Below are 114,538 nucleotides of genomic sequence, written 5' to 3'. Positions count from 1 at the left end.
AGATGGCCAAACAATTATGTTGTTACCCTGGCAGTAAGACTAGGTTTAAATCCTTGTGACACAGAACAAATTATTGCAGGTGAGACTCAAAACCAGCACCTAAATTCCTGATGTGCAATTTAGGCAGAAATTAGAATCTAACCACGTCTCTTGGGTGCCTGAGGAGATGAATAACCTGTATTTCCCACAGAAAATATCTTCAAGGATTTAAATGCTCCTACCTAATGGCTGAGTTAATTATCCAGACACTTCTGTACAAGCATTCACAAACCACTCTCTGCCCCCACACTTGGTTCTGTGCATGTGCTAAAAGCAGTTCTTGCATGGATCACAGCACGGGTAGGCTAGTTCATAACCAGAGCTATCCCAGTACCTAGGAAACACACAGCCTTTCCCCTCTCCTCACCAAAAACAGCAGACACAGATGAGGGGAGTTGAGCCAGGATTATTTACAGCTCATCAGGCCAACATCACAGGACGGTCTGGCTCCTCAGGCTTCTGGATCACCTGGACCAGAGCCATTTTCCCTGTGTTACATAAAAGAACAATCCTTCAGCTAACTTTGGCTTCTTACGCAGCAAGTGATGACAGATTCACTAATTGTGCTTATAGGGACTCACCAGCTCTACAGAATTATCTTCAGTTGTAGTTTCCGCTTTGGATTAGCCAACAGAAAAGGCAGTAACTTGGTTGTACAAGGGACAGCTTGATGGCTGGGCCAATTTGCAGTAGGACCTTAAGGACCCAATCCTTGCTCCAGGCTCTAGGACAGCAGAATCCACAGCATCAGTTGTCTGCACTCCTTTGAAACCACTACAGTGCACAAGGCTTTGAAGCAACCATTCTGCTTCCTGGTGGCCTCCTGCTCTGATCTGCGTAGCAGCTAATTAGGCTAAAGCGAGACTGGCAGAACATGAAGAACACTATTGAGACTAAGAAATGCCCTGTAACCTGTCCCATGAGGCAGCTGCAGTTTGTTCCCTTCATTTGCAAGAGGACGAACATGCAAGGAAGCCTCTCCTCCAGCACAAGGGACTAACACAAAGTAGAACATTAGAGGGGAAAGAAGTAAGTCCACAAATAGCCAGAAGTCTGTCAGCTATGAATACATTTCACCTAAGTCAGGTCAGTGAAAAACTACTGGGCTAAAAAGGAAGTCAGCCAAAAGGAGAGCAGCTGTAACAGGAAAATGGTTGGCTGTAAACACATTCCGAGATGAAACCAAAAACGTAGAAACTATGCCCCAACGCATTCATTTTTCCACGACACACCAGGAAGAGAAACTCAGGACTAATGTATGAATTTACCCTTTGAGTCTCCTCACAGATACGAAGCTCAGCTTCAGAAAGCCAAGCAAGCAAATGGGCATCTGCCCAGGAAAAGGGATGTATCTGCCAGAAACAGGGGAAACAAACCTCTTAATCACCAGGCTTTGGCCAGGTCAAAACAAGGACTGAAATACAGCTTCCCATCCTCCCAGATAAACAGTCATACCTTCAGGCCATGGGATTTAAATTATGTCTTCTCTTTGGCTGGGACACTCCTGCAACAACCATGCCTTCACCGAATCACAGATGTCTGCTCAGCTGAGATAACAGTCACTGCATACCTGATCTGGGAACCTTAGAAAACTAAGGTTTTCTTCCTGTGCATGATGTTCTACAAAGCACATTTTGATAAACTCACCCATCCCACCTTCCAGAAACCCAGCAGATACAAATAAGCAACAGGTTCATTAACCTGTCAGCTGTGGAAACCAGCATAGACCACCAGAGCTAGGAGAAACATTTCTCTTTCACACTAGAAGAACTCACCCAAGAAGTGCTCTATCCTGTTCACTGTGCTGAGAAAAGGTAACTGACATAATAAAATCTTCAGCAGAATAAGAAAAATAACATACTTCAAAACTTAATGATGGTCAAGAGAGTTATTTGGAGAGGCCATTTGTCGGGGTCTCCTCCCCCTGCCATGCAGCCCTGGGAGAGGGGCCCTGAGGGCACAGACACACGGGGTTTCCCTGCCCCTGCTCAGCCTCGTTCCCCATGGGTTGGTTTGTGTTCCCCTGCACGGGCAAAGCAGCTCGGGTCCTGACTGTAACAGTTCCTCGGCAGAGCCCGGCCATGCGGCTGGGGAAATAAACATCTCTGAAACATCTAGCAAGAATCTGTCCGTATATATTTCTTTTCCACGGGACTCCTGGTTGGATATAGGCATGTTACAGTATCCCCACTGTAACATAATGGTGGAGAATGTGGGCAGAACGATCCCCGATCCCTAAGCGACTGATTTGTGTGAGTAAACCCTGGAAACTTTGGATTCCTCTTCTTGGTTTTGTTTTGCTATTCCATATCTGGACTATGGAAGAATCGTGGGAAATGGGGCTCTCTGAGCCACAGAAAAAAATGTATCTAGAAGTAAAAGGAATCCTTGAACAACAAAACAAAAAAGTATTGGAACCGGGAGATCTTGAACACTTTTTTATCTGGCTTTTCAAAGGGTTCCCCTATATTTCTCGAGACTTACTTTTTGATATCAAACCTCCTGGATCTTGTCAGGAGTGTTTCTGGAACGAGATCTGCGATAAGCTAAGGGATGGACTAGCGATAGAAGCTCTCCGTGGATCCTTTATAATCAGTGACGCTCTTCAGGAGCACTTGTATGGTCCCATTACCCCTAAAGCAGAAGATCATACTTCTCCCGTGGCTGAGACCGCGTGGCCGCCATCCCGGGAGTGTATGACTGCAGCCGTGCCAGCGGAGGTGCCTGTGCTGGATGCGCCCGGCCCCCTCGGGAGCGCGCGCCTTATCATGGACCCCATCCCTGTCTCGGGGTCCCCGGCCACGCGGCCGCGAGTGAGGGAGCGACGCCGCAGGTGCCGCGGGTGCCGTGGGCCACGAGCAGCCAGGAACCGGAGGTCAGCGTGGAAGCCCGCTCTGAGCATACGGCTTGGAGAGCCCTGTGGAGGGAGAAGCGGCGGTTTCCACAGCGACACGAGAAGCTGTGCAGTGCAGCGCCGAGCCGAAACGGGGCCGCTCTCAAAGCAGCGTGGAGTTTGCGGAGCGGAACCACTCGCAGGGCACGGAGCCAGCGGCGGCGGCCACGCGGGACCGGCACCCACGACAGACACGCAAGCACGTGATGGGAGACGTTATAGCGACGAAAATCACAGGAACTGTGAAATGGTACAATGTAAAAAACAACCATGGATTTATAACACGAGATGATACAGGGGAAGATTTATTCATCCATAGAACTGCCATTAAAAGGAATAACCCTAAAAATTACCTGCAAAGTGTAGGAGATGGGGAAGTTGTTCAATTTGATATAGTGCAAGGAAAGAAGGGTTTACAAGCAGCGAATGTTACTGGGCCTGGAGGTATTCCAGTCAAAGGCAGCCGTTATGCACAAAATTATAAACAACATCCATCGCAGCAATCTCCCTACCCACAGCCTAATTTCCCCTTTTACCCTATACCCAATATGAACCCTTTCCTAAGTTTACCCTATCCCCAGTTTATTCCTAATCTGTTTTTCACTCCATGGCTTCCTTATACAGTTCCATTTCCCTACAATTCCTCTCCGATGCCAATGGGGGGATGAAAAGGGGGAGGGAAGAGATTGAACCCTCTTCTGCCTCAGTTTCCCCACAGGCATGCTCAGAGAGTTCTGTCTCCCTTCTGTCAGCCCTATGATGTTCCACAGAATCTGTTTGGACATTTAAAGACTCAGGAGGGTGGCTTGTTTTGTTTTGAAACTGTTCTTGTTATGTTTATCCAGTTGTCTTCATTCTCCTTTTATTAAAATAAAACGGGTGAAATGTCGGGGTCTCCTCCCCCTGCCATGTAGCCCTGGGAGAGGGGCCCTGAGGGCACAGACACACAGGGTTTCCCTGCCCCTGCTCAGCCTCGTTCCCCATGGGTTGGTTTGTGTTCCCCTGCGTGGGCAAAGCAGCTCGGGTGCTGACTGCAGCAGTTCCTCGGCAGAGCCCAGCCATGCGGCTGGGGAAATAAACATCTCTGAAACATCTAGCAAGAATCCGTCCATATATATTTCTTTTCCACGGGACTCCTGGTTTGATATAGGCATGTTACAGTATCCCCACTGTAACAGCCATTCTTTGAATTCGTATGGATTTCTTAGCTAAGAAAAGTGGCTAAAAAAATCCTACAGGATATCTATCCGGCTGAGTTAGGACATCTCTGTCTAAGAGAGAAAAAGCCACAGAAACAAGGACTCAGATCTTGACAAAGCAAAATACTATAGAAGGATTAAGTTTTCTTGGCATCTGCCTGTGAAAGCAAAGTGCTGGGTAACAAAAGAGGAGACAGCACACAGCACAACATGGGAGTGACTACAACCCTCGACTAAAAAAAGCCTGAGATGGACAAGATTCTTACATTCTAGTTGCTGCTTTTGCTACCCTGAAATATGTTTCCTTTTTACTCTTCTCTGTGAAATGTTTAATTTTGTCATGACTAACATCAGCAGCAACAACTTCTTTCATTCTACACTCTATTAATGCTAAATTAATAGGCAGTAATCATATTTGCAAACAAATCATGTTCCAGAACAGTCACTACTTTTTTCCTGTAAAGACCTGCTAGCTTCAAACTGTACCCAACTTTTTATGACAATATCCTGAAAGAATTCACAGTCAAAACACCTTAATCTAATAACCCTCAATAAATTTAACCATGAATGGATTTAGTCACTGTTTGAAAATTCATAATTTTATAAGGAAGATTTCACAGATGGTCTAAGTTTCCCTTTGTGTGGGACAGGTATAACTGCATGACCCAGAAAGCAAACCACTCACAGCACTCAGTTAATCACTGAGCAGCCTAATTCTGCCAATAGTAGTACTCTAAAGCAGGGACTACCCATATTTAATTTTTTAGTAAATGTGAATTTACTGAAATTACATACTGAAACTGAATACCACGTAGTTTCTCAATACTCAAGTAGTTTATTCCCTTCTTCCTCTAGTCCATTTGATTTCACTTCTACTCTAGGGTTTCTCTCTCCTCCTCCTTCTCTCTTGACTGACTCCTCTGCTCTTGGCCTGTCCTCACTGGCAGAAAGAGTTCCCTGATGATGGAACAGCATTGCTAACTGCTCTTGCCCATTCAGCAGCAGTTTCCTCTTTCCAATGACCTAGTGCTGGATCTCCTATGAACCTAAAAAAATGGACTTAAATCTAGCACAGGTCTAACGCCTATACTGTATTTTCAATCTGTCCAGTTTGGAAATAAATACAATTTGAAGGAAGAAAGGGGAGAAAGACTCTTTTCTAGACAACTGAAGGAAGAATTTCCCTGCATATCTGTTCCCCAAGCACATTTGAAGGATGGTACTTCCTTAGCTCCCAGGTATGTTGTGAGGATCAGATACAATTATATGTAACTCATGTAAACCACAGACAGAAGAATTAAGGGATATTTTAAATGAGATGCATACAGCTACACTACAGGTATAGTTATGATAACAGCTACCACACAATTATATAAACATGGAATATACTGTATTTATCAACCAAAATTCAAAGAATTCTTCAGATCACCTTACTCCAGCAGTTGTCTCACTAGATTAACCCTTTGCCATTTTTGGGCGGGAGTTAGCTCACTTTCAGAGGCAATGGCAAGGAAACTGAGACAGAACGAAGCACAGAGAAAGCTGATGGGCGTGGACTTAAGGGTTTCACCTGAACTATTTTATATTGGGTACCTACTGCTAGTGTAGCATTACCCTGCCACGACCCCAGGGAAGTGTGGAGAGACCCACGCTTAGGCGGAGGGTGTAACTAAGCAGAAATAACAGCTCACAAAAAGATGAAATGGAAAAGTGCAAACACCAGTTCCAACTCCCCATCACTTCCAGCTGAACCATGAAGACTAGGCAGGACTTTCTCACCTGTCCCTTTACCAGATTTCATCCGGTTTCTTTTAGACATTGTGGCCAATACTTGATTAAATTAAGTGACTTGCAGATGACATCTCCTAACCAGGACAGAAAAACCTGCCACATTCTTTGCAGCATGGAGTAGTTGGGGTTGAAGGATGTCCTTGCTAACTCACATTTTGAAATCACTTCTAGTCAAAGGTATCTAAAATCCTCTAACACATGCTGGATTTCCAGCTGCCAAATATCAAACTTTGTTACTTCTCTCTCCATTCCCCAGCAGATTCAGCAAATTCTTCAAAAAAACTTCCTTGCATGCAGAAGGTAGAGAATATGGCGCTCCTTTTAGATTGATTTTTAGATTTTATTTCCCAGTTTTAATATAAATCAGTTGTAAGTTGAGCTATGTGCCTGTGGACTAGCACTACTCTCATAATATGAATTACTTTAAATTCTAAGTCAAACTGATACCAGCAATAGCCAAGCCCAGTCTTACCTGTCACTAAAACAGTTAATTCCCTAAAATACAATAAAAGCAATTTTTCAAAATCATAGTTTTCACTAGAAACTTTCCTCCTTGTAATGTTAGAAGCATTAGAAAAGCTAACTGCATTGTAGAAACGCTCTGCCCTTTGCTAAAAAGCAATGAGCCTGGGGGTGAAGATAGGGCCTATTGTACGATCATTTGACATATTCATCATTGTTCGCCATTATTTTCCCCTTCCACTGCTACTTCAAATATCACATGTCAATAGGCTAAGCAATGGTTTCAGCTGTAAACACGTGCAAATAGCCTATAGAATATAACTCTGGTCTTTGAGGTAAACTATATGTTCATCTTTTAATCTATGACAACCAAATGTCCTTACAAATTTAGGTCCCAGTAACAATACTGGCTTCAGTTCATAGATTTGCCAGTTTAGTGTCAGCTTAGGCAACAATAGCTTTCAGTCTTGGCCAAAAATAAAATGATAAGTCTCTAAGAAAGAGAAAGACTTCTTCCTCAGTTTTAAGTAATGATTTTGTTTAAAGCAAAAAAAAAAACCGGTATCAGGAAAACCACTTATGTGAAATTCACAGCATCTTCTCCCTGTCCCCCTATACTCTCTCCTATTAAATGTAAATTTACCATTTTAAAACCCTCATCTCTCTAACACTAAATAAACTTAATTCTCCAGGTATCTTGTCTCTTACTCAAAAGTAAGCTATTTAAATGCTCATCATCAATCTCACACTTCAGACACACTGCCATTCTCCTAAAAGCACCCTGACTGGTTTTAGAATCCACAGCCTCATTCCAATCAGCTCCCTCTCAGTGAAACATTTCCCTGAAGTCTATTTCACCCATGCTCCTCCTCAAAGGACTCACAGAAGTTTTTTAGGGCACTTAAAACATTATTTGGGTGTCCACTGCTCAGTCTCTGACACTGATGTCACAAAAGCACGCAGAAATCCATCTGTAAGCAGATGGGATAACCCTTTGACTCCCAAGAAAGTGAAAGGAGAAGGTGAAGAAATCAGGAAGCAGTATTTTTTTCAGACGGTTAAAAGCACAGTCCGATTGCCACTGTCTGAAGTTACTAATTAGCAAGAGCAGAATTTTGTTCCTGCAAGTAATTGTGTGCAAGAATGTAGACAAAGAGGAAATAGAGGAAGAAAAGTATTAAAGTTGCTCTTTTCTTTCATGTTCTCTCAAGAATTGATGGCAGGTGGGAAAACTTGTCATTAAAGTTCATGCCAGTTCTTTTCTAATATCCCCCATTATTTTGGAAATTAGGTTCAAGATTTAAAAATAAACTAGGACCCCCAAAATCAGGCTCTTCAATAAATACTTTTTTCAAGTTCTTAGAGGGATTTCAGTGCTAAGAAGAAATCATAGGAAGCTAGATGCCTCATCTGTTTAGATGTTCTGGAAAACATCACTAGGCTTCCAGCTGAAATAAAAGGCTTTTAGAAGTTTCACCCTAAATTGCAATGAAGAAAGAATTGCAACATCAGCCGTAAGGAACCCATTAGCTCTTGACATCTTCAGAGAAATAAAGCAGTTGTCAGAAACAGTTTACCTTCCACAACCTCTTTAGAGAAAACCAACAACTAAAAAGCCTGTGAAATACAAATGCAGTGTATCTTACACCTGTTTATGCTTGTGGCTTTGTAGGAGTCAAAGCAGCAGGTCCCAAAGTTAATGTAAAGTAGGTGAAGACTCTGAGTTGAAGCAAGGGCTTCCTTCCAATGACTGCAGCACTCCAATCCAACTCAGGGCACCACTGTATGCCAAGGAGTCGGGGAACAGAGTGGTCCCTTCACTGGATTGTGTGCTATCTACATAGGTCCTGCCACGAACAGAGCAGAGAAATGTCAGCCTGTGCCCAACCAAGATCCACTTACTGTAAATGTGTGGTTTTATCAATTTCTATTGCACAAATGTTTAATAGATCCATTTGAGTATGCAAGGATAATTAAGAAAAAAAGGGGGATTTATTTGGTGCTAATTCACCACATGCAAATTCCAGCTGTTTACTGTAGACCTACCACCAAGCATACACTTCTTCCCACAGCTCATCAGAAAGCCTCTTGCTGGTGAAAGTGGTTAATCCACAACATTTTTGTTGCTGAAGCCAAGACTCCAAATGGGGGGTTTAAGTTACTAATGACAAAAAACTTGCATTCTTTAACTAGTGAATACTGTAAGCATTTGTCCATTTACAGAAAACCACCCTAGAAGTGGTTGCTGGCAGAAAAACTGGACCAGAATAGAAGAAGCTGTTACTAGGCAGGACAGAGATGCATGAAGCAAAGCAGCAGCAAACAACAGGCTAGGAAAAAATCCTGTTATCTGGCAGCATGGGACAGCCAAAGTAAGCGACAAGTTCCTTAGTGCCCGCCAAGCAAAAGCCTTGTGCTAAAATATCCTCCTGTGCCTTGGCCAACTTGCTGCATCTGACCCCAGGCTGGAAACAAAGCCTGGCCTTATGCCTCACTGTGATGCCTCATGCCACCACACGACAAAAGAAATGGCTCCTTTAATAACTAGGCTTGAGGTTTTCTATTATTCCTGCCCCAGAAGCAACCAAAACTTCCAGCCAGCATTAGAGCTTTATGGTGCTGGTTTCTCTGCAAAGAATGCACTGCCATGAGTTATTTGCAATTTATGGAAAACCAAATAGAAAAACTCCAGGGGAAAAAAAAAGAGAAGAGTGAATTGAGCAAGTGCAAAGCTGCTCCATGGGCATACAAACCTGAATCTGACTAATGTATTATCAGTAAGATCTGACATCATCATAGACTGTTCTGTGATCTCATTTAATTTAAGACTCTGCATAGCATTGCATTTATAAATGAACTAGTTTACTGGATAGTAAATGGTATATAAAGAGTGATTTCAGTTTTGATGTGAACTTTTGAGAAGATGATAAAGCTCAAGGCAGATCAGTCTACAAATCATCTTTACAGTTACCAGATTGCAGCTCTACTTAACTCTTCTCTATCAGAATCCAGTAGAAGCACATTCCTCTGGCTGTGAATAACAGGAAAAGCTACTGAAGGAACATATAACATGAAAAGATCTAGCTCTCAAAAGAATCACAGCATCTGCTTTTGCTCCTGGTCTCAGCTCTTCCAAAAAGCACACGGAAAAGGCATTATTCAGGTCAGTTTTATAATTGCTCACATGGCTACAAACTGTAGTGAATAAAAATACTGAGACGTGGGTCACTGCTGTGGTACTAGTTGGTAAAATAAGAGTGCCTCTACAGGTGCAGCTACAGGTGCCTTTCTTGAAAAAATGAGCTCCAAAACTGTCAGCAGTAAATTTCTAGGGAAAGTTGATCTCTACAAACTACAGAAGCTGCTTCTGGTTTGCCCACATCTTTAAAGTCACTTGGTACTGTAAAGCTTTCTCTAGATGCAAGAATAACAATGCATTAAATAACACAGATTGTCTGCCAGTACCTCCATCCTCTAGCACTCCCCTTCTAGCACCACACCGGGCCACAGGAATACACTGCATTGCATTAGCTTACACCTAACTCACAGCCTTTACTCACCAAAGCTTGGCACAAAGTCAGGAACATACAAGACCTTTTCACACCAAAATCACCTTTTGGGCAGGCAAATGAAACACCTCTTTTTCAGATGCCCTCCTCTTTCTAGTAGCAGATACAGATTTAACAAGACAATCACATCTCATTACACTTCACTTTATACATCAAGTTTCTTATTTTTTGCTTCTTCACCCTGATAAACATTCACTAATTTATAGTAAGTGGATCTTCAGAAGAGATTGATTGACGAATCAGATACCTGGAGGTGTGTAAAAGCCCTATCCACAAAATAAGCCACCAAATATGGCATTAAGAAAACAAACCCAAATCACAACCAAATCTCATTCAGAAGTCTTCCACTACCTTGCTTTTCAGAGACCTGATTCACTGTGGGAATACAGGCCTGGTAGTACCAGATCTCATGGCTCTGAAGAGCCAATATTATATGCTGGAGTTAACTCCTGTTAATTTGTTTTTGAAGGACATTTGCATTGTCACCTCAAAACCCCTGGGTTAGATGGCTTGGGGGACAAATCCAACTCATCTATGAAAGAAAAAAAGATAAATTTCCAAGTTATTTTATGCAATTGCTCAGTCAGTCATTATTTCTACGTTGTAAAATAAGGCATAGGTTCACAAAACTCTCATCTGGGCTATTCACTTCAAGACAGCTATTCATTTTCAGGGGCTAAACTTCCATCAACAGACAATCACTATACATTAAATAATTTGGCAGTGCTGCTTCCCCAACTAAGCTCCTACCAAGGTGATGTTCTGCAAGGAACAAACTCCACTTTCCATTCCAGATTCAAATCCATACTGCAAGCTGGTACCTGTATCTTCCAAGAAAACTAGCCTCCTACAGTAGTATACTGGAAAAGCTCAATTACTTGCAAACACAGATGCAGATTTAGAACTTCAGGACATCTGCACTCAACAGTGTAGCCATTACTATTGACCCACATATAAGTAGTATTGGGTTCAGTGCCATTAATGAAGAATATTTCACTTGTTAAAACAATGCCAAATTTCAACTTCTACACACTTAATTCCTCTTCAGATCAAACTTCACTGCCACCTCTTGCACTTTATACTCCATAAGCCACTCCTGCAGAGCACCCTCCTCTGTCCAATTAAGATTCTGCTTTCAAGTCCCTGTTTAAAATTTGCTGTGCTCCCGTCTTCTCCCCTGCCATGTCAGCAGCTAGGTTGACCACAGATGGAGCACATTTGGCAGCTGAAATGACCCAGATGCTGAATCTGGAGCCATCTTCCCAGCTGCAGTCTCTGGGCTCACGTCCGACTCCTCAGCTGTTGGCTGTAAAGCTGCCCTCAAGCTGTGCCAAGCATACATCCCAAAGCTCTGACCAAAGTGGGGCAAATGCTCTAAATCTGTGAGGCCTGCTGACAGAAAGGATAACAAAGACTAAAGGTTTTAAAAGTAGGCAGTGAGGGAAACCAGACACCCTTCCCCCCTTTCTCTTCCATCCCTCATATTTTTCCACAATCTCTTTTCCACTATTAATAAAAATTCATGGAGAGATGGATGGTGAGAACAAGTCTAATGTACCACATCCTAGTCTAGCAGGAATCTCTAGCAGGAGATTGCCCTTCATCAACACTATGTGCAGTGGAAGGTGGCTCATGTACCTCTGCTTCAAGTCACAGCCACAGCCAGGGCTGGGAAATAGTCTTCACTGAGGAAAAGGTGGCAACAGACAATTCCTTTATTTCATTATGTATTCTTTAAGCTCTCTAGAAATCTTTAAACTATCAAAGCCATGGAAATTCTTGTAAAATTCAGGAGTATTTAATATCCTACCTCTGGCTAATTTCCTCATGACCCTGAACCTTAAAAGGGACTTCTATATCCTCCATGCCTCCCACTGATGAGCAAAAGAAAAGGCTTACCTTGTTTCAATGTCTACAGTCATTCAATTACCACTACACATTCTGATCTAGATTTAAGAGGGAGTATTTGAAGTTTTCACCCTTTACCTCATCTCTACTCATCCTGGCACAGCACTCCACATGCTGATAAAATAAACTATCCCCACCCACCATTAAAGTACCTCCACAGGGCCTATTCTGCTAAAAAAAGAAGTTTCTTCTCAAACAGCAAGTTCAACTTACAAATGCCTCTTTTTCAGGTTTCTTCTATTTATTACTTATACACATACTGTACCTGTTAGAGGTTCTGAAAGGAAAACACTGTTTTAGAGAAAGTTTATTTTCCTAAAATATCACATTTAATAGTGAATATTATTTTGCACATTTTACATTAAGTAGCCTATGCCTTGCTATAAACCTACCCCTCTCCAAATTAAAGATCATCATCCAAGTAAAGGGAGCAAATTATTTCTACCTAAATGTTTTTGTAAAAAACAAATTGCAGTTTTTAAGACTCAAGAGTAATATACATTCCCATTTTTAATTACTACTGAAAACAGCAGTACTGAAGCTAACTTCACCCTGCAGCACTTAAAGGTCACTAAACTGAGCTACGAGCATTAAGAACTTTCAATGAAACAGACTTCGTATGTAAGAGGTGGACTGTATTTCAGTAAAACCAAGTCAATTTAACAATATATTAGTAAAGGAAAGAGACTGTCTATAGTACTGTTTCTTTCCTTTAACCCTTTCCTTTCAAGACAAGTGGCCCAAAATCAGATGATAAGTAATTAAGAACCAGGATCCAACAAACCAAGAATTTTGTTCCCTACTCAGAAATTTCTTGTGTGATAGTGTACAAGGAAATTAACATCTGTCATCCTCAGTTTCTTTATATGCAATCTGAATTAATGATGGAAGAAGGAGGAAGAGGCAACTGGGCATTAAATAATTATTCATAATTTCTGTACTTAAAAATATACATATAAGCACTTAGTACAGAAAGTAAAGGAACACTGCTACTGAATTGAACTGGAACACCAATCCTCACGCCCACTTGCTCTGCAATACTAGGAGAAAAGGTAGGATTTGATGCACTCTCACCATGGACAAATTCAACTCTGTTAAGGCCCAAGGAAATCAAGTTGCAAAACAGAAGATGCCTCACACAGCCAGACACACTTATTTGTTTACACAGGCACAAACTCCCAACTGCAATCCTGAAAGTACTCAACTACAGTAGTAGTATATTGGGTAAAAATGACACTAATAGAGTCAATTTACAGGACTCTAGAAAACATTCAGAAGCTTTCACCAGTGTCCTAGCTTATGCCCCTGAGAACAGAAATCACCTAGAAATCTTCATTATGTTCCTACAGCACCTAGCAAAAGTAGGCCCCCAACCACTAATTGAAAATGTTAGAAAACCCCAAGACAAATCATGAGCTCTGCTTTTAAAAGCTTTATTGGGAACCTTCTGCTATGGTAAACAGCCTGCCATTGAGGGATTCTTTATTTATTTTTAAATATGTCCTTCAAAACATTATTGTTCAAGGCACTGTAATTTACACCTACAGATTAGCGGTGCACTTAAGAAAAATCCTAACAAAACAACCAACTGCCTTTCCAGGCTGCGTTTGCCAGCGTGGGAAGAGACTGCCACCCTGTGGGCTCCATCCAAGACACAACTGCAAGCCCTCACACTCAATACAGAATTGTTGAAAATTTTATTTTTAAGAAAGTGAGGTTATTTTTAGGATTTTCCCCATCAATATAATAATGTTTCAAATACATAAATTCACTTGTCATTCTGTACTGCACCTGAGAAAAATCAACATTTCATGAAGGCACTGTACACAGAAAGATTTTCGGAATTACAAGAAATAAACAATCTACCAAATCAAGCTTTGACCATAGTTAACTAGTGCAATCACTCAGTTCACAAGTGAGTTATGTTCTAAACGCAGCTTGTGCCACCCTGGGAAGGTTTAAACACCTGTATTATGGCAACGCTGAATAGCATATACAGATAGTTTAACACCTCTTGAGGTCTGGAGTTCATTTGTATTTGTAAAATCCTTCTCCAGTCTTTTTACCCAGCTTCTTTTCTTCTACCAGTTTATTCAGGAGTGGGCTGGGTGCAAAAAGAGGATTGTTGGGCTCTAACGAATGCCATCCTGGAAAGGAAGGGAAGTGGATGAATTAGTAACAGTTCTGTTTATATGCAAAGACAACAGAGATCTGCATCTCCTTAGAAAACCATTAGAAGGTCAGAAAACTGAAGAAGGACTGGAACTTATTCTAGGCTCTCTGAGACCCTTCAGTACAGCTTCATAAAGCCCAGATCAGTACTGACGATTATGCACAAATCTAACAATTGGTCTTCAAGCTCAGTGTCCTCCAAACACCTTATAATCTCCACCACTGAGGATTTTTTAAAAGAATTAAGGAAAACTTTTGAAACATATTTAAGTACAAGGAAATAAAATAAAGGCTCTGCTGAGAAGAAATTCAAGCGCAAAGAAATTCCAAGTTGAGTTTCTACCTTTGAAACACACAGTCACTTAGACAATGTAACACTACTCCACAGTACTGACTAAAAGCAAAAGAAGTTCCACTGAAAATGCCATCTTCAAAGTGACATTCTGCCTCAGAGGATGTTTAAGGTGCTCATTCAAAAAAACACAACAACCATCAACGAGCTGTCACCAATTATGTATGTTTTTGTTACTGTACTGACATTTACCCACTTACTAAATGAAGTGAGAGGGAGATGGTTCACTTATGTCTTTTGAGGTATTTACTGGGTTTCCTATTAATTAAGAATAAAAATATAAGGCTGGTAGAAAAAGGATAGGGAGTCTCAACATTTGTTGCTTTTCAACAGAATTTCCCACCTCCAGTACATGTCACTGATTCTTTTTAGTTATATAAAGTACCATTAACGTTAATACTATTATTACTTTCCAGTAGCACCTGATGAAGTCAGCAAAGCTACCACTGTTCTGTCCCCATGTACAAAGGGTACAGGCATGCAGTACAAAGGCTGTAGTCACACAGCATTCTGAGCTGAATTCTAACTCCTTTCTCCTCAACAGCTCAAAGGCTATACCATAAACATTCAGTTTAAATAATTAAGAGTCACATTTGCATTAGAACATCTACAATTTAGCTAAAAAGGGGAAAAGCAGAAAAAAATAAGCATGCAGTACCATCTATAATGTATTTACTGGTATCCAACCCAACATAGTCCAGCAGTTCAAATGGACCCATGGGATAGCCAGCCCCAAGCTTCATAGCAACATCAATATCTTCCTTTGATGCATCTCCTAGAGAAAAGATTGACAGTTTGATGAACAGAGAAGATTCCACATCTCCTTGGCACCACTTATAAATAATTAACAGGGTGTTATTTCACCCTGGTGCAGTTCTTCACAGAAATCTCTGCTTGTTTCACAGCCACAAAAACTGGAGTCAGCATACATATGCTGAAGCATAAAGCTGAACCTCTCACAAAAGAAAAGAAAAAAAAAAAGGCAAGCCCTGCAGGCCTGCTTTCCATTTTCCTGGCTTCCTCTTGCATTTCAATACAGAGCACCTGATGGAGCCACAGCTACCGTGCTGAACCTATCAGAATGACTAAAGGAAGGACTGGTCACTGAAGAAACAAGAGCTTCTTTTAGAGGCAGCAGAACAGAGTAAGTAAGGAAACAACTCAATTTCAGCTTCATCAGATGAAGCAGCAGCTTTTGAATGATGCACAGGATGGAGCTACTCTTACACTATAACTTCCAGAACACAAGTGATATCCAGCTGATGGGTAAGGCAGGCATAGAGAGGGGAGCAGGAGCAGCTGAGTAACATGCTTAGCTACAGCACTTATCACCAGAGGATATCTGTTGGGATCAGAGATGGCAGATAGGAAAGACCTGAAATGACTGTGCAGGTGCAGTTGAATTCATTAATTCCAACATTATTTAAAAAGAAATAATCAAAATTATCAGAAATTTGTTACTTCTACTTCAGTCTGTGCCTATAAAAATACAAATCCTGCATTGCCACATTGTCACAGTTAACTGTAACCTCATTCTTTAGCTGGGAATACATATTTTAGACAGCCATCAAAGCAGATGCACCTCTACTACATACTTCTAACTCGTATTTTGGTAAAGGCAGTGCACTTTCTCTGCAGATCCTATAAAAAGGATGAAGTTATACAAACCCCAAAGGTACTTGTTAAGTAACCTCCGTGCTCAGTGCGTACAGGCATTCAGGGCATCCGGCAGCTTGGCAGACACAGCCTGTGCAATTTATACACCTAAGATCAGAGAACCTTAGAAATAAATTTACAAAATCTCTTGTAAAGGTAACAACTTCAGTGACAGTTCTGTATGAACTAATAATTTATCTATACCTCCCTTTACTCTTTGAAGCAGACAATGGTTTTTTCAAGCCACATTCTATTTCTGAGAAGCTGCGGAGAGTAGCCTTACCTAATTCTAACAAAATTTCAGTTTCCCAAATTCAAACACAGCTAAATCCTCAGCTCATCTGCAGTTGATGTCAGTATACATACTTGTTCTATCAACAGATTTGTCCCACATTGTTAAACTTGGGACTTGGCCACACAAAAGTTTCATTGCAATACAATAAAAAATAGTAAAAGGGCAAATAAGGGCGATATCCCTAGTTCATTCTAGTCTCTCCTAGTATAAAGCAGACTTCCACAGAAACTTAGCTGAGTGCTTTTTAGTTTTTCCACTAAGAACAGAGAAGTACAGACCACTAGACATTAATATTTACAATTATGTCCCCTGTTTAAGTCATTGTTAATATACTAAAGGTATTTTGCCTATGCAAAAGCACACACTTAACAGAATGAGATTTTGTATAAAGAAAAACTCAAGGACTAGCCCAATAAAACGGCATTTCAGTGCTTGGGATTACCAGGAAAGAGACACAATTTCATTCTGATACAAATGACAATCTGGCTCAAGTGTCTACTCTGAGAATAAACACAAAGGATATGATAAAAATTTAACCTGATTCACTGGAACATATGAATTAAAAGACAGCCATCAGCCTTCTCAAGACATCAACCAGCTTTTAAAATAGATTTCATTAGAGTTAAAAATTCACAAATTAACTTTAGCAAGTTTGGAAATATCATACAAAAATATGTGGGACAATATACAAAAAGAATAAAGATTACATCAAAATATTGCTTTGCTTAGGCAGAAAGCAGTCAGCTTTAACATACAAATGCAGTGACTGTTTTCTTCTGCATTTAATTAAAAGTTCTGTTGTCTCCTGAAATATGCACAACGATACATGTCACTTAACAAAGGCACCTCTTTTAAACACACTGAAACACCCACACACTTTATTTAAAACTGAGACTTTTTCTAAAAGAATAATGCCCCCTTGCATTCAAGTGACTTGCCTTTCAAGTCACTAAATTTGCTCTTTTCTTCCTTTGAGATGTAATTAGGTACATCTGTTGATGGATAAATAAGTAGTGGTGTTGATTTTTTTTTTTTTGGGAGATCAAACCATCCCTTCCATGTGCTTTAAAAGAGATTTTTAATATTTAAAGCATATTTGGTGGAATTCTGAAAATGGAGTGCTTTCATCTGTAAAAAAGCAGTGATTTCAAAAACAAAATGTTTCAAATGACATTCTTAGTACCACGGAGCTATGAGCAGAGCACTTGAAATAAAAGCAATTATAGTCTGTAATTTCATCTTTATCTACTACATCCATTATTGGCTTCTTTTCAAAACAAGCATCAATGCTTTGAAAAATTCAGTGGTTCTTTGGGGATTCATGATTATTTCTACCTATGTATTAATGTAAAAGAGACCAGCAGTGAGACTGGAGTTCCTGAAGAACCTATGTCTAAAAAAAGGACACGGGGAACAGGAAGTTTTACGTGGCAGTAGCTGAGCCCAAATCACTTCTGGGCCAGTAGTGTGACATTATTATACCACTTAACTCAAAACTGGTGGTTTCTTTCACAAGCCCCATATAAATGAACTCAGGAGAACTTTACTAATGGTACCGTTATGGGATTTTCAACCACTTTTATCAACATCTCCTGGGATAGAGAGAGGGAAGTTCCTGAATAGCTGGCAGAGGATATTTTTACAATGGCACTATACTCACCTTGTCACCTCCAAGCCAGAAACATTTTCCAACACCAGGAATTTCACACACAAGTAACTAGTACCTTCCAACTCTGCATAACCTGACATTTCAAAGTGAAGGCAAGGCCTTTCCAGTTGCATATGTTGGCTCATATTTAACATTCTCTATTCACTTCCAGCCTTTAATGTCTGAAAATTTTGAGGGAATCCCAAGACTTTTCTGAAGCAATGTAACATTTAGCAGTGTTAAACGTCAACATTCCCTCAATCCAATATCCCAGCAAGTACCTCTCTCAAAAAGTCGAACAGCTTCCATCATATATGGCACCAAGAGACGGTTCACAATAAACCCTGGAGTATCCTAGGAAAAATAAAAAAGGAATCCTAAGTAAACACGTTTTACCAGAACTATACTCAAAAGCTACATGACAAATGAAACAAGAGGATGAAGACACTTATTGTAGCATTACTTAAGATACTCTCTGAACTGCATTTTTCATGTCACTTATCCGGTCAGTATTAAAGCATAAAACATTGCGAAATTCAAATAAGGAATGGCACATAAACAGTCATCATGACTGAGCACAATAAGACTACTACAAGCCCAAAGCAATTAATCTTAAAACAATTTAATGTGGACAGTCTTTTCTTTATCAAGATTCTAATGATACGATTTCCTGAAGGATAGGAGAAAAGCAGTTCTTCCCTAGCAGGTTTTTTTGTGTGTGTGTCCACAACCAAAAACACTCCTGACTAAACAGTCTGCTTCTCCCTCACTGCTCACTGGTGACCCATACTTTTGAAAGTTAGGATCATTTTTACAGCAAACATCAACACTAACAATGAAAAGATAAGACACATGCTATCAGAAGGTAACAAATGAATACAAAACTTCTTTTGCACAAGCATTAATCAAAAGCAGTAGTACAAACACAAGAGAAAGAGCTTTGCAAATATAGTGTTGTTTTGTATACTACTACTGTTTCAGATGTTTATTATTCATTCCATTTTATCTCAATATTTAATCCAGAGAATTCCAAGCAATGTTTCTTCTATAAGCAAGAATTTAAAGAAAAAAAGTTCAGGAGTGAATACTGCATTATTCTCTATCCAAGCTAATTTATAACAATTCATCCTATATTATATACATTGCATACTGCAAAACTGTGACAGAAACAGGATAAAAGTCAACTGGGACCACAGAACAATTTAGCCAGAATTTAGAGAATATAGCCAGAATTAAAAAATACAACCAGAATTAGAGTCCAGCATCCAGATGTTGAATTACTGGTAACTACCAGATTGCAGGCCCTTCTTCTTATGAGCAAATGTCTCCTGGGAGCTGTGAATCTCAAGGCAGTAGCTTGCATAAAGCTATCCAGACCACAGCTTAATGGATTCAGAAAAAGTGTGCTTTGGCAGTAGGGTGTTCCTCTAGAGAAGAAAACCCAAAGCTGAGAAGCAATGAAGATTAATATGCTCCTAGTTAGTGTAGTTTTAAGAAAAACTTGCAATGAGTACACACCATGGAGAATTCATCCAACTGTCTCACAGTACAAGAGGCAGCAGTCTTGTCTCTGGCATGGCTAAAGATAAGCTCCTGCTCATGCTCTCCAGTCTAAGTTTTTGCAGAACTTGAAAAAAAGACTCCATTAACAGTAAACCCTGATGCTTGTGAGTTTTGCTGCTCTAGACAAGCTGTCTTAAGTCACTGAACTTTGAAGACTTTGTGGTAAATGTGGGTGTTTTGTCAAACTGCTTTTAAAAAAGATGACAAACTGGACAAGAAACAGCCTGGAAAGTTTTGAATTGCTCTTACAGCTAGTCAAACCCACCTCATTAAAATTACCGGTCTACAAGAACAGACCCTCTAAACACTATACAGTCAAAACCTACTCACCTTACAACTGACAGGACTCTTTCCTACTGCTTTACTGAAATCCACTAGTGATTCAAAAGTCTTTCGGCTGGTCATTGGAGTCTTGATGACCTGGGTAGAGGGAAGGCAGAGAAAGCATAAGCATATTTATGAGCAGAATCTCATTTCCCCATTACAGCAATGTAATCCAGAACACTCTTCCAGACATTCAAAGAATGTTTTGCAAAAAAACCAACTTCAATGGATATATATGTAACAGACACAGAACACTATTTTAACAGCATCTCGCAATTATGTGTTTCTTTAAGACACTTTCCCACTCAGCCACTATGGATGGATGCTAAAAGGGACCATTCTTGGTGAGCACACTTAAGAGATTACAGTGTATCAAAACAACTTTAAAAGCTACATAGTCTCTGTTGTCTTGGGAAACACAAAGACATCACTCTAGAGAACCATTTGAACAGATTTAATTCCTGATATAACAGGTCGCAACAGCTACCCCACCTCACTACAACCTCCTCTCAGGAAATTTTAGGGAGTGATAAGGTTTCCCCTGGGCCTTCTTTTCTCAGGCTAAACACTCCCAGCTCCCTCAGCTGCTCCTCATGTGAGTTACTCTCCAGACTTTTTACCAGCTCTGTTTCCCTTCTCTGAACATGCTCCAGCACCTCAGTGTCTTTCTTGTAGTGAGGGACCCAGAACTGGACACAAATCTTAAGGTCACCAGTGCCACATACAGGGAACAATCACTGCCCTGGTCCTGCTGGCCACACTATTTTTGACATAAGCCAGGATGCCATTGGCCTTCTTGGCCACCTGGGCACAGCTGGCTCACGTTCAGCTGCTGTCAGCCAGCACTCCCAGATCCTTTTCCTCTGGTCAGATTTCAGCCGCTCTGTTCCCAGCCTGTAGCACTGGAAACATTGAAACAAACACGATTGACTTTGCTTCAAAAGTCACAAGGCAGTAAGATTTCATCTCCTGGCATTTTCTACTGATTTCTACACTAGTAGCAGCAGTTCTTATGAATAAGCCTACCTGCCTGAAATGACGGCTATAAACAGCACCTCTGTTGGCAGCTCAGTGGAGAATTCTGGAGCCTTGAGACTGAAAAAGTTACTTCTGTCTCTTAAACTTGCCCCTCGACAGAGACTGCAGCACCCTCTAATCACTAGAGGTAGCTAATTCCATATCAGAACAGCTGCAAACTGAGATCAGCTCTGTTGATCTAACAGAAATCCTACTGCTGACAATTGCACTGCAGGGCTGCAGTTGTTACTACGATGGAAGGTGATCATAATATCCCCTGTAAGGTGTGCTCACAAGACACTCACCTCCACAAGCTTCATCATAGGCACAGGATTGAAGAAATGGAGACCACCAAATCGGTCCTGCCTGGTGGTTGCGTTTGCCATCTTTGTGATTTGCAAGGATGAAGTGTTGCTTGCAAATATCGTATGCCTGGAAATAAGAAATATATAGACTGCATAAAGGACAGTAGAAGACTGAGGCACTAAACAGAAATATTGGTTAACCATCCAAGAATTCTCAGAAATATCCCAGCAGTTTATCATGGTCCTTTTGCTGAGATCTAAGCACAGGAATGACTAAACAACCACTGCAAAGACCGTGTGAGTTTCTGATTCCCGAGGAATTATACTGAATACTTTTATTAGGTGCAGGAAAAAAAGACTGCGCAAGTAGAAAATTTTATTTAACTCCCCAGATCCATTCCAGGTAATTCCTTCAGCAATCCTGGAAACCTAAGGGTATTTTTATTTGTTGTTAAACACATTTACACAGTTATTGAAACCCAATCATATGCCATGTCAAAAATGCACTTCGGAGTCTTACGGGAAATTTGCAATCTACTTTGTTTTAAAATGATCAGTGATAGACATGATGAGCAAACCTACCAACAGAGCAAAGATTTGATGGGAAAAAAGGTAAAATCTGCCATGCATAGGACACTGCAAAGGATACACAAAACGTCAAGAATTTTAAGACATATATGAAGTCTTTTTCCAGACTTAAACCAGATTTACTAACTGCAATTTATAAGGGTTTGGGTATTTTGTTTGTTAGGGCTTTTCTTCTCAGAAATATCTCAAAACCTCTATAGCTCCACTATAGTGACATCACACCAAAAACTTACAGAAATGGCTTTTTCTTCAAATCACAAAAATCATAAACTAAACAAGAAATGAAAACCCACCTTCCATTTTGGGCTGCATCCTACTATCCCTTCAAAAAGTTATCCTACTAGACTCAACAAATGTTTATCTACATTGATATTTTGCTTACATTGTACTAAGATGTAACTGAGCTTTACAACAGAGCTTTCAGAAAAGTTATGTCCAAGTCATGGGGACATCTTATAGTGGCATTAAAAGAAAACATTTCAGGACAAAAACATCCACTTTGTTTTCCAGTTTTTATTATGTTTTCTTTTTCATTACAGTGAAGGAAATAAAAAATCCTGAAAATTCCTGTTTACTCTTCTTACAAATATTCTTTTGTTATCTCCCCAGCATAAAGTGGCCTCACATTGCTCTGAGGTGAGGTACTAAAAGGAGCAGTCTGAGTTTCATAGTTTTGACCTTGCAAGGTCAGTGCATACAGAAGTCACTTATCCTCACCAAAAATTTGCCACTGTATATAAATATTAAAATAGTCATACAAAAATTAAGCACATTGATTTGTGAAATATAATCATTGCTAGGTTTATATCTGAGTTCACTTCAGTAAGAGATATTGCCTCAGTACCTCTTCTGTGAGTGAATACTTGCAGCCTCACACACCATGAAGCCTTGGAAAAAAGAACAGCATTGAATTAGCACTGTGAAGAAGTGCATTTGAGTTACACTTTCTTCTCTGACCAACCAATTGATTTCAGTTGAGTTTAAAATAGAATTTTCATGCCTCTGTGACTTAGAATTACACAACTCATGCTTCAGGTGACAGCCGAGTCAGGAGGCTTTGGAAAGCCAGTACTAGCGAAGCCATAGCGATGGCTTTCCCAGCACCAGTGTGCTTTCTCTTGGTGCCATCTAGTGGCTCAGAGGAAGACGTCAGAAACAGAACATTCCAAGAAATCCGCTTCTCACAGTCCAGCTGCCTTACACAGCAAACACTGAACAACGCTTCATTTTGAAACAGTTTTATAACATATTCATTCTAACACAGTGAACAGCTGAAAAAATCTGGCCAGGTCCAAGCTGAGTTTCCACATCTAAAGGTAAATCCTAGACCAAGAAATATTGATGGGTATTCCCACATCCCAGAAAAAAACAGAAAGCAAGTACCAAAATGTTCTTAAAGTGGATACCCAAAAGTACTTTTGTCATATTTGTTATGACCCTGTTTGGAAAAGTGCTGCAGTGTCTACAAAATCCTTGCCTGACCTTTTTCAAAATGAAAATGCAAGACTGACTCCATTCAAGAAACGGAAAACAAAACTGAAGAGAGGGTAGCAGTGCTTTAGTCTGCTCCAAAGATGATGACCATGTAACACAGTAATAAATATCAAATATGGTGAGTATAACACTGAGAGGAATAGAACATACACAAGGAATTTTGCAAAGCTCCAAGAACATAAACCAGTATGTCCTCAGACTGATGGCACCCAAGAAACAGCATCCACTATTTCACCTGGACAGTTACCCAGATGAAAAATACCCTGAGTTTCCAAAGTGCTCTGGGGTTGCCAAATGCTCCTGGCTTATTACATTTGTCTTAAACACTTAAGAGAATTCACCTCCCACTCACAAATACAACTTCTCTCAATAAAAAAATAGCCTTCCCATCCCCTACATTTATAGATCCACTTTCAGAGGAATTACAGTTATTTTATAAGAAAAGGAAGAGGAATTAAGTTAATCGTGCTCTGTTTTATCAATGTAATATTTCAGTTTTTTGCACTTGCCAGGCTTATTTATTTTCCCTGGAGATGTCTTCATAGGGCAAAAATGGGAGATGAACAAGTACATGTTGCAGCTGAGGAAAAGCATGAGACATGAAATGCAGCACAAAAGAAGAAAAATGCAGGGTTTCACAAAGCTTATGTTTCACAGGCAGAATTCGTCATCTTGTCAGAACAGCTGTCATACATAGCCCCTCACATTTCCAGCTGCTATCATCCACCTCTGTGGTAAGTCCTGAGATTTGAATGAAGCCAAGTCCTCCCTCCACAGCAGCCTGGCCTTTCCTGGTCTCTGCCTGTAACCCACACTTCAGAGGGCCACCAATGCCCAGAGCCCCTCAGAAGCAAAGCTCCTCCTGAGCCTCAAAGCTGCCTTTAAACACATCCTGTCTTTGTTACCAATTAACCACAAGTCTACCACCCCTACTGAGCTGACACAACTGTTAGTCCATGTAATAGGTTTGTAAATTTTGAACTATTCAGTCTTCAAAAGGCTGTAGAATGCCTGCACTGACATGGAGAGCTTTCCATTCTAGCACAGTGCCATGTGGGATGACTAAACCCTACTGCTTTCTTCTAACAAATGGAAAAACACTCACTAGACGTTTCTGTCTTTCCCCATATTACTGACATGATCTGCAACTCTATATTCTCTCACAGTTACAAATTCCCTTTTGTATCCAATAGCTAATATTTTAAACATCTGACTACTAAGTTTCACTCTTTTACAGGTTTTTCATCCAGGCCTTCTACACTGCAACCCATTTTCTTTGCCATTCACTTCACTTTCCTTTATCCTATACGTAAGTTACCTGTATGTTTATAATAATTTCCAAATATCCTCTTAAAAGGAAGGCTTCTTGTCTTAGTCATTTCTCCCAACCCTGCAAAATCAACCCTTTTGCAATGGGCAGGAGCATATTTGAACAATTTCCAGTATCTTTTAACGCTGTAAAGTAAAATTCAATGTTTTACAGCAGCTATGCTGACGAACAGCTCAGACTTATGAAAAATAGCCTCAGGTGTTCCAAACATACATATGTTTAAATGAGTCCCTATGTCCAAGTCCAAGTCTCTATGCCCACATTTCCTTGATGAATGGTTTTAGACAGTCTGCCATTTACTACACTCTAATTTGCTCATTAAATACTTGAACAACCAATAGTCTGTTGGCACAAAATAGGCACAATCCAACCATAACAAGGTACTCTCCTAAATGTGAAAGGCAGCTACTTTCTTTTGTGTGTCAGGGCAATGGCAAGTTACCCTGTGCTCAGTACATGGCTGCCTGTGATCATTTATTGTTTTCAAAATCACCAGATAATTTTAATTACTGACAGTATGAGAAAGCCTGAAAATCTCCCCAGGCTGAAGTCAACTAATGATAACATCATTTCTCCCCTGACATGATATTCAAGGCACAGCTTGCCCAGTTGACAGGCTAGATGGTCTAGAATACCTCTTAGCCAATACCCCAGACTTACTTGCACTAGTTAAAATCTCAACCTGCAAGCAGTCAAGGTCTTGTGGTCCTGACTCATCAGTTACAAGGCTCAACTTCCTGAGTCTGCATGCTCACCTTAACAGCATTTTTGGGTTTGGATACAATTCAACAGTAGCTTCCAACAGTTACCAAATACAGTTCAAAGACATTTCCAGGGACTTTAAGTAACTGAATGAGTGTTTACTAAAATACTATTTACCCTTTTACACCACACACAATAACCAGCAATGAGCAGTTTCCAAACTCTTGCAATACAAAGTAAACTTAGTTCATTTACGACACTACTGAGCTGACTGAGACTTCTTAAAACCCGATTATGTCAGGTGTGCTAAAAAGAAATTCTTTATCACCCCAATTCCCTATTTAAGTATGGGAACACAACATTAACCATAACCCACAACAAGTACTGTACTGGAACAAGTTCATTTTACTGTTCTGCATTTGCAGTTGGATTTAGATTTGAACTTGCCAAGTAGATGGGCAACCTTAATGACAAAACACACCTGGAACAACAAATGAAGCAATACAACAAGCAAACAAAGCAATGCAACACACCTGAGAGTGTTTGGAACATATGCACCTGGCACAACAAGTATTCCACACCAACATGACAGCCTGGAGCTAGTCTAAGAGAGAAAAACTCATTTTTAAATAAAGCAGCTAAGAAAATAGAGAACTAACTGCAAGTATAAAAATAGAAAATAAAATAGTCTAAGTTTCAAAATGTAACAGGAAAAATACACATACTCTGGAGCAAACTTATCCAGCCTCTTGAAGAGTTCATTTTTAACTTCCAGGTTCTCCACAATGGCTTCTATCACCAAATCCGTGCTGTGGACCACTGATGCTGCATCTGTGCTTGTTGTGATGTTCTTCAAGGTCGTCTTAACGAACTCAGCACCAGCCTGAAACATTTTCAAGATGCTGTAATGTCTATTTACAGTGATTTAATTTACTTTTACATGAAAATCCCCTTATGTGCTCGGGTGCTTTTGACCCCCCAAAAATGCAGGCAGTCTGCCACATTCCCAAACCAATGAGAAAGTTCTAAGTGTGTACAGGTACCATGCTTTCCACTGACAAAATTTTCCTAGCCAATCAAATCTGTTTTTGAAACAAATACAAGACTTTTAAACTCATTCTTTTAGGAAGACCATTTGCTGCAGTCCAACCTTCAACACAAGACTCTGAGTGATCACCTGGTTGGTCAATCAGTAGCTACAGTTCCAGTGCAAAAGTGGGGAAAAAAAATGTTTTCTCACTAGTAAATCTGTTGACATAGTTTGTGAGGGCAGAAATCAAACAGAAGTGCAAGACTTTCAGCCAAGGGTAAATGGAGACATAGTACCAATAAAAAACCCCTACATGGTAGAATATCATGCCATACAAAAAGTGCAAGTATTACGTGGACAGTTTTCTTTTTGATTAAAAGACTCCCCATAATTATATACGTGAGTTCTACTTATCCCAGCATTTCCATACTCCTGAAAACAAGCCCTTTTCATTCCCTTTGCCTGCTGCACCATTTCTCTGTGAGTCATCAATACCAGTATACATTGTATATGTTAATATGTATTAAAAGAAGAAATGAAACTGCTGTGAAGTTTAGAGAAACAAGCACAGCAACAAGTAACCCTTAGGACACAATGTTAGATACATCAACAGCTCCACAGTGGCTTGCTGTATGCAAGTCTTACTCAGCACCGCAAATGCAAACTTATACATCTAACATGTGTCACTTGAAATGCACTCTCATTTCCTTTGCAGTAATCCTGTGCCCAAGTGTTAGGAGGAAAAAAAATAAAATAAAACAAGACTCCTTACTCAGGTATTAAGACAATATTGTTACTATTTGCTTTTGGACAAAATGGGTGCATTCCCAGGGAACCATTCAAAGACTGCTTGCTATCAAGTTAGGGTGAATAATTTTACTCCATTTCACACTTAGTTTTAAAAGATCACCAAGTTGGTTTAAATCTTTATATCAAAGCTGGAGTTTACTAAGGAAAGGAAACAAGGCAAAACATCTTTCAACCTCCCTGAATTAATAAAAAACAAACTGGAAATCCAAGTTCTTTAGCACACAGGGAAGAATGTTTTCTTTTTAAGCATGCTCTATAATGCATAACTGCAATATCAGAACTTCAATATGGCAGTTTTTATTCTCCCAAGTTTTCCTAGAGGAATAAAGAAGAAGATGTCAACCTCAGGCTTATCTGCAAACTTCTTCTTTGTCACTCTCTTCAAACTCTCTTCAATTCCTTTTGTGGACTTTTTAAGGATTTCATCTGACTGGTCTACTAATACCACAGTGTGACCACTGGCTGCTGCAACCTGAAAGTTAAAGAAAAAAAATTCAACATCAATGTCATAAAACAACCAACCATATTGACTTGTGTTGACAGACAAATGCCAGGCAATAATTAGGCAAAAGAGAGCTAAAGAACGTTGAACTAAATGCACTTTACTAGAAAAATCATAAAAACCTGTACACAGCTGGGGTGAAGCTGAAGGGATAAAGGTCTCAAGCAGATTGAGGGAAAAGGAAAAAGAAATCCTTCTTTCCCTCACACTGTCTGCAGAATCTTGTGTCTGAAGGCATCTAAATTCTGTGGCCATGGCTACAGAACAAACAGCTGTCTTGAAAGGAACAAGTGGCTTAGCTGAGATCCTAGGATCTTGTAAAGAAAAAGGGCTGTGGAAACCAAAACTGCAGGCAGGGTGAGCAGGTGGCACAAGGGATGGCCAGCCCTGGGTCCCCAGAACGCAGCTCTGCTGTCAGGCCATGAGCACGTCCCTGCAACAATAGGAAGGTGCCAGTGGAGCTGGGGAGCAGCAGTGAACATTTGGCACTCCAGGACTCTGCACAGATCGGAGTGGCTGCAAAGTCTCCTTACGACACACTTGGTGCAAACACTGGCTCAGCTACAGACAGCCCTATCAGATTGCCTTTTTGGTTGGTATCTAAATTAATTTCCAACATCTAACATCACTTTCTCACACTGCATCAGTATATTAAAAATCAGCTGTTCATTATCTGTTACTTCACTATTAATTTATTTATGTTCCTCTTGTTAGTGAGCATCAGCCTACCTCCACTTTCAGAATCCCTGAACTAACAGGGTTGTAATTTAGTAACTGTGTAAAACAGATGTTAAAACATGGTTCCACTGATGATTTTAAAGTCACTCAACTTCAGAGCTTCCCTTCTGCAATCTTTACCTTGCATTTAACCTTACACCTGGCAACTAAAAACCCTCATGCACCCACAAGACCTACTCCAACAAAGCTAGCTGAAATGGAAAGTACAGATATCTCACAAAGAAAAGCATGGTGATATTCTCATCCAATTTGCCTACTAATCCAGTAAATAAATGCCAGATTGCCTCTGGAGAGCAGCAATAGAACTTTAACAAGTGGTCAGTCTGCACATGGGCATTTCTTTATCCAATTTAGTTTTTTATTTTCACTATGGTTATCCCATAAAAACACCTGAATCATAAAAAAACCCACTTAAACCAAGCTTGTATTTCTACTCCTAACACTTCATCTGCTGCTGATTATTTGTAACAGTGGAGCAAGACCCTTCAATGTTCAGATGAAAAATCATTACCAAGCACATTTATAAGAGATGCTTCACTGAGGATCCATTTATGACACCATCACTGACCAGCTGGTGAAAAATCCTAGAAAAATTAACACCTCCGTTTCCCCACCATATTTACATGGACAGGAAGGAAGAAAATGAGACAAGATCATACCATCTCCTTGCAACTCAAACAACACTTGCCTAGACTCTACCATCCAATGATCTTAAGAATGCTAAAAACATGAGTGCTGGGGAGTCAATTAATGCTTTTCTCATACAGAAATGCTTTTCACAGGGCAGAATCAAAAATTACAGCTTTCAGCCGTACACTTTAGCAGAGGTTTGCTTCACCTGACAGTATGAAAAAGCAAGCAGAGACACAGCTTCTTAAGTGTTCAAAAATGGATGAAAAGCAGCTTTATCAACAGGGTGCACGGGAGACACCACTCAGTGTTATAATGACCTCTGCTTTGAGATAACTTTGGATTGATAAATTGGAGGCAGATGGTCAGCAAAACAATCCTGGGTCCTTAACAGTATAGAGGCCTGCAACCCCTGTTACTGTCAAATAGCAGACGTTTCTCTTGACAAGCTGCTCTCTAAAAAAGTGCAGTCTAACAGAACATGAAGATCAGCTCACTTTCCGTGGAAAACTATAAGCTTTGCATAGTGTGCATCTTCCTCAAACATGAGAACAACTTTCTTCAAAGTTGTTCTTTGATGCTTCCTTCAGTAGAAGCCTCAACTCTAGTATCAAGATACAGAGGAGTGTTTTTATCAGATAAGAAGAAACAGCTAGTTATTTCCTTAGAAAATTAAAAAAAAAAAAAAAAAAGCCTCTATATTCCTCCTGCTAGAGATTTGCCAGGTATGCAGGAAATCTTCAGTTCTGAGAAGGAAACCTATTAATTCATTAAAATGAAGAACTGCTATTCATGAGCTGCAGCTTCAGTCTCACTATCCGTTTCCACTTGGGGATGTCTGCCTACTTCCCTTACTCTTGTGAAGTTTGTGAACTACCCTGGGAATCCTGGGCAACAGGCTCTTTCTCTGAATTAACTAAGTACCTAAATTTTAAATCATTGAAAGGACTGTCCAGTTTCATGTCCCAAAGCTATCAAGTTAGAGGTGAACTTGAAAGCCAAAGGCCTGAGATCAAACTCGTAATGGAAAATAAGTCCTATTTAAATATTAACCACTTCATAATTCTGAATATATGATAGATATATGCTCATTTTAGTCCTGCATTCTACTGGGAAAGTGTCACTTGATCTGCTCCCTTGGCAAGTTAGAAAAAGCTTCTTTCTGGACCAACATTTTCCAAATATTATTACACACTGTGTTTACAGTTAGTCCACGCACAGTCTTAAAAACCACCTTAAACAATTTAAACCATCCGCCTTGGTTCCTCTCGCCAACCCGTCTGACCTGAAGATGTGCGGATTAGCAGGAGGAGGAGAAGTGTGCATGCCGAGCGAGCAGAGAGCAGCGGAGCAGCAGTACTTTGTACCCCGCCTCGGCAGCGGGGGAACCCAAACGCGCCGCAGTCCGGCAGCGGAGCGCAGGGGCGCGTCCCGGCCACGGCCGAGCGCTGCCACTGCTTCCCACACGAACACAGCCTGGAAAGGCACAGCGCGAAGGAGTTTGAACACGGACTGTAACACATTCAGAGAAGCGCTGGGAGGGTTGTTTCGATTTGTTGTGGGTTTTATTAATGTTGGCCCGCCGGCAGACCGCTCGCCCTCCCTTGCCTCGCCCCTTCCCGCCCGCGGACGGCGCGGAGCGCAGCAGCACGGCCGGGCTCAGCTCCGAGCGAAGAGGCCGAGCGGAGCGCAGGACGCGCAGGGGGCGCAGGAGCAGCAGCTCGGGAGGGGCCCGCGCTGGCCGCAGGGCTCGCACCGCGGTCCCGAGCCCTCGCCGGGCCTCGGCCGCCCCGCGGCCGCCATGGCGCCTCCGCTCCCCCCCGCCCCGCGGCCGGGCGGCCGCACCGCGCTCACCTGGGCGATGCCGGCGCCCATGAGGCCGCCGCCGATGATCGTGACATGCTTGATGAGCAGCTTCTTGGCGGCCGCCGTGGCGGCGTCGGAGGAGGCGGCGCGCACGAAGTGACGGGTGGCGAAGGCCATGGCGAAGGCGCGGAGCGAGCGGCGGGGCCGGGACGGGCGGGGCCGGGACGGGCCGGGAGGGGCGAGGGCCGCGCTCCGCCCCAGGGGGGAGGCGGCAGGTCCCGGCTGCCCGATCCCAGCTGCCCGCCGAGGGGAGAAGCGCGTTAGGTCTTTCACCTTCGCTACCTCTGATTCCTTAAGAGCCAAGCAGCAAGGCCAAGGTCAGCACTGCCCACAAGCCCCCGGCTGGCGCTGGGCCGGCGGCCGAGGCTGCGCTGATGCCCGGCCTTTGCCTCAGAGGTCACCGCGCTGCCCTCAGCGCTCAGCTTCCTGCTGCCGCCGCTCATGCTCACAGAATCGCAGAATTATTGAGGCTGGAAAGACCTCCGAGACCATCGAGTCCAACCCATGACCAGACACCACCATATCAACTGGACCATGGCACCAAATGCCACATCCAGTCTTTCCTTAAACACCTTCAGGGACGGTAACTCCACCACCTCCCTGGGCAGCCCCTTCCAATGTCAATGTCAAATCACCCTCTCTGTGAGTTCAACCTAAACTTCTCCTGATACAGCTTAAGATTCTGTCCTCTCATCCTGTCACTGGCTGCCTGGGAGAAGAGGCTGACCCCCACCTGGCTACACCCTCCTGTCAGGGAACTGTAGAGAGTGAGGAGGTCTCCCCGGAGCCTCCCTTCCTCCAGGCTAAACACCACCAACTCCCTCAGGCTCTCCTCACAGGACTTGTGCTCCAGACCTTTCCCCAGCCTCTTTGCCCTTCTCTGGACACTCTCTAGCACCCCGACGTTCTTCCTGTTCACATCATTAGAAGCTCTCTCTCCACAAGAAATGTTTCTTGACTAGAAGAGGACATTATTTCCAGTCTAGCACAAGATATATAACAAACAAATATAATAACAACAAAAAAATTCTTCTGTTACAAACGCTAACAGCTGAATCATATCAGATGCAGACTGCCCTGATTTTCCATCTAATTTGTTTATCACCAGAAAGACCTGCACTTCAAGTCAGCAACAGCAGCAGCTGACAACACAGCAATTACTACTTGAGTTAGCATCGGGGTAAACATTAAGCAGCTTGTTTTATCCAAATAAAGTAAGTGTTGTATTCTCATATCTCTGCACTTTGTACCACAAACCTACTGCAAAAAAATTCAGCTGGATTAGGCAGGAGCAGGAAGTGGCTGTGGAAACAGCTTTACCCAGAGACTCATCCTTACTGAACTTTGTGTATACAAATGACAGCTGAGTGGTAATTGATGAATTTCCCTAAAAAAAACCCAAAAAACAACAACAAAAAAAAAACAAACACCAAAAACCCTCCCCAAAAAAACCCAAACCAGCAGTATGCCAAGTAACCTGCAACCTAAAGCCAGGGCATAAGACACAAGATTTCCACCTATAGCTGTTGCTCCCGGGTGCCCAGCTCCTGGTTAACACCAATGTTGATACCCACCTCTTCCCCAAAAGCACTTCAGCTGACTCCTTCTCAGCCCACCCCCTTCCATGAGGAAGAATCTCCTGCTTTCCCCTGAGGCCCCTCGGAGGCTCTTTGCCCTCTACTTCAGGCTCCCCCTGGGCACCCTTTCCTCCTCTGCCCTCCACCTCCTCTCTCTACGCCAGGAGTCCAGAAAATACCACACCTCAACTTCTGCCCAGGATTTTCTTTCCTGCAGACTGCACATCTCCTGCTCACAATTCATTTGCTCTTTATCTTCCTCATCTCTACCCTTCCCTCTTCTTTTATTCTGGGTAACAGTGTTTTTAAAACATAATCTATCATTTGATCATAACATGCCTGGCAGTGTTATTTTCCTAATTTCACTTTGTTTCCCCACCTCCTTCCTCCTCATCCAAAGCATTTTTAACATTTTCTTGCTCAAAAGCTTTTTCTGCAAGATGTAAGATGCCAAACACTGCAAGTTCACGCAGTAAGTGCAATTCATTGAAATGACTACACAAAGCTGTGAAACACTCACTTGGGAATTACTTTATTAAAAATAAAAACACATTGAAGCAAAGTAATTTTAGAAATAAAGTTAGTTATTCTCAGCACTCAGAAACAGTCACTCACTTACATGAACATACATTTTTCAACAAGGAATTTGAGATGCTTCCTCTGCTAAAAAAAGACTGGGGGAGGATACATTTACAAACACAAACCAAATCTGCTACCGCTTTACAGTTTGCCAAAGATGGCAACACACTTTGAAAACCACAAAGATTTTGTTGCCTTTATGCTATTGTTTAGCTATTTTTATGGTATCCTGTGAAAATTTCAGTGCACCTGGAAGGTATGAAAGGCAGGTCTTTATTGTCATTTCCACCAGCATCCTGTATTCTAGCAGACCTTGACATGGTTAGAACTTCTCACCAGTAATTTCAGCTTGTCGCACGATGCAGCATTTGATTACAGGTATCACCAAAAAACACATTCTCAAAGTAGTTTTTGTAGAAGGCTAATTTTTAAAGGATAGTTTTCAAAGGTGACATTTTAAACTAAACTCAGCAGGCAACACAAGCACAAATATCTACAGTTTCACATACCAAGGGATTATGTGAATAGCATCTTCTTTGGAATCTGTAAAAAAATACTAAAGTGCTTTTCAAATGTGTCCTCATTGATTAAAAGGACAGGTATTTTGTACAAGTGATCAGTTGCACACCAACATCATTGTGTTGTTTAAGGAGGCATTTCAACAGAAAGATAAATATTATCAGCACTTAATTTTAGCTTCTCAATTAAGCATAATTTTAGGATTTCCAGACAAAAATCCTAACTCTATAGAATCTACTTCTTCATTGGAAAATACAAAATTAAATTAAAGAAAGTGCTTAATTCTCCAGTACTGTGAGGTTTTAGAGCAAGTTCACTAGCACTGGTACCAAACTCAACTTTATATTGTACTAAGTTTTCAAAAATTTCATACCGAAAAACCCCAAAGCCATAAGCCTATACAATCCAAAGCCAACCTATCTAAGAACTGAAAGTTCTCATACAAACAGTGGTATACCTGACCAACTAAATACATAATTCTGAAATTAAGGCACTCTGTTATTCAAAACAGGTAACAGAAAACCTTAATTTAAATGCAAAATAACTATCTTACAGTCTTTGTTAGGCACTACCTGGCTTTTAAAACTTCAAGGTTGAAAATGACAAAACCAGACAGTAAAGCTGAAAAGTTGTCTCTTCTTTCACAATTTAGGTTTAGTTTCTGCTATGGAATACCCAATTCTAAATTACATTCAAATTCACATTCCAGTCTTGTAAACTTGACATTAGCAGGGCTCCTGGTATTCTCTAGATCTCCAGTGAGGGGAAAAAACATCTTTAGAAGAGTATGTAAGAACTTAATTCATGTGATATGAAATTCTGATAGATCAAAAGGAGTGCAAAGAGATTTAAGAATGATTAAGAACAACTATTTAAAGGTTAATTGTTACATATTCCCCCAAAAGATCACTTTCCATGTTTGAAATACAATGCAAGACTGAATGCCCTGCTCTGAAACAATTTACATGAGGTTTCCTTGGCATCTGGTTTGACAGTGGTTACCAGCACTAAGATTCTGCATGTGAAAAGAGCAAGGTACTGATACACTAATACTATATGAACTACAGATATTTTTACTCTATATGGAAGATAACAGAGAGAGCCATTATATTCAAACCTCAAGTTTGTCAGCTTCCTTCTGTTCATGGTAAATGCGTAAGGCCTTCACCTGTACTGCTGTAGTGACGCCGTACTTGAAGATTCCAGCTCCCAAAGCCAGAGGTTGTGGCAGTACTGCCCACACTGCCTGGGGATGAAAAACCTGAGTGCAAGCCTTGACTTCAGGACTACACATGTAGCGTTGTCCCCAGTGAGCAGCTGCTGGTCTCGTCCAGCCTGCAGCCACTGCTGCCATGAGGGAAACATTGAATGCCAAGAGGCAGCACAGATGTCTTGAATATGTTTGGCACCAGAAAGAACAAACTTCTGCTGTTTCTTGCTAGAGAATTCCACTCTAGTTTATATTCTGAGATAAAACATCTGCATCCAGATACTGCATACTCATTTCCTGTTGAGAATATGGCATATCCAAGGATTCATTTGGCCTCAAATCCTGGGTTTTCAGAGTTGGTACCTGATTTTTTATAGTGAGCCCTGAATGTCAAGGATGCTTGGATCCAGGAATCCAGACTGATTTGATCCAATCTAGTACACCTATGAGTTATTTGCAAAAAAGAATCCTCCAAGGTTAAAAGTAATGTCATTTGTTAATTTCCAAAAAGTATATGTAATTATTTAAGCTCAGTTACAATGTTTCTTTACACAGAAAATGCTAACAATCTCTCATTCATTAATATTCTTAATATTACATGATGTGCTTCATTCCTTTGGTAAATGAAATGTTTATGTGCTGCTTTCATGATTTTTTACAATTACTATTTGCTAGATATAAATGTTATAAATGTATATTGTTATAAATGTAACAAATGTTTTGGACCATTCTTTCAAATCAACATTCGACTAACTGATAGTAATAGACAAAGCTTAAGCCCACCAAGTTTTAATATCAAATTAAAAACTATGCTGTCAGTTCATTTGTGGAATGCAACAGTTGACAAAAAAAATCTTCTCTTTCCAGAAGAGTAAATGGATCATTCTCACTGGCTAGGAAAGCCTAAGCAGTTGGGGTTTTTTTCTGTAAAGAAAGTAACAAAACAAGCTGGAAATAAAAAAAAAGAGCTGCATTTTAAAAGTGCAGTATTTCTTTGCTTAATCTTTGTTGACGTCACATCATTTCTTCAAAGCTATTATGTTGAATGGACATGGAGCTAAAGTTAGACCAAACCTTCCCTCCATGGATGGTTTTGCAGCATTTTCAGGGTACAGAAAGGTAAAACTTTGCATTAGACTTGCAAAAATCAAGAACAGCTCCATTTTTGCCAACTGCTCTCCCATGCACACACGTTTACCTACAGAACAGTTAGAAGAGATGTATTACTGGCTTTATACAGTTGACCTGTTTGTTAACACACATGTAATTCCTGTGCCACCACAGTCCAAAACAGGCTCAAACTACTATTAAGCTATGAACTCTGAAGCTCTGGCCTCCTGTATTTGAGTCTAAGCTTTGCTCAGCTGTACTACTTCATATTAAGAGTATTTACATCCACAGCAAAAGTAGTATCAAAGGACAATTTATAATTTCTGTCTGGTGACTGGCTATTTAGGAACCCAAACCATTTTGCCAAGCCACCAACTGTGATAATAAATCTACTTCTATAATTGGTCCTATGTGCAATTTTCACATCTCCTACCCCCAAGGCCCTACGCTTGAAACATCCCACCCACCCACCCACCCAGCTAACGACTTCATGTGGATTGTCTTACCCATTCCAAAAGGAATGAATGACTCTTTCTTTATTAGCTGGCCATTTTCATCCAGAAATCTTGATGGCTGAAATTCATCCGGCTTCTCCCAAATGTTAGGATCTCTGTGTACTGACCACAGGTTGGGCACAATCACACTCCCCTTAGGAATAGTATAACCCTGGAGCACTTTAAACAAAAGCAGAGACAGAGATGTGACAAGTTGCTAGAAGGAAACATGGGAAACATACCACTAAAAAGACAACTAGAAGACGTCACAAAAAATTATATCGATCCCTAGCTGTGGGCTGCAAATGTAGCAGAAGCTTAAGGCAAAGGTGATCTCTGCTACCCTGCTTGAGTCAGAATCACGCAGGCCTGAGGAGCTGGAAAGACATCAAGTTACATCAACAGCTTCTGCAGAGAGAAGGAAGCAGCAATTGTCAGAAATGCACTCTGCAGCATGCCAATGCAGTGACCCACTTTCCTCCTGCTCCTGTGCTGTCACAGAGCCCCACCACAGTCAAAGGATGGATTTTGAATTGTTGTCACACAAGGGTTTCAAAATTATTAGTTTCATTTCAGCTTGTTGCACCTCACTGTCCTGCAAAACAAAACATTAAAAAAAGCAGATCAATTCAGTAATGGGTTTAAAGCCAAGTATTGCTATCTCACACTGACTCTAGCCAGTGCTCAGCAATATTTAGAAATCACATTGATGAATTGCAAGAGAATATTTCTTAATGTTTTCTGTACATGCGGAGGTCAATGGTATAAGCCTTTAGCCAACCAACTACTCTGAAGTGATGTTGTCACACCTCTGTGTCAGAATGCCAAAAACAACTCTGCTGTTTCAGGTACAAAGGGTAGTCTCAGTTGCCAACTATGACTAAGCACATTAGTCAATACAAGCTGACCCCCACAGAAGAAATCACTCAAGATTAGAAAAATCCTGCTAGATGTCAGGTCAGACACGCTTCTTACACAGAGGAGTACGTCAAGGCCACCTACTCCCTGTACAGGGCATTTCACATATTTGTTTTACAGGTCTAACATGTAAATGAGATCTTTGTAAGTTATCACTAGTTGTCCCATCAGATCTTCATCTCCAGAGGAAATGCTGTAGTAACAAGTCTCTAGAAAAGCTTACCAGCAGTTTCTGAGGCCATTCGAGGAATTGAAAGGGGAACAACCGCAGTCATCCTCTGCACTTCCATAATGGTTGCCTCTGTGAAAGGCATTTGAGCCTTGTGAGCAAGAGAGGGGACTTTGTCACGTCCTAGAACTGCTTCGATTTCTGCATGAACCTTTTCTATTCAAAAGAAGCAAGAAAAATAAAGAAGTCAAAAGACATAATATACGAGAAGACATCATCTCAATTTCATCTGACTATGTTTGCTTCATTGTTTACAAAGATTCCTCAAAAATTACTTCAAGATGTCATTCCTAGTTGAAACAGCTATGCCAACGTTAGCCTTAGGAACAGACTCAGTTAAGATAAAAATGACCAAGCACAATCTTGACAACTGTCAAGAGTAAAGGTACTGAAATGACAGACATTGCTAGTCCTTCAGTATTGGAGAAGTACAGGAAAAGTCCTTTTGCTACTCCAAATGTATTCATAATCTTACTTTAGCAGTTTACCTACATAGTAATTTGAATGATGAAAACATCAAGCTTTCTGCTCTGCAATTAAAAACTTGAACAGTAAGAGAACTGCATGGAGTGTGTGCCTGAGTGTCAGGTGATGGGAAAGTTTTTCATGCAGCTGCTTTAGATACTTCATTCTGGAGCAGGAATTCTGGTGCTGTTACTGCAAGCATTGAAGCCATTTAACTCCTTCTTGCCATCTCCTACTTTCTATTTACAGAACTTAAACTCAGTTACGTCCCATTTACCCCAAAGGCAGCAGCAGATGCTCCTTTCCCACAAAGCCCTTCTGCAAAGTCAGAAATGTTCATGAGCTTATCTACTTTCTCATTCACGGGAAGCAAAAAATACCAAACTATTTGCTTGCCCCTTTCACTTCACTGAAGGCTCAGCATACAAGTAATTCTCTTCACAGAAGCTCCCAAATTTCAGGATTTGCTTCACCTATGTATATACAGGATGATGTGCCTTTTCTTGCAGGTAGCTTGCAATCTGGCTACACCACAAAAGACAATCTTGAAAGAGGAGACCTTGGAACTAACCTTTAATCAAAAATAAGAAAAGTCAGTTTTCATTTTCTACCCTTTATATCCTGCATGCGTTGTAGTTGTCCTGCTTGCCTTTTCCAACCAAGCAGCTGATACTCTGAGGTTTTGCTCTTTTCTCCCCTTAGCAGTGATACAAGATTAAATAAAAGCTCAATGAAAAAAACTGTCCCTGCTTCCCGAGCAGCATCCACAAGTGCTGCCTGAACTTCGTCTAACGAGCCGCTGCTGCCACCTATTGGGTTTGCCAGGAGAAAAGCTCATGCATTAGGAACATTACAAAATACAAAAAATACAGCAAGAGATGTGCTGACAGCATGGCTCTCCAGTACCTTCTTTGTGGAGGTTTGCTACTTTTATTAAGGAGATACTATAGCCCTATATTCAGGCATGCATGTCCACAGTAATCTAAACAAATAAATAAAGTTTTCAATAGATAACAAAAAATTTAAAAATTAAGCTGACTGTCTCATGCCAAATGTCACACCAATGCTTTAACCCGAACAACTCATTTCTATACACTATAATAGAACTGTACTGAGAACTAGGCAGAGGAGCTATACAGAGAGCAGCCAAACTGCTGCTCACACTACCAGCCACAAAATGTAAACTTCAGCAGTCTCTGCAACAGCATGTTATTTGAACTGCTCCACTACTTTTCACATATTTAAAAATCTCACACATCTTCAGATGTCAAGGACCAAAACAAAGTCAGCGAACAGAACAAACCAAATATGTGCCATGACTTCACCATATTGTCCATACACATCATTCTCTATTTCCCTGTAAAAAGCAAAACTATTTTATAAAGAGAAAAAGACTTTTTTTTTTCCTCTGATAGCCCTTAGTTTGCCTTTCCATGTCTGCAAGCAACTTTTGCTACTTCTAAAAGATACATGATTCAGGTATTTTCTCTAGGGAAGAAATACATTTAAGGGAAATGTATTACTAGGAATAAACAAAAAAGAGGCCCATACGTAACTCCAAGGCAATCAGGATGTAAGGAATGGGATACTAAAGGTGATGCACTCTGGACTACTGAGCATATTTACATTACTTGACAAGAGCCACAGCATAAGGAAAGGGGAAATCAGAGAGAGGTAATGAAACTGTTAGAGGACAGCAGAAAAGTGAAAACTGACCAGCACATACACATACTGTACCAGGCAGAAGGAAAAGAGGTTAAAAAACCACAAAACTCTTCTAGATTCCATTTGTGTAATTTAGAATATATCTAATCCATGTAACTGCATATCAAGTCAAGCAGTGATAACACACAACATCAAAACCAGAAGAATAAGCCTATGCAATAAAAGTTTACTTTACATTTGCCCCCAGTGAACTCTCTCTCCCATGTACAGTACTGGTGCCCTGTTTTGCAATCTTTTGTCAACAGTTTGGTTGACTTTGTGCAATAAACTATGATCTTGACCTATTTAAAGAGATTTTTCCAGGCAGATCCAACTGAGTAGATGAGACTACTCAGGGTCATGCCCCACTTAGCTTTGAACCAAAGAGAGAGATCCTGTTAACTCTCAGGGCAATCTGTGTCACTCCTTTGCCATGTTCACAGGGCAATTTGTTTTCCTAGTATGTGATCGGAATTTTCTTGTTGTCTCCACTGCTTCCCTTCCCTCCACTGCACACCTCAGGGGAGACTGCCTCCATCTTCTTAGCATCTTTTGATCAGATAGTTGTAGACAGCATACGGTTTCCCCTCAGTCATCCTTCCCTACCACTGAACAAGACCAATTTGTTCTGCCTCTGTTTTGTGGTCACATGTTCCATGTGTCTCCCCCCTGCCCCTCATCATGCCCCTCATCATCAGCAACCTACCCAACTACCATGACCACTCAAGACTGATGGGGAGAGGCCCTCTAACGACACTGGCAGATGGTGCTGTGCATTTGTGCAAGTCCAGTTTGCTTAAGCTTGTCTCTGATTTGATCTTCCTCTACAATAGGTAGCGTTTCACTTCCCCAGACTCTGTCACTAGACTCAAGAACCTCCCTGCTCAGGGAGGCATAAAACCAGACCTTACCACTACGGTCTTCACACATCTTACATCACTACTATATGCCTGGAATGCCACAACTGCCAAAGTTTTTCAAATGTGCTAAAGTACTCTGGAACTGCTTGGGAAAGAAGAAATTCACAGATTAAAGGGCCATTTAGTACTTAATATATAGCACTAAACTAGAAATCATGCTAGCACAGCAGGATAGAAGATGTCTTCAAATTATACATACACACAAACCATTGGCACTCCAAATGATTTCTTCACTGCCACTGTTTGCATCTGTTTCTGGGCATCCATCTGGAGCTTTACAGTCTGGAATAAATCACCTAGAATAAAATAATCTTACCTTGTACTTCAGGGTAAAGAGACATGTAGAGCAGGCACCACAGCAATGTGTTGGAAGTAGTATCTGTGCCTGCGATGAAGAGGTCACCAATGATAAAAAACAGATAATCATCATTAAAACTGCTCTCCTTGTTGTTCTTCTCCTCTTCTGCATGGATGAAGTACATATCAATGAAGTCCCTGGGATTTGCTGCATCCAGTGTATCCCTGTGCTGGGCAATTATTCTCTTCAGAAAAGCAGTAATATCTAACTCAGTTTGCCGAAGCTCCCGGAAAGGCCCAAAGGGAAGGTAGTAGAGCCAAGGGAAGATGTTGACCAGGATCATGTAGCTGTTCACACTCAGCTCCAGGGCACGGGCCATGTTCTTCAGCATTGTCTTGAACTCATCATCTTCATAGTTAAAACGCTTGCCAAAGGCCATGGAGCAGATAACATTGGACACTGCGTTGCGAATGATTGGGAAGGGATTAAATGAATCCTTTCCATGCTTCAGCATTTCCTCCTTTATAAAGTTCAGCTCCTCAATGATTTTAGGCTCTAAGCTGTGTCTCCCTACTCCAAAATGACGCAGTGTTGAGAGAGAGAATTTCCTCTGTTGTTTCCAGACAGGGCCATAAGGTGCAAAAATAACACCTGAAAGGAAAAGGGAGAGTCTGAAACCAAAATGCCCAGTTTTCAGTAAGAAATAGACAGGCCTGCAACCCAAGAGCCAGAAGAGAGGGAAATGGTAACAGCAAATCTCCACCAAGCACTTGGCTACGAGCTAAAGGAAGAACACAAGAATAGCTTCTGGAAACACTGTCTCTCCTTTTCCTAATCAGTGATATGAATATCCAAGTTACATCACTAGTTCCTTACACTTTGCAAGACACAAATAGATGGAGAAGAGGGAAATGTTAGTCTGGGACATGTGTTAGATATAGCCTTTTCTCCTCCACATCCTGAGACATGAACTCCTTCAGCAAGGCACAATAGAAGACACTAAAATACAAACTGACTTACATTTTTTTCCCCTTCATGTTATACAAACTTCTCAATACTTTTTTCATGTGTTTCTATTACAAGCAAGCTTTTTCTTTATAATAAAAATACAGGATAATCACACTGTGAGAAAACTGGGAAGGTGAAGACAGGTTCAGAGATACTTGGCAAAAACCTGCTTGATTTGCATATCAACAGTTTTGATGGCCCTAGGCAATTGTTCTGCATAATTGTGTCATTATGAAACACCGTTTAAATTAAATCCCTATTACTCACTTACAAACAGAAACATCTCTTTTGCTGAATCAAAAGACCACACCAAAGATACCACAGGGTAATAAATACACAACCTGCTATTTCTAATGTACTCCATGGTTAACCTGAGAAAGTTTAGTCATCAAACATGACCTAGTTCTGGATTTGTTCTTCTAGTAAAGTGACACAACGTTGGTTTTTTTCTGAAAATAAAAAGTTACTTTATAAAAGCAACATCAATTCTTCTGTCAACCGCAAATCTTAATGTTGAATTTAAAAGGAGAAATGGTCATAAGAAAACAGAAGTAGTACATAAGTACTGGAAGATGCACCATGTTTCAATATTTAACATTACCTACATTTCTATTACAAGTTAATGTTCCTAGCCCCTAATGCTAAAAGAATACAACACATGACCTAGCTTCAAACATCCTAAACAAGAACATTAGGAAGTGTCAAGACAAGCCCAGAATCAGCTGAATTTCATCTTCTCTACATGAAGACATTCCTTAGGCAATCTATTCAAACGCCCACTTCCTGGTCCTTCAAAAACAGAACCAAAAACTTCCAGATTTCCTCTCTTAACTGTTTCCTGTTAGCACTGGTGTCCTCAAGTAGGTTAAGTGAAAAAACAGGTGTATTTAAGGCTGAATTTGGCCACGAACCAACTTGAGTTTCCAGGGTTTGTAGCTGGGTTGTGAAAGAAACATGGATTTCTTGGAACAAAACCATTTCTATCCCTAAACAAATATTTCCAAAACACGCTATGCATCCACAATCTCTTCCCTTTTTTGTTGTTAGGAAAATGAGGTTTAGGATCCAAATACTTTCATAAAGAAAACAGACCTATTGTCTTGAAGGTAAAAGAGACTCCCCTAGCCCCATAGAAAAGCTAACACCAACAACACACCTCCCAACACTCAGTGAGCCTCTCCAGCACTCCTGCAGAGAGCATGGGTATTTTCTGATGTCCCCAAGTCCCAAACTGCTGCACAATACTAATAACTGATTTGTAAACTGGGGAAGAATAACACAGGAGAGAGATTAAGGAAGAAGAAGAGCATAAAGATAGAATAACATAGGTAAGAGAAGAAAGCAAACTCTCAACTTCATCACTACCAAGCTACAATAATGGAATAGTCCTTTGCTGATTTCAGAGAAAATCTGCCTGCCCTAAAAAGTCACGTTAGTCAGCACAGACATCTCTACTTTTAAACCACCCCCCCCCCAAACAACAAAAAAACTGAACAAACTAAAGCAAAGCAAAACAAACAAACAAAACCAACAAAAAAACCCAGAAGGAAATACAATAATAAATTCTGAAGCAACAATAACCAGGACTTCATGCTCACTACAGGGGCCTAATTTCTATGAGCTGATAATGAAACCCTTTCAATACAACCAACAAACTCATATAACCAGAGAGTTAATTTTATTCCCCATTTTAGATGGAAAAAATTAAAATCCTTACAAGACACACATTCTGGCAAAGGCTTACTTCCTCTCCTCCCTCTCCCCTCATTTTTTACTGCTAGCTCTAGTGTTGCTACAATACTGGGAACATTGACAAATACAGCAGTCATGACATTTAATAACATTCAACTTCTGTATTGTCAGATGTCCACATCTGGATATGCACAGGGCAGGGCTATACAGGCAGACAACCACGCAGACTCCATCTACTCTGCAGATTCAGTCTTTGTTGCCTTTCGTAGCTATAGAATACAAAACACTAAAATACTGAAACCAAACCACAGAAATCTCTTTTCTCTCCTCAGTCTACTATTTCTCTTCCTGCAGACATATGTGCAGAAGACTTCAATTAAGAATTGACTTCTACCTTCTCCCTTAAGTTCTTATGGCTCTTTTTGTCCAGCCAAGAAGGCCTCCCTCCTTTGCTAATCAAGTTGCTGAAATGTAGTATTTGCCATTTCTGATACTTCTACCTGCTCTCCTCCAGGCACAATTATTTTATTTGCATCTTATATGCAATAGAGCCACAAAGCTCAGATAAGCCCCTCTCTCTTCTACCCCATACCTGGCAGGGCAGCTCAGGGTAAAGACAAAACTACACTAGCAAATGTAGCTTACAAGAAAATAGCTCTGTAAGCTCATATCACTTAGCTCACTTACAGAACGAAGGAACCCAAAGAACCCAAAGACATGCAGGAACCCAAAATGGACACTAAACCTCCCAGAGCTGTAGCACCCAAATCGTGGGTGGTAGATCTGAAGTTACACCTCATCCTGCTTTTACTGCTCCCTTTCCTAGTACATACTAACACAACTGTCGCTGTCCTGACCTGCAGCAATGCCTCACCCATGAACTCCTGCAGTTATGCTCAGGAGGCTCCCAAACCAATCTTAAGAGGTCTCCAGTCTGAGTGCTGTAACCCATCTACCTCCTTCATGAACCACACATGAAAAAAGCAACACTTGTTAGCACAAATGCAGCATCGCAGAGGTTCAGCCATCTCCTCATGCCACCACTAAACCCAAGCCAGCACCTGACAGCCTCTGTAACTTCCACTGGCTTTTGGAGAACCAGCCTGCGGGGGCAGTGGCCCCCCACTGCCCATATTCACCGACTTTTCCCTTTGTGCACTCAGAACACACCATCTCTGAGGTGCACTCTACAGTCCTCCTGCATCTGTGGCAATTCAGCGTGCTGCACCAGCTAACACAAGCACTACGGAACAGCTAGGGATGTTTTATGGACAACTGGGCAGAGCACAGCTATGGTGACTTTCCAGAGAAAACCAAACCTAGAAGCAACACAGTGTCCCTGCCACAGAGCAACACAGACAGGCACCGTCCGTGGGCAACAGGCTCCTGGTACTTTCAGCTCTCCTGGAGCACTCACTGGTGGAAGCTGCCAACTGCCCGGGCTACTTCACCATATTCAAAAAAGTCTGTCAGAAAACAAGAAACAGATTAAATTCATGGCATTTAAGGAAAAAGAAATCTGCCATGAGCCTGAACATGAGGTTTTAGAGCACTGCTAAAATTATCTAACTCCTCTACCCCTTTCCTCCTCCAGTTCTTGCTAAAGTACTGTACCTAAAAATACACATGATAACAATGTGCCAGTAAGATCTGTCTTGGACCAGTATCATTAAACCAAGATAATTCATCTTTTTTTTTATTCTTTACACTGATTTCAGCAATAGTACCTGATAGCATTTTAATAAACATGATCTAGGTCCCTCACTTTCTTCTCCTCTTTACTAAAGCAATTCTGGTACAGGAAAAAAAAAAAAGAAGATAAATGTTTCAGGTACTTAAAAATAGATTTATCTAGCCTTAGAAAAAATATAAGAAGATAAGTTTCACAACAAGCTAGCACACTAATAAGCCTTCTGTTACCTCCTAAACTAAAAAACACCTCCTAAACTGAAAAAGAGTAAGTAGATTTCCATAAACACTGAGATCCATAATGACCTAAAAACTAAACATGAAGAAATTCTACCTGCAGTATTGCAATCATGTGTTTAAACTCTTCATGCCTTTTTGGCAAAAGCTAGTAGCTCTTCTTTAAACTCTTAAAAAAAACCCCAAAAAAACCCAAAACCAAATCCAAATATGCTCAGTAAGCTTTCACAAGCAGAATAACACATTCGGAAACATCTCAGCAGCAGTAGTTTGCAAGCAGGCAGCCATATCAAGCAGACCATGGCACCAAGTGCCATGTCCAGTCTTTCCTTAAACACTTCCAGGGATGCTGATTCCACCATCTCCCTGTGCAGTTCACTCCATCGTCAAATCACCCTTTCTGTGAAGAAATTCCTCTTAATGCCCAACCTAAAATTCACCTGGGGCAGCTTAAGGCCATGTCCTCTTGACCTATCGCTTGTTACCCAGGAGACCGACCCCCTCCTGGCTACACCCCCTTTACAGGCAGTTGTAGAGAGCGATAAGGTCTCCCCTGAGCCTCCTCTTCAACAGTCTAAACCCCCCCAGCTCTCTCAGCCGCTCCTCAGTCCCTTTACTGTACACAGATCTAAAGGAATCAGGCTTTTCAGCCACCCAAAGGTGCCCTGTGGTGCACGGTACAGCACCGCCAACTTCACGGGGATGCTGCACGTCCACCTCGAGCCAGGGCGAGTTTCTCTCAGTGCTTTCTGTCAGCAGCAGGGCGAGGGACACATGCGAGGAGCAAAAAGCAAGTAAACGGTTCAGTCCACAATTCGTGGGAGTTATTTATAAATTTCGGCAAGGCAGCCACAGTCCCGAGCAGCTCCCGCTCCATATCGCTCCTAAGCATCACCGTGGACATCACCGGGCGTGCGGCAGCTCCCCGAGCGGGGCTCGGGGCGCCCCCGGGCGCTTACCCTTGTGGTGGGTGATCATGAGGACGATGGGCACAGAGGGCCGGTCGCTGAACACGTCCGCCTTCTGCACCAGCGCCTCCCGCACCGCCCCGAAGGTGTTGAGGATTATGATGGGGCGGTTGCCCACGAAGAGCCGGAAGACGCTGCCGTACATCTTGGTGAGGCCGGTGAGGAAGACATGGGGCGAGAAGGCGGGGGAGAGCCGGTCGCCCTGCACCTCCACCGCCCACCTGCGCAGCAGCGGAGGCGGCAGAAGGGCGAAGGCGAAGTTGCCCACGAGCGGCCAGGGCGCGGGGCCCGGCGGCAGCCCCGACAGCTCCCGCGGCCGCCGCCGCAGCAGCCAGTAGCAGCCGAGCCAGCACAGGGCCACCAGCAGCAGCTCGGTGGCCGTGGGCGGCCGCAGCAGCCACGTCCAAGCTGCCGAGCTCGGCACCGCCATCTCCCAGGGCTGCGGGAACGGCGCCCTCGCCTCGCTACCGGCGCGTAGCGGTTTAAGATGGCGGGGGCGGGCGGGAGGCGAGGGCGGCGGCGCCCTGACCCCGGCCTGGCGGGCCTGTGGGCGGGGAGCGGGGCCAGGCCCCGACACCGCCCCGCGCCCCGCGAGAGGGGACAGAGCCGAAGTTTATGGAAGATGAGATAAGCACGTATGTCCAGCTCGTGTAAAAAAAAAAAAAAACAAACAAAAACAAAAAGTGAGCGGTCCCCTCCATGCCCCCCAGGCCTTGCTTTGAAATGCTCCTTACGCAAACAGCTATTTTTTCAGCGGTTTACAAGGGAAAGAAATACAGATGATCCTTCTTCCCCGTTCCCAAACACAAAAAACCTGGCAGCTCGAGGTAATACACCGAAACTTTCTGTTTTGAGACCCAAGGACGAACCTAGAACCATGTCCCTGCTCTAGGTTCCATAACCGCTTGGCAAATGCAGAACAGCACAGAGACACTTTGAAGAGGGCTACTTACATTTCAGAGGAAAAAGCCGTGTAGCTCTCCTCCTTTTCCTTAAATAAAAAATAAAACCCCCCAAACACACAAAACACACCCAAACACCCCGATCCTCCCAACCCACCCACAACTGGTTTTGAGGGTAATTTCCCCCATCCTATAGGACACACCTTAGTGCACTTTTTCCAGCTGATCAGCAATAAAAAATTTAGGCCCTAGGAGAGGTAATTAGATGTTAAAAAACACCACTGTATGCTCTTCCCAATAATTTGCTGCAGCATCAGTGGGATCTTGATATCCCCTCGGTAACAGAGAAGAGTATTCATGCTTTGCCCACAGTGCTCCTTCTTTAAAGTGATCCCCCCAAAATAAAAAATGCACAGAATAAAGTGCTTATCCATTAAATAGGGTGGTGTTAAAAAAAATATTTTTTTAAACAGTTGAACATTCAGTAAAGATACTGACAAGTTACTCGTAAAATAGTGGCTGAACTGTATTAAAAACGTTTTATTGCAATTATACAGAAGTTACAGCAATTTCAGAAATACAGAAAGCTTCAAATGGTCAAGGTCAGTTTTCCTCCAAGCAATTAAGGCAACTGTCTCTTTAATCTAAACAGCAAATGGATATTTTCTCACCATGAATTAAACAAAAGAGAAAAAACTAAGAACAGATTTAAACTGGCAGAACAGAATCCAGCTTTTATTTTGTCCATATTTGGCAGAAATTCAGTGGTTAATTACAATGTGCGCCAATAAAATGCATCTATTAGAAAAAATATATATAAAAACAGGTGAAAATTTAGCTGAACTAAAGACATTTTAAATCTGAGTCTCAAGAAAAATTTAAGTTCTGTAGTATGAAAATAAGAAGCTAAACTATTCAGCACAGCTGAAACACATTACTGTTTTTGCCTGCATTCTTTGTACAAGAGTAATTTAGCCTTACTTACTTCTCAGTCTAGTCAAGACCTAGATTTTAAAAATGCCTTCCTTCCCTATGTATGCAGTTGAAAGATTGGTTTCAGTGGCATATAGCCAATTCTAGGGTGTCCAGAGATTAAATTCCACATTAATTTTGATAAAAATGAGATTAATTTAAAAATGTCAAGTGATAAAATGCAACTTTTGCTCTAAGATACCAGTACATAAGTGGATGTTTCAAGTTAAAATAGTAGTTGTTGCAACATTAAAATCAGTTTTTCCAATTTAAATTATAACCAAATAGCCTCTTTTTAAAGCATGAAATTAACAGCAAAACATATCCAAGTACTTTACTAATATTCTGCATACTCCAAAAAACTACATATACAAGTTTTAGCACTACAGTGCTTTCCATGGAAATGATTCCTCCTCAGTCCTAGCATCAGTGTAATAAAATGCACACTCCCTTTAATCCTGCACTTAAGGAAAAACTATTTTCCAAAACTGAGGAATCAAAGCATTTGTGTACTCCACTTCTAACAGGTCAAGAAACAACTCTATGTAACAAGCAAACAAAAATCCCCACCAGAGAAGAGACTGTCATAAAAATAAGCATAAAAATAGAATAGTTCAAATGAACTAATTTTTCTTTAAAGATAGCCAAGTTACAGAGTTAAGGCTCAAGCAGAAGCATTGAAGTTTAATGCACACAGTAAACTCTTGAAAGCAACATAATATTCTTCTCTCAAAATTTATCTGAGTCTTTGAATCCTGTCAACACTTAGGACTGTTGACCAGCTGCTCTCTGCAGCTGCTGACTTAGCACCCATTCTCTTCAAGTACGGGCTGTGGTTTTATATACTTTATTTGCGCTTGCAGGCAACTTTTGGATTTTTATTTCCACAGGCACTTCATTCATAAAAAACACTCTTCTTGTCAAAAGCACGTTGAAAATAGTTGAAAGTTCTGAGTTACACTAGTGTACTGAAACATGTTTCTGTAACACAGCAGATACTAAAGCTAAAAAAACCTACTTTTGGTCAAGTGCATGTCACATGCTCACAAAGGTTTTGTTTTTGCAGGGCATTGAAACATGCAGCTATTTGCCTCAGTATTTCCATAAATATTGCACTTTTTTTGTAAATGAAAAAAAATACAGTCCATTTTCTCTGAAGCTTCTAGTAATCAAGATAGGAAAGTTATATTTCATTGTGGTTTAGGACTACTATGGATTACTTTGTTCAATCTTTGGCTTTTCCAAGTGTCCTACTCTTAAAGCAGGCACTGAGACAAGTAGGAAGACAATCCAGACTTGTTACTAGACTATCCACCTTCACTCAAAAACCCCACCCAGCCCTGGTTTTATCCTAGATGGTGGGCTTGTTCCTGCCTTTAATTAAGTTACTCTAAACATGGAATATTCTTTGCACTGACACACAAGTTCCATCACATAGATCTTAGAGAAGCCCATTTATTTCTTGAAGTACTAGGTGCAAGTGATTCAAGAGAACTTACTCTAGCATATGAAGGACAGCAGCTTGGTGACCAAAGCCTCAGGGTGCAACCACTTCAGAGCAGACGAGTGTGGTGCAGTGTCACCAGTGTACCTGGACATGGCACCCGCTCCACACATTCACGTGTCTGGATGAATTAAGGGCATCCTGCTCATTTAAGAGCCAACTACAGCAGGATTGCCATACCTGTCACAGGCAGATACTTCCACGACTGCAAGCTGACAAGTCAGGGGCCTTTAACAAGAACTAAAGGCTCAGTATTCTCTGTGGATAGGAAGTCCCAAAAATGCCTCTCCGCAAGATCTGCAAGTCCGCTGTCTTTCATTATCTACAATAAAATCGTAACCAAAGACAGGAGGGAAGGCAACAATAGCTTCTGCAACAGAAGGCACAAGATAGTTTTTCATCTTAAGAAAAAGTTGCATGTGAAGCTTTCAAACAAAGCTAGAAAATTACTTTGCTCTTTCACAATATAAGCAGTCTAGTTTAAGGTTCTTTCATGTCTTTTTATGATGTCGTACTATGAACTGCCTTGAGAATTATGTTTTCACTTCTGTTCTTTTAGATACAGTTACATGGTCATGTTCATCACAAGTTGTTTGAGTTCTTTTAAAGTGTCAGCATCTACACTGCATGATCAATGTCCTCCTAATACAGCTTTGTCCATTTCACATCCTTTCCTCATTCTACAAGCCTTCAACAGTGATGAAGCCAGAGAATGATTTTCTTTAAACTACTAGCCTGTCCCTTAATCCCACCTAGCACAATTCTTACATTTTAGACTGAGTTTCAGAAGATTAGCTATCCTAAAATGTATGATAACTTAGAATTGGACATGTAATTTAGAATAATATACACTCCTAATGTTTTCCTGCATTAAAATACCATTTTTTGCAGTTTTTATATAAAACAGAAATAGAAAAGGGTTGTATTTATATAAAAAGCATTTGGAACAGGTTTAAAATGTAGAGAAATTTAGCTTTATTGAAAAGGTGTCATAACAGCTTTCCTTAGTGTTCATGTGTAATAAGAGAATACCAGCTCTTAACAGTATTTGAGATTATTAGCACCATAAATGGATAGAAGGTTTCTGATTTTTAAAGATCTGGGTGGTCATGTAAATAGTCCAACTGTATTCATTAGTACACAGGCTGACCATAAAAAATTTCAACTTGTATGTGCCAAGTAAACTACATAGGACAATTTCTTTAACATGTTTTTACCAAATTCACAGTCAACAGTGAAGTGATCATGACAGACAGCACCTTTGAAGAGAAAAGCTACAAGATGCTCCCGTTATTGCTTTTTTTAAAGAACAGCTAGTGCAATAGCTGGTTTTGGTTTGGGTTTTTTTAACACAGTGAACAGATTGCAACACAAATCACAGCCTAGCTCTAGTATCTCTTGCAGGTACACAGCACACCATAACACTCAGTTATCTAACAAAGTATCAGCTATAAAGTGCCATCCTGAAAGTTTTACAACATGAAAGCCAACTCTTGCTAATTGTGAACAATTCATATGAAATTTGCAGTTTGCAAAGATCAGTAGAAACTACAGCATCAAAGGTCTGTCTCTCAGTTTGTTATTGTAGTAGTCTGCTGCACAGTGTTTGCAGAACTGGATCCTAAAGCTACAGAACAATGCCATCTTATCAGCTTCTTATCGTGCATGCATTACAGCGTTCTTACATTACCATGTAGGGTTCCTCAGCAGCCAACACCTTTTCTTGCCTAGTTTTTCCCCAGTTGAATATACAACTCCAACTGACATACAGAGCTATGGATACACAAGATCCGACCTAGGAGAAGTCATGCAAGAAAAGCTGTCAGCTGATAAGGATGAAACCATGTTGCAGCCAAAGTGAGGTCTTGCACTGTTTTTGGGGAAGTCTTGAGAGTTCTCAAAGTCCCATGGAAAGCACAAGAACCACAGCCATCAAACTATTACTTCTGCTTTTACTTTCACCTTCCTTGGTACAAACTCTAACCTAAAAACCTAGCAGAACCTTCTTCACATCTCACACATGTTCTCCTGAATCACAAAAATAAACACAAACAAATATGTGCTAAATATTTAAGGAGCAAGAATTGATTCCTGAGGGGAAAAAATGTATGTCCTAGCATGTTAGGTTCTGAAACTAGAAATGATTTTCAAGTACAAATTGTGCAAAGATGTGTCTGACAAGAATGCCTTTCAGCTTTAGGGTTAATTATGAGGCCTTTTCAAATGTTAATCCTACTCTTCAGTATTGAGCCATTTAGAAAAGAAAATTAGCAGGTGTAGTTAGACAGGAGTCCAAAGCAGCACAGGCTTCAGCATAAACAGCATTTTGAATGGCAACAAACTGTAAAAAAAGTGGAATGCAAACCCAGTTTTACAGAAGTAACAAAGCACTGCTAAGTTCCTCAAAATGTAAGAGGGGTGGGAGTTTAATAGTATTGCTTAAGGCTTACACACAAACACTTCAACGGTAGAGGTGAAAGTAAGCAGAGAGATAAATCTCCTCTTGGTATTCTCAGCGCTCCAGCCATCTTCAATGAAAAAAATAACAACAATTCAGAAAGCAAAAAGGCCCACTCAAATGTGACTCTCACTCCAAGTAACACCCAATTGTATGTTCTGTTGAATTAGAAGGCAGCTCTCTGATGACTGGTTTTACAAAGATCTGCCTTTTCAGCCCCATTTATAATTTTGGTTTGTAAGTAACCTTCACTTTTTAGGTATTGCCACCTTTAGTACTGCACTGTCAGTCTGAAAGAAGCTCAAAAGGACAGGTAAAGATGGCTTACACCTGTCTGTACTGTACAAGTACAACCTGGTTTGCCTTCCTAGAGAAGCCACTGTGTACTGAATCCAGTATTGCTTATGCCACAGAGACCCCTCTCCACACACATGTGCCTGCATCACGCCTGTACCCCAACTGTTCAAGATGCTTTTATTTCAGACTTATTTCTGACTACTTTTTCTCTTAATTAAAAAGCAAACCCCACCCCCCCAAGTCATCTTCAAACATATTTCAGCAAAGACACTTTGTGAAAATTGATCTCAATTGGCACAAAGGAGATTTTTCTGTAGTAATTCTTTGCAGTATCACAAATGCTAACCTCCTAAAGCCCATGTTATGCTGAGAGAAAATGCAAGAGCTGACATTAATATTATTTAGGCACAGCTTGAAAGAAGAGTATTTCTCCTAGAAGGACCCCATGCACAAACACCTTAGGTACTGTATCCAAGGAATCTGCATTTTTCCTATTGACATTTACCAGAACTAAAACCAGTTATGTTTAACCATACAGACAGCAAGTAAAGGACAAAAACATTCACTCCTCATCTAGCAGAGGGACTGGGTCAACCACTACATAATCATTTGAAAAAGTGCAAACATTAACTATAATAGCATAATACAGCATCTTTTCAACTATAGTACGGATAAGACTGCATATAGGATGCAGCCAATATAATAATTCAAAAAGCCACACACTGCTCCTCCCAGTAACAAGTGGTCTGGCCTCTCCTTCCACCTAGTTTGCATCTTAAAGGTTTGTACACAGCCAAGAGCCACAGAAAACAAACTGCTACCTATTTGCTAAACTCCAAGTCCTTTGCAATTAAAACATTTTCACTGAAAACAAGTCAAACCTGTGTGGGTTTTTAATCCCTGATTTACAGTAGAAGAGAAGGAATCCTCAACACCAGTATTTTAGATACACAGAAACTGCACAGTATTGTTACTTCATCTTTAAACATCATTCAGGCATTGTGTTAAGAAAGATGAGTTCAGAATTGAAATATGCAATACATAAGCTACCTGTATCTAGCCTGACATTCTTATGTGCTACTTTCTAGGTTAATAAGATTTAAACATATGGTTAAATCCATGGAAACTTAAGCCAGCTAGAAAAAAAGCTTCAGTATGTTTTAAGCATTGCAGCACTTTGTTACTGTTTTAGAAACTATTAGTGACAGCTTGAAGTAAAAACTTACAAAAAACTGCTAATAATATTTAAGTACTTTAATCTCCAAGCACCTCTCACTGAGCTGGGTGTTGTTTTTATATTGTAAATTATGGATGAGAACCAGCAGATACACAGCTGTACTGTAAAATGATGTGCTTAATACTGCTGCTTCCTTATAAGTCTGGGGTTTTCTCTGCAGAACTGTTACACAAACAACTCAATTCTACATTTCTTAGAAGTTAGGTGTAGCTTTAGCTCAATTTTAATGTAAAATCATCTATTTCAGTGTTTTCATCTTCCTTCCTTTCCTTATAAATACTAGAACAAAAGCCTTTTCCTCCATTCTCTGTTTCACAGCACTTCTCTTTGGATTCTAAGAAGCATCATAAAGTAGCACATGAAGGCTTACTTATAAGCAAAGTTACTTCACTGGCATGCTAGGATATTTTTCTCATGAGCAGGTAAGCAGCAACATTCATTTGAATGATGCCTAACAGGAATATTTACTTTTAAGATCCCTCTTCTCAGTAACTGAATTTAAGACATTGATTTTACAATGCCTGGAATAGAACACTTCAATACAGAAGTGTTCAATCTTTGTGTGCCCATATAAGAGTTCTAGGTAAATCCAAAACATGTATATTGTAAAAGTATCAAGACGAGAATGGAGCTTTATAACTATTAGATCTGCCAGTAAGGAAAAATGGTTCCAGTCCATCTGACAGCTTGGACCCATTTTCAAAATTACCCCATGAATCTTTAAGATTCAAGGCTTATGAGTTAAAAAAAAAAAAAAAACCAAAACACAAAAAAAAAAAAAAAAAACAAACAAACCCCCCACTAACAAACAAAAAAACCAACAAAAGGCAATAGGAAAATTCATTTAAAGTTAATGGAAAGACTTCACCTTGCACTGAAGTTAATGGATCTGTCTCTCTAGAACAGTAAATCATACTTCATATCTACTGCAACAAGAAAAAGAATTTGGGTTAATACCAAACAACTTAGGCTAAACTGTCTAGCCAGAGGCTACTGATAGGAGAAAGCCAGAGATTGAACAGATTCCAATTTAAGAGCCTGGTAAATGGATTTGCAATAATCCAATTAAGAGAATGGTCTCTCATCTCTTTTAAAGACTTTCCAGTTCTCTCTCTGTTGCTGAGCTTTATTTCTCTATTACATGAAGGTAGTGTGTTTTAACTAAGTATTTTTTTTTTAGTTTCCTTCTCTCCCAACTGTTTTTTTTTGAGGAGGGCAGCAAATCCATTAGTACAGTTCATAGCAATGTTTAACACAGTTATTTTTGCTATTACCCCACCTGTAGCGATCTTTCCAAGAAGAAAGCAATGAAGGAGGACTAACATTTAGTACCATTTACATCCACATGGGAGTGCTAAGCACATACCAAAAAAAGTGTCCATTTACTGTGCTTTCAAGTAGACATTAATCATTTCTGGCATTAGAAGTAGGCATCTGTAGCATGACCACTTAACAGCATACTTCTTTAAATGCTCAAGTTAACATTTTAAATCCAGATTTAAATGTACATTAGCCATTTTAAGAAAGCCCATCAGCATTTAAGTCATACTGATAGGTCAGGTGTACAAGTGTAGTGCTTTTTTTAAGTGTCTGTAAAGTTCAACATGTACATGCTCTTCAGTAGAGAGGAGCACATTATATCACAGTAAAGGGGCAGCTCATGTGACATCTGTAAGAAACATTACTGTAACTAGGAAAAAATAATTAGTGACACACTGCAAAGCATTGGGCATATACAGACCAAATATACTGATCTCTTGACTGTAAGCCTAAGCAAAGTCCAAGTTTCTCCTTTTTACCTACTGCAATCTTTTGCCTCTTAGGATGAAACTATAAGCTTCATGGTATTTGTATACAATGATCACCAAGATCTTTAAATTAGTAAGTTTTATGTAGCAGTTTTGGTTTGTATTGGATTATTATATATTACTATAACAGTAAGAACTAGAATATACCATTACTTACCCCATTTTATCACCTTACATATAGGTCTAAAGAATCTTCAAATACAGCTATACCATCCAAGTTTGTAAAAGCAATTAAAAGCTATTGAGAGCATAGAGAATTGGGGCTTTCTGCTAATTAAACACACACACCCCTTTGAGAGCTTTCATACAATGGATAAATATTAAGCAGTTAAGGGAGGACTGAGCCAGAAGAGGAATCAAGTATTTTGAGCTAGAGCTGCTACTTAAACTTTCCTTTTGTATTACAATGGGAAACTCTATCAAATTTAGCAGCAGAATGAAAGCTTACACAGCCCAACAAAAGCAGAGTCTTCACTTGGTTCTATTTCATCGCTTTCACATTTTTTCTTTCAGAAACAGGAATAAATGTAAAAAAATCCCAAACACCTCATCCTGCATGAAGAAAGCCTGCTTTGCAGATCTATTACAGAAATCCCACTGAGACACAGTGGTGGTTATGCAGATAATTAGATATCTAGGCTATCAAAATGTTTGTTTTTCAGCCACCAGATGAAAACCACTGCTTAAGCTCCTTAGGTAATGCTTTTCATCATGCGATTTTCAAGGCACAGTGACCACTAATGAAATCCATTCATAACTCCTAGAAGATAGTATTACTACAAGTGGCTTAACATGGCCATATTTAAGGTATCACAAAGCTTAGGTTTTAGCTTAAAAAATTATGATCTATGAAGTAGTACTGATATAACAAGTATCTTGGGAGATTTACTGACTGGTGTTGAACAGATTCATTTATATGATAAAGGATTCAAAAATGTTTTGATACTGGCTTTTTAGCTGTTCAAGGTCTTCTAGAAGCAAGCAAATGAAAGCACAGATATGTCCATAAACACACAACTTCAGGGGCACATTATCAGAGTCTACTAGGCTTATTTTAAATAACGAAACCAAACATTAGCAGAATTTCTTTCTTAGCTAAGTTTTTCCAAGGATGTACTGAAAGGAACATTTTTTATTGTATTATTTTGATAATGCACAAAAATATTTGAAATGCACATCAAAAATATTCTCATGTACAACTCAGAGCAATGATCCCCTTAACTGAAGAAAGATTATATTTGAATAATCTGTATTTAATTTTATAACTTTAACTGGACATTTTAAAAAACAAGTTATTTAAATTGCGTTCACACTTGTCACTCAGTTCAAGACATTCTTAAAATATGCAGCATTTCCTTTATATTAGTATCACCTCAACACTTAATGCAGCTTTATCTTTTCATTATGTTTTACTGATCATCTGAAAATAATAGTGAGTTAACTGCAGAAATTAATACAGAATATAAATAGCTAAACATGGTGTGCTAATTTTCAACTTTGCTTTTACAACAATACAAAAAACAAACCAACAAGAAACAGGTAGCTGTTAATCTATGGTTTTGTTACATGTTTACCCCATGGTAATATCCCACATTCTCAGCCAACTTGTTTAAATAGCCATTTTAGCTGGACTGAAGCCCTGGGTAAAAAAGGGAATCTACATGTGAGTTCTACCACAGTGTCATTTAATATGAAATTATTTTACGTTGCAATTGAAGAAATGCTGCTGCTGTAGGCATTTCAACCTTAGCTTTTTTGTTTGGTTGTCTTTTTCAAAGTAAGTCACAGAAACACGTGTCCAGAGGTAAAAGAAAAAAAAAAAAGAAATTCAATGAGGAACTATGGCTCCCAAGCAAGCCTGCTACATAGCTTCAGCAAAAGATTGCTACTAAAATTAAAATGTTTATTTTAAATGTAGCCTCATTTTGGACCTGGCCTTGCATTCCTCAAGCAGGTGAGAGCTGTAGAACTTTTGCCTGCATCAAGAACTTTATGATCACTCTTCTCAGTAAATAATTTTGTTTAAGGTGTGTGCTTTTGTGTATATATGCATCTATATACACTGACAGGCACTATATAGCTATATACACAAGGCCAGCTGCAATTCAAGATTTAGACATTGAAACTGTGTCCCTTATTAAAAATAAAATTCTAGGCTCCTCGAGCTCTGATGTTAACAGCTATTTCTAATTTGCAAATTCATCAAGTAGCACAACTGTTTAAATATAAAATTACTAATAAAAATGTAAAAATTGGTATGTAGTAGAATACATGAGAGTTAATGGGGGTAAGTAGTATTTTAGAGTCATAAGATATCCAAACCCACAGTGTATAAAAAAGTCAGACTCGCTTCCAGCTGTACCAGTCACACAAAGGCCTTACCTTCATTAGCAAGAATAATGCAACAAACCACTTCCCACAATTGTGTTATTTTTTTTATACACCTCAATACACCAATATCGTGCTTTTACATTTTAGGATGTTTTTGCCCTTATGCACTCCAGAGCTCTGAAGATGAGACTTTTGGGTGCTTCTGTGGATGAGTGAGAGTTAGTAATGGAAATGTTACTGTGGTCTTTGGCACCTCTATCTCATTAATAAAGCAAAGTCCTGCTCCATTTTTTCTTTAATAAAAAAATCCCATCAGTGGTGCATTTCATTAGCACTGAAGAGTAGAATAGGTCTGTACAGCCTCATGAGAGGAAAACATCTGAAATAGCAATATATGAATCTACAATTGTCTTTCCAATCAATTGCACAGAAGCTTGGTCCAGTTCTTCAGTTACAGTCCTCTTAAGAACTTTGGTTACAGCATTGATGTTTTGGTAAAAAAAAAAAAAAAAAAAAGAAAAATCAAAAATGAAGAAACCAGAGCAGATGCTTTCCTTCTTTTCTTCAGGTAGATTTTTCATTGTCCTCTCCTGTCTTCTGAACCCGTGAATACTTTTTACATGAAGATTTGAAGCAGCTGGGAGGCCAAGATATTGGCCAGGAAAAACTGCAAGGAACAGAGCCTTGCACATTCTTCTCGAAGAAATAAAATATGGGATACCACCATGCTCGAGAGAGAAAATTCGTCTGCGAAGATACCTTTAAAGTCTGTATTGGCACAAGCATGTAAAGAGGAAAAGGCAACTGTCAGTTTAAAGGCTTATAATCAATTACATTTGAGTCAAGACAACAGCAAAAATGCAATGCATTTGCATGCATTTCTGCAAAGACAGTGAGTATTTAGCCTAGAAAACACAGAATTGAGACAGAAATTATAGTCCAAATACATACTACAAACTGAGCATCTTTAACACAAAGGGCTGCTTTGTTGCTGTACAAAATTTGGGGCAACAAAGCACTCAAGTCTCTTTCAATATGAGTGCTTTCAGGCACGTTGTCTTTCCATTGATGACCAATAGTTGAGAATTAGATTAAATGGGCTTGAGAGCTATGCTGCTACTTCAATGTGTTGTTGAAACAACTGCAGCAGATACCTTCTGAACAGCATACCTTTAATGACATTTACAGAATAATTGTCACTAGAATTTTAGTATTGTCTAGGTAATTTCAGTTGGCCAGAAATTTTATTACTCAACTACTGTTTATTCATAAGCTGAGACAAAGAAGGGCTATTCTATACATAAACTACAGCATTAAAACCTCAAAATTCAAAAAAATATTTTTAAGATAAATTAGTATTATTTACTTAAGTGACAATGAAGTGAAACTCCTTGCCCATTCTGTTTAAACTTCAATATGGAACCTCTGTTTTTATTCTGAAAATAAGAACTAAGTTTAGCCTTTAAAAAATGCAGGCTAAACATTGATTCTGAAGGTATTTGCCACTCACCTTTTCATTAGCCATGGAGTGGTACCACCAGAAGAGCCGTGTGGTGATATAGTAGGCAATGATGACATCTACGGTGTAGTGTTCATGAGCAACCAGGATACAAATGATGCCAGCAGCACTCATTAGCCAGCAAATTAAGTGGTACCACCAAAAATGACGTGGCGAATCTGTGAAACAGGGAGGTGATGGGGAAAAAACACAGCAAAAAGCCATCTATATTATTATAGCAATCCACAAAAGGAAGGAGAAAAAAATTAATTTAAGGTTATTAAATTTGAAAGCGTAATTCATATCACACTGGTACAAACCCCCTGCTTTGACACAGAAAACAAGACTAAAATGATGCAACCTTACTGCAGTGTTCTTACTTTTTAAACTGAACACAAGATGAGTTAGTAAGAAAACACAGCCACCCATTTTCTAGTCAAATTAAGTTCTCCAGTTAAATAGTTGCTAGGATTTGGGATGCAGAGGAAGAGACAGAATTGAGGCAAAACATACACCCAACTTAAATAACCAAAGTGTATGTAATCTTTTCTTTTTACAGCCTATACTCGATTGAATTCAAGTGTCTAGAATTGATACAACCGAGCAGAGATAACAGATTCAACAGAAAGTCACTCATTTTAATTCTTAGGCTTTAACTAATTTGCATGAAGCTTCAGTTCTGTGAAACAAAATACACTGTACAGAAAAGAACAGTATGTGAATTTATATCCTTTAATGAAAGATTTAACAAATGGGAGTGAAGCTATTCAAAATGCATTTAAGCCACTTCAGTGGAAAAGTTCTCCTGCACTTCTTTTCCCACTGAAAAATGCCTTGAGTGTCACAATGACCATTCATAACTTCTGACAGGCTAACTGGCTTCATTTCACTCACAGTGGGAGGTTTTGGCACTTCTTGCCTTGTCGGGCAATGGTCAGCCTTTACTTCCACATAATACCAGCAGAAAAGTTACTGATCTCAACAAGCCTGCCCAGTAGGCTCTCAGAGGCCTGTGCAAAATAGTAACTGTAGGACCACTTTTTGGTGAAAGTGTCAAAACAATAAATTATCTTAACTCTCCCCAAAACACTGCAGATAAAAAAATCAGTAGGTGGAGCTCTTTTTTTTAAGATAGGAAGCCAAGTAATCTCAAGAAGCTGATGAAAACAGCACTGAGCAAGACAGACATACCAAGGCTAAAAATACTGAAAATATGAATAACTGTTCTGGTGAAAAAGGTGGAGTGCAGAGGAGTAAGTGAAAAAATGGCAGAGAATGAAAGGAAGAACAGAGCAAAAACTCCACTAAGCCAGACATAAAAATCCCAGAATGTATCTTACACCAAAGACAGTTATCAAAAGAGCAAAAAAAGCAGCTTCTAATTCAGAGCAATTATAGGGCTTATGTCTTGGTTCGGATAACATTTTGATAATTATATGGGAGGCAAAAACCAGAAGGCTATGCATTTCTCACTTATGGAGCACTGAAATGTTCACAACTTCACTGAAATACATGCCTAACAACTGGGCAGCAGCCAAAGGGCTTATTACAAAAAATTGTATGATGCAATTTTCCCAATCCCTTGTAGTATAAAGCACAGGAGTAAAACTAGCCCAGAGAATATTGGGTTGTCTTCATCTTTCCTGGTACAGTTGAGTATGTGAATAGCATTAAAATGCAATGTAACAGACAAAGCAAGGCAAACAGTAACTATTATTAGGCTATTTTCCTGATATTGCTCTGGTAATTTTGATCAGTTACAAATGCCATTCCCCCAGTAACATTAAATTCACAGGAAAAACCTAGGTCTAAGAATCATCAGACTATAATCAGCATCTTAAATACCTGTTCAAAGAACATCTCAAATCTACAGATTTGGAGTCTATCATATTCAAGAGGCCCTTTCATATTATGTTTTTTGTTTAAGGCAGAATGCAGCACCCTGCATTCCCTCAACATTTTAATAAAAGGAAGGCATCCAACTAATGCTGGTTAGTCTTATTTTTGTTTCAGTGCGAATTACACATTCCCATCAGCCAAGCTAGCATTTGCATAGTTTGGGACACAACAGTAGGAGGGAAGATTCCAACTCCAAATATGTGAACTGAAAAGGGAACTCCCCACTACATATTCATGAGCAGCCAAGCTCCCAGGATAGAAGCACTGCTTACCATGTATTAGATTTAGAAGTCAGTCCTCGGTTCTCTAACACTAAGAGATACTCTGGGTGCAGCACAGAAGATTTTTTCCTCCCATGCCCCAGAGCAATGTAAAGCAAAGGGGGAAACCATAACTGCATCTTCTGCATGCTTGCCAAATTCTTAACTACAAGAAGCATTAAGTAGAAGACTCAAGTACAAGACATCCAAAGAGCATGAATTAACTATTCATTGCTTGCAGTAACTAATGTACAGCACACCTGAGAAAAGTAACTTTGCTTCTGGATGCAGTATAAGTGTGCAATGATGCTGTGTTCAAGCCACAAAATTCCCTACAGTCCCCTGCAGCTAACCTGCACAGAGCTAGTGTGCATAATTAACTACAGTATGTTTTATCCAAAATTTGAATAACCTGTCAACAAACAATGAAAAGCTATCTTGTTTTAATCAACCAATAAACACAAAGATAGAGGTGACATGTTTAGCCACATTAAGCCCTTAAAGCCCACACTTTTAGTCAGCCTTACCCACAGTCCCTGAGAAGGTGATGGAACAGCTCACCCTTGAGGCCACCACACTTAGCATGTGGAAGACAAGGTGATCAGGAGTAGTGAGCATGGATTCACCATAGGGAAATCACGCTTAACCAGTCTGACTGCCTTCAAAATCTGGACAACTGGCTGGATAAATAACAGGAGAGAACTGCATGTTGTCTACATGAACTTCAGAAAGGCTTCTGACACTGTCTCCCATGATGTCCTCACAGACAAAGCTGGACAACTAGTGAGGTGGACTGAGAACTGGCTGAATGGCAGGGCTTGGAGGGTTTTTAATCAGTGGCACAGAGTCTAGTTCAACCCAAAGGTTCATACTGCACCCAGTAGTAACTTACTCATCAACAACTTAGATGAAGGGATAGAGCGCACTCTCAGCAAGTCTGCTGAGGATACAAAGCTCAGAGGAGTGGTGCTGTGCTGCCCTTCAGAAGATCTCAGACACTGAAGAGATGGGCAGAGCAGAATGTTTTGAAACTCAGCAAGGGCAAGTTCAGGGTCCTGCACCTAGAAAGGAAGAACCTGGCGCACCAGTACAGTGTGGGAGCCAACCTGCTGGAAAGCAGCTCAGCTGAGAAGGGCCTGAGGGTCCTGGTAGCCAAGCTGTCCATGAGCAGTGCCCTCATGGCCAAGAAGGGCAGAGCATCCTGCACTATATTAGTAAGATCATTCCCAGCAGGTTGAAGGAGGGGGTCCTGATCCTCCACTCAGCCCTGGTGAGGCCACATCTGGAGTTCCAGGCTCCCTAGTACAAGACAGATGCGGAGCAAGTTCATTGGAGGGCTATGAGGATGATTAGGAAACTGGAGCACCTCTCTTATGAGGAATGACGGAGGAAAATAGGCCTGTTTAGCCTGGAGAAGCATGAGAGGGGACCTCATCAATATCTCTAAGTATCTGAAGGAAGTGTGTCAAGATGACAGAACCAGGCTCTTCTCAGTGGTGCCAAGCAATAGGACAAGAAGCATCAGGCAGGAAACAATGCACAGAAAGTTCTACCTAAGTGTGAGGAAGAACTTGTTTACTGTGCAGGTGACCATGCACTGGAACAGACTGCCCAGAGACGCTATGAAGTCTCCCTCACTGGAAACACTCAGGAACTGTCTAGACAAAATCCTGTGCAATGTGCTCTAGGGAACTCTGCTTGAGCAGAAAGGTTGGGCTAGATAACCTACAGTGGTCCCTTCAAACCTTAACCATTTTATGATTTTACTACAGCCATGGTTCCATTTCCACTCAATTTGTGTTTCACACCCATATAAATACAGTTTGTGTACAAATTGACAAGTAACTTTTGGAGGGCCGTAGTTTTACATGTACTTTTGTCATTTGTTTTCCCAGTACAACAAATATGAACAAGGAAGTGCATTGAAATAGAACCACTTACACTCTTTGATGAACAGATAGACCAGCGTTAGTACTACAGTGTGTCCACTAAACAGGAAGTCTCCACACAGGATGTGCGATCCAGTTATGGATAGACCACCACCAGAAATCAGTCGCAGGATTCTCTGAACCTTTGCCTGAGAGTCTCCATTCAACTAGAACACCAGAAAAATATAAAATAAATTTTAAGATACACCATAAGTGACTCAAGTAAACTTCTTGCCCAAACATGTAGAATCAGGAAGACAGGGATAAAAGGACAAATTATTTTCATTTTCTTTGGCTTTCTTCCACATATTCTTAAACAAATAAGCATGCATTTCAAAATTGACAGGTGATAAAGATCAGTTTGGTAACACTAGCATTCTGTCTATGTTTTCCCAGGTTATTTTAAAATATGCATTGTATGAGAATGAGATGCAGAATATAATGAAAAGTTAAAAATTAAAAATTTGTAAGGTCAGATCTCTCATGACAGCAGTTGACAGAATGTATGAAACCAATTCAAAACCAGTGCAACCTTGCATACCAATTCTGTTATTCTGTTCAGAGCTGACCAGTGTTTCTAATGAGTAAAAACTTCAAACTCACTTCATTTGAGATTTAGTTAAAAACTCAGTCAGGACATACTCGTATTTGGAGGATGTAGATTTTTAAAGCATGCATTAGGACAAGCTCTTTATTTCTCATAGATACTAGGCAAATACTCAGTTTTACCTAGCTGTTTTAAATTAACTCTAGGGAAAAAAAAAAAACACACAACAAGAAAAATAGATGATTGTGTTTTCCATAATCAGAAAAATATTCACATGACAAAAATAATCCAGAAGAATTATCATCAAGTGTTTTTCCAGAGTTCAAGTAATTCATCCTGGTTTAATGCTAGCAAAATGAACTTTCAGCAGAGACATTTGCATATTCCTTTGATTACCTCTTCTCACTCCTCAACAGTCTACTACATAGTCATTCCCCAAGCTATTAGAACAAAACCATTAAATCTTTACAGTAGTGACCATTAAATAAAGCATTTTCAAATAGACACTGATTCATAAGAAGTAATTCATCCACTATATCCCTAAGTTGTCTCAAAGTAGTAGACAACAGCCATGATGCTAGAATTCAAGACTAGAAATCCTATCAAAGAGGTGACAAATTTATCCTCCCACTAAATTGGCAATACTTATTTTCAGTACAGCCAACACGATAGTTTGTTCCAAGGAATTTTAAGTCTACGACTTCTTAGTAACCGAAAGTGGGAGTAACAACTCCTTTATGTCACCACTTAACTCCAGTGTCATTAAATGTTTAAAATATTTTTGTAAAATTATTAGCACATCCATGTTTCTATACCTATCAGTTCATTTACACAACCAAACTCATTTAAGTCACATTCCTATACATTTTGCAGGTTGGAAGCAGAGACAGGTAGCTGACTTCAGGTATGATGATAGCTCTTGACCAAATAGAAACTCGACAAAGCACATGACAATTTGGGTTTCTAAAGGGATACAGCAACAAAAGCTTGCATATCAGCCTATAAATTACAATATTGACCTTGGGTATCCCACCATATAAGAAAAAATACTGCTGCAGTATTAAGAGTGATTAGCTTGAGCCTCAGAAGCAAGTTGATTGATTTAGTAGCAGCACTATTTCAACCTAAGATGTTCTGAAAGGGAGCACCCAACTGCATCAACAACTTGAGGCTCTTTCCGTATCACACAAGTTTTGGTTTATCACTACCTATGTTTCTGAAGACATCAACTGGAAGTAATTTGTGTTATTAAGTAATACCTGAAACACTACCTTCAATTTGTTCTAAGGAGCCATCAGGACTGATGCAGAGACTAAGGCAAGATGCAAGAGGCAAAGGCTCTTACCTTTGGCGCACACTGAAAATGCATTCCAGGCACAGGTAAGGTGGTAACGTACATGGTAATACAGCGGTACAGATACAAAGTTCCTATTATAAAAAAGAACCTGCGTCCCACTATTGATCTGAAAGTAAGGAAAGGGGGAAAATGATTGAGTACAAAGTTTATGTGCAGGATATTTAACAGTTACGGAGCTCTAGCTTCACTAGGTAGCTAAATCCTTAGAATGAAAGCAGCTCTTCACCATACACTTCTCTGAATCAAATACTAAAAAGTCCTTCTTCAGCTTTTAGTCTTGTTAGCTCCTTATAGTGCAAAGCTACCACCAATTTAACATGCCCTCAATCTAATTTACAGGTGCAGTCAGGCAGTTTTCCTCAACTCAATGACCTCCTCTTTTTAGTCCCATACTATAACCACATTCTTGACTTAAATATACATAGTTTAAGCAAATGAAGACACAGGAGAAAACTTCTATCTAGCCGTAGAGGACAGTGGGTTCTTCCTCAAATTTGGAAGAGATTTTCTTACATCACTACTTCCTCAGTTTAAACACCTCCACATCAGTAAACATGCTTTGAAAAGCCCAATCTCAGAATAAAGTTGACTAGTACAACATAGGTGTCAGAAATCCAGAATTAAAAAACATTATTCAATAATCAGAAAACCTGTATTTCCATATGTATCATGGACACTAGAACATTTTGTAAACAAGCCATCCCTTTGTTATTTTCCTGCCAGCCCTATTCTACAACATTGTTATGGATTTTAATGTACAGAATCACAGAATAATGAGGTTGGATGAGACCTCCAAGATCATCGAGTCCAATCCATGCCCTAATACCTCAACTAGACCATGGTACCAAGTGCTATGTCTAGTCTTTCTTTAAACCTTCTACCACCTCTCTGGGCAGACCATTCCAGTACTTTATTATTCTTTCCATGAAAAACTTTTTCCTAATATCCAACCTATACCTTCCTTGACACAGCTTGAGACAGCATCCTCTTTTTCAGTCAGTTGCTGCCTGGTGGAAGAGACCAACCCCCACCTGTCTACAACCTCCTTTCAGGAAGTTGTAGAGAGTGATAAGGTCACCTCTGAGTTTCCTTTTCTCTAGGCTAAACAACCCTAGTTCCCTCAATTGTTCCTCACAAAGGCTTGTGTTCCAAACCCCTCACCAACCTTGTTGCCCTCCTCTGGACACACTCAAGCAATGTCCTTCCTAAATGTCTCAATGTCCTTCCTAAACGGAGGGGCCCAGAACTATACAGTTTCTTGTCTCCAAAGTGAGCAATAAAAACATACAGCAGAGAAAAGAAAATACTGCTGACTTACTTGTATCTAAGAAACAACCACTGGAATATCCATAATCCAAGTAGTATCATTCCATTTATTTCTGATACAGAAAAAGCCCATTTCACACGATCAATGTAATCAAAAAATTTGTCAGGCAAGGGAGGGCTTAGCTCCTTTGGAGGTACTCTCTCATGGACCACAGTGATCATGACAGTTGTTAAAATCAAGTTGAAGAGAGCATAGACAAAGGCAATGCCTGTTTTCCACCATTCCAGAGGAAATTTGTTCCTAGATTCAGCAGGCATAGCAATCTGGATGTAATCAGGATACTTCTTTGCTGTTTTTCGCAAGCCATTAGACAAGCCCTTTGGTTTGCTAGTGCCATTTTTGTTCTCTTCACTGACTGAGAGAGTTGGTCGTGAGTAGCCATTAGAAGTGTCATTTGGTTGACCCTCCATATGCTCTTCAAGCTTTGCTGTCTCAATGGTATTCATTTCCAAGCTGTATGGCCGAAGTGGATTTGTTAGTGACCAATTTCCAGGCTCTCTGAACCCTGTTATTCCTCAAAGTCCAATGTTCTTGTTCCTAGATGACTTCTGTAGAACACTAAAATGTGTCCATTGTGCTTTCAAAGGAATTTGTGAAGACAAATCTTGCTTCTAGTGAATCATCTGCAAAAAAAACCCAAAACACTGAGGACCTTCATAACTAGTAATGTGACAGTAGACAAAATCTTATTCTCAGAATAGGCATTTTTTAAGTATTTAAGTTCCATCCAAGTCTACTTACAAATACAGTTAAAAGGCAACGTAGAGGTAGATCATTACTGTGAAATAATTCAAGCTGACTCCTGCTGAGTAATTTGATAAATCTCATATTAGTTTAAGAACTACTACCAACTTAGGCTTGGTTTTTTTAAAGGACAAGATCCACAGACTTTAATGATCATGACATCACTTGCTTTATCAGTTGTCAGAATTAAGACTAATCCATATTTGCAGCAACATTGAATTTTACTGCTTAGAGATATTCCACGCAAAATATCCTGGTTTTGACCACAGGGTTGCTACAGATATTAATATGGGTTGTCCATAAAGATCAGACAATTTTGTTCGTTCAGGTGATGGGACAAAAAACAGAAGGGCATTACAGAATTTGATTTTGTAAGGCATAAATTAATTTAGATTCATCTAGAAAATCTACTCAATAGATAGCTCCATCAAATTTCATTAGATCTACATGAGGATTCCATCAAGTCAAAAAAGCATTTATATAGCCACTGTAATACCCACTAAATGTCTGAAACTTCAGATAACTGAGAAATATACCCCTGGATTAGATTCTTAGTTATGGTACACTATACATAGAACAGATGACAAATGAACCTGTGTTTGTCCTTTAGGTACTTAAAAAAAAATCTATTTAGATAGTTTTTAGACAGGAACAAATAGAAGGAGTCATTATTACTCGGGATTTATTTCAGGCTACATTTGTTAATTCATAAAAGTTTTGTAAGATAAAAAAACAGGTAAGCATGTATGTTTTATAACAACATTTTCAACAATGAGAAAAGAATGAAGTTCATCTCCAGAGAACAGACATTGCTCTAGCAAAAATAAAGGTCATTTCCCCATCTTTAAAGTTCCTTGAAACCACTTACTCACCATAGCTGTGGTGTACCTATTTTTCTTACTCTTCTCCTTTGCCAGCTCCTATGGCAAAAATAGTATTACCATGTAAAAATTGCTCCCTATCTACCAGTAAACTGTAATTCTCTTATTTTAGTAGTTCCTCTAAGAGAAGTTCAGCACTGCTACCCCTCACATCTCTGCATGCCAACACAGGCTGCCAGTTCGCCATACTTTACGTAAAATTAAGTCGTCATGATGGCAGCTAGAGCTGCCAGTCTCCCCAACCACACACCACAGAATTTGTCTTAAGAACATGCAACCTGCTTAGAGGACAATCTAAAACCAAAAGAACCTGGAAAGTTAAGCAATTGTGTTTTGGTCCCTCCAGCCTCATCCCACCCAAACAGCGAAGACATTTAACATGGTCAGCACATAAATCCCACTGATTTCCTGGGTGCTGCTCCAACCACTGAAAAAGAGAAGGGGTAAAAGTGAGATTCACACAAATAATACTGAAATAGCTAAGAAGCATTTCTAAATTTATCCCTCAGCATTGTTTCTGAAATCCACTGTCATTTGTTGACCTTCTCTAAATTCCTGATCAACAAGTGTATGATAACTATTCACACACAGCACATACAAACAAACACTCTAGAAAACAAGTGGTGATTTTGGATGCTTTTTCTCCCTCTTAGCAATCATATTGTGATGATCTCTGCATCTCTAAGTAAAGGGCATGTTTAACCCATCAGCCAGGCAACAGCCTCTCTGATGCTTCCTACAACTAAAAATACTCTTTTAGAGCATCTACAAAACCAACAGCCTTACTCAAAGCTAGAGCAGAATAACATTTTAAGTTTCACAAGTCTTTTTCTTAACACACACACTCTTCTATTCCTTCTGTCTACTAAAGCTAAGCATATAACAGAACACTTTAGTGACAGTATAGAAAATATCTGAACCTGTCTACTTGCTTATGCTTTGGAATCCATGTACCTCACATTCATCTAAGTCAAGACCCCACTTCTCACCATTGCTACATATAGAAGTCACTGAGGCAGCAATCAGCAAAACCTGGTAAATTTTACATCCTGCGCAGTTGAAACACTATTAGAATTACACATTTACTGAGAGCGAACTACCTTAGTTATTTCTTTCTCTTCCCCATATATACCTAACACCACTAGTGACATAAGCAAAAGAAAAATTTTACTTTCAGATGTTTAATGACATCCAACTAAACCTTAAAGATCAAAGAGTATCTGACGTGCAGATAAACAATAACCTAAAAAGTAGAGTGGTGCTCATGTTCTCATATTAACTTATTAAGCAAAACAATTATAGCTACAGCTTGCAGGAGAAAGTGGTGTTCCTTTCTGGTACTTTTAAAAGGATTTCAAGGCATATTGATCTACCATTTCTGATGGCTCATCAAGATTATTTCAAGCAGAGTGCATACTGTGGTCAAAAGTTTGTTTACATTGATAATTAAAGGTGCTACATATCATCTGATGAGGGATCTGTAAGAAGGTAAGTGCTTCCCTTTATAGTACCTTTTCAACCTCTTTCTCCCGTAGTCTAAAAGAAATTAGCAAGCCTATTGATGAAAAAGACAAAAGCCACTCTTGAAGCTTTCAATCCCTTGCTGCCAATCTGACTGGCCAGAGAAGTGACAGATACAGAGTACCAACATCCTAATCATCCTCTGCTCCTGGCTGTAAAAGGAACTCCCCAGAAGTACACATGTTTTTCTGCCAAGTTCCAGTCCCCAATTCAAATATCCATTCACATACTCATAAGGGGTGTGGCTCCTTCTAGCTTCATGTTGTCTTTATGTTTAGTTAGATAAAATATCCATTTGGTTTTTTGGTCAAATCCAAAACATCCCCGTATCAAAACCAGAAGGTGCCCATAAACTTGCTAGTGGAAGGCCTTAGAATTCTTCAGCAACCAGGCAACAATGCTTAGATCTAGCCATCTTGCCAACACCTAGGTATGAAAAGCACACGAAATTGCTCTGAAGGAGCAACTACTGGGGAAGTCTCAAACTCACACAAAACTGGCCAAGTACCCCAAAAGGATAAATAAAATTCCTATAAGGGATACATCTAGGTTTTAGGAACAAGTTTTATTTTTGGAACCACTTCTATACCTTCTAAAAATAAATGTTACCTCATCAAGAAGCATAGCTTCTTAACCAGCAACTTTACAGCAGAAATCATAATTGCCTCAAGGAACAACATCTTTCAAAGAAAATCTTAGGGATTAAAAAGATGCTAAAAGAGGAAGGGTCCTAACTTTTTATTCTGAGCTCCTACTCACTCCCATGCAAATAGCTCCCTTAGTTTTCTGCATCCCCATTTGACTGTCATGTGAAAGAAAACAGTTCACAGGGGGCACAGCTTTGAGAAAAGCATAGGAAAGCCTGTCTGCATTTGGCTCTTTATGCTAGAACTTAAGAATAACATGGAGTTTTATTTAGCTTGTTAGTCATCTGATTTTTATGTAAAGGTCATTTTCACATAAAGTTAGCTCACAACTGGTATTTCTCATCCAATATTGGAATTTCAACATTTCTCAAAATGTGTTTATTTTTGTAATTTAGGAAGGACTGAATAGTCACAATTTGCACAGGGCATTCAAATAAGCAGTTCTTAACCTGCTGTTCCAATACTATTGGAAAAAGAGTATCCAAAACAGTGAGACTGATCTATTCTGACAGTAAGGGAAGCTATACTTTATTTTCATATACAAGATGGGAAAGATTTTTAGGCAGTACTGTTTTTAAGCATCATTCACTTTTGTTAAGACTGGCTTAAACATTTAATAGAGCTGTATTCTTGTATTTGGTAGCTGCAGAAAAAGGGTATGTAAAAAAACTACAAATTGAAGTAACATGAGAGAATATTTTCATACATTTTTATCTACATCACAATTACTGGGAAACAATTGTTAGTTAGATTGTATTACAGTCAATCAAATTTTTAGGACTACCCATGGAACTAGAATGAAAAAAGAAGCCAGGATACTGCTGTTATCTAGACAGCAATGAATAAAAACTTGTTTTTAGGGGTTTCTCCTTAGTTTTTATTTTTGAAAGTATTCCAGGTCTCAGTTAATTTCTACAGTATCCCTTCTCCCAGGCTATATGTACATCACACAGCACACAGACCACTGGGAGGAATAAAAAAGAAACCTATCACCATCCAAAACCTCCAAAAGAAAACTGCTGTGATGCTGAAGAACTGCAAGTAGAACAAAGCTGGATTACTGAAGAACAGTTCATTATCATCACATTATCACTTGCAATAAATGTTAACTTTTTAATAAAAAGCATTAACTACTTACTACATATAAAATTCTTTTCAGCAGTAGAAATAGAGCAGTTACTCCCTCTACCTTGAGAGAGAGATTTTGCAAGTTCCTCATTTAGGATTATTAAGGTACTAACGGAAGACATCTTTTAAGGACTAAATCCCTACACTTGCCTAAATAGAGGAGAAAAACTTCAAGGTTACATGTTATCTATTTATACAAACCAAGTTGTAAGTTGTATCACACCTCTTAATAGTAAAAAGTATGTTAGGTTCCATTTTCCTAGTTAATTCGTTATCCAGTGTGTTCTACAGAAGTGCCAGGTTTCTGAAACTGTATGTCCCAAGAAACACAAAAAACATTCACAGCATCACAGAATGGTGTGGGTTGAAAATGACCTTAAAGACCAGCCCTCCTGCCATGAGCAGGGATGCCCTCTGCTAGACCAAGTCCTCAAAGCCCCATCCAACCTGGCCCCACTAACTAGGCAAGCAAGGAAAAAAAAAGTATCTTTAAGCTCTTTTATAATTTTGAACACTGATGAGTAGGTTCCCCTTAACTGCATGAAGGCATCTTCAAACTCTTGAACCATTTGGTCCCCAGACACCAAAGGACTGTATTTGATAAGTAAGAGTCTGATGTCCTTTAAAGGTGTCACCATGACATGCCTAGATTTTCCTTGTGATTATTATTACCCTTATCTTTCAAGAAACAAGATCACAATAGTTGTCAAATATTTGCTACCTTTTAGTGCTACTGTAACTCATTCTGGAAACAATCCACATGTATATGACAAAGTTGGTTTTATTTGCAGGTTAACAGTCTTGCCAAAACACGTGTTTTCAGAATCATCAGTCATACATTTTTAGAACCAGCAGAACAAACAGAACCATTCAAGCTAGAAGAAACCTCAGGAGGTCTCTGGGCCTCTGGCCAGGATCAGCAATGACTCAGGGTTTCAATCCAGCTGTACTTTTTAATGCTTACAAATATTCACAACCACCCCACGCAGCCTGTTCCACCGCATGGTTGCTCTCACAGTGGAAGTTGGATGGTTATTTTTGTTGTTTTAGTGTTTTGTTTGTTTTTGAATTGTTAAATCTACTGTATCTACTTCTTATTAGAAGCTACAGCCTTTGTACCTCATTTTCCCACTACTGTGAAGAGCCTGGCCCCAGTGTTCCTGATGGCATCCTTGCAGGTATGAAGGGGCTGCAGTCAGGTACCTCTGAGACTGCTCTTCTTCAGGCTGAAGTAACTCAGGCTCCCCCAGCCTCCCCTCCCAGGGCCTGTGCTCCAGCCTCCTGACCACCCTGATGGTCCCTCTGCTGGGCTTGCTGCCAGTTCATGTTTTTCCTGGATCAAGGACCAAAAAACAGATACAGTATTCTAGACACAGCTAGGTAATACTGAACAGAGAGAAATGATCACTTCTGTACAAATAATGACTCTGCTCCTATTAAATACAGCTCAGACAGTGTCTGGCTCATAACCTTCTTCTATTCATTAGAAAAGACGATTATAAACACTGTACAAAGCGTGGAAGTCACTGTACTACCTCAGTCTCACCAGGCAAAAGAATGCCAAAAACAAGTGCCAAAATAAGCCTCTGGATCATGCTTTTATGTGCAGGCTGGCTTCTCATTGCTACACTTGCATTCTGCTAGAGCTTCACAGACACTGCTGAAAAGCCACTATCCAAAGCAAGGTTCTTCTCAAAGAGACAGCAAGGTCTAAAGATTTGTTAAGAGCCTAGCAGCACATCTGATGCCTCACATCTTTCCTAGCTGACACAGAGTTGCAGACACTGGCTGTGAGGTGGGGGGATCCAGTACAGGAGGCAGGAATGTTTTAGCCTGTTTTGTGAAATCCTCCACCTAGTTACCAAGGGTAAAGGTTGCACTTCATAATGGAAAGTCAGACCCAGAGATTAGTCACCACTTTCGGTACAGGGCAGTGAGGAGTCACAGTGACTAATGTGTGCTTTAAAATGACTGTGCTACAGCTTATCAGCCATCAGGCAGCTAGAAGAGGAAGTCACATACTCAGTAAATTTATCAGTGATATACCCTAAAAATATTTGAGTCATTATTAAGAAGATAATGCCTGTCAAATTTTTCCCCTATGCTATTTCCAAAAAGCAGTCCTGCCAACTCCAAAATAAGATACCACATTTATGAGAACATTCTAGTGTGTTTTCTGCAGCAACAAGAACCTTCCTCCTAGAAGTTTAAAGCAAGACAACAGTAATTGCTTAAATCTGCAGAGCATTTTACAGTAGCAGCAGTAATACACGTGCAAGTTGCACAATCCAGAGAAAAGGTACTTTAGCACCGAGGTGTACACAAAGGCTCATACCTCACACCTCACATTTAAAAAGCCTGAAACAGACAATAGTCCTTGCAAAGCACATGACTAATGCTCACCCCACATGAGTTCTTAGGACAGAGCATATTTAAAACTATGTAGTATCATACTATAAGCTGGTTTCACATATCCCTCAGTTCACCCAGCACATTACAAATTGTGATTCTGTATTATATAGCAGCAACACTTGCTGTATTCAGAGGCTCAAGGAGTGAAAACATACCCTTTCAGAAACACCAATATCTGTACAACCACACACCCCCTTACCTTAAGGTATTCTGACCAATGTTTTACCCCCTATATCAACAACAGAAGTCTAGCACACTACACACTGCAAAACTGGTCATGAAACAATCAATGACTAGCTTCTCCTCTCTTCTCCAGAAGAACAGCTTGCTCAACTCTGTGTTGATGCAGTTCCCTGGAAAGCTTTATGAATATTAGTTAAGGAGGACGATGCTGACATAATACATCATCTACTGCTCACAATAAACAGAGTGACTAAAACTCATCAAGAAACATGATGTAGTCCCTATTTTGGTCTTCCCCTCTACCTTCTTGCCACGCCTACCACCAAGCAGCAACAGCCTAAGGCTCTCACATCACAAACAGCACCCCCAGTCAAATAGAGATGGGAATACACAGATCTCTCATTCAACCCGTTTGTTTACAGGCTCAGACATCCAAATCTACATCCAGCTCATACACTAGATGGTTCCCTCCCACCTTCCCCTCCCTCCCCCCCAGCTTTTCTTGACACACTTTCAGAACTAAAACCTGGTAAAATTTAATTCTAACACCAAGAAGTTAAGAGTACTGAGCAATTTCAGCACTTACCATGATCAGTGCAGGCACGTCTACTTAGGGGATTAGCAGAGCAGCAAAGAACCCTTTCATAATATACTCTCCAAGTTTCCAGTTTGCAATAAGCAAAATTGTATCAAGCTTCCTATATGTAAGTGGGTTTTTCACTTAAGTTCTACACATCAGCTTGAAGCACTACACAGTTAAAAAAAGGCATCACAACCTAAGCTTCCAATGCAGTCCCATGGTTTTCTTTAAACTCGAACAAGTATTCCATTAGCTCAAAGCTTTCTATTAATAGAAGAAAATACTTTCCACATTATACTGACAAGAAAAAACATTTCCTTTTTATATTATTTAATTCAGGAAAGACACTGTTTAACTTTAAATACTAAACACTTAAGTACTATGCACTTCAACACTTCCTTCTTCATTTTTGTTTCTGCCACAGACTGACAAAAGAACACTCACTTCCCTGGGATAATCACTTCTCTTGCCTGGCAAACTATCTCCCCACAACACAAGGTATCACTGTTAAATAAATTTTCTGAGAGGATGGTAACAGTGGGACAGCAGTAGAAAATAATAATTATAATCTAAAACCTTTCTGTAATACCTTTCCCAGATATTTTGCTATCTCCATTTCAGCCTCACCCTAGAGGTCAGAAAAAGAGGCCAAGAATCCTATTAATGTGTTTTTACTCCTTTTAATGTGTTTTAGCCCCTCACAGAGCTACTATTTAAGAACCTAACTAAACATTTCCAAAATAATTCAAACCTCCCTTCATTATTCCCTGCTGAACTGCAGCCTTCGGTAAGAACAACCCTGCATTGAACACCAAGGCAATAACGAAATTTCTTTATGCCAAGCCGCTCATGAGACTCAGCATAGAGGCTTTCACCATTCACAGCAATGCTTTCATTTATTTGCCTTCCCCTTTTCACCTAATAGTTTGAGAATTCTATTGCTTTTTAAAAAGCTTTTAAAAAGGATTTAAAGAACCAAGTTAGTCAGAAAAGAAGGAAATTGATGATGTTCAAGTTGCCAGTTACTAAAACGGCAAGACTAGAACTATTTCTGCAGGAAAACAGCTGAATAGTATCTTTAGCATTGCTCCTAAAAAGCTATCCTTAAGAGTCTTACACTGTAAGATCACAGAACTCCTTTGTAACATCTACATCGTGCCCATGCACACACAACTAAAAAGGTACAAATTAAATTAATGACTGAAATTACATTGATCTTATCCTACCAGTTGGTAAAACCTGTCATGAAAGTACTGAGGTGACTCTCAATCTACACAGAATGATTTGTATTACACTATATCATCACGTACTTCAAGGAGCAACTTCCACACCTTAAGCTACGTGTTGTGCTCAAGGAAGGCTTTCGGTCATCACTGAACCTATTATCTTTAGAAGTATAAGCAAGCAAATGATCACTCAAACCAATCAAGTCTGAATGTGAAGTGGAAATACAAGCTGGCCAATCAAACTGCCTGCTAAATGGCATTCATACTAGCTGCACAGTGTGCTGCACTGAACATAATTTATTTTCCATTTCTTCATTTAATTAACACTACTGTCACTTTAAATTTTGAGTCAAGATACTATTGCCACAGAAAAAAAACCACAAGCTGGAAACCAGGACCACTTCTGACCTTTGTCTTACTGTCCATGAAAATTTTTGGGACAGAAGAAATAAAGAGTGTGTGATCAAAAAATGTTTCAGGAAGGACAGTTGGAAAAATTGATTTCCAAACGTATATCATAATTCTTGGTCACATTTTCATGGGAGGTTCTAGAACTAAAGCTTACATAAAAATAGAAAGCATTTTATTAAAATTATCCAAAAAGCATTTTATGGTATTCTTATCCTGATGTCCAGCAGACATCTATATACACATTGATTTGGGAAGAGGAAGGGAGGCCAAAGAGGTGCCACATAGACTAGCTGAAATGTGGAGGGACAAACAGATTCTATAAACCATTCCCCAGTCAGAACTGCAGCCAACAGAACTGTTTAAGACAAAGGAAGTCTCATCTCTAGACTCCCTGAGACCAGTGATGTTGTGAATGGGTGCTAAGTAACCATGGTGTAAAGTAAATAAGTGGTGAATCAACCAATTCCACATGATCAGTTACAAAAGTCTAAGGGCAGAACTAAGTGTTCAGATGGAAATAGTACCAATCAGTTTTAAAAGAAGAGAATGCAGAATGTGGCAAAATTAGGGCACAGTAATAACAATTATTCTGGTCTACCAACTGTCTTTTTTTCCATGGAGGAGGGCACTATCTTATTACATACCACTATTTCTGCTGCACTCCTGCATAAGTTTTCCTCAAAAATACCAAATATGTCAAGAGATCTGCATCTATCAGCAAGGACAGACTACATTCTGGCTTTATAAGTAACCTTCTAAATTTAGGACAAATTGGCATAATCTAAGAAAATTGTTGTCTAGAGCATAACTTGAAATCTAGACACAATAGTGGCTTGGATTTCAAGAGCTTTCATTAACATAGCACTACAGTAACCAAGGCCACTCTTAAAGGACTTACCTAGCTAAATGCAGGCCAGTACAAGGGCTTGCACAACACAGCCTCTGCTAAAACCAGCTCTTCCAGGAACAGCTCCTGCATGGTCATTTTGCAGCCAGAGCTACTGCACAGGCCTTTGCTCTCAGCTACTCTCCTCTGAGTATCATCTTGCCAGGAGTAAGACAGCACATCCAAGTAGCAGTGGCACCAAGACTGCCCTAAGTTCAAATCTGTTCTAGAGAGGCAGCAAAGGGAATGAAGAAAAGTCTCACAGGGATTTACCCTAGAAGGTCCCCGTGTCAGTTGCACTTGAGCACTACTTTAAAAGGTGGGTAACTTCACCATTTCAAAGGTGCACAATTGAAGCACAGAACAGTCACATGACAAGGACAATATTAAACACGTGAATACCACACCCCGCATGACAGACATTGTATAACAAGAAACACCTCCACAGGAGCAATCACCGGTATGCAGAGGAGGGAGGCAGCTGCCTTCTACACTAATGCAAGCCAATTAAGAAGAAATCAAAAAACCCACATTACATTAGGCTACAACCACAACACATGAGGTGTGCTAAGATGTTAATGACAGCTGGGGCAGACCAAGAAGATGGCCTGAAACATTCCATACCAATCCCAACTCAGGGAATCTCTTAACACCGCTTCATCAAGACAACATACAAAGATGGGGATGGTTCAGGACTAGCCATAAAAGCTGCCACCCAGAAAGGCTTATCTTATTTATCTGGAAGCAGAAGCCAAGCTGAGACACTAGCATAGTCCAGCCCATGTTAAGCTGTTCTACTCTGAGTGCAGAAGTATTAATTAGTTCATGCAAACAGTCTAGGCCATGCATTTGTAACTTTTATGAAAGGTCAGTGTTAATTTTATTTAACCACATGAAGTGCAGTTATCTGTATTGTATATCCATATAAACAAGGACAGTGGATCACAAGTTACCCATGCATTGGTAGGTTTTGTTGGTAAAGAACAGAAGAAATTTATCTGAAATCCCAGAGCAGATCTATTTTCTCTCCCTCCTAATACTTTAACTTGAAAAAAGTAAAAAAACTGACAAAAAAAAAGTGTTTTAATACAAGGAATGAAAAATTCTGTTCTAGCATAAGACACAAATTGAGTTAGAATTTCACAGTTTAAGACCTTCAGACGAGAATCTATGCCCTACAGCACATATATTATTCCTCCCTGAAACCTTCCAGATGAGCTCCATATCTCATGCAAAACAAAGAACACAAAAGAAACAGGTTTTATACACAGCAGTGTTACATTACAGCAAAGACTGCAAACAAGTCAGCCCCAAAAGCAGGTCCAACCTCTGAACAAATCCGACTGCCTTTTCAGATAATGCACATTGTGAGCTGCCTTAAGTATTGAATACTCAGATGTGTGGGTCTTATGCAGAAAAGAAGTGCCACATTTTTAGAATGAAGGCATCTGCCAAAGCCTATATTTTCCTACATTCCTGAGACAGCTTTACAGACTACATTCAAACAAATTATGAATTGAAGTTTAGCAGTTCAATTCCAACAGTAACTACCCTAATCTAAAAACGATTATTCAGAAAAAGTTCTCAGCTTCCCAAAGTTTCCTTATGTCTGACAGTAAGATTTATAAAACAGACTTAAACAGATTTGACACTTGTTCAATTCTGCTTCTATGGGACAAGAGCATAAACTGTGATCTCTTATTCTGCAAGGAGTCAGTCAGGACAATCACCTGAAATGTCCAGGATAAAAATTTGCAGTAAAATTCCTTAAGCATATTCAGACACGAGAACACTGAATATTCATACACACATACTGAAACACTTTCCAGAAGAACCTGAATTGCCTCTAAACCTTCAACATTTGATCTAAGGTGCAGACTTCACAGTAGGCAATTAAAAAAAACAAACACAAAACAATAAACAAACAACAAAAAATCCTTCCAACAAACACCACATAAAAAACCCTACTGGAACAGGTACTGTTCAGTCTAACTATACAAACCACTTTCTTAACATATACAGGAGACAGAAGAACACAAGATAAGGGGCTCACACACCCACAGACTCTTAGAGCTTTAACTGTTAGGTAAAAAGCTACATGTTCTTTGACAGGTACTAGCATGAAAATCTGACATATAGCTTGGTTATCTGCAAACGTATCTCACTCTATGGGTGCTGCCTGGCTAGGAGGCAGACCCATCTAAACAGACAGAAAGGTCCTCTCAGACAAGGCTAGACTTAACATTTTATCAGGCTGTACATTAAATATCAGGCTGAAACGGATTGACTAGTTTTGGTGCCTTGACATCCACAGAAGAAGAAGGATCTGCTGAGCTAAGGTATGTGTCAGTTCATGGGTACATCTGGTTTACATACCTTCAGTTCCCCAAACAGACTTGCTTCAGGTGAAACATCTTCACCTGTTCCCTCACACTAACTCTGACATTTTGCTCATAATGACTTTGTGTCAAAGATGATGAGACTTAGAAGATATCAATCAGCAGCCACTCTATAGCTCAAACAATGCCCAAGAAATTGTAAATGGACTTTCTCCGTACATGTACTTCCACTTTACATAGCTGGAAGTTTAAAATGACACAGAACTGGGGTGGAGAAGGAGAGAAGTAGAAGCTGCCTTTGCTCTTTAACTCAACCTTTGAAACTGTCCTAGACCTACAAGACTCACAAAAAAAAGGAGGTAAGAGGTGTGGAAACAGTCATAATAGGGACAAGACAAAAACATCATCCTAAATAACAATACATTTTCTGTCCACCAAGACTGTCTTTTACTGCATTGAATCACACTATTACAGATACACAACACCAAAAATACTGTCCTGCAGTTTACAAGCCTCTTGACGAAAGAAGAAAGCCTTTTTCTCAAATTGAAAACACTATAGAATATCACTATAAATACATGTCAGTACATTTTTCATGTTACATTCTCATCAGTGCATGACCAAATCATAAGCCATGTAATATCAGTCTAAAACCTGCTAACCAATACAAACCATTAAAATCAGAAGCACCTTCACAATAGCATTATGGAAGATTAGTCAAGATAATGGTTCTTTGAGCAAATTATGGAAGCCTAAATACAATATTCCTCCTGTAGCCATCCTTGTAACTGCAATAGAGACTTTGATAATAAAGAACTTTTTCTGCATGTTACACACATCACAGTCAAATTTTGACTAAGCTGTGTTGCCTCTATCACATGTTCTAGAAAGGCTTGCAGTGCTAAAAGCTTTGTGCCTGATTCTACTACCACAGGATGCAGAGGGAGAACAGGAAGAAAGCACACATGCGTGCACACTCAAAAGGAGTTATGGGTAAGGTAAAAGAACATGGTTCTAGTGTTTGCCCTTAATGCAGCATAACAGAACAGAGAGCTTCTGCTTTCCTGCCACTCTTCTCTGCCCTCTGGGCCTTTGAAAGGGAATAGGATCCCATTTTAAATTCAATCATTCAGTACTGAGCTCCTCAAACATAAGAGAGCTAAAGAGTTTAGTCAAACCGTATGATGTTTAAGAATTTATATTAAACTTTCTCTTAGTACAAATTAAGGAAAAAAAAACCAGAAGCTTTTTATGGGAACATTCATTCTGCATAGTAAAACTGAGCCATGCAGCTTACCTTGTTCAGATTGCCCAGCGACTAGGAAGTAATGTACACAAAGCATAAACTGCCTGCAATCTGTAAAATTATGCTTTTAAAAAAATCCAAACACTTCATATCAAAGAAAAATACTTTTAGAGCAAGAAGCATAATTATTTAGCCAAACTACTTGAGCTTTGCTATTTGACAGGTATTGTGCCTTGTGATGTTGTTGGTCAGCTAAGACTTACTTCATCCATCTTAACTTTTAAAAGTCAGTACAAGCTACTGACTTTATCAGAGAGAAACACATTATTCTACCCTACTTCACATAACTTGTTCCAAACAGAAGAATGAAGAAATGTTACTTATCATAACACTTATGCCTGTTTGCACATATAGAAATAGATGAGCCAATTTTTTAAGACCTGCATAGAGGAAGATGATGGTAATGACCATTGTTACTGCAGAAGACAAAACAAAGGCCAACAAGAAAATTATTCTCACTGGAAAGCACTTGCACTCAGCTGTGTAGCATTCAGTTTCGGGTCATAGTTATTGCTAAGAAAATTAATTCTGAATAATCTGAAAATTCAGGATACAATCACTACACTGGACAGAAGTTTAAACCCATAACGCTAAACTCTTCAGTAAGTTGCCTTAATATTAACTTCCAAATTAACTTCTAAGTTCACTACGGCACCTTGGAAGGAGCAATGTCTTTAATACTTCTTGCTCCAGAGCCAAACAGGATGCTACAGCCCTTCCTCTCAAGACTGAAGTCCATCATAAAAGTTAAAAAATTTCTAGGAAAACAAAAGCACTGGAGTGCTGTTTTTCTATGTTAGTGCAGGAGCACTTTTAATAGTCAATAATAGGATTCAAACCATTTCAGCCAATGTGCTCTCTCACAGAATGGAAATAGACAGTTTCACTTTGGAGGACCACCTTTAGCTTTCTGGCACATTTTCCACATCAAGTAGAGTTGATTTTTTTTTTCCCCCAAAAATTTCAAGATCATTCCCATAGCTGTGTGCAAAGTATACACATGCTTTTAAAGCATTTTGCAACAATTCTGTGAAAAACATAACATCTGCATTTCAGTAGCTACAGCTTAAGCAAGTGTATTAATTGTTACTTATAAATTAATAAGAGGCTAATTTTAGAGGCCGAGTTTTGGCCTCTAAAAGACCAAGATGGTATGACAGAAGACAAGAATGAACTCTTGTCAAGTGACACTCAAACTAATATACAAAATCTGAGTAAAATCAAATGAAGACAAGCTCATGGTTCTGAGAGTGGCATTGTAAGGAACTCTTACCTTGCATCCTTACAGATTAGTACAGTATTATAAAAATGGGAAAAACCACAAGCTTTGGTAGCACTTTTGTCAGGCTCCAAATACAAAGGAACTAAAAGTAAAATGAGTTAACTTTTTAAGCTACGACATATTGATAGTTTCTATACACTCCAGAAAAAGTTAACTTAGCAGAAAAAACCAGCACTTATGAACTAATACAAATTACAGTCATAAGAATTAATTTCTCTCAGTATTACACAAAAGAATGCCACCAAAACAAAACAGTGCTTTCAGAATTTCAGTTTCAATGCTTTTGATTTTTTACTGAAATTGTAGTACATAAATTTGAACCAGAATAACTGGCAGAAGATGAAACAATTCTACATTAAGCATTGTCTTAGCACTGTTAAGACAGTAACACAGCATTACAGTTCCTAAGATGTCCTTTTGAAGCAACTGCAGTGAGGGGAGCAGTCTGCTCCAATATAGTCTGTGCTCAATCTCAAACCAAGACATGGGCAGTGGTATTTGGCATAAAGCATCTACAGAGAGCGAGTGAAGTTTCCCATCTACAAGGCTGATTTGGGGAAGTAAAAAAGAAACTAAAAAATAATCAAATAAACTGTAATTACTGTAGAAGCATACTAGAGCTATCAACAAGCCATAGGATTATATCATGCCCTCCAGATGAAAGACAGAATTAATGACTATGAGGCATGACCTTCTCTACTGCTGCTTCTCTTCAGCAAATTATGTCACCTAAATAAGCAGGCTGTCTCATTATTTCTGATTTAACAGTAGTCTGGAATATTAAATGGAGCATACAGAGTTGAATTCAGTTTCTTGGACAGGACGTAAGCATAACATGGCTGAAACTGGGAAAAAAAGTCTGGAGACTCTGTCTCCTTATTTAGCTCTGCTCCACTAACCAATCGTCCAGCACTAGAGGGGACATAAGCAGGAACTTGGGCGTGTGCATAAGTAAACATTTTGTCACTGTTATGTACATTTCACATGACTGAAACAAACTGTGAGAAGTCGTTCAACACTCATCACACAACAGTTTAAGATCTTAGGAGGCTAAGCAGAATACATACTCCAAAAAGAGAAAAATTAGAAAATGCAAACATATTTCAACATAAAAAAAAAAAACCCAAGTAGCGAGAGCAGGTGTATCTATGTATTTCTTAATAAAGGACTTTTACACATGCAAGTGTTCTATTAAAGATTTTCTGGGGAGGTAACATATGCCAAAATACTTGTAATAATACTTCAAGGAATGAAAACCATTCCCATTTGCTTAGGGCTTTAATTTAGGTCTTAAAAGATCCAGGTTCTAGACAAGCTGTGCCAGAGGCTTGCTCTTTGAGGCTGGACAGACTTCTGCACTCTGACAGGATTAAAGACTCCCAAATTTAAAAAAAAAAAAAGCATAACTAAAACCAAACAAAATAAAAATCATTGATGTATGATCTAGCAAAACAAAAACCCATCCTTCTCTAAGTTGGACACTACAAATGCAAACTCCATTAAGTTTTGATAGCTCATAGTGACACTTTTCTATCAGAACTTGCATAAAGACAAACTGAAAAAAGGTACTAATACTGGGCTTTTTTATTTATATGGATTTAGTCATATTAGTACTTAAAACTTCACCCTTGGAATATTTAAGTTTACAGTAGCAGCAAGACTGACACAGGCCTAAGATATCAACAGGCAGTCGAGGCAAAAAGATTTTCTTTCCCAAATGCATGGAAGTTACAGAACTTTACATGGGCCATACTGGTTTATGAAACTAACAGGTAAACCTGCCTCTGAAACATATTTCACTGAGAACATTACTAATTGCCTGGGGACCTTTTGAAAACCACTGATCATAAATTGCTGCAGGCAGTCTGTAAATTCTCAGATTGGGGATTAGAAAAAACACCTTAAATATTCCTGTGGTTTTTAGCTCACTTTCGTTGATTTCTTTTTTGATATCCATCTCTTCCACCATCAAAGTAATCTTACTGTAGTTGAAGATATAGTTAATCATTATTTGTACTTCAAACTTTTTTCCCAGTTTCAGCCACGATACACTTACGTCTTATCTGAAAAACTGAATTCAATTCTGTATGTTCCATTTAAGATTTCCGATTACTGCTAAATCAAAAGTAATCCCGAAGGAATTTAGTTTAAATTTAGCCATTTTTAAGTAAACATATTCTTAAGTGCTCTGCACCAGTTCATCTTAAGTCACCCAAATTAAGCTGATGCAACTTTTGAAAACATCCAGTGCTGAGCCCAAGAGGCTCAGCATTTCCCCAGGGAAGAACAGGTGTACAACCCTAACCCAAATTTGCATCAGCAACCATAGACACAATAACACTGCAAAGCTTAGTGCGAAGCTTACTGCATGGCACAGAATCCTAGTAAGATTCAGCCTGAGGAAATCTCTATATATAAAGAAAAGGAAACAGAAGACTACAGAACAGAGCAGAATGAGATGAATTCTAAAGGCCAGAAGAAAAGCCAGGAACAGGAAGACATTACAATGTGCAACCGCAAAGCTCAGACTTTGGCACCCTCACAGGGCCACAATATCAGCAACTTTATTTTTGTATACAAACTCTAAAAAGAGTGAGATGTCCTTGAAATTTATACATGGCAGTTGAAAGTTAACCTGTTATCAGCTGGAGAGGGTAAGCAACAGCAAGGGTAAGTGACATCTGATTTTTTTTTCAGGTACCTTCAAATGAACTGGACATTCTCGCATTCTAGAGTTACATATTGGAGAAACTATTTTTCTGAAAAAATTAAGTAATCAAATACTGAATACATGCTTTTTTGCTATACAATTCTCTTGTCAGAATGAATGCAGTGAAGTTTTCCTGATTCATTATGCTCATTACCTTCTCTGAGGATCTAGACCTGAACATTGTTTCATTAAGAACCGTTCTATTTGCAATGATCACCTCAACAACCTCAGATACTCTGACAACTGTTTCTTCATCTGTAAAACAGACTAGACTCCAACATTTTTTAATGCCACCAGATTGTAAACAAGAGGACCCACTTGACACAGTGAAGCAGGAAGTTTTACTCAGCAACCACAAGCACCACCTCAAGGCACAGTAGTCTGCTTATTTTACAGATACTGCATATATGTTAGCTAGAGGGTAAGTACCATGTTTCCCTAAAGCTGATTCACTTTCACTATGTATTTTGGTCCTATTAAAATTCCTATCAACAGCTATAGACTTCCAATACCAATTACATTGGTAAGAAGTACTTCATTCTTTGTATTACTTATATCCCCACAAGATTTTAGGGAAGAGAAACAGTGGTAACTGTTAGTGTTAACTTAAGCAAGCATCCTCATACAGGACACTTGTGGTTATTAACATTCTTGAGCCTCACCAGAACAGCTGAGTTTCAGTGTAGTTAAGAAATGTCCAGAATAGACCTTCTGTTTGAAAGATAAGACAGAGCTATTTGTGTTACATAAAACTTTCCCATTAGCAGCTCTTAAGGTCTTCAGCATCTGCTGGGACAGTGGTGCCTGGATGCCCGACGTTCTTAGTGTGCACAGCATCTTTGGGGACAGTGGTGTCCATGGTACAAACAATTCTCCCAGCAGAGAGAGATCTCTGAAGACAGTGGACGTAGTGTTACATTAATCTTCCCAGCATCTGGCTGGACTAGTGCAATACCATAGCCATACTAAATAATATGTCACAGCATCTGTATTGTCCACTCGCCACAAACAGTATCAAGTAACACTGCAGGCCAACAGCCCACCAAAATTAGAAAAAATAATTCAAACAAAAGATTAATGCAATTTTATTACAAAATTCGTATCTTCAAAGTCTACCTCTGTTCCAGGAGACTTAAGTGCAATGAGCTACTTCTTCAAAAATCTTCTTTTACATTTTCTGTTCCTTAAAAAAGGCTACTCATTTTTTTAAATCCATTGCTTGTTTCAATACTTATTTTGTTTATCCTTAAAAAATCAATACACTATTTTTCAGTCTTCATACCTTTAGTATGCTATATTCACACACTGTAAATAAAGAACTCCAGTTTTTAGAATTAAAAATACTTGAGATTAAGTCTCTTATGCAGCTCTTCCAGAGATAGGGAGGTATGTGTATAGGCTGGGTTTTTTTGCATTGATAAGGAAATCTTCAGTTTTTCACAATACTGCATCCCCCATATAACACTTCTGATGTCTACTTGAAACATTAAGTTTTGAATTAATTTCTGTTTTACAAGATCACAATTACAACACACTTTTATAATGCAGAAAAGTAGATGCTTATCAACATGCCAACCATGGCTCAATATTTAAAATGTAGGGGTAGAGGCATTCTAGATTGAGATTACCAACCCATAAAAAACAGTAATCTACCTTTGCTCTCTTCAAGCTGTCATTTCTCCATTGTATAAATTCACTTCAAGGACAGCACAGCAATCTACCTCATTAGGGGCCTTTATCAGCTTACTATTGTTGTCCCCTTAGATTTTTCACCTAAAGTTTCTCCTGATCACCACTTGATTTGTCCAATACCCTCTAAGACTGACACACAGGGCACACTGGAATATTTCTCTGGAGGACAGAGACAAGTATATGTTTTTCAGTAGAATGTGATAATCTATGTCTGATTTTGAACTAACAACCTAAAAAGAAATAAATATGGAAGCAAGCTCATTGACCTTTCTAGCAGATTAAGACCTGGATTATTTAAGATAGGGCAAAATAGGGAATAAAAACTATTGGTTTCACAGCGAGAAAGTATTTAAGCCTACAGAGCCTCAAAAAACCCAGCCTTGTCAAATTATAATACACCTAAGCAACTACATTAAATATAATGAAAAAAAGCAAATTGATTTTGGACAAACCATTTAATAAATGTGATTTAAAGTGAAGATTGCCAGAAGTCCTGTAAGGCCTGCTGTCTCAGACGAAGTACTGTGCACCTGCTCAGTTTATGCTAATACTTCTACAGAACCATTCACTTGTATAATTAACTGTGCATAAATTAATAGTTGTCAAGTGATTTGAGGACAGATAGATATTTGATTTTCTAAGGTCTTCAAAGGAAATGAAATGCTTATAAATGGACAAAACTGAACAACAGCTATTCTACATTGTATCCTAGTCTTATTACCTTGCCGAAGATTAAGCATTAACTACTTTTCACAAGGATTTTAAGCTAAATTTATGCCAGAAACATAACATTAATAGAAATGCACCCTGCCACTATGGCAAGAAGTTTAGTTCAGCAGCACTTCAGGGAGTTTAAGAGTGGCTTCAACAGAGCACACATGCAACAAGGAAAAAGCCACCTATAACAAAACACCTTTACAACACCCTTATGATCCTTACAACAATACTTTATCTTCCTGAGCTGAAATCCCACATTCTGAAGTCCCCTCCTGAGCAGCTAGGTATGTGGTACTGCTCTAAGGGGTACGTACACATTGCCCACACCAAAAACATACAACTTAACTCAAAAATTAGGTATGTTCCATAAATTACATATTGGCAAGAGAAATTAAAACAGCAGGTGCCCTCCCTAGTTTGAGGGGCCTCAAACTCTAGAGACTGGAGAGAGCACAAGCGTGGGATTGCTCTTCCCAGTCTCTATCCAGTTGACACGTGTAGGTGTTCTGTGAAAGCGGTTCTCCAAGTGGGTACCTGTGGTATGCCACACTTTTAATCCACCTGTGCCGTTCCCAACTTACCTACTCAGCTGTATATGCAAAAGATTGCACTGCTGGCAGTTCCCCCTCCAAAGGCGGCTGGAAGTCTTTTTTGGAGCCTCAGGGCTCTGAGGTTTGGGCTTTGCAGTTCCTTATGGGCGGACACTCCCACCAATGAGGTAGCAGCAGGCAGAAGCAGCTAGAAAGTTTGCCACAATCTCTATCTTCCCCTGCAATTTGCTCCTCTCCCAGCCTCAGCCTCTTCTCCTTCCTGGCGAAAGGGACCGGCTTTAAGGGCGTCGGCGGAGGCGACACTTCTCGCAGAGGTTTCGTGCCTCAGCAGTGCCGCAGCTGGAAGGGCTCTCCCGCTGGAGGGCGGCTCCGGGCCGGGGGGCGCCGGGGGCAGCGCTCGTTCGGGGCTGCGGCCGCCGCCGTGTTTGCCGCGAGCCTCACGCTCGCCGCGGTGCTCCCTGACATCATTCATTCTGCTACGCGCACGCCCGCCCACTCCATTTCCAAGCAGTGACTCACCCCGGCGCTACCGCCGCCGCCGCCGTCCGGGGCAGGGCCGGCCGGACCGGCCGAACCTCTCGGAACCCCCTCCCGCCGCACAAGGTGCCGGCCCCGCCCGCCCGCACGCTCCCCCCCCCCCCCCGCACGCGCCCCTCTGCGCGCGCGCGCTGCGCGCCGCCCCCTCCCAGCGGGGCCGCGCGCCCGCAGCGCCCCGGCGCGCGCCTGTGCCAGGGCCGCGGGGGTTCGGCGGGGCCGCGACAGCGCCGGGCGGGCGCATCCCCCCGCGCCCCGCTGCCGTGCCCGCCTGCTTCTCGCCCAGCCCCGGCTCTCCCGGGGAACGCCTCAGCCCCGCTGCCGCCGGGCAAGGGACGGGTTAGTCCGCAAAAGGGGACACACACACCTGCACTGCCCCCCGGAAACGCCTGGTACGGGAGGGGCACGGCCCGCCCCCGCAGCAAGCGCGGGGGCAGGTGCCGAGGCCGCCCCCGCAGCCAGGCCACAGCCGAGCGCCGCCGCCTCCGCAGCCACGGGCTTCCCGGTTTTGCCGGGGGATTTGATTTCCCCAACTCTGCTCACATGACCGATGACTGTCACTGAAACCCCCTGCTTCTCAAGTGTTTCACCCCCGCCTCTGGACGTGGCGTTCCTTGGGCTTTTGTTTGGTTGGGCTTTGTTGTTTTTTGTTGGGTTGGTTGTTGTTTTTTTTTTTTTTTTGCGTTGGGTGGAGGGGTATCCCCCCCCCTTGTTTTCAAAAGAGTTCCCCCATCATTACGTAGCAGCCAGATTTTGTTGGGAGTTTTCCAGTGTAAGAAACACGTGATTGGCGGGGGAGGAAGGGAGGGGGAAGAAGGTGTCAACTCATCCCCACCGAAACACACCTGTCCTGCCTTAGTCACCCGGCTCCAGCGCCGAGCGCGCACATGACAGAGCGGCGGCCCGGCACACAGCGCTGGATTCGAGGAAGGCACCTGACCCTCTGTTCATCACACCCCTGGAAAGCCCCCTTCACCCAGCTATTGGCTATTCTGCTTGGGTTGCTCACACTTTGTTTTTTTCCACAAAAGCTTGGGGGAAGGGAAGAGAGAATCTGCTTTATTCCAGCACAGAGTGGAAAAATTTTCCGCACTCTCAGATTTCTGTGGGACAGGGAAACTACTCTAGTCCAACAGTGACAGCCAGAGCACTGCTACAGACAGAGTGCCAGGATTTCCAAGTTTTATCTCCTGCAGGCTTAATGCAAACAGTCTCTTATAACCAGATAAACAATTCAGCAAGGTTACTGCTGTTCCTGTTGCTAAGTGAATGCACATACACACCTGTAGTGCCGAACCAAAGAAGTCTGCTGGAACCTCACAGCTCTCTTTACTGCCACTGTGATCCCCCTGCCACCCCTCCAATTCTCCTAAGTGGGTAATGGCTTCTCTAAAATGAAATCTGAAAAAAAACCCCAAAGGTACCATGGGCAGGCGATTTGTTTTTAACTGATTACAAAGATATCTACATGTGCCTTATTGCGTACACAATCACATGCATGCCTTTGCAGAATCATATCTTACTTCAAGCTGTTATAAAGAGAGGATAATAACTGACAGAGTAACAGATCAAGGGTAGAGATAGCAATGCAAGTGAAAAAAAGAAGTATCTATAGGCAAACATAGCAAAGGCTAAACAGAGGCCTCCCGTAGTTTTCCTTAATAAAAAAAAAAAGCCACTTAAATAAGGTTGAAAGCAAAGACTGGAAACTTTACTGGCATTTTTCCAAATTATTTAGATAGATCAGTAAGCTGAAACACTGGCATTACTCTTAAATAATATTCTCTGAAGCACTACATTTGAGTAAGTAAAAAATAGCAGTACATTTTCTCACTCTGCTCAAGGCTACTCTTCACACCCAACCCCACAAGCCCATCCATGCAGATAAGAGGCTGAAGCGAAGAGCTCAGAGGTGGATCTGTGTGGAGCAGCTTGCAGGAGAGGGTCTTTAACTAATCTGGTAACAACTGTTTGCAAGTCCTGCATAACAACAAACCTTGGAAAGCAAGCAGCATATTTGTGAAGTCACAAAACTCGCCAGAGGAATTAGCAGCACATCTCTCGATCTTTACTTTAAACTAGATTAACTTCAGAAGATTGTTTTCAGACTGGAATTACGTGAGAGATAACACTTGCAAAATGATAACTTATTTTGAGGAAAAAGAAGCCTTGCACACACATACACAATTCCATAGGGAGATTCACATACAAGCCACATTCTCCTTCACCTCCCAGGGAGGCAGATGAGAGGGAAAGAGTGCAGAAACAGCTTTGAGGGGAAAAAATAAAATTACTGTTCCTTTCACTTGGAACAAACCCAGCATCTTTTTCATTACTGTTTACTTTTTCCCCCTTTCATGAGATCAGCAGGGATATTATTGGAAACAGTAACTCTATAAACGAACACAGACAGCCTGTACATTAAAATTCTGACTATTTCCAAAGAGACACTTGAGCAGTTTTCAAAAGCAGCTACCACCAGAATCCTATTTAGTTCTGCCATGGGAGAACTGAAGCTGCAAGATTGGGTTTGTGGTGGGGGGAAGCAAGAACCATATAGAAATTTCTAGTTCAAGCTGACTTTACAGTTTATAGACAGAATAAACAGTACTACTACAAAAAAAAAAAAAAAAAAAAAAAAAGCTTGTTTGTGTAGCCAAGCCATAGCAGAATTCTGTGCAGAAATTTGATAGGGAAAAGATACGTACCTGTGCTCACCCTAAGTTTCAGAACTAATTTACTGTATAAGTACACATGTTCTAAGGAGGCTCACACGTATTTGTAGCTTTTATTGCAGCTGTGTTAAGGGCAGATGAAAAGATACATAATTTATATTGAAGTATGCCATACACTCCCATAATTATACTCACAATTCTTCCTTGCCTTTTCTTCAAGTAGCATATGAATCAGGGTAATCATGCAAACTACTTCTATTCAGGTCTAACATTATATTCTGTACCCTGGTTCTCATGGCAGCCCTGTTAGATCTGTGAAGGTGCTAGTTGATACTTCTACCTTAAAACAGATGAAGTAACTCCAGAATGATTTATTATTCCCACTCAATTACGAAAGAGTAAAACACACTAAAGCCCAGAGTAAGCAGATTATACCACAAAGAGATTCTTCATCAGCATACACACTTGCTAAATCCTTAAACACTACCTAACAAAAATAAGTTCCACAGATTTGGAATTAGATGCATTTCAGCAATGACATGGATTCTAGATCTCTAGATTATTACTTTTGATTCATTCACTAGTTCTTTTTCATCATCAAGGGCTTTGGAACAAGGAGAAAGCTTACCTTGTAAGTTCACCATTAATGTCACTATTTTTTGGCAACTGAACAAGTGGATGAAAAGATAAGCCACAACAGAAATCATAAGACAAGTTTTTCCATCATAAGCACCAGTTCCAAAGTACACAGTCTCGCCCTACTACTGGAGAGGCTGGGGCCTTAAGAAACACGTTCATAAATCATCACAGATTGATCAAGCCCAAGTTCAGCTGCTTAGATAGCAATCCTACCTTAACAGGTCAATTCCCCAAAAAATAATTAAAAAAACAAAACAAACAAAAACCAAACTACTACTTACTATAAAGCACTAAGCTGCCAAGCCAAGCACTGCCATCCTAAGCACACAAACGTCGCTTAGCGCTACCACCTTGCACGAAGAGCCCGCGAGCAAAGAAACCCCAGTGCCGCTCACTGAACTCATTGGAGGCCGCCCCGTCCCCACGTGGGAAAAGCCGGAGAAAGCGCTCCCCGCCGGCTGCGCGAGGTTACCTGCGGCCTCCCGCGCTGGCCCAGCGCTCCCGGCCCGGCCCCGCTGCCCGACTGGCGAGGCACGGCTGCCGCCCGCCCTTCCCGAGCTTTCAAAGGAGGCGGGAAGCGGCGCCAGGCCAATGGCAGCGGGAGCCCGCCCGCCCCGCAGGTGCCCGGCTGGGCTCGGGAGGGAGCGGCCACCGCCTCTGGCTGCTCTCCTAGCGGTGTCCGGCTTGGAGGCGTCTCTGGAGACAGCAGATGCTTCCTTCAGCCACTCTCTTTCAACTCCCCGAGACTTACAAATCCGTGATTATTGTCTCCCGTTTGCCCAACCTTGCTGCTTTACACAGTTTACAGTCCTCGGAAATTGCTATATTAGCTGTTTTCATAACCAACAGCTAGGCAGAGATACTGAGTTTTTGAAACTATTTTTTCAAGGGCTTATGTGTTATTGAGAATGTCCCTGGATAGTTTCAGAGAAAAAAAAATCTGAAGGTTTGTACAATTATACTCCCTGATAAAGCTCATGAGAAAGAAAAAAAAAATCCAACTGGATTTAGACTACAGATTTTTTTTTTTTTACAAAGCAGTAAGTTAAAACAAACTTTGTACTTTTCCCTCACTATTTCACTTTCATAAACAGAAAAAGCTGTACCTCGAAGTTATCCTATTTTTTCCTTTGGATATATTGTGGGATTATAGAATCATAAAATCATGGAATGGTTTTGGTTGGAAGGGGACCTTCAAGATAAAAGTCCAACCCCCCTGCTGTGGACCTTCCACTAGACCAGGGTGCCCAAATCCCCATCCAGGGATGGGGCGTCCAGAACTTCCCCGGGCAACCTGTTCCAGTAATTCACCACCCTCACAGGGAAGAATTTTTTTCCTAATATAATTAGGAATGGGACAGAGCAGAGGGGTGTCTGTTTTCTTGTTTGATTTTGGTAATTCTTTAACTATTCAAACTATCTGAAATCAGACACTCTTTAGAAGCTGTGAAATAAGAGATCTGGTTCAGTTTCTTTCAACCAGTTTAATTTAAGACTGAAGCCAAAAATTGATTTTCTATCTAAAAATATATGCATCCAAAATCACTGTCTCCAGCTTCAGAGAGCTTTCTATACACAACAGTGGCATTTCAATAAATGCTTTTCTTGTATGAAGCAAGGCTTTGGCAGATACAGGAAGAGTGCAGGTACTTACTTGACAGAGGCTGTAGGGGGGAAATGGGAGATCAGGGAACAATGAAAATAAATTCTAATTTATCATCTCTATGCATGCAAGGTGATTCTAGGAAACTTGATGCAGATAATACCAATCTGAGCAATGCTGCTGACAGACCTGAAGGACAGGATACCAACCAGAGGGACCTAGACAAGCTCCAGAACTGGGCCCATGGGAATCTCATGATGTTTAGCAAGGCCAAGTGCAAGGTGCTGCACCTGGGTCAGGGCAACCCTCAGTACCAACACAGGCTGGGAATGAACAGACTGAGAGCAGCCCTGCTGAGAAGGATTTGGGGGTGCTGGTGGGTGAGAGGCTGGACATGACCCAGCAATGTGCACTCAGCCCAGAGAGCCAAACGTGCCCTGGGCTGCATCCAAAGCAGCGTGGGCAGCAGGGCCAGGGAGGGGATTCTGCCCCTCTGCTCTGCTCTGCTCTGCTCTGCTCTGCTGAGACCCCACCTCCAGTGCTGCATCCAGCGCTGGGGTTCCCAGCACAGGAAGGACATGGACCTGTTGGAGTGAGTCCAGGGAAGGCCACCAAGTTATCAGAGGAATGGAGCACCTCTCCAGTGAGGAAAGGCTGAGAAAACTGGGATTCTTCAGCCTGGAAAAGAGAAGGCTTCAGGATGACCTAATTGGTGCCTTCCAGTACTTGAAGGAAACTTATAGAAAAGACGAGGCAAGATTATTTACAAGGGCATGTAGTGACAGGACAAGGGGGAATGGGTTTAAATTGAAAGACAGTAGGTTATATTAGATATTAGGAAAAAAAATCTTCACTGTGAGGGTGGTAAAGCACTGGAAGAGGTTACCCAGGGAAATTGTGGATGTCCCATCCCTGGAGGTGTTCAAGGCCATGTTGGATGGGGCTCTGAGCAACCTGGTCTAATTGAAAGTGTCCCTGCCCACAGGGATCTTTAAGATTCCCTTCCAAGCCAAACCATTTTATGGTTCTGTGAAACTGCATCAAGCAGAAGAAGTATGGGAAATGTTCTCAGTCTCTTTTGGAAAACAGGTAACATTTTTGGAAACAACTAGAAGATCAGAAGAATGATGCTAGGCAGCTAAAAAGTCTTATTAAAGCTTTTCTGTAACATCATAAGGATTTCTGGATATGATATTAAATGCATAAAAAATAAGACTGCTGTGCTGTAACAATTGTCACAGAGTCAACTGACAGGTGAATTAGCCCGTTTTCTTTGCTATTCAGCCTTATCTACTATATCTTCTCTTCATGCTCCTGAATAGTTTTCCTCTCTAACTCCTCTGATCCCATCTTTCCTATGTAGCTTTCTTTTAATTTCTCAGCCTTGGATTTTTTTGCAGCAGACCCATATTCTGAAACAGAAGAGTTGGGCTAAACCTCTGACTACTAGACAACAACATCTTCAACAAAAAGTTTATAGGGCTTTCCCCCAGTAATGCAAAACAGAAACCCCTAAATTTTAATATAAACTGAACAGTAGCTGAACAGATCAATAGATGATCTCCATGTGTCTCTCTGTGTGTGAGCTGGGAAAGGAGAAGAAAACAGAGGGAAAAGGAAGAAAGACTGGAACATGAATGGGCAATACAAAACTGCTAAGATTTACCCCTCCCCACTGAAGTTTAGGAGCAATATAATTTTTGTATCATTATCTTACATTTGAGGATTCTATTAATATGAGAACTTTTTTTTAGAAAAATTTATTTTTAAACCTAAGCAGCTGACACAATTGCATGAGGGACAGGTGGCCTACTTTAAAAAAAAAGTGACTGCTGTTATCATTTGAATGTAAATTCAGTATGAAACACATGGAGAGATCTATTGTACTAGAGTTACCTCCTGTCTAATCTGCTGTCCTGGCTCTAGTAGCAGGCAGGGCAAGATGCTTCAAAAGAGGCACAGCGGCAATATCAGTAAAACCTGGGAAAAGGACAGAAAGGAACAAAGCATCCTTCTGTCCTAGCTGCTTATCTACTTACCCTTCCAAAGGAGATGAATAGAATCATTAAAAGTGGAAAAGACCTCTAAGATCTCCAAGTCTAATGGTCCACCTAGCACCACCACCATGCTCACCATTAAACCATGTCCTCAAGCACCACATCCACACATTTTTGTAACACTTCCAGGGTTGGTTCCTCCACCACTTTCCTGGGAAGTCTATTCCAATGCTTTACAACCATTCCATGAAAAAACTTTTCTTAATATCTAAGATAAACCTCCTCTTGTGCAACTTGAGGCCATTTCCTTTTGTTTCCTTTCTGCCTAGCATAACAGGAGATGCATTTTCTCCTTTTACATAAAAAGACCAGCAACCAACAAGTAGATCTTAATGAAGTTATGCACTTAACACCAAAAGACTGCTGCTTTTGGTGCATTTTTCTTGTTCACAAGTTGTGATGCTCCTCAATTATGTAATACCTTAACACAATCCCATGCCTATTTCTCTAAGGGTTTAAGAAAGTTTGAGGAAAAATGCCAGAAGGTATACAAAATAATCTCAAATGAAATTTCGCTATTATTTTGTGCAAGACTGTAGAATAAAGTCTGACTGTGAAATAATGGCTAAAGACATTCTGACAGATACCCTTCAAGTAAGCGAATGAGTCATGAACCTAAAAGGTAAAGAAGCTAAACACAGAACTGACTCATATATCAATTCTGAATTTCAAATAGGACATGTTTCTTTGATATGCTGTGTATGAGCAGGGCTTTAACATGTCTTCTTTTTCACAGGACCCAAAAGATAAGTGAGTTTGGTAAAAAGATGTATGTAGACTTTTATTCCACTGCATTTGAAATGTATTCAGAAGTATTTGGGGCTTATTCTTACTTGGGAGCAAAATTCTCTGGTGCCACTTAATAAAGTCATGGCTAAGAGATTTAGTGCAAAGGCCACAGTCAAGAAAATGTTGTTTAATGGATACCTTTTTAGTCTGAAAAGCGTAAGTCTTTATGCCAGTTTCTATGTATCATCACACAGATATTATTAGATGGCTTCTGATGGCATGAAGCCAAGGGATCCAGGTATTGTTATGTCCTGACAAATGTACATTTACTGTCATAAAAACATGTTCTAAAGTGTCTTTTCCTTTGATTCATATTTTTAAATTGATTTGGAGGAGGACGCAGAAAGGGTGAGTCAATACAGGGAGAAGGGTTCTTCCTCTCTGATAAGAAAAAGGATGAAGCATCTTCTCAAGTGTCTAGCTTTGGAAGAGGGGCAGATCTCAGAACAGATGAGGAAGCTGATAGTTTTCCATGAAATATCTCAATGGCAAACACAATAGCATAATCTGGACTTTTGGTGATACAAGTTTATACATAGCAGACCTCTGAGATGTCTTCATTGTCAAGAGTCTAGATTCTTGTTCTGCTCTTATAAATAAATCACAAGGAGTTGTAAATATAGATATCTACAAGTTTGCACACACTAGGAAAGGCAATAGAAAGTAAGATGGAAATGGAAGTATGTTTGGTAATCTGATGTTAATGGGAATCTTGCATCTAGTATGAATATAATTGATACTGATTAATTATGCACCAAGCTGATTTGGCATTGTGCCAGTTCAGGGATAGGCATAAAAAATATGAAAGCATTAAAAATCCACATTGTAATAGGCTTTGAAGAAGGAACTGTACTGAAACCAGAAATATGAGGATCCTTAGCTTCCTTTCAGAGTATGAAGAAAAGCAAGGCGTGTATTACACTCTGGAGAGTAGTACTTTTTTCTGACTCAGGAGTAACTCTGTGACTTGTGGAAATACTGTTGATCATATAACAACTATGAGAAAGTGGTGGCAGCCACTGCTCTGACAATACCATCCCTCGTAAGTTACTGACCAAATGTAATTATTGAAAAGAAGAAGCTTTTTAACATGTCTGCCTGAACCAAAAGCAGCCTTTGTTGATCACCTCAGAGAAATAACTCCAGACAAGTATTTTTCTAGTCCATCTGGAAAAACTGCAGTACCTGTGGTCTTTTCTAAGGCAAAAAAAAAAGCCCCAACAAATGAAAACCAAGAAAAAAAACCCTCTGCAAATATCCAGTATGCATTCTCACTCAAATACCTTATTTCTACTCTCCTTGATACTTGTATTTTCTAAATATTATTTTCTAACTTTGTTAATTTCTTCACAAAAATGGGAAAGGCTAATGAGAATACCAGAAAAATATTGCAACAAGAGAGAACTGTGCCACAGTAGGCAGTCCTGGCTAAACATGGTACAGTAGTCACTGGGAACACAGTTAATTAGCACCTCTTTCTTTACCTTTCTGCTGGGGCCTGGGACACATGACGGCTGGGAATGGCACAATCCACAGCGCTAGAAAAGTATTTTCACATCACCCAAGAGTTGTAAGTGGAGTCTATGTACTGATTTCTGAAGATTTCATGCTGCAGTGGTTATACAAGTTGATTAAACATCGTATTTAGAGGTACTGAGAATTTTTTTTATTCTTTTTTAAAACCTATTGCTACTTAAATTTGAAATGCCTTACTTTACATCTTGAGGACTTGTTATTTTGCTATCATATGGAGACAAGTAGAAGGACAAACTAGAAACAGTCCTTTATATACATGTCCTTTTTTGTGATTCTGACTCCTGTTACAGACAGAAAGAGAGGGAAACCAGATTTTTAGAGTAGGCACAGGATACCTCCAGCAGCAAAAAATATTAAATCTGGGATGTAAGGTGGAATACAAGTGTCTTATACTCCTATCTCTGGAATCATCTGGGGATTAACAGCCTTTGAAACACAGAGCTCTTGGCTAAGAGATCATGATCTAACTCACACTGGGCATCCTGGGAACAGAAGAAGAACTGGAGCCCACCAGTGGCCAGTGTCAAGCACTTCCTTCCACTCTTTTCCTACACATCACAACAGTCCATATGCTGATGCTAACAGGTTTATGATCATGCAGTCCTTTATGCAGACATCAGCTCCTGGGGTAATTTTTGTTTCGTGTATATTTGTCTTAAAACAGTTGCATTATTTACTGGTCATTTGTACACTTACATTTTACTTCTTATAATGGATTTGTGGCAATAACTCTCAGACAGAGGTTTTAAGCCACTATCCTTTAAAAATTGCCAGGCAGGCTAGGGCACAAATGGGATGAATGCAAATACTGCTGACTGTGACTGCCCAACGAAGCTTAAAGGAAATACATTTGTTCTACTTAGCTAAATTTTCCTTGAGACTATCAGAGCTACATCTCACTTTCTGTCCTTTCAACCTCCTCCTCAAAGTCACCTCAACACTCAGTTCAGACCAGACTGCCCAGAACTTTGTCCAGTTGGGTCTTGAAAACCTCTGAGACCTTGAAGTCTCTCTGGGAAGCCTGCTCCAATACTAAAGTATCGCCATACTGAAATACATTTTCTTTGCATCTAGCTGGAACTCCCTTTCTCCATATCCGATTGCTGTTTCTCATTCTCTTTTCTTGTCCCTCTGTAGAGCCTGGCATCAGACTTTTGGTTGGTAACTTTCTCCTGAGCATTGGAAGGCTGCTCTAGGCCTTCACTAGGGCTTCTCTTCTGACAAACTTATTGTCTACTTTAACTGAATGTCCACTAAACCTGTAAAGTGTTTAGGGAGGTACTGGATAAAAAAAATCCATGCAAATCCATAAAGTTCTACAGGTCACTGATAATATTCTTGAAATCCTACTAAATTTCTACATTATAAAATATTTAGAAATATGTGTGTGGACTTAAAATTTTTAAAGAGAAATCAAACATTTTAAAGAGAAACACAGGATCATATTTTATGATACTTAGCAACCAAGTAGGTGGTGTGTCATAATTGCCAGCTCTTTGTTGATCTAGGAGGGGGTTTCCAAAATAAAATGGAAGAAAGCCCCATATCTCTCTTTCTGTATTTTGGGATAATGTGGAAAAGGCTGAGAACAACAATTTATCTTCTGCAGGATTTAAAATGACAACTTACATTTTCTTAATCAAGAATAGAAGATGTAGTATGAGAATAATAGTTATAAATACTTCATTTTCACACTGACTATCCAGTTATAAAAAACTTTAATTCTTACTGATGGTAGAATCCAAGTCAGTCATTAATGTGCAAACTCGAAGGCTTGAGTGATATACATTGTGACTGCTTCTCCTCTGCCTAAATTTACTATAATTTTCCCTGTTCATTATTATTTTCATCATCCTCCTCTGCTATTCCTTCCCTGTGCTCTGCAGATTTTTGAATGGCTGAGGTGCTTTCTGTATATTCTTGCTTTAATTCAAGGTTTGTATGACCTGCCTTCTTTTCTTTATATGACTCTCGAAGTGACAAAAAGTTGAGATTTTGTTCAATAACTTAAAGACTTAAGTTAGTAGGAAAATGAAGATATGGCTATTTTTTCCATATTTTAAGGGTGTCTTCTTTAAGTGTTAACTTAATTTTCACATAATTTTAATGTTTCCAATCTTTTTTTGAATATCAATATGTAATGGATATTCAGTTGATTTTTCTAATAATTTCTTATTAGTAATAAAATATTCAGGCTTTTTATCTTTAGGCATCCAGGCTTTTGTAGAAAGGAAAATATGTATGATTTTCCCAGTTATTAGATAAAAATGGGATTGTACAGTAGTGACTTCTCCAAGGTTCAGCTGCGTATCAGAAAGAAGATGAGGTTTTCTGACTTCAGCTTACTCATCTATATACCACAAGCAAACATCACACTATTTTTTATCAGTGGGAAATCTAGTGCATCTAGAATAAATAAATCTTGGAAATTTGAAATAAGCTCAGAATGAAAACATATTAGGATAGGGGGAGTGCCTGTGTATGTGCTTGCACAGATATGAGACAGATCAGGCCTCTGGTGTTTGGAGTATGAGAAGAAACTTCAGAATCAGAAAGTGCTGGAGTAATCCCTTTAACACAACTACATTATAATATTATTCCAAGAATATTTCAGAGGGAAAGAAGGCCACATAAGCCCACAGTGTTATGCTAAACTTTTTTAGCCTACCAAAAAAATAAAATACCAAACTTCATAGAAGACAGGGAACACTGTCGATCTAGTATTTGTCTTAGGATTTTTAAATATAAGACTGGAATTCCATTTCTAGGTCTGCTTTGCAATGTTGGGGAAGTTGCTTCTAATTATAGTTTATATATATTTTCACTGGTTTTTGACAGCCCAGTTACCAGGGGCCTGTGACCAGCCTCCTCTATCAAAGATTTTGATGGGTTGTGACTGTATTTGGAAACTCTCAAATAAGTTTATACATATCTTTTTGGGGGGAACCCGTCCCCTAATTTTTCTTCCCATTGATCTGTCCATTTTTTAAAATACTTTTGAGATGCTTGCCTAAAAGTGAAGACCTGGAAAACTGACTGTATGTCTGTACTTGTATTTCTGACTAGGAGGAAAAAGTTTATATAATTTTTTGACTTCCCAGGCTATTTCATGAGTATATACTAAACAGGTTGGTTGTTTTTTTAATATACAAGTACATTGCTTGTGTTGTATGTACTGCTAATGTTTGCTCAGCTAAGACATGGACCATAGCATCCTAAGCCCTAATGGATGGACACTTGTATTAGTTGCAATCATTACAGCTTTTAGAAAACCCCTTCTCAGTTTACAGAAATTAACTTTATAAGGGAAACTGCGGGGACCTCTATGTTTCAACAATATATCCTATACGGTTTCTAAATAAATAAATAATAATTGAAAAAACACCTTGACATCCCTCATACCAAATGCAAACATCAATAACAGCAATGGAAAAAACTTGGATTAAAATAATGCTTCTTTACATCTGAAAACTTGTACAGCAGTACAAGTTAAAAATCCTAAAATTACATTGACAACAGCAGTGAAAAAAAAGAGATTCACCTTGTTAATGACCTCTGTTTTGGCAAGATAATAAGTACGAGAAAAAGAGGAGATCATTCTTACCATAAACAGGAAAAGAGGCTTTATAACAGCAGCCTTTGCTAGCACCTCTAAAATTAACTCTGGGTCAAGCTTTCCATGAGAAATGCTTTTTTTAGAATTAATACAGAGCAGCTCAACTGCAGACACATTAGAGAATATATTTTAAACAAGTCAGTCTGGAAACCAGGTTTTAAAATAGTACACATGGAAACAAAAACGTAAATTTGTACAGAGTATCCATTTTCTCTTATAAATTTTCTGGCCTAAAGTTCTTCCCATCTTTCCCTGTGATTGGAACATAAGGTAATTTAGGCCACAGTTCTCTTTAAATTGTAGCAGAGGTTAGCTTAGGTTAGAAGGCATCTCTGGAGGTCATACAATCCAACCCATTGTCAAAGCTGGGCTAGTCAAATATTTATTTTCTCTGAACTTTAAAAAAAAATATGTATTTCATGCTATTTTTGGAACAAGGCAAACCTTTACTATATTATCTTACAGTGATGGGTGGTAAACTGCATATACATGTTTTAGAAAAAGGTTGTGAGGCTTCACAATAAAAAACATGAATGTGTGTGGTAAATGTAATCTGTCTTAAGATGTTGCTGTTTACAGCAACTAATCACTTACACTGGTTTCTGCCCATTTTTTAAGATTGATCAGTTAGATTCCAGATAGATATTAATGTCAATTAAATTTTCAGGTTAAATACTAGGGCATCACTCTATTCTAGGTTCTCCTGTTTTCTGTTTGGGTGAGTTGCTTCAGTCGTAAAACCTAAATCTCATATGTAGAACTTCAAATCCAAATAATTCTAGACAGAGCCAGCTATCATATTTAATATCAATATTAACTTTTGAAGTCTAATTATAACAGTATAAAGACTAATCTATGTACTTTGTAGAACTTGAATATTCACAAAGGTCTTCCTATGCATTTTTCTGCCTGTTTGTAACCAAATAAGTCATTTGAGCCAAATAAGTGTAGGCCATCTAAATAACTGCATTTCCTCCCACCCAATTTTCTTTTGTGCATAAGTACATAAAAGCATATGTATGACAAAGTATGTATCAAACATCTTGCTACCATCATTATGAAAATACAGGTTTTAACTATTAGCATAGTTACACAGATTTAAAATAGAAAAAAAACCCTGAAAAATGAATAGCCATTATTTTTCCCTAAGCAGAGCACTGAAAAGCAATTTTTTCTTTTCTTCTTGTATCTAACTTTGTAATTAGAAGAAAAATAAAAGAACAAAAAATCAGTATTAACTATTTAATTAATGGATAGCTTGTATGAGTTAAAGAAAATAATCTGTATTGAATTGGTGAATATGTTTGCAATTGGTTCTCCAAAAGGAACACTATGGCATTTTGCAGTAGCTGGCATATACAGCAGTGGGTATGTTTTATATCTGCATTGATCCTTTGTGGTATCTTGTAAAAGAGCTCTTTAAATTATTCATGTCTAAACCAAATTAGATTCTAGAAAAATACCTTTAGTGAAATCCATTTTAAGGGCAGTATAATGGTAAGGTCAGCTGGCTTAACTATAGTGATTTCTAACAATCATTCAGTTACTAATAATACCTCAGTCACCATGTAAAAGCCACCCTAAGCCCCCGAATATAAAAGCAGTGGTGCAAAATAAGTTTAGATAACAGGCCTTAGAAGGCACCTTAATGGTCTATCTCTGTCCCAGAAGTACGAGCCTATTATGTTCTTTCAGGGCAGGAAACAAAACCATGTGGATAATAAATGACCAGTCCTAGAGCCTTGAGACTAACACTCTCCAACACAGTGAACAGCGTCATACGTCGTCTGTTCCCCTGAATAGGGGCTGCACTATAAAGCAATTTAATGAAATTACCCAGGTTTGCAATTTTTTAAAGGAATGGAATTAGGCCTTCAATGGGCGTTCTGAAACAGTACTGGCCAGAGTCAATAGTCTTCTTGGGCTCCCCAGTTTAACAGTGCAGAAACAAAACCAAGTTTGTAAAGTGCTCATCTGAATGGTTAAATGAATATGTAAACACATTGTTTATAGAAAACATATACATACAAAAACTGGTAATATTATTTGAATACACTAGTAATTGTGTTCACTTCCTCTGTAATGGAGGATACTTGAGTACTGGGGAGGGAAAAGGTACTGACAGCTCAAGACTAGGAATAAGCATCTGTTAGTCTCTCTTGACCAAGAGCAGAGCCATTGCTACACAGATACTCCTAAAGAACTGCTACAGTTTCAATTTGTTTTTCTTTTCATGAGCGTTTCCAAGCCTATTGTGCAAGGCATTGAGCTGCCAGCAGGTATAACTATGCTGTCTCCTTAGGCTGAGGTCATCCTGAGTGGCACATAATATAGTTGAAGTAGTGTAGCTGTTGTAGCACAAGAACACTCTGCCAGCAAGTTGTCCAAATATTTACCTACCTTTACAGGCAGCTTTTACAGCTGACATGAACTGCTTGCTGCCATGACTACGCTGTTTCCAGTGGCTGAGCTAGTTCATTTGAATCTAGTTTGAGTTTCTCTTTAAAACTCTCCATATCTCTACAAGGTTTGTGACCTTAGTTACCAATATGCAATTTTTTTCTGTTCACTTTCTATAGCATGTAAAACATTGGATTAGAATTAAGTTAGATATATCAATGAGAAAAAATCTTACATATAAAACACTATTACTCTGTGACAGTGGTAAAGGGATTACATGATAAAACTGTAAAACCAGCTGAATTTTAAGGTGCTTCTCAAGATGTCTTAAGGCCATTACCTTTTCAGGAAACTCTCAAGGCATTCCAGGATTTCAATTTGTGCTATGGAGAGTCTTATAGTGTTTAGAATCTGTGAGTAAAGTCTGCACTGTTCCATTTTGTTGGTGGTTTGTTCTGCTTTTACTTTCCTGTTATGTATTGCTCCTGATCTAACATAACCCTTTCTACTGCTTTAGCATAACACAATTCATGTTACTATAATTAAAGCTGCACTGTTGAACTGGTGAATGGGTTAGATGCTGGATGTAGAGTGCTTGATTTCAATTCTCTACTCTGTACCAAACTCAGCTGTATTTACTCACCCTCCATTTTAGTGAAGCATGTCTGGAAAGACCTGTAAGGAGGGAAGAGACCAATAAAATTTATGTTAATTACTACAATACAAAGCCCCCTATTTTTCAGTTACTTCATAAACTCCTATGTAACTTGCCTTTAGATAAATCACATTTATAAACATAAAAATAGATCAACTTGTTCAAATTGTTATGGTTTATTATTTGACTTAAATGCTCTATTGCAAACTTCCCTTGGATTGCCTGGTTCTACATATTCTTCACTATAAACTCCTAAACATTTATATATTAAATATTTGTTATTTATTGTTAAATATATATACACAGACAGACATTCATGCAGCTAACTCTTGAAGTATTAAAGCCATGTTCCAAAATTGTTAATTTTCATATGAAGGAGATGCAGCCAAGTTGCAGATTATGAAATTCATCTTGTCTGGTCTGGCTTTTGAAAATGTTGGTATTTCCTGTAAGTCATGTAGGCTTTCTTTACCCAATCTAAAAAGACTGAAATTAAAACATGCCATTCAAAAGCAGCTCAGATAAGCAATTTTCTCTTCTCTTTCTTATAACTACAGCAGAAGAGCAGGCAACTATCTTAGTTCTGATATATTCTCAACTGAAGTTAAATGAGATGAAACTTACCCTATCAGACAGATCTGGGTTTTCTGATGAACATGTCAGAAGTAGTTTATTTTCTTTGTCCTGAAAGAGGCAATGAGGTACAGCTTCAAATTAAAATAATCTGGCACTGAAATTAGTGAACAGCAAACAGTCTCTCACTTCGAATTCAGTCTTATTTTTTCCTCATAGTACATAGCACCCACTCAATTTTTGGTATTGAGAGGGAACTCTTATGATCTGGATTGCTGTCAGTGGTGTTCTTCAACAGAAAACATTTCTCTTGACTGTTTTTAAAGTGGTTCAGTGTGCATGTACATAATGTTTTGGCTGCACCAGTTACCAAGTTGAGAAGTTTTCAGGCAGGATCAGTATTTGGAGGAGTATTACATTCCAAAAAATACCTTCTTCAGACATCTAATAAGGAACATTGAAAGACATAAGGACAGTATTGTTCCTGAAGTCTTTCTTTGAGCTCCAGAGAGTCATCTTTGTTTCACCTTCATTGCTATGTTTATTAAAGTTCAAATATTCTCAATAATTTTAGATGGTGAGCTGGTACACAGTATCAGCATGCCATAATTCCCTTAATTCAGTGTTGAGTTTAATATATACATGATATAGGGAAAGCCATACTATTGGAAAATTCTACTCTCTTCCTTGGCAACTGAGAGCTGAGAACTCCTGATGGGTATGATAAATCCTAGGGCACATTCACAAGTACCCACACTTATGCTCTTGAATAATCTCAGTAAATTATTTAAGTAATTGTAGTTGGCTTAGTGGTTTAACTGGTTTAGAATTACTCCCTTCTTTTCTAAAATTGCAGAAGAGACAATTTGTGTGCTCTTTACTAGCTGCAACTTTCCAGAAACACTAAATTTCAGGTGTGCTTCCCTATAAATACCTCATTTTAAAAATTCCCATGACATACGGGGATGTCTGCAGGACATATCTATCAGTGCTGCCACACACCTATGCACATTGCACTACAATTTTATTTATTTTTTGATTCATAGTACAAATTTTACCTGCAGGGATAAGAGAGTAATTGTCAGAATTGCTTGAAATGCAGCAACAAAACTTCTACTAATATTAGGAAGAAGTCATATAATACAGTAGAATTATTTGCACTAAGAACTCCATTCAACCCATAGTAGCCTTCTGATGGAAACATTTGAAATTTACTGTTAGTGTGTTTCTGCAGACACAAGGCTTCAAACAGGCATCACAAACTCAGTGTGGTTTCTTCTGTAATTAAAAATATTTTCATTTAATAGCAAAATATTTTTGTTCTTGTTCCAAGAACATACCACTGCAATCCAGTGTTTAGGCCAAACATTTTCTTTTAGCTTTCCTCAAATCCTTAGCAGCCAAGCTACACATGAGTTCACTGGATTCTACTCAAGCTTTCCATTATAAACCAAAAAGCTTTCTTATAAATGTAGCAAAGAAGAAAAGTTGTGTTACGCAGTAAATATCAAGTCCTCTCTGCTGGAAAAGTTTACCATTTGTATGAGAAATAATCCTTCGGCCAACACCTTGCTGAGATAATTCAGATTCATTAAGGTGTTTCCATAAACTGCAGTAGAACAAAGTACACTGGAACAGCTCTGAGATTTAACTCATATTGAGTTAAATATGCTTATAATTTTCTGAAGTGAAATCACAACATAGGATGTTTATCTTAACCAAGAGTGCCAGTTTGCTTAGGTTGAGAACATCACAAAGAACTGCAAATGTGATATACTGTGGAAAAAAACAGATTAGAACACAAAATAGGCAACCTGACAAATTCCTAACACAGCAACAACAGAAATCTGCTCTGCAAATATAATTATATCAGCTGCAATATTAGAATCTGGTTTTGGAAGACATTAAATGCTACAGTCTGGATCCTAGAGAATTAAAACAGGAAAAGGAAAGGAAATCTTCCTAATTCTCAGTTTTGCTTTATTACATCATTTGTTTAAATTAGATCATCTGTATCAGCTGCTGCCTTCAATGTGCCGCCAAATGAGCAGAAGTACTACTAGTCTATCTTTTTTGTGTTTTGAATTGTTTATTTAATGGGACCTAAGGTCAAAATTACTTTTAAAAAAGTTTTTTGCTAGAGTCATAGGAATAACATTCAGTGTCAGGAAAAAAGGAGAAAATAGGTGTATCAAATCAAAGGCTTTCTTCTCCTCACAAAAAAAAAAAAAAAAAAATTAGATTAAAAGCATATTTTGATTTTATCATGCAAGTACAAGTCAAAAACAATCGTTAGCATGAATTTGCTTTTGGTTACTGTTTTTGTAATCCAAATAACTTGAAAATACAATTCCCCTTAATACTATTTTTCTATGTAGCTAACAAATGGATTTGAAAACTTGGTGAGGGAGTGGCAGGTGGCTAAATAAATACATAGAAATCCCAGTGTTTTGTCATATAATAAACTATAATAGCACTTCAAAGTTTTGTACAGATTTCCTTATATTATGGGTTTAGGGTGTAGCTGTGTGGAAAATTGTAAATGTTGTCTTTTGGTATTTACTTTACAACCCTTTGTAATCTTCAGCTATATTTATAGCTTCAAGTGGGAAGAAATCAAAATTAAAGAGGCCAGCTTGAGCATCCTTTGTAATCAAATACTTTTCCCATTTCTCCTTAAAATAAATGTGCAGCCTGCACATTTGGCTGCCTGAGGAGACCACCCGAAGAGTTTACAAGCCGTGACCTTGCAGTGAAATAGTTTTGTGGAAAAGCACAAGTTGCAGGAACACACAGAGAGAAGTCGTGGGTAAACTGGCTGATTTTTTGAGGGGAGAACCAGTAACTTGGCTTTGAGTTGGAGGGTTTAACTAGCGATAAGAGGGAAAGGGTGAGGTTCTCATTCCTGAGGCGCTGGGATCCACACTCACTCTCGCTCAGCGGCGCAGGCCGCCCCGGCCGTGTCCCGGCCGTGTCCCGGCCCCTCGGCCCCGGCCTGCCCCAGCAGCCGCCGCGGGGCCGCCCAAGGCGGGTCGGGAGCCAGGCGAGGCCGCAGAGCCAGGCCAGGCCGCAGAGCCCCGAGTTCGGCCAGAGCTGCCCCTTATGGGCCGCTGCCCGAGCCAGGCACCGACCCAAAGGAGTTCTGCGTGTCCTGCACTGGGGAGACGGGCAGAAAGGCCGCCCGAGGGGAAGTCACTGCTGCGAGGGCATGGCTGTTGCAAGGGGATGAATCCAGTGCAACTGGCAGCGCAACTGTGCCAGCTGGCGACAGCCAGCGACGAGCGCCCAGGCAAATAAGGGCACCAAAATGCAGAGCCCAAGGCCGAGGGTGAAAATTTGGCCAGGAGTTACTTGAAAATTGCTTCTGTCGTAAAAAAAGGGGTATTTGAGAGCTGCTTTTTGGTCTCGACTTTGCCCTGTTGTTTACTCAATGCTCAAGGCAAGGTTTATAAAGAGAATTGCTTTTTCTTGGAGTAACTGCACTTCTTGGCAAAAACAGCTAAGCTTTAAGGCAAACAAAACCTTCAGACTTGTGCAGCTGTGGAAGGGTGTCATGGGTACATAAATTACAGGATCTCCTCTCCATGCTGCCAAACACTCTTGGTCTAAGACTTGAAAACTGTTGCTACATAGGGAATATCCCTGGGGAGCAAACTGGGGGAGTTAGAGGTATACAGGAGCCTTACCAAGAGAGGTTTTGGCTCTGGACTGTCAGTATAGTGAAAACAGGCCGTCATTTCCTATAACTGAAACAAAAGTAGAACTGCTAAGAGAAGACAAAAATCTATCTCTCTTAGCAGGTTTGGAAACATCCCAGAACTGTAGATGGAAGAGCAGCAAGGGTACGCTGTAGAAGAAACTGAATAGCAACATTTCCCAAAATTCCAAGTAAGAGAGTTTGCCTTTTTGCCAGCTAACCTAGGTCCAGGTGGTCAGATCACAGCTACATTTCATTTAAATTTTGTTCCTTTCTGATTGGACTGAATGTCCATTTTGCCTTTTGCTTCCTTCATTGCTTAAGACTTCTCATCTGCTTTATTTCTAAACAGAACACAGGATCAGAAAAGATTTAATGGACTATGGAGCCTAGTTCCTCCCTGCAGCAGTTAAACAGGTCATACAATCCCATTTGTAAATTTACCACACTTCCATCTTAAAACAGGTTTGGGGTTTTTGCCCCCATACTCCTTTTGGGAAGCTGTTGCAGCACTTTATGTCCCCAACAGCTGGAAACTTTTTGAATCTCCATGATGAATTTTCATGGCAATTTTCTCAGGTGAGTTCATGCTGTGACAAAGTTCTACTTCAAGTATCTTTCTTTTTGGGGTTTCTCTTACCCTCCTTTGTCCACAGTATAACTGGAGAGAAATAATAAACATTTTCTCAGATTTTCATTAAATAAGCTAAATAATGTAATGAAATTAAGGTAGCAAGCTAACTGAAATAAGGTAATAAACTAAATAAAATAAATCCTTTTATATATGTACTACCATCTCCCTGGTAGTACATCGTTTTGCTGTAACACATGTATATACTAGGTTTTTTACCTAATTATCTTTTCTAAACTATGAACTACCATCTGGTAATAGAAAATTCCTGTTATTAATTCCAAGTCTGCAACCTTGCACTTTGTACACTCTAACCTCATCTCCTTTCAGTAACTGAAGTTCAATGACCTGTATGATATTCCAAGCCTTTTCTAGTTTGACACTGCCTCTAGACTTTGTCATCAGAAAATGTCATAAGCACACACACTATACCAGAATTAGCCATGATACTATCTGCTATTTTTAGTCTCCAAGCTAATCCTAGAAAATTCTGCTGGTAACTTTCCTCCAAACATACAGTTTCCCTTTCAACAAAAGATTGAATCTTTATATTTGTGAAGACAGTACAATCAGTCCAACACCAAGGAATTTGTGGTTTTCTCTGTAATTTTGATCTGATTTCAGTTAACATGCTTTCTCTAAATTCTTTTTTTTTTTCTCACAGTGAAGCCTTTCTCCCATTGTGGGCTAATTTTTGATGGGCTAATGTAGAAATGGTTTATTAAGGTAAGCTAGAAAAAGAAGGAATTGTTTTTATCTGGTAAAAGGCCACTAGATAGATCTGTCATAATCTGTTTGACATAAAATGAATTTTTTTCACTGTTTCAAATTTCCATTTACATGGATGTGTTAATTGTTCTTTCCCATGTTGTGTGTTTTTAAACCTTTCATACTATAAACGTCATCTTAATAGGGTTGTAGTTCATTTAGTTACTTCCTCTCCCATACTCCATTTGCTAATCTTTAGTAATATGATACAATACTTGCCTTATTCATTTAGCTAACCCTCTGCTTTTCAGCTCACCATTTCAGACAAAGGAACAGATTTTTACAAAATTTCGTCTTTACAAAAACAAGCTTGGTAAGAAGTAATGTGCCATTAGGAGCAGAACTGGGGTGCCTGAAGGAACAACTATACAGAACTCACTTGGCTGTGTGCCTAATGGACAGCAAATTCACAGGGCTTGTGTCTAAAATGGGGAATAGAAGGAGGAGCCTCGCTGTGACTGTATTTCACTTCAATTAATTGCTGAAATGCCTGTTTTTCCTTGTCTTTGTTACTAGAAGGCACTGTGACTTACCGTAACAATTACTATCAGTTTGGTCTGAATCATTCTTCACTGTCATATGCTGTGTTCTTAAAAAGTAATATTTTTTCCAGTTGTTTATATTATCTTAATCTTCTCAAATATATTTCCTAATTAACATGTGATATTTGGTGTATCTACACCAAAATGGGAAAGATGTGCAGTGTTCTGACTGACCAGCATTCTGGAAAATGTTGTCAGAATTTCCAAAGAGCATAAGCAAAAATGAAGCTCAGGGTATTCTCTTCAAGTATAGTGCATATGGTACAAATCTTACTGCATAGCAGATATTTCAAATTAAATTTTTCTGTGTTGACAGACCACTGCAGAGCTCAGACATCTGAAACTGCCATCCTTATATCCTTTATTTAATGTGAACAGCAAAACTTGTCATTTAGGTTCTTACATGTATCTCAAACTTATATAAACAAGCCATTCTAGGAAGAAACAATAATTTCATTGTTTGCCGTATGCTGTAGAAAGGAATGAAAAAGGAGAACTGCAAAATTTTCAAGAAGGAATCTGAACTCCTGCTCCTTGCAGAGAGAATTGGATCTTTCTTTGTGATATCCACTGTGAATGAAGCCAGTGATTCCCAGTTGATGACTCCAGAGAAATCTGACTTTTGCTTAGCAAAGAAAGCACTTCAATTTAGAGTTTCTAAAAATCATGCGTTTAAAGTTTGAACGTTATCTTATAATATGGAAGACCTTAATATTTTCTGCTGGGTTCTGACTCTCACATATATTTGTCTGTCTTCCTCTATTAACACCATCAGTACAAAATCTTAGCCACAGATTTAGAGCTGTCTCTCCTGAAGCCAGAGAATCTGAAGAGAAAGCTCTCCTGGTCTGATGCCTTCCTTTCTTAACAATTCAAGGAGATGCAGTGCATCTCTCATCCTACATCATCTTTGAACACCATGTCTCCTGATGGTTGGTTTCTTTGGTTAATGTCCTGAAATATAAATAGGAGGTCAGTGTGTACCGTGTCTGCTATTTCAGGGACATAGCTATTAAGATGGAGGAAGGCCTCTGCTTTGCTAGGCACCAGAGAGATGGATCAAAAGGGCCCAAAGCCTGTGGCTTCCTCATTGCCAAAGAATGCAGTTTGCTTCAAAGTTTCATTTTAAATCACAGTGAATCAAGGGCTTCAAATATGAGCTCTGAAGTGAGAGATTACAGATTCTGAAGAGAGGACTGGCTTGTATAGATATATCACGCGAGTTGCTATAAATGTTAGGTCTACAACAGAGCCTTTCAAGCCAGTGGCCTGAAAATTATAGTTTTAGATGGAAAGGGTGAGGCTGAAGTGGGGAGCAAAGGACATTATCCAAATCTGCCAAACTGTACAGACTCTGACAAGCATGGATTGTGGAGTAGGGTGTGAGTTACATTGTATGGAGACTGTTGATCTCATGTTTTACTTTAGTCAAAAGATACATCACTGGGTCATCTTAGTACAAGATGCTTCCTCTTTTTGTTCTTTGAGCTGTGAATCTTATGTGGTGTGAGGCCATGGAAAACCACCTGCTGGATCTCAACTTCCTTTTTCAGAGTAACTAACCTGAAAAGCTTGCATTGTTTAAAGTGCAGGGGAAAGTCTGTGAGAAGTTTGTGTTCTACATGTCGAACAAATTATTCTTCTTTATGAAAGATTTTCCAGCCAAGATTGTGGCCTGAGCCCTCTCATGACACAGTGTCTGTGGAGAATAAATGACTGGTTTTATAGTTTGGTTTAATGCAAAGTTCAGGTTTTACACTTCCTGGATACACACAGACACAGGGATTGTTTAAAGACAGGTGTGTAAGTTGCTTTTCCTTGCTTTTCCTTTCTTCTGTTCTGTTTTTGACAGGTTAACCCATGCCTCCTTAGTTATAACGCTGGGAAATTTTCCAGGAAACCAAAAAAATTCTCGGAGAAATATGTGTTCTCTGAGCTAAAAAAGATAATGTTAAACTGTACTTCTGTGCTTTCAAATTATACAGGAAGATTATGAAGGTCATACTCATATTTCAGATCTGAAAAAAATTTTATAGGCTGCTGTGTAAATATACACAGAGTAGTTCTTATGTGGTTTCCCATAATAGTTGGTCTAGGCTTTCATCTGGTGCAATTTTCACTGAGTGCCATAATGACAGGTTCCACAAAGGCTCCCTCATTCATTTTTAGCTCTACCAATCCAAAACAGAAAAAAAAATTCAGAACAGAACAGCCAGTATGTAAACCAGACTCAGAAACAAGAACTTCTGCTGGTAAATCCTGTCTCACCACACTGGGAACTGGTCACTAACTCTATTGAAAAGCTGTATGTACAGACAAATATTTAGAATGCGACTGAATGGAGATGGTTCCAGGCACATTAGGCAAGGTGAATGTCGAGTAGCAGCAAGAAATGAATTAATTTTATGGTACAGGTCAGTTTAACCAGATCAAAGGGACTAAGCACAAAGGCTAAGGATCAAATGGAGCCTCCCCCACAGCAGGTAGCCAGCTGTTCATGTGCAGCTTTGAAATAGTGTTCTGGATGAAGTCAAGTAACACCTTTAGCCAGCTAAGCAACTAAAATCAGTGTGAGTTGAAACTAAGTCTTAATGAGTTTGCTTGGAAGATACTATTCTTAAATAAAAGAATTTTAATAGAGCAGTAAAGATGCTTTAGAGGATAAAGAAAAGCTTCTAAAGTAAAATTAGAATGATTCAGTTGGAAGGAACTTCATCTCTGTCTGAGCTGTATTTTTGGTTAATTGGAGGAGATTGAAATCATAAGCAGTAACATAAACAAGAAACGTGCATTTCCTGTCATGATCCTTCCCCTGATCATTGCAGGTTACCTTCACATGACAAAATTCTTCAAACCTTCCCTGCTGCCGACTCAAAAAGAAAAAAAAGTTCATTGAAATATGCATAAAACAGTCCCATGGCAATATTCTACCTTGTTCTATCTAGTAAGATCATGCTCTCCACTCTCTATGCTGACCAGTTCCTACAGAGAAAGCTTTTAAAGCCACCTTACCTCAAGGTGTAATTATTCAGGTAAGTTATTGAAATCAAAACTCTACGCAGAAGCCTTTTGGCTTAGAACCTAACCAACTAATCCTCATGCTTTTGCCACGCTGTACAGCAGATTGAATTTAGGTAGCACTCTCTTAACTGCCAATTGAGATATATAGATGGTGTTTACATGTGGCAAGCTAAACCTTGATGTTACTTTTTTCCAAGTCAAAACAACCATGGTGTTTAATCATCAGTGAATATGTAAACAGTGGAAGTGTTGAGATGATGTTTATGGAACACTGCTGTTTTTCTCTAAAATTAGCTCAGGAAGAACAATTTTCTTGAAAGGATGATTCTGCATATGAATGCCTGTATTTCAAGTAATTTAATATTGATCATCTGCTTTTATTTGCAGATTAACAAGATGAGAGGCTTTGTCTAAAGGAAAATTTGGGTATGAATACAGATGTGATTCTGCCAGAGGTACACCTTGCTTTCCAAATTCAAAGCTTTCTTTGTTTTCTACTTATTTAACTTCTTCCATTTGCTTCCTATTCAAATGTTCCTCCTATTCAAAAGTTCTCTTTTTTTTTTCAAGTTATTATGAGCTTTATTTTTTACTTTCCTGTAACATCTTGAAAAATTGTTCTGCAGCACAGTTTTCTAGAGAACAAAAGCACACTGTTGAAACATTCTTTTCCTGCATGACTGTATTTTGTCTCATTAAAGCCAACTCTGGGTAAAAATGTTAGTATGATAAATTATTCATCAAAATAAATAAATCTCATA

The 114,538-nt window shown here is 39.7% G+C and overlaps 3 protein-coding genes across 7 annotated transcripts; all 3 read right to left on the bottom strand.

The window, feature by feature from the left end:
* Window positions 1–13,539: 13,539 nt before the first annotated feature.
* Window positions 13,540–31,056, bottom strand: HADH (hydroxyacyl-CoA dehydrogenase). Its single transcript, XM_069013315.1, has 8 exons — window positions 30,872–31,056; window positions 27,491–27,619; window positions 26,033–26,190; window positions 21,194–21,320; window positions 19,878–19,967; window positions 18,266–18,338; window positions 15,044–15,160; window positions 13,540–14,008 (listed from the first exon to the last, which is right to left on the bottom strand). The coding sequence occupies exons 1-8, from the start codon at window positions 30,998–31,000 to the stop codon at window positions 13,890–13,892; spliced, it is 942 nt and encodes a 313-aa protein (XP_068869416.1). The 5' UTR covers window positions 31,001–31,056; the 3' UTR covers window positions 13,540–13,889.
* Window positions 31,057–32,968: 1,912 nt separating this feature from the next.
* Window positions 32,969–46,975, bottom strand: CYP2U1 (cytochrome P450 family 2 subfamily U member 1). The gene is made up of 5 exons (XM_069013314.1): window positions 46,492–46,975; window positions 40,925–41,557; window positions 37,514–37,675; window positions 36,385–36,552; window positions 32,969–35,966 (listed from the first exon to the last, which is right to left on the bottom strand). The coding sequence occupies exons 1-5, from the start codon at window positions 46,928–46,930 to the stop codon at window positions 35,788–35,790; spliced, it is 1,581 nt and encodes a 526-aa protein (XP_068869415.1). The 5' UTR covers window positions 46,931–46,975; the 3' UTR covers window positions 32,969–35,787.
* A 940-nt stretch (window positions 46,976–47,915) lies between these two features.
* Window positions 47,916–104,551, bottom strand: SGMS2 (sphingomyelin synthase 2). Of its 5 annotated transcripts, none has more exons than XM_069013313.1 (6): window positions 104,534–104,551; window positions 66,817–67,448; window positions 65,487–65,604; window positions 63,608–63,761; window positions 59,520–59,686; window positions 47,916–58,777 (listed from the first exon to the last, which is right to left on the bottom strand). In XM_069013313.1, the coding sequence occupies exons 2-6, from the start codon at window positions 67,269–67,271 to the stop codon at window positions 58,574–58,576; spliced, it is 1,098 nt and encodes a 365-aa protein (XP_068869414.1). In that variant the 5' UTR covers window positions 67,272–67,448; window positions 104,534–104,551; the 3' UTR covers window positions 47,916–58,573. The 5 variants fall into 5 exon arrangements, with proteins under 5 accessions (XP_068869414.1, XP_068869411.1, XP_068869413.1 ...); XM_069013310.1 differs by lacking the exon at window positions 104,534–104,551 and adding an exon at window positions 92,362–92,418; XM_069013312.1 differs by lacking the exon at window positions 104,534–104,551 and adding an exon at window positions 92,171–92,337.
* Window positions 104,552–114,538: the final 9,987 nt, after the last annotated feature.

This window comes from Aphelocoma coerulescens, chromosome 4 (genome assembly GCF_041296385.1).
Source record: "Aphelocoma coerulescens isolate FSJ_1873_10779 chromosome 4, UR_Acoe_1.0, whole genome shotgun sequence".
Lineage (NCBI taxonomy): Eukaryota > Metazoa > Chordata > Aves > Passeriformes > Corvidae > Aphelocoma > Aphelocoma coerulescens.
The sequence above is the reverse complement of the archived record's forward strand: the minus strand, read 5'-3'. Positions and strand labels throughout refer to the sequence as shown.

Bases quoted from the DNA above. Each gene is read 5' to 3' on its own strand.
- SGMS2 (XM_069013313.1), bottom strand. From the start codon at position 67,271: ATGAATACCATTGAGACAGCAAAGCTTGAAGAGCATATGGAGGGTCAA. The intron at 65,605-66,816 runs GTAAGTCAGCAG...CCTTACTTTCAG, and splicing joins TGGTTGTTTCTTAGATACAA to ATCAATAGTGGGACGCAGGT. The intron at 59,687-63,607 runs GTAAGTGGTTCT...CCTGTTTCACAG, and splicing joins CTATCTGTTCATCAAAGAGT to ATTCGCCACGTCATTTTTGG.
- CYP2U1 (XM_069013314.1), bottom strand. From the start codon at position 46,930: ATGGCGGTGCCGAGCTCGGCAGCTTGGACGTGGCTGCTGCGGCCGCCC. The intron at 37,676-40,924 runs GTAAGATTATTT...TCTTTTGAATAG, and splicing joins TCTTTACCCTGAAGTACAAG to AAAAGGTTCATGCAGAAATC. The intron at 35,967-36,384 runs GTAAGACAATCC...ACTGTTCTGTAG, and splicing joins ATTCATTCCTTTTGGAATGG to GTAAACGTGTGTGCATGGGA.
- HADH (XM_069013315.1), bottom strand. From the start codon at position 31,000: ATGGCCTTCGCCACCCGTCACTTCGTGCGCGCCGCCTCCTCCGACGCC. The intron at 27,620-30,871 runs GTGAGCGCGGTG...TTTAACTTTCAG, and splicing joins TGGGCGCCGGCATCGCCCAG to GTTGCAGCAGCCAGTGGTCA. The intron at 18,339-19,877 runs GTGAGTAGGTTT...TATTTTTCCTAG, and splicing joins AGAGTCCTGTCAGTTGTAAG to GATACTCCAGGGTTTATTGT.